At 36.8% G+C, this 144,179-nt stretch overlaps 4 protein-coding genes across 12 annotated transcripts in view; 3 read left to right on the forward strand and 1 right to left on the reverse strand.

The window, feature by feature from the left end:
• Positions 1 to 32,042: 32,042 nt before the first annotated feature.
• MRVI1 (murine retrovirus integration site 1 homolog) lies at positions 32,043 to 80,538 on the forward strand. The gene is made up of 20 exons (XM_026070752.1): positions 32,043 to 32,111; positions 39,858 to 39,958; positions 43,217 to 43,287; positions 49,723 to 49,896; positions 50,895 to 50,972; positions 51,388 to 51,437; positions 51,877 to 51,918; positions 53,517 to 54,116; positions 56,379 to 56,457; positions 60,404 to 60,524; positions 63,461 to 63,491; positions 64,714 to 64,854; positions 67,755 to 67,886; positions 68,637 to 68,778; positions 69,442 to 69,491; positions 71,882 to 71,989; positions 73,139 to 73,206; positions 76,344 to 76,463; positions 78,932 to 79,063; positions 80,298 to 80,538. Exons 1-20 carry the CDS (start codon positions 32,043 to 32,045, stop codon positions 80,536 to 80,538), a joined length of 2,550 nt encoding a protein of 849 aa, XP_025926537.1.
• Positions 80,539 to 86,576: 6,038 nt separating this feature from the next.
• On the forward strand, positions 86,577 to 97,014 carry LYVE1 (lymphatic vessel endothelial hyaluronan receptor 1). 2 transcript variants are annotated; one of them, XM_026070774.1, is made up of 6 exons: positions 86,577 to 86,904; positions 91,523 to 91,682; positions 91,788 to 91,849; positions 94,294 to 94,593; positions 95,213 to 95,291; positions 96,021 to 97,014. In XM_026070774.1, the coding sequence occupies exons 1-6, from the start codon at positions 86,823 to 86,825 to the stop codon at positions 96,205 to 96,207; spliced, it is 870 nt and encodes a 289-aa protein (XP_025926559.1). In that variant the 5' UTR covers positions 86,577 to 86,822; the 3' UTR covers positions 96,208 to 97,014. The 2 variants fall into 2 exon arrangements, with proteins under 2 accessions (XP_025926559.1, XP_025926551.1); XM_026070766.1 differs by having other exon boundaries at positions 86,578 to 86,904; positions 91,788 to 91,927.
• Positions 97,015 to 99,370: 2,356 nt separating this feature from the next.
• On the forward strand, positions 99,371 to 112,574 carry RNF141 (ring finger protein 141). Of its 4 annotated transcripts, none has more exons than XM_026070933.1 (6): positions 99,371 to 99,464; positions 101,778 to 101,983; positions 103,487 to 103,595; positions 104,633 to 104,814; positions 108,177 to 108,284; positions 110,004 to 112,574. In XM_026070933.1, exons 2-6 carry the CDS (start codon positions 101,796 to 101,798, stop codon positions 110,152 to 110,154), a joined length of 738 nt encoding a protein of 245 aa, XP_025926718.1. In that variant the 5' UTR covers positions 99,371 to 99,464; positions 101,778 to 101,795; the 3' UTR covers positions 110,155 to 112,574. The 4 variants fall into 4 exon arrangements, with proteins under 4 accessions (XP_025926718.1, XP_025926742.1, XP_025926727.1 ...); XM_026070942.1 differs by having other exon boundaries at positions 99,373 to 99,464; positions 101,781 to 101,983; XM_026070948.1 differs by lacking the exon at positions 99,371 to 99,464 and adding an exon at positions 99,802 to 100,018.
• A 6,089-nt stretch (positions 112,575 to 118,663) lies between these two features.
• The window catches only part of AMPD3 (adenosine monophosphate deaminase 3), a 32,336-nt gene continuing 6,820 nt past the window's right edge, over positions 118,664 to 144,179 (reverse strand). For all 5 annotated transcript variants that reach the window (XM_026070902.1, XM_026070910.1, XM_026070883.1 and 2 more), the window contains 12 exons: positions 143,957 to 144,122; positions 141,476 to 141,695; positions 138,818 to 138,947; positions 129,684 to 129,878; positions 129,276 to 129,407; positions 128,237 to 128,400; positions 126,899 to 127,025; positions 125,758 to 125,921; positions 123,542 to 123,662; positions 121,852 to 122,025; positions 120,629 to 120,739; positions 118,664 to 119,693 (listed from right to left, as the gene is read on the reverse strand). In XM_026070902.1, coding sequence (XP_025926687.1) covers positions 119,517 to 119,693; positions 120,629 to 120,739; positions 121,852 to 122,025; positions 123,542 to 123,662; positions 125,758 to 125,921; positions 126,899 to 127,025; positions 128,237 to 128,400; positions 129,276 to 129,407; positions 129,684 to 129,878; positions 138,818 to 138,947; positions 141,476 to 141,695; positions 143,957 to 144,122 — 1,881 coding nt within the window. In that variant the 3' untranslated portion in view covers positions 118,664 to 119,516. The remainder of the gene's footprint in view (positions 119,694 to 120,628; positions 120,740 to 121,851; positions 122,026 to 123,541; positions 123,663 to 125,757; positions 125,922 to 126,898; positions 127,026 to 128,236; positions 128,401 to 129,275; positions 129,408 to 129,683; positions 129,879 to 138,817; positions 138,948 to 141,475; positions 141,696 to 143,956; positions 144,123 to 144,179) is intronic.

Below are 144,179 nucleotides of genomic sequence, written 5' to 3' on the forward strand. Positions count from 1 at the left end.
CCTTCTTCTCTGAATGGTCATTAGTGAACAATTTATTACTTCTAGGGTAATCTCCTAGCTAATCTTCATATTCTAAATCAAGAATTATACCAGACTTGGGCTTTGTAACCTAACAATACAACCCATAAAAAGTTTATTAGAACTAACAGTGGAAATTAAGAAGCAGACCGATGTATTAAATGCTGTATAATAAAGAGTCCTAATGCCTTAAATATTCTTATATTTTTCCACCCTCCAAAGGCCCTTATTCTGATCTGTTGGTCAGGTATGCATTCCTTAACTTGTGACATTATATGGGTGGTTTAACTTAGGCAAGGATACACAAATTTAGTCTGCATTTAGAAGGGGATTGAGTTTTAGTAAGTTAAGTTATTTTTAAGTTTGTATATGGACTGGAATAATTAGTCTGTGTCTAGCTCCTCCAAATCTAAACTAAGTGTGTATTTTTAATATATGTTATTTTATAACATTTCAGCAATTATTCTTCTCACTCCATACGATTGTTTTCTTTGTAACTTAAAGTATATTATGTAATGCCCATATCTAAATTTATCTTCAGTAAAGATATCATGATAATATGTGTAATTTAATACAAAAAGTACAGGTTGCTCATGTGTACAAAGTGACAATTGTGGTTTAAATCAGTGCTATGATAAAGTATCTAGCATTATCAACGTGTTTAACTTATATTAAAGCTAACTGCTTTGCATCCCTTTGTGTTAAGCTCCAAATTGACTGTGGACACGAAACATATACACCTCCTTACGTATGTTTCTATATGTTTGAGTCAGTTTTAATGGTGGTATATATCCTAACTAGAGTCCTATGAATCCGGGCCCCAAGCAGTGGAAATGAAGAAGTACCAAGCAGTCAGATTCATTGATCCAAAGGAGTGGGGAAGAAGCTGGTGCCAAAGATTGGAACCGTCTGCTTTCTGTCAGCTTTTAATGATGGTTACTTGGCAAATCAGTCTGAAAATCTGGGTAAGATAGGGTAGTTATGGGGACTGAGGTACAGGGAGTTGATATGGAAAGGAGACAGATGCAAAACCTTATTTTAAGGGAGATGTATATATGTACTTTATGTGCTCTGGAGTTCATCTATCCACTGTTCTTAAAGAAGTGCATAGCTTCTGGCAAAAGAAGCACCATTCTTGCCGCTTCAAGATTTGTGGGCCATTAAAGAATTGGGGGATTTGGGGACAGAAAGAGAACTCTTCTCTGTCCTGTCTTGCAGTCTTCCTCTAAACTCAACAGAAGAAATTCCTTGTCATGTGTTCTCCACTTGTATTTCCTTTGAAAAGTGTGTCAAAGTGATGTTTTGGATCTCAGTATCACAGATAGAAAGGGAATCTAGGAGTGAATGATGGCTCTTTAAGCTTATAAACTAGTGACTTTAGAAAGGAATTATTGCTTTTGCGCATGTATAGTGGTATGTTGAGGAGAACTAAGAGACTGACAGTTGTGACAGCACTTTGAAATAATTGAATTTTTCTCATAGGAAAGTGGGTCCTGAGAATTCTGAAAAGGAGAGAGGGATTTGAGATTTAAAACACAATGACTACTAGGTTCGGGGTTTGTTGGAGAGCTTGGGCTCTAAGAGCACCCCCAGAGTTAATCCAGACCCAATGATGAATGTAACCTGTGTCCTTAGTAGGAGGACATGACAGGCATTTTTAAAAAATTTATTTTAATATATGATTATTAATTTTACAATCTGGAAAATCACTTGAGAAATTCCATTTTAGAAAGGAATTACAAAATATATTAAATACCTGAAAGATGCAATAAAAGAGCAAACAACTAGTAAGTGAAATAAAGAATGCTGTACTATCTGCTCGAACATTTAGCTATCCTTAAAGTACACAAAATCCATAGTCATTGGGCACCACAAGGCACCAGGTACCTGCTAATATGGTAGATATGATTTGCCTAAGGGTTTGGACAAAGCAAGGTTTGTAGAAAAAGGGTTTTTTCTTATGATTGGGTTTTTTGTTTATTTATTTGTTTTATACCAACAGCTACTGTCCTGGGAGCGGAGGATGAGAGAAGGAGGAGGGGAGGGAAATGGACAAACTTGGCCGAAGTGTTTGTATGTCTGGAAGTTTGTCCCTTTCCCCAACTGCTGCTAAAGCACAGTCTGGGTCGTGTGGGTATGGGAAGTTGTGCTCTAGAATCACTGTGTGCTCCCCTAATTTATGTGCCAATATGTTTCGTCTTGGTGACTGGCAGAACAGAACCACTGTCCTATGGCTCTGCAATGGGGCCTGCTGGGCTAGTCCCTGCAAATTCTGAAGAGAAAAAGGAGTTGAAAAGTTGATAGACCAAGTGGGTGGGAAATTTTTTTTTAACAATTTAAGAGTTGCACAGTTGTTCTTACCAGTTGTAAAGTTTTGCATCCTAGAAATGGACATGTGGTAGAAATTCTGTGCTGCTGGATCAAGTAGGAAAATGGCTTTGGGCTAGGGGCTTGCCTTCAGAGTAAAATGATTACTGTTTATATAATTCTGCAGAATGTTTTGTAATGCTGAAGTTGTACATGGGGAATTTGGCTCTGAGCCTTTGCTATTGAAATCATTAGCAAAGTTTCCATTAACTTCAGCAGTGCCAGATCAAGTTCTTAATGAACACCATAGAGGTAAAGGCGATGATAGTGGGAAATAAGAGTCTGAAATCTGTGGGAATTTGGCTAGAAGCAAACAGGTCTTTTTTCACCCATCTTATTTTGTACCCAAAGGGATGTGCCAACAAACAGTAGGATCTGTAGAATGACATCTGTTTCTGAAATTCTGGAAATGATAAATCCACTAGTTCATTTTAAGTGTTCCTCTGGTCTCTTTGAAATGTACAAAGTCTCTTTAGGCAGTGCATGTAGTAGAATGTAATAAAGCAAGATATATAGATTAACACTTCCTGTTTAAAGCTTCCAAAGTTATGCTGAACTGTGCCCTAACTGCTGAACATAGAAATTAAAAATAAAATGTCTAACTGAAGTTGAAGGAGAGCTTGTGGAGGCAAGGGGAAACATGTTTTACAATGTATAAAAATATGCACATATACTTCACAACTTCAGCCACTGCATTTCCCTTATTTTTCTTTTCAAATAGTGAATGAACATAGGTGACCTCTGGGCTCATGAAAATAGTGCGATCTGATTAGTGGTGCAGTTGCTGTGGAGGGTGGAGCTTGCTCCAGGAGGAGGTGCAAAGTCAAGCTGATGCGTGCTGCACTGCATCTCGGAATGGAAAATGTCTTTTTTTTTTTTTTTAAATCTTCTGAGCAAATCTATTGCTTGTAGCTCCCTGTGTGAGTATAGTTGTGCCTATCATCTTGACTTCCCTGAGGGCTGTTGCAGTTAATAAACTTACTATTAGCTCTATTCTTTGATAGGTATAATTATCAGGATTGCTCTAAATGCTGTTTTTAATAAGTGCAATAGTCAGTGGAGCAGCCTGCAGAACACCAGGCAGATATATCAGAATCCCCAAGTATCTAAAATACTTAAAGCAGGATGAGGAGACTTGAACTGCTCTGTGCTTACTGTCTGAATTAAGTGAAAATAGCTGTGAAGGACAGGGAGCAAGACCTTGTGGGATACAGTCTAAAAACCCAATACTCAATATCCTAAAAAACTCAATATTAGCCTTGTGCTGAGCTTTTGGGACCTGTTTGCAATACTTCTCTTGAGTAAAACACAGCATTAAAAATTTCCCTTCTGAAAGCCATAAATTGTATGCTGATGGAATAGATTCTCTAGAACATTAATAACCTTGTACTCTTATGAGAAGCTCTTGATATTTCCTGTTGGATTCATTTTTTAAGTCTTTGACATTTCCTGTTTAACAGATTAAAAAAAAATTTTTTTTTTTTTTTTTTGTAAGATGGCAAACATCAACCATCCCACTCTATGCAAGGCTGACATATAACGAAAAGGTGAATAATACCTAAAGAGTCTTTGGGAAATCTGTACTGTTGCTGCTTGGTATTTCCATGTCTTGGAAGGTGTTCAGAAATTACATTAAAGTGTTTTGACTGACCATTTGTAGAAATGATACCAAATTTAAGGACTCAAAAGAGGTACAGCGTACCAGAGAAAGGTAACTTTTTTTTTATGAAATTGATGAATGATACTTCCCTAAACCACACAGAGTCAAATTCTCACTTCATGCATCAGATTGTTATTGTGTCTGAAGCATGTGGAGCTTTGCCAGTGTGCACAAACTAAGGGTCTGTCTCAGTGGATTTTGATCCCTCCTGAGCATCTTGGTCCACAAAATATCAAGACGGTTTCCCCTTTTCCTTTGCTGAACAGGTAAGGATCAGAGTTGATGAAATGGTCTTCACTTTTTAAAGTGTCAGAGCGGGATCTTGTAAATTTCTTGCACGTTTTTATCACAAATGGGCACGAATCAACACAAAGTTTTTCATCTAACCTTATTTTCAGGTAGCAATTAGTGATATGCTTTCTCAGAACAAAATATATTAAACTCCCAATATGACTAAAAGTTATCTGCCTGCTTATATGATTCAGAGGTTAAAATATTTCATGAGGTAGGAAGATTTTTTCCTTCCTTTTGAAGATAGATACAGTACAATAATCTTGTATACTTATCTTTTTGAGCATCTGCTTAGAAAATAAAACAACATGCCACTTTGACATCCAAGAAAGTGCTATAAAAAGTCTGTTGCTATGTTTAAATGCCTACACTCAGTTGCTATAGCAATAAAAATCTCAAAAATGAAGTACGAATTGCCACAGTTCATTACAAGCCCTTTCTGGGACAAGGAGATTGTTGGACTGAGGAGCTGACAAAGATGCTCGGTGTATTAGAGGACAGAGCTGCCACACAGTTCCCGGTGTCCTGTGCTGTCGTCTGTAAGCAAACGTGGCCTAACTGTAAATCCCAAAGTGGCTGTGTCAAAAGGGATCCCTACTTGATCCAACTGCCTTTTCATGACAGAAATTGCTGAAAATGTTGGTCTTTCTCTAAATTCCTCCTGTCCTGTAATATAAAGTGTGAAAGTAAGCATCCAGAGTGCTTCAGGTTGTATAGGTTTCCTCTCTGTAACACTGCAATAGTCAGTCTGAAATGCCTTTCTGCTTGAAGCAGCTATGGGACCCTGCTGTGAGAATGAGATAAGGAATGAGATTGGTTACTGGAAGACAGCGGTTCCTTAGCATCTCTCTGGGGCTTGAGGACTTGAACATTTAGTTGCTGCTTGAAGAGAGCAGCAAATTCAACTTCCCTCATACCAATATAGAAAATTAAGGAAGGCATATTATACTAGCAACTGCATGTTCACTATGGGGTTGAATTGTTACTTAGGCGTTTCTACACCTTCTTGTTTTTGCTTCTACTGAGGTACAAGTTGGAAGGAAAAAGAGACTTGGAAAAATTGGGGCCTGTTTGAAAGCAGTGTAACTGTAATGTTCTTTTTGTTTCTAATTGCTTGAAGAACCTTCAAGATTCAAATGAGATTGGCTCAAATTGTGTTAAAGGTGTTTTTGCAGTTCAGTTTGAATACGGTGCCTGCAATGCACAGCAGCCATGTAATAATATTTCAGGGTTTTTCCTGAACGTTTGCTTTGAAGTCCAGTTGAAAGCTTTGGTACCAGGAATGTACCAGGGATGGAAATATATTTTTAAATTTTTGTTTCAATTGTCAAATAGTGATTACTGTTGTTCTTGTTCAAGTGTTGTTACGCTGATAAATCTCTAGATGAAGTGGTTCTTGGAGACAGTACTGTCCTCTGTAGTTTGGGGGTACACCTAAATCCTATGACACTTCTAAGTACATCTCAGCTACTTTATTTTTGTAAAAAGAATCTGAATAGCTACTACTGAGTATATGATATATAGACTTCCTCAAAATAAGAGTTGTAACCCTACGTAAATAGTAAGCACCTTTCTCTTACTTACTATTTCAGCATACTTTGCAGCCTCAAATGCTTTTTCAGTAATGAATTGTGAGCATATTGGGAGTTTAATATTGGTATTTACATTTTGTTTTTAAGCAGTGAGAAATCTGACATTTTGTAGCTTTGCAGCACCAAAAACTTGCATGGGCATGGAAACAACACTGCCTTTCTCAGCCTCTGCATGGATTCTTTGTTTACTTTTCCTTCTCAGCTGTTCTACATGGGGAACTGGGCAGTTGTCTTCCAAATAGGATTATTCTTAAATAAAAGGGTCAGGGGAAAAAGGGTTTTTTTGTGTTTTTGTTTGTTTGTTTGTTTTTGTTGTTTTAACAGATCCCATAGATGTTAAATCCATAAATATTTATTGATTTTTGTTTATTCATTAAAATTTTCTTAGAATTCTAGTGATACTCTTCTGTGTCTAGTTTTGGAGATGCTTTTGTGGTTACACATACCATGCCTATAAAATTAGCACATCTCTGTTTCATTTACACTAATACAATTTTACAGTAGACAATATGTGCCTATACAGATAAACTAAATGTGGAAGAAAGATAATAGGAGAAGGAAATGTGTGAAACTTGTAAACTATAACTTTTATGTTTCATGAAACTCTAAATGTCAAATACTTGAAATACAGAAACCTGATTTTCAGTAGAACTGCGTCCTATATCCATAGCATCCTCACCATCATTGTGACAATAACCTCAGTTCCTTCCATATTTCAGAGCCATTTCATACAGTCCCTCTGCTACAGATGCTCTGCCCTTGAACTTGCAGCTACCACGGAAATGCAGACTCCATGATACAGTTCATTCTGTGGGTCAGCTTTGGTTGAAACTGGTCAACAACTTCAAACCATATTGTAGGGCAGGGGGGAAAAAGGTAGGGTTGAACAGACAACATGGCTACATAAGCTTCTTCCCAAGGAAATGGGGAAAAAAATAAATTGAAAAACCCTATGGCTATTGGCTAAGGAGACTATTTCTCATTACGTACTAGCTACTAGCTTTCTTTAAGTGTTAGCAATGCATTTATTGTTTCCAAAATCTATTTTTGGCCTTGTTTTCCTTGGAATAAAGCTTGTGCTGTTATGCTGGTTGTCAGCCAACTGTCCTTCCCCCTTCCCTCCATTCCCTCCTACTAGCCTTTGAACTCCTTATCTAATTTGTCAAGTTTGGCCAGAGAATGAGGATCTTGGATGCATTAAGTTCCTACAAATTTTCTGAAAACCAGTGGCTTGGTGAAAGAAGAGGGACCCAGCTTAGTGCTGCTAAGGGGAAGAAGCTTTACTGTGAGCCAAAATCATTGGTTCTGTTTGATCTGCCAGCTGGCAACTTGGCATGTGTGAATCTCAAAACCAGGCACTGCAAGTACTGTCTCTTTTCCCTCCAGACATGCAGGAGACTGGGAGACAACTGGTCTTATTCTAGTGAGGGAGATAAGATACAAAATTCTTAAAATAAAACACTCAAAAAAACAGGTTTCATTAGCTCAACTATTTTAAAAACATCTTGTTTCCTAATGTAGAGAGACATAGGTTACAAGCTGTCCATTAGTGCACTGATATCTTAACTTTATTTTGGGAAAACTTGCAAATGTGCTTGATACAGATCGTGAAAGCTACATGCTGGCAACTCTCCAGTCATTTCATACTATGCTCTAATAGCTGGTGGCTGTCCGTATGCCTGTCATCTTCCCAAAGCAGGGCAGAACACAGTTAGATTGTAGAACAGACCCTTATCTGTTTTGCAGATTTTCCCATCGAAGCTGCAGAGCCTAAAGGGAAAAGTTCTTTGCTTTCTGCAGTCATTGGGAATAGGCTATAGACTCTACTCAGTCTGGTCATCCTGCATGTCAGGCAGGCTCATGGGAATGTCGTTAGGGGACAGGTTCTTCCCATGGTGAATAAATGTCAGCCAGATGGGTAGAGGCCACCATTCTGATTAGACTTTCCTTGTATAACAGATGTTTTGAAACTCAGCCAGGGAGAATAAAGTAATGTCCAGAGAGAACAGCTCTCTTTTGCTTTCTGACCATTTCAGAAAGGCAGCTGAGGATCAAGAATCCCTTTTCTGAAAATATCCTTGCATCCGAAATGGTTTCTCCATTAATGATGTCCCCTTATATTGGTGCATATACAAGGTCGGTATGCAAACTCTAAGGCTAGAGAAACTCCCAGTGTTTCACATCAGCAGTAAGAGCTGGGGGCTGGCAAGAGCAGAGACTGCTCGCTTGCACCTGCTTCCTCAGGCTTCCCTTGTAATTGTCTGTGTTAGGGTTAGGAGTTTTTTCTTTATAATATGCAGCAGAATACTGGACTACTTCTCTGAAAATGACTCAGAGTATGTAAATATTGTTTTGGTGGATCAGATCACGTGTACTTCATTTTCTTTCCCCACCCCTGCTTTCTTGGGTTTTAAATGAGATTGGGAAAACCAGCAACACTAAACAGATGCTTACAAAAGGGAGATGTGGATCCTGTTAAAGAACAACTCCGAGAACCACTCTGGCTTCCTTCACCTCACATTATGAATTTCTAGAGGCCCTTTTTGTCAAAGTTAACTTCAGTAAAAAATGGCAGAATAAGATGTCACTTGTTCTTGAGTAAACAGACTTCATGTTTTATTTCTTTTAGTGAGTGATTAGGTATTCTGTGATTATTTGAAAGAACTAAACCTGTGGTAACATCCCATTTCCTTTGTTTGCTTGATTATCTGTTTGGGAAGAGTTGTTTGTTTTTGTTTTTAAAAAATTCTGTCTAGAAAACATTTTTTTTTTTCCTGTTTAAAACAGGGAGGTCCTGCCGACAGCTTTTCAGCCATCATCCTGTTGCATTTTCATTATCCTTTCTTCACCTATACTACAGAGCACTATGCTGACCATGACACTTCCAAACCTTAAAATCTACTAATAGGTAATGGAAATATCTGTCTAATTGCATTTTAAATTGTACTTCTGTTATTTGAAACAGTTGGATTAACTTCTCATGTGGGATCTCATCCAATTAAGTTAATAGGAGTCTTTTATATAGGTCAGCTATTTGATATTCTGATATATTTTTTTAAATATATATTTCGCAGTCATTTCTGGTTGGTTAACATATATGGTAACCATTCACTACTTTAAGTGTGACTTCATAAACCAATTCTGAGTTGTTTATAATAAAGAAAGCCTAAAAGTTACAGATTAAAACATATGGAATGCTAAGAAAGCATTTATCTAATGCCAATTTCTGTGTTTGTGAACTCTTCTATTGTAGTCAACAGTGAATAGCTTATTGCCTTTGGAAAAAGTTAATCCTTTGCAGTCCAGATCAGAAACCGAAGTTAATGAACATGACAAAAGCCATTGTTGGGTTGCCTGACTAATAAACAAAAGCTGTGTTTTGTCCATAGCTATTCAAACTTAGTTCCCCCTGAGTTTAGGGCTCCTCATAAATGGATATCCAGGAATGGAAGTTACTCACTCACTGAAAAACCCAGTGTTTTGGGTGTCTGACTGAAGTGAGACTTAGTTCAGAATTGCAAAAAATCAGACAGATATCAGTAGATAACATGAGGACTTTTAATGTAGTACTTTTAGTAATTAGGACCTACTCTGAAGCACTATTACATGATAGCAACAACCGAGTCCAGCTAAAGAAGCAAGATATGATGATGAGTTTCACTTTAACTGCTTGCAGACTGATCAGTTCTTCTTTATAATGATAAATCTTAGCAATATTAACAAACATTTATTTTAAAAAGCTGAAGAATTATGTTGCTAGTATTTTGAATGCTCTGGGGTTCTTAAATAGGTCTTAAAAAAAAAAAAAAAAAACCTTCCCCAAACAATTGCAGGATACTGTGAAAGATGTATATATAGTGATAGAGTGAAGATATACAGCGAAGAGAAGAATCAAATCAGTTGAACAATTTAGAACTGAACTACTGCATCCCTAGCGTTCTTAAACACACAATTCTAGTGTTTTCTGCTGCATTCGGGCTATGAAATAATGATGCAAGTTGGTGAAGTGTCAAAGCTCTGCTCAGTTATAAATATTAATTCAGTAATGTACCAAACCAGTCTAAAGCATCCTCATCGTGTTTTCAGTATGCAGACCTCCATATGCTAACCCATCATGTTAAGGGCTGCAGCTGAGTAGCTTCATGGAAGGCAAGCCTTTGCAGAATAAGTTGACTAGAAATGGTGCCTGATCTTGGCTTGGTATATAGTTGCAAGAATAGGAATGAAGACAAGAGTATTAACCCGATGAGTGAACTAAATGAGATGCCATGCACCCTGCTGCAAAAATGAAACTGTAGTTTTTAATATTAAAAGCTGTGTAAATGGTTACTCTGTCACTGAATATTCACAGTGTTCAATTAAGGTTATTAGCTGTAGTTAAAACAAGCAATGCGATTGCAACTTGATTTTTGTGTCAACCTAGTTCAAAAGCATGCTTAGCATGTGTTCAGAATACAAATGTTTTTTTTTCAAGTGGATTATTGAAAAATGTGGTACCATTCACTCACATTGAACTGCTGTGGAAAGAATTGTAGCTCCCCAGTTTGTTATCCTCCAAATTCTTTGCTGTCTTTCCGGAAATCGTTTCTCTGAGTTAACTGGATAATGAGAAGTTTGGAAAAATTGTATTGCTGGCTCTTATTTTAAATATTTCCTTTAACAAAAACACAGAAATGGTATGTTCAGTTAGTAACTTTACCCTCTTCAGTCTGCAAAAATATACTTTTTTTCTTTAAGAGGATTAGAACTAGAAAACACTTGGAGGGAGCACTTAGAAAATGAATTAGTGGGTTGCCATTAAGTGCCATGGAAATTAAAATAAACATTGTCCTAACAAAGAAACATTAACAACAACAACAAAGTTTGTGTTGGAAAAATCTCTACATGGCTTAGAAACTTATTCAGCACAATCTGGCATCATCCTCTTTACACAGATCAATCAGTGCAATTGGTATTAATTACCAAATTCTTCAGAATAAAAGGCATTTTTACATAGATATAGGCATTGCACATCTTGTTTGTTAAGCTATCTTGGCGAATGTTGTTTGCTTGTAGTCAATTGCTACATATTATAAGAAAAAAACAGATCATGGATATGAAAGATGATTGGTGCAATATACTATCATTAAATGTTTGCAGGAAAGCTAATAATTCTAGTTTTTCTTAATTTGTGAGGCAAAACTGCTGGGAGGATGGTTTCCTAACGTCTACAGCCTGGAATTTGAATAGAAGAGAAGACTAATAAAGAGAATTAAGATTTTAATTCTTAAGAATTAAGTTTAATTTCTTAATTAACAAAATTAATAAATTAAGAGGAGGATAGAAGCTATCTGTTTAGCCCAATATCCCTTCCTCCCATGCCCAATGAATTTATTTGGAATGTAATCTGAGGTAAGTCACTTCAGGGGAGGGGGTTATAGGAAAAGGCTAATTTTGGCCTAATGAAGTTAGGCTTCTCGGGCCTACAGTCAGTGGAGAAGAGAGCGGTTCCTCTAGTGTGCCATCCAGAAAGCTTACATGAAGTTTCTGATTTTAGAGCAGGAGCTTAGGTTATCTATTGATTTAAATCTCCCCCTCTCTAGGGAGACAAATGTCCTTAGGCTAAAGGGAGTCTCTGTGAAATATCCCTATTATACATATTCTCATGACTCTTAAGCAGCTGAAGAGAGGTGGAAGTATAATAGGATAAAGTAATGTTTTTGAAGATAGTGTGCAGACTGAAATAGTGCTAGGTGCTTTTTCTTCCTTCCCCCATACAGAACAAATCTAGTGTTTCTGGTTTTGGTAGAAATGTTTGAAAGAAATCTCAGATACATATTTTGCAGCATTATCCAGCCACATCAAAGCTGACGAATGTTCTAACAAAACCATTTTGACCAACTGTTTTTTTCAGGAAACATATAAAAGCAAATATTAGAGTATCTGTAGGAAAAAAAAAAAATCACTTCCTCAGCTAATCAAGTTTTACTTGCATTGCATTAAGTCTAACAATTATAATAAGACTTATCTACAGCTCATCTTTCCTTCAGTTTAACTGAATTGATAAAAGAGATTAAGGCAAATGAGAAAATTTCATAATGGGTGCCAAAACATAATTTCTAAGGCAAAACAGCAAACTTAAGAGTTCTTCAAGGGGAAGAGAGATGCTGAGGTGAGAATTGAACTTCGGGGTGTTGTTCTTTTATGTTTTTTTGGGGGGGGAGTTTGGTCATAAAGAAAAAAAGATTATAAAACCCTTTTTCCTTGAAGCAATTGCCATCATAGTAATAGAATGAACAAGTTGTATTTTGTTCCTACTTTGCAGCAAATGTGTGTGAATATAGTTTGTTTAAATAAAGTTCTTAATCCTGATTATTTTAATTGGCAGAAAATATATTTCATTGTAAAGTCCTTGATACTAAAGCATTGTGTTTGAATTGCAGAAACTTTGAATTTAGAATACATATGGGCTAATGAAAGATGGTGACTAACATTTCATAACAATTCCTCCCTGGGCCAAAGACAAGAATTGGAAGAAAATATTTTAAATAAGAAAAAGCATGCTTGTAAAACTGAATAGGGAAACAATCATACAAGGTAAACTGTGGTTATTTATATTTTCCCTTATAATAAATCTGTTGCTTTAATGATGCATAAAAAATTAAAATGTTTTGTAGTTTAAATAATTCTTTAAAAAATCTTAAAAATTATTCTTAAAACAGTTCCCCTTTACAGCCAAAAAGGGAAAATATTACAAAGTTCTGTAATGAAAACAAATCTTGAATAAATTAGTGACATAAGGTCATGTTCTATACTCAGCCATTCATTTGCAATTTCCATTTTGAGAATGCCTGTGCAAAAGAGGTCAATAAGCCCAGTTCTAGATCATTTGCCAGTATTACACTGGGAATGCTACAGTTCTGTGAGACAGATCCTCACTACTGAGAACTTTACACTTCACATGCCATAGGGGAAAACTTCAGTCTGTGTGTCTGACCCACCTCAGCTGAAGATGCAGTGAACTGGAAATTCCTGTCCCAACTAATTACACATGGATACTGCCAACTTTCTTTCTCTCACTTCCTTGTAAGAAAGATTTTAAAATTTTGTCCTGGATTTAAGGATTGTTTAGTTACTTTCTCACAACACAGCCTTACTTCTTGGTTTAATCAGCTGTTTCAGATGCAGCAATCAGTAAGGCACTTTGAGATGTAGCTTATACTCTGCAAAATAACAGGGGCCATGCTATACAGTGAAAGTGAAGTGTATGGCAAAAAATGGAATGTTTCATTTAAAATTATTATGCTGAAAAGGAGATAGTATTTCAGCTCCTTACTAGTCTGTTATCAAAAGAGATCCCATTATTTTCAAACATTTTCACTTCAGAAATTGATATTGACCAAATCCTGAGTAGTCAAGCAAAGCTCTCATGATGTCAGTGGCTAAGAATTTGGGCTTTTTGCATTTTAGAAATGATGAATTACATTAAGTTCCTTAGTGTATAATTATTGTACTTACATTCAAAGACATGCTCCCTTCCTCTCTCTCCCCTTCCTACTCTCTCCAAAGACAGATATGTGGTAGTTTGAGTTAACTATCTTTGGGTGAAGGTAGTCATGGAATAGGTATTCAGAGTCCATAAGTGAAAACTAACATGTTTAAAAAGGAGAGGCTTTCCCTCTTTGGTATCATGTTTTTTCACTTGTCTGTACTCCCAAGATTTTGTTAGTGAGCTTTAGTTGTGCAGTCTGGGCCTGCAGGCCTTACAGTAGGAGGACAAAATGTGACCCATAAGATTAAGGGCACAAAGATTTATCTCGGTGCTCTAGCAGTCAAGCAGAGGGAAAACTTCAAAGCTTAGAGACAAACTGAATGTACAGTCTGCCTCTTCAAATCCTTTCTATAATGAGTAGAAGCTCTAACGGCTGTGTGTGTAAAAGAAAGGGGGGGCATTTCCAAAGTTTGAACATAAATGAAATTCCATTTGGCTGCTTTGATCTTGTGCAGAGAAGGTTCATTGCCTGTACAGTTAGCCTATGATGTAGAATCTACCCACAGCGCATGAGAAGTTTTTTAATGATACATATTATTTCTTTTTTATTGTATGCTAAAGCACTCTCATTGTGGAATTTCTCTTATAGATGCAGCTTACTAGGTATACCAGACAAATATTACCTGCAGTGTGAAATAGCTCTTGGAGTTTTAAAATCATGTGGCTGATGTTATGTAGTCACTCCAATTATTTCTGTTTTCAGAATTCAAATAGCTCAGGAAGCAAGGCTGTCCATGTATCAGACCATTTTCTTACATTTCATTGTCCAGTGAGACCTGATTTGTATTGGCTGAACTAGAAGCAAATATTAATTAGAGAAACAGATAGCTGCTTCTACTCTGTCTCAAAAAGGTTGATTTATTTCTTTACATGGTACCAATATGGATTCTGTGGGAGAGAAACAGTGGGAGTTGTAAGAACGTCCTAAAACATTCCCCCAGTTTGTACAGCTGATTTGAGAATAGATTACTTTGATGTTTTTTCTGACTCAGCCACATGTGAGGCATTCAGAGCAGGAGATGTAGGCAGCACTGTGCAGCTGAATGTATGTGATAGGTGAGGGGATGGCAAAGGAAGAAACTGGTGGGCTGAGATAAGAAAGAAAAGAGATCTGTTATAATCCTTTGTAGTTGAAGGGTTTGTAATAGTTTCTTACCAGTCTCAGTTCCTTGATCTTCTGGGGAGAGAAGGAGAGGAAGAAGATTCCATAATGCTTGTCACTTATTTTCTGCTAAATAGTATTGCAGTCAAATGGAATTGTTTTTATACAGCTATACAATCGAGAATGCTTCATTTAGAGTGTGTGTGTGTTTGTGCATGTGTGTATATACTTATATGCTTGTATATATAAGTGCCAATGCAAAGTTTTGAAAAATGCTGTTCGCTGTCTTTTCTCCTGCAAGGTGAGTACTTCCAGTGTGGTGATCCTTACTTTTTTACAGAACTAAAAATATCTTCAGTAGCCTGCCACCTAAAAGGCCTCTTAAAAACATTTAAAGTCTGTTCATATTCAAGAATATAAAATGTGGCAGAGCAGGGAGATGCCAGACATTCTTTGGACGGAGATAGGTTTATTTCCTCAAGAAGACTGCTTAGCAATCCAGCGCAGTGCCATCCTACAGCAACATGATCTTAGTCCTCCCTGTGGTCTCAAATAGATATAGCATGCACTGAATAAAAAACTCTAAGAGGAGAAAGACTTTTCTTCCTTTCTTCTGCCTGCTGTAATATCCATCCCTTCCTTCAGCAATGCTAATTACTCATAAGGAGCATAAAGGCAATTTTCTTCTGTTGTTCATTTTCCCAAAAATCAGTTTCTTCAAGAAATGGAACCTGTTTTCATCAGTGAACATAAGAACTACATACCCAGGTCACACAAAACCTCTACCTAATCCAACACAAGAAACAGGGCAGTATGCCAAAAGTAGGGTTGTTATTTAATCCTCACAGCTTTCGACCTTCTGCAGGTTAGGGGGTTCCAGATTCAGAGTCTGCATAACCAACACTGTACCTCTCCTCTGAAACCACCTAATCCCTTTTTAAATTCACTTATATGTTTCTCTTTTACAACTTCCTGTGGTAACAAATTCCACTGTTTAATTATACACTGTATGAAGGAGCTTCCTTTAAACTACTGCCTGATAACTGTGTTGGGCATTCTCTTGCTCTTGTACTGTGAGGAATAGTGAGCACATGCTCTTTTGTTCTCAGTTCTTCCCTACTATTCTTAACATTTTCACCTTTTTGGCTGCTGCCGAATGCTGTCTCCTGAGAAATATCCAAAATAACTCAGATCTTTTTCTTGACTTGTAAAACATAATGATGGGCTCTGATTTAGCTAAGTATATTTTAAGGTTATTTTTCCCATGTGTATTGATCTGCACTTTTCAGCAGTGTATTTCATCTGCCATTTTATTATTCAGTTACTCAATATCTTAAAGTCTGCCTTGGTTGGCTTTGGACCTGATTATCCCAACACATCTTTCATCATCTGTTTTTGTCACCTCAGTCACCCTCTTTTCCAGATCCTTCATGACTATGCTAAGCACCACAGTGTCTGTGGGGCTGCTGGCAATCTCTTCAGTAGAAAAAAGATCTATAACTCCTCCCTTTTGTTTCCTTAATCCATGAGAGGTCTTTCGCTCTTGTCTTGAGAGCTTAGTCTCCTTAAGATGTTTGGTAGAGAATCTTGTCAAAGTTGTCTTTGATAGTCCATATTGCCTGTGTTGACTTCTGTAAAGAAACTTAATGAAACAACAAAGCTCAAAAAAGCGCAATACTTCTGCTTTCTATTCATTTGACATCACAGATGGTTTAAATACTACATAAGAGCTGCTTAAGACCCCCCAGAATGCTGCACAGCCATGTCTTTATAGTTGTCATACTTGCATCTGTTTTGTAATAAAATATTACATTAATGTGATGACTGTCCTATCTAAGAACTGGAAATTAGGACCTAGGAAGAAAGCTTTACAGGACAATAAAATGAAAAAGCAATCGGTTGTCAAAGAAGGGGTTTGTTTCACTTTTTTGGTAGAACAGCAGAGAACTTCAAGGTCAACATCAAGATATTGAAGGAGGTGTTTGGAAAGAATGAGCATCCTTCACTTTTTATACTGTTTGCCTTTGTCTTAGTCTCTCCAGGGTTTTTGTTTGCCCTCCAGTATCTTGGGGTAGTTAATGGCCAGTTTTTGTCTCCACATTTGCCACAATGCTGTTCAGAGGTGGTCTTAAACTCTAAAACTTTGCTTAATAATAAAACTTACTGAAGCATTGGTATTTCAGCACTTCTTTTATTTTAGGTTTGTCTTATCTGTATAGTTCTATATTATTTAACATTGTGCAGAAAAATTTGAGCCTAAAATTGCAATGACTTGGTGTATCTTCTTCTGAAACATGTTTTCTAAGTATTTTTCCCATGTTTTCTATCTTCTATTTCTTAATGCATTAGAGTTATTGAATATTTTTTCTTCCATAATCTTTTGTGAATGTTGTAAAGTTAAAATAATATAAAATAGATGCATTATACCACTTTAACTGTTTAATTTATTCAATAAGGAAAGAGTAAAAAAGTAGAAAAAAATGGTTAGGCAGTAAGTTTTAACATATACAGACTGTATACTTTATACAAATTGTCTGTAAGTAGCAAATGTACAGTTTTGGTTTTGTCTAGTTATATTAAAAGTTGTAAATTGAACATAATTAGATATATATCACAATTTTTTAAGCCAGTAATGACAACAGAAATATTGAATTCTAGCATAGCTGATAAAGCACTAAGAAAATAGGGTTAAGAAAGATGAGTTAYGGTAGGTTTAACTTAGTGTTAAAATGTGAATACTGTTCCTCCTCCACTGTGTCACCTTGCTTCTCTGACAGAATTTATCAAACCTTTAGCAGCTACAACAGAAAAGGACATGTTTGTCTTCCAGTTCCATCAGTTACGGTTCAGTGTTTCAGCATACGCCCCCCATCATTAGCAGCTTGAGCTAAACTGCTGCCTTGCAAATCTCAATGACTGAGAGGCAAGCATATACCTCATTCACTTGTTCTTACTATTAGGATGGTACGCTCTAGAAGAAAGAGACAGAGCACAACTGGACTGTGATAATCTTACATTTCTACAGCAGTCTTGACCCATGATATGCCCTGCTTGTCTTTTAAAGTCTCTTCCATGAATCACTCTGTCCTTTCCACCCCCTCCCCACCCCCCATTTTCCATTTTAGACTCTCAGGCCAAACTTTTCAAACATGGTATATGAAATGCAAGTCCCCAAACCTATCATTATCCTTGCCTGCAGAAGTAATTCTCTGCTTCAAGCTCACCTCTTCATTGGGGCTTCTTGTACCCAACATTGATATAAACATAATGAGTGGGGGGGTTTAGATGTCAATGAGATCAGATGATACATTAAGTTGGTAAATTGTTTTTGGATCAACCAACTCCTGGAAAATCACAGAAGGAATGGTACTGGCTGAATAATTCTATCAGAGAAAGATTTTGATAAATTGAACATGAGGAACATTTTGCTACATTTGGCTTATGCTATTCCAGAGGAGCAGAGCTTTTGCCTCAGAGTTAAAGCTTTGTTCTGAACTGTCTAATTCCCCTGAAAAATATGGCTTTTTGGTACAGTGCATGCCTGTAAATCCGTAAAAATTCCTTTTTTGTTCTGATAGCTTTGATTTTTATTGTTAGCTTTCTGAGTTTTGGCTTTTGGAGAACAGTCTTTGAAAACCACAAGAATAAGGTTAGCAAGCCATCTGTTCGTAAAGACTTGCAGAGTCTTGGTTTTGGCACCTTTCTAAAGAAAAAGAGGTGTATTTTTTTTCTTCCAAAGTTTTCTAGCAAAGTCATACCAGAGAAGGGTAGTTTCCAAATTAGAGTGCAAATTGTAAGCTCATGAATCTAGAACTTAAGCATGTAACCAAAACCGGACTCATTTTCTTCACTATGAGTACCCATAAATCCTGCTGACAAGAATTTAAAAGTAAGAGGATCTGTATTCTTCATTCATTTAAATCTGGTTTTAGGAGTTTAACTTTGAGGTTTCACATTTGAAAATGCTGACTTCAGTGTAGTCCATGTTACACATCTGTGTTTCTTCAAAGTGAGAAAAGTAGCTGTAGATAGTTAAGTTCTTCTTTGGACCCTCAGTGTTAAATTCTTCAAACTCAAGCTGTATAGAAAGATTAGGCTGCTTTTGGAGTGGATGGTGTATGAGTTCTTTACTTTTAAAGACACCTGCAAAATAAAAGGTTGAATTGTCACTCTTTTGCATTAACATGCTTTCCTGATCCTGGGATTCGGGAGGTAAGGACTTTGGATGATAGGTATGGGGAAAAGCAGCTCTGGAATCTTTGTACCAGAAATAATCTCTCTTCCCTCATTTTGGGTTTTGGATTCTGATGGAGTCTAAGTGCAGAGCTTTGAGAACACAAGAAATAGGAACTTGCTTTTCCTTTCTCTCAAACAAACAGCTGTTTGCTTTCATTTTCTGACTGTCCTTTCTGCAGGTCAGCARATCTCTTCTTAGTTCTTTTCTCAACTGACAAGCAGTGTGCTTTCTACTCTTTTCCCCACTTTAAAATAGAGTTGTTTTTTTTCCTCAATCTACTTTATCTTCTTGTTATAAATAATGATAAAAAGGGCAAATTATTTCCCCTGTAATTTTGGCTGCAAGTGCTAGACTGCAGCCAGTGAGAAGTCTCCAGGTAGACCCTTGCTTGGGCCACATACAGTTCAGGCTAACTAGCCAGGCTGGACAGTTGGCATCTGAAAGCAGGAGAGAACCGTGATACCCAGCTCTCCAAGCCAGAGATACAGTTGCCATGTTGGGGGACCGTGGGGCAGTGATAACTTGAGAGAGCCTTGCGAGTGTTGCCTGGGATTGGGTCCCTCCCTGGGGTTGGATATTGACACTTTCAAACAGGACAGTGGGCAGAATCTTACTTATTTTAAGTAATCAGTTGAAGCACCTATGTGGTTAGTTTGTCTGTACTGCAAATGTGATAAACTTATCTATTAAGAGTTTCAGTCATAACTCAGCTGACCCCCATTACTTTGTTTCAAAGCCTTGTTTGCGCTGGGAATTTGTTCAGATTTCTCCATCTAAATCAGTGCAACTAAGTACAGAAAGCTGTATGCTGTATGTGGGCTGTCCACAAAAGGGTTCATCTTGCAAAGCTCTTCTGTTGTTATCCACAGCTGAAGTCTGCATCAGTGCTATGGCTCCATTATGAAATACTCTCCTAAAGAATGCAAATGAATATTTCATTGTGTAAGATGTAAGAACAGCTGTTGTCATTAGCATGCCTAAAGGAACAGTTTTTGTGCCAACACAGTACCTCTGCATGATGTATGGAGTTCAGATGACTTATTTTATTTCAGTCTTAGGTATTCCATAAGAATGATGTTGTAGTTATGCAACATTCAGATTATTAAATCACATACCCATTTGTTGGTTTCACCTTGAAGTTTGTAACTATCTCAATTTAGCACAGTTACCTGAAAAAGGAATGCAACTCCCAGAAGTTCATGTTGTTTCAGCTAGTACATATATCTCTTCTGAGGGTCATCCAATCTGTTGCTATCTTGGGCAATAAAATGCACACTGAATTTCTTTGCTAAATTCGGAAGTAGCAGGGTGGCCTTTCCATCTTTAAATGTGGTGATTTTTTTTATTTTTTCTCTTTTAAAATCCCAGTACAAAAAACACTTCTTTCAAAATACTAGAAGTCTGACTTTGTACAGTACGTGAGTTGAATTGATTGGAAAAGCAGACTGAAATTACAGAATGGGGTATAAACGAGTCCAGTAGATGTGTCACGTCTTCACAACACACCTTTTTAAAATTAAGTTTCAATGAAAAAAAAAATCAATTAGAAAATGTTTACTGGAAGAACTTTCTTCATAGTGTGAAAATGATGCTTTGTGACTACACTCAGATACTTCTCAGCTCATTTTTAATATTGTCCCATAACAGTACTTTCAGTAGCAAGGAATCACACAACCCAGAGAAAACAATAGATGATTCAGCAATACAAATAAAAGACCTTCTGTAAAATGTGTTTGCAAAATTTTTTGTTACTTTGATACGTACTTAGAGCAAGAATAGGTCTTTTAGCTCTTTTTTTCTTTTGGATAGTACTGAAATGAATGATCATCATTTGTTTTATTTTATTTGTTGTTTTTTTGCTGTTGGTGATAACTTGCTTCTGAAACTAGATATTGGTATGGGAAATTAGTATTTCTGTTGGCTTTATAAACTGTGTTTCTATTCCCAGCACGAGAGCCTTAAGGATGGCCTTACAAAATTGTGATGTTACTGCTTATTACAGACTTCTAGATCACATGTTGGCAGGAGGGAAGTGGATATTTATTGTTTTTTGTTTTTTTCTCAGGCAGCTAGACCTGCATATTCAGCATGTTATCTAGGGATAAAATTGAACTGTTTCTAGCAAAAGCAATTAGTGTGATCTAATACACATCATTGTTGAATCCAAGTTGGGACATTACAGTCTAGATGAGTGGACTGCTGAATCAGTGAAAAAATGGCTAAATTATTGGATTCAAAGGATGCGGTTGGTTAGTTCATACTCTGCCTGGAGACTGGTTTCAAGTAGAGTTCCTTGAGGGTCTGTACTGTTTATCTCTAACAATGACCTGGAGGATGAGCCTGAGTACATTCCCATCAAATCTGGATTACTGCTTCCAGTTTTGGGACCCCAGGACATTGATAAACTTGAGCAAGTCCAGGGGAGGTTCACTCAATGTCAGGAGACTCATGTCCTTTGAGGAGAGACTGTGGACACTGGTGTTGTTTAGCCTGGAAAAGAGACTATTTAGGGGCACCTAGCAGTAGTTCTTCAATACTTAGGAAGAGGTTGCTAAAAAGATGGGCCTAAGCTCTTTAGAGATGCATGGTAAGAGAACAAGAGGCGGTGGTCATAAAGTGAAATAAAGGAAGTTCTGCCTGAATATAAGTGGTTTGGGGTTTTTTGTTGTTGTTTTGGTTCTTTTTAAACTACTACCAAGGTAACTGATCACTGGAGCAGGCTGCGTAGAAACTGTGGAATTTCTGTCCTCAGAAGTTTTCAAGATCCAACTGGAAAGAGCCCTGAGCAACCTGGTCTGGTTGCTTCAGTGCCAACCCTGCTTCAGGCAGGAGGTTGGACCAGATGACCTTCCACTCTGAAGAATTCTTTGATTCTGTGAATTGATGCTCTAGTCTGACTGTCATACAGTGACATAGAAGCTAACTGTAATCAAGCCAATAGTCCGCACCCTAAGTCAGGTTGTTTGAATAAGGTGATGCCACATTTATTCACTTTCTAGTGCAAGCAATGTTTTAAAAACTCACTGAAATGGGATTCATAATTCTTTTGTTACATAAATAAGAAAGTGAGACAAAGTCATGCTTTTTAAGGTATGTTGATTTTTGCAATGCAAACACAAATGTGTTTGTGTGACTGAAGTAAGCAACTGTGAATCTGATTTTGTGCAAGAAGCCTGCTGAGGAAGAGAGATCCTTGTATATGGCTTTTCTGAGAACCCCCCTTTAATTGCCAGTTAGTCATGATATTGTGGTTGATCTCATCTGCATGAAAAACCTTTCTAAACTCTGGAAGAAAATCTATTTGAAATAGCAGCACAAACTTCCTTGTTAATATTTTTTCTTTAAATGAGAATAAAATACTTATTTTCATGCTCTTTGCTATTTATTTATGTAAGATGGAGAGCTGAGTGTAATCTCCCTGCTTGAAAGACTGCAATTGCATTTTAGGATCCCAAAGAAATTTATTTATTGTTGGTTTGCTCAACAAAGCATGCCCTTTGGGATTACCCTTTTTAATTTGGAAAGAAAGAATTTTGTTGTTTAATTTCTTCATCTGGAAGACTCTTTGCTTGACTAGCAACAAGAATCCTGGGTCACTAAGCAATACCATTCTGCCCTAATTGCTTTCAACGTATTTATGTTTCTAAGTTAGGCCTTTGGTAGTAACTTTTTCCAAAAATTTTAACCAGCCTTGGAAAACAGATGAGTTTATAGAATGTTTATATGTAAAAATTGCATTTGAAAATATTACTTCATGTAACATAACCTCAAAAGATTTATGTGAAAAAAGAATGAATTGGCAACAGAGGACATAAAATTTAATTCTTCCCTCGTTTTCCCTTCTCACTGCCCCCACACACACCTTGCAAATTTGTTCTCTTTTTATCTTATCTAAGAATATAGTCAAATGGCAATTTGAGAATATCTCAGCTCAAGTTCCCAACTCAACCTACATCATAGACAAAAATAAATGTGTAACTAGAATGTGATGTATAATAAATGCAGTCCAGACAGTAGAAACTTATCCAGGTTTCTCTAAATCTGTGAGGACTAGAAGAAAAAAAACCCAAATGACTCTGTTACCGAGTACATGATGCTCAGGCAAAAGTATGCTTGGTTATAACATTTTCTACAGGTATTATCATTAATAATATCATCATTAGTAGTTTATGTTGGGTGCTCTGTCAATGCACAGGACCTGCAGAGTTCTTTTGGGACCACCAAACAAAGATCAATGCAGCATCCTAAACAAATTAGCATTTCTTACACATAATAAGTTACTTAGGAGGAGTAAGAGAGCAACATCTTTTAGTCATGTTTCATTTTCAGCTTTTTTGGATTTTCTACTATTTTAAGGTCATTATCTTTTTATTGTAAGAGAATAGGCTTTTCTCTGGATATTTCCTACCTCTGGATTCCTTCTGAAATACCCTTCTAAATGACACTTAATGTACTGTTCTCCCACTCTTATCTTCACACTTTCTTCTATGCTGTTCCTTATGCTTAGAAATCCTTATTCTACATGCCAGATATCCACCCACTCCTTATTCATATTCTCCCTTTAAACTGCATTTCCTTCAAGGCTATCAAAAATAATCTACAAGTTAAGAAACACTTATTAACTCTGCCTTGAGACCTGCCTAATTTTTCCTTAATATCACATGTGCCATCTTGTTCAACAAATACGTATTTTTAAAGTATGCCAAAGTTCTTCCCGACTGATTGTGTGGTGGCCGTCTGGCTGAGCTCTGCTGCCTGTTGGCTGCTTCTTGGCATTCTAGCTGAAAGCCTGCTGAGGGTGGAAGAGAAAAAAAGGAGGTCAGGAACAAGTAGGATGAGGTAAAATTAATGTTTGCCAGTTAACAGAGCTCATGGAAACATAGATATCTACAAATGGTAGAGTGCTTTTTACCCAAAACAAGGGAAAGAATTGTTGAAAATGATAACAGGAAATATGGTTAGGAGGGATTAGTTGCAATTAAAATGCAGGAGGCATATCTAAAAGCTTCTGGACTGTAAGATTTGTTAGGCAGTTAAGAGTATTTCACAGCCTAATCTGACACTGGGTATGCTCGTGCAGTAAGTTATTCATGTGTGGCAAAGGTTTGTTATGTGGCTTGCAGAGACAATTTCCTGTGAGGTAAAGGATCTCCCATGTTTCAAATCTTAAATCTCTACCTAGTTCAATGTTGAATAAAAATTTGAGCATTAACCTTTAGTAAGCCCTAAGAAATATGTAGGTGGCTTTGACTGTTATGTTTGAAAGAGTGATCATGTGGCTTCACATTCACTTCCATTTCTTCCACTTTGTGAAGAAGCTGTCTTGCTGTTGAGCTATGAAACATGCAGGGGTAGTTGGAGAGCAGTAATAAAACAAAACGGGCTGTGTGGACAGGGAAGAAAGGAAAGGAGGGAGATGCATGTGGTGTTTTCTCTTGTGCCACAGAGTCCTCGGTTGTATTCATTTTAAAGTTCCGTACTTTGGAGATAAAATCTTAAAAGTGACCCTGGAAACAGCTGCCAGTTAAATTCCTGTAACTCTAGTTTCTGCTGGACCCAAACCATTGAGTGAGGGGAAACAGATGGAAAAAGGCTTTAGGATCTGAGTCACTGAGGAAGTACCACTGTCCTTTTGGGTCTCATGCCCCTGTTGTCCCCAGCGTGGGGAATGGAGAATGTCTGCTTCTTGCGATGGCAAGATTAGGGAGAAGTCTCTGCTCTAAGAACCTCGCAGACATTTTCTGTCCCATAGCTCTCTCTGGCTCTTCTTTCCATACGAGGACTGAGTCTAGGATCTTAGGTACATACTTAACCTGATAAAATTATATTGCTGGAGTTTTGTCTTAAACTGATTAGTTCAAAGAAAAACTCAGAATGAATAGAACCTATCAATGAAGCAGAATGTAATTTTTGTGAACTCGTACACAATTCCTGCATCCATTTGCTTTCAAAGGGAGGTAACACTACTTGCGGCCTAATTTCCTTTAAATTCTTTTTAGTGCTAAATAAAAACAAACAGAAAACAAGGACTTTGCTCCCAGAACTAAGTCATTCATAAAAGTTTGATTCATGCAATATTAACTCCTAATTGCCCAAAAGAAGCGAAGTCCAGAAACTTTAAGGCTGTTTAAGGGACACTTTCCTTAAAAGAAAATCCCACCTTTTTTCTGCCTGGGTTTATTGGTCTAAGATGCAAGTGAAGTGCTGGCCCTCAGTATTTTTAAAACTTTATATCTTTTGTTTGCTTGCTGATTGTCTTCAGCATAAGTTTCAACCTAAAATTCTTGTAAAAAATAAAAAAAGATTGCAAGCCCCTCCTCAGATTGCTTTACTGCAAGATAGTTAAACCTAAACACTGATCACTAACAAAACAGAAATTATATAAATATTGCTAAAACAAGATAAAGCTGACTGATACTCTTTCATTGCAAAAACATTGTTTGCAGATACAATTGCAGTCTTTAAACTTTCATTTAGCTATGTTAAAATAGTTGTTGACTGTGTGTGAAATCAGTGTCCAATTGATTTTTCTTTTTTTTAATGGATAAGAAAAAAGTCTAAAGCTGAGATCAAAATGAATCCTACTGGAGTCATGTATAACAACTGCCAGAAAACATTATCCGTGAAACTCTGTGGGAATTAGTTATTAGATTTCTTTAAACTCTCATATAAGATTTTAGATACATGACCAAGTGCCTTGTTGTTGGAGTTGGTCTTGTTGGTAATGGACATAGCATCAACCTCCCCCTTCCCTCCCCCCCTTTATTTTTTTTGTCTCAGCAGAGACTTATACCATAATTAGACATCAGTAGAGGTATTCTCCTGATTGCTCCAAATCAGATCAGGCTGGACATATATCAGGGGAACATTTTGTGAAGCTTATATCTGACTTGCCCAATGTTGTATTTATTTTATAAGTAAATAAAGAACTCTAGTTATTCCAGCATTGTCCACCACTTTCTGCTTGTCATAACTTTTCCTTTCTCTTGTTTAACCATATTAAGTTTTATGTGTTCCTGAGCAATGAGGAAAACAGGAAGTAGAAAGGCAGATTCTTTCCTGTCGTGCAACTTCGTAAAGTAAGTCCCATGTGTGTAGCTTGTGGTCTTGAGAAAGACTATACCCATTAAGTTTGAGATACAAGTTTGTTAGAAGATGGGGACGTTTGCTGTATTCTTCTTGCGCTTTTGTTAGTTTCCTTCTTTGTGTTCTTCTGTACTTTTTATATTTGTATTTCCCAATTTTTTTAGGGTATAAGACAAGGCCAAAAAAGATAAATGGATTAAATTGAGCTAAAATGTCAAATATTAGAATGTTTTATGTTTAAAATATTATTGTGGCAAAATTATTCAAATTTATCTCTTGTCTCTGAGATTGCAACTTTTGAAGGGTTCTGATTGTCTAGAAATATCATTTAAATTGCTCTGGAGGTAATCACAATACTTCTCAGGATAAAAGCTGAGACACTTTGCATTCATATACTAATTACACTCACTTTGCATGCCCCAGTAGTATTTTTCTGTATCTTGTAAATAGGAACACCACTTAATTTGTCTTCCAGACTCTACCTTGTATAGTTGTATGGATGTTAATGTGGGCAGAACTTGGATCATTAACGTTATCACACAGCATGTTTTGTATTAGTCCTGAGACTACAACCATGTGTTTTGGTAAACTATGATTGAAGCAGTTTCTTAATATCTTGTGAACTTAAGCATTAATTTAATATGAGAAACCAACTTCTTATTGTAAAAATTAGATGCAGTAAAAAGCAGCTGTAGTTATTTTATCTATGTTGCAGACAATAAAGTGTCTCACAGTTTCCATGTAGTATCTTTTGTTATGTAGGGCAAGAATGTAAATGAGTCAACTTTAACTGCATTTTTTTCTTTTCCAGTGGATGTTTTTATTATACAAATTTTTTGAAGTCCCAGTGCAGGATCTTAAAGGTCCTCTAAGACATTCTGAATCTGGTTTTATGGGTTTTAAAAATTTTTGAGATACCCAAAGTATGCCAGCAAATTATGTTTATGCATTTTAAATATTATAACAATGCTTTGTGTTTGAAAAGCTTATTATATGGTACAAAACATAGGAAAAAGACCTTGTTTTGCTCACATTTTGTTTGAATGAAATAACAGTGTTTCTTAAGTAACGCAGAATTACAAAATCTAATTGAAAATGCTCTGTGAACTTCATATGCTTTTACATCTATACAAAGGGAGGGTAAAAAGCTTCTTTTCTAACATTTTACACCCACTTTGCAGGACAACAAAGAAAGAATCACAAAAAGCAGCTCAAAATTCTTCATTTCAGCTGTGTTCATAATGAGTATGCAACTTCCATTGCTGACAAATGAGAGTTGCTTGACTTCGCTGGAGGCAGTATGAGGTCAAGAAATTTTACTGAAATGCCTTCTTAACTGTTTATTTCTGTGTGCGCTTGCTCGCGCGCTCTCTCTCTTTTTTTTTTTGATATGATTTGACAGAGCATTTGAGGTCAGCTGTCAAACTAGCAGTGGAGATGGAGTAAGGCACCTTTATTCTAAGCCTTTGCTAATACAGTGCTCGGCTGTGACTCAGAGAGGGTAAGTTAACTGATTATACTTAGCTTTCTGTGCTATGGTAAAATGAGTTGCAGAGAGAACAGCCTGAAAGCCRAGGGCCTCTGAATACTTTTCCCTTTTATGGAATAGAGCTCCTAGATCACCATTTCCTGGAGATTGTACTCTAAGCCTACACAGTGGTAGAAGAAAGTTCTCTGCATTCACTGATCTATATCTGACTACAAATTTGAGCTCAGGAGATCTTTTCTTTTTTTTTCCTAACTATTTTAAGCAGTAAGTTTACAATAACAGACCAAAGCATTAAAAAGCACTATATGCTCTCTTTTTTTCATTCTTTCTTTACATCGTCTCATTTTAGTGTGGGAATAAGTAGAATCTGGTGAATAGGATAAGGTGGGGGGGGGGGTTCTAACTCATTTTGTAGGTGCAAAAGGCTCTTGCAGACTAAGGTTCTAGTTCTTCACCCACATTCATTCCTCTTGTGATAGTTGAGTTAGGAATCTCTGCAAATATTTAATTTTAAACGGTAATTTTGAAGATCTTGCAATTTTGAAAAGAGTGGAATTGTTTTGGGGATCATATACTCTGATAAAATATCACAGTAATGTCATGACAGACTTCTATAGGATAGAAGTAGGTCAGACAGAGTTTGATCAATGCCTAACACAAGTGAAGAGAGAATCTTCCACTTGCTGTAGTAACTAGGGCACTAAGATGTTCTCATGCACCTTGGCTGTTTCTAAAGTGAAGATATATTTTCTTATCTATCCTTTCAATATCTTCAGGGACAATAATTCCAGTTGTTTCAGCTGGTATCTCACTCTATTACATGTATTGTTAACCTATCATTTTCTTCTTTGGCTGAAACATGGTTATGCTTATGGAAAGGAGGTAAAACTGACAAAGTTAATTGAGGCAAGATTTCAAAGGCTGCTCAGCTGGCAGGAGAACCAGGCTATAACCAGGATAATCATGTTCTTTACACTTTGGCTCAGGGTTCAATAAGCTTATAAGCTGTTTTTGCAGATAGAAGTGTGGAACAGGTTTCAAGGCTGTATTGCTCCTTCCTAATGCTCTACTGAAGGGGAAAAAATGAATATTCCAGGGAAATGAATTTTTCAGAGACATTTCTTTCTTTATCTGTATCTCATAGATGCAGGAAGAAAACTTTTCTAGTTCTTGTTAAAATTTTCTGATGATGCCCTCCTTTTCTGTATGTTTTGACTCTCGCTGACACTTACTAGGGCTATTTTCATTGCCCGGTCAATCAGCCGTGAGGTCACTAGCAATGGTGCAAGAGTATTGCTTCAGTAGTATCTTGTTGTTCCTCCTTTCTAAACCTTCCCCTTTCCTACTTGTATCACAAAGCAGTAATTGATGCAGAAAATGACAGAACTCCTTATCGCACAGTGTGAATTCTCCATTGGCTATATCCATTTGCATTTACTAGCTGTGATGTTTTTGCTGTGTAGGCAGTGCAAGATCAGTAGGTCAGATCCTTTAGTGACTCTTTCTTCAAGAACCCTACACAGGTTAAAAATAAGTTTTTATATTGAAATATAGTCATTCAGGAATCCTAATTCATATAGTCATGAATTAAACTATTTGCTTATATATTTTGTTAAAATACTAATAAGCAGTAGCCCTTGTTTTGATGCCCCAGCAGACTGCAGCAGTATAGTCAAGGATATGCAAACAGTGCATTTGTTTCAGAACATGAACAATCATTTTGCTGCTCCAGTAGAGCCCTGAACACTGGGTTTGTGGGGAGAGGTATTGGGAACAAAAGGAAGGTCAAAAGAAGAAATTTTCCTTCTGATCAGCACCACAGATTTTTGGAAGTGTTTCCTGTTTGTAAGATGGCTCTGTAAGGAAGTTGGAGTAAGGTCCTAATTGTGTCAGAGACTGGCTGAACTCAGTCCTCTCCAAATCTGGGTATTGCTAAGGTGGCATAAGTTCATCTTTCTACCCTCCATTCTCTCTTGGCTGTACTTTCTGTGCCACATCTCTAAGACAACACGGCTCAGGATTTATCCCTTTCTATTCTTAGATAAGCCTGTTTTTTGGGAGTTTTTTTTGGTTTTTCTTTTAAAATTTTTGTTTTGTTTTTTCAATCTGAAAAGTGAACTGAACCTTGATGTGCTTAATGGCTTTTTCTTGTTTCAATATGACTTGCATTACTTTAAGTTTAGAATGTATTAGGCACTCAACTAAGGCAGGGAATCAAGTACTTAGATACAATAGCCTGTACAGCACCACATAGGACTCAACAAATACACTTTGAACATGGCTTGAAACATTCCTGATTTTTCAGGGCCAGTGTTCTGTTGAGTTGAGCCTATCAGAACCAGTGTAACTTCATAAAGCAATCACTAATGGGTTACATAGACATCCAAATTTATATCTTCTCTTTTGCTTTGTTTTTGGTTGAATTTATTATGTTCTTGCAAAGTCAGAAATTGCTTTGGATGCCAGAAATTTGTTACAGAGATGAAAAGCAAATCCTTGTCACTTTCTGAGTTACCTTGGCTGTGTCTCATCTTCATGTGATTTTAATAGTTGGTAACTGCTGTTTGATACAAAAATACTTTACTGTTGAAACACATAGAGGTTTAATATTACCATTATTTGCCTGATCTCTGTGGGTTCACTAAAATATATGTACCCATAAATGTCTATTTTGCTCATATTAGGGATTTAAAAAATATTTTGCCCTAATAAACATTTTAAAATCTTGTTTTTATTTATGGAATACTTTCTCTTATTTGAAGTCAGAGATGGGTAAAATCATGATACAAATGTGAGCTTCCACTTAAGTCAGTAGAGCTAAAATTTCACCTTTAATATGTTCAATATGTGTGCAAAAACTTGAAACGTGGGATCTACCTACAATGATTAGCATACCCTGAAGTTACATTCACTGTGGGAAAAGTGAAAGATCCTTATCTTGGTCTTCATAATCAGATCATTTCTTTTGTACCTTTTCTATTGTCCTTATTAAAGAACTTCAGCAGAATTATTATTTTTAAACACACTAACACTTGCACAGAGATGTCATTTTTACACTCTGTTAATTCTGCATTAATTTTCATATGAGGAGGCCTTATTTATGACTCTTCTAACAAAAGACAAAATACAGTTTCCAGTATAATGTGAAATAGATCTAATAAAAGCATTGGTCTTAGCTGCTACTGTAGCCCAAAATTTTGCAGATCCCTGTAGGTTTTATAAGTTCTGTGAAAGCTGAGGCAAGGAACCTGTCACTACTCAGGAGGCTTCAGTATTCCTGGTGACTTTTTCTTTCTTTTTTTATTTTTATTTTTTAAATCAACCTGAGTGTTATGACAATTTTAATTGTCAGCCTGGATAAACAAACATGTTCCTGAATAAATTTCCCTGCCCTTTCCTGAAATGGAAGGTAGAACTTCAGAAGATCAATCTTACAACTCTGTCAAAGGCCTTGAACTTTAAATCATTTCCTGATCACCGCATTTTTGCCCCATCCATCTTGATTTCCCAAATAAGAAAACAGTAAAGATGAGATTAGTAATTCAGATTTGGGAGAAGATAACATGTTTTGGATTTTGAACATGTGCTTGTTGGATATATTTGTCTCCTTGGCCCACTATTGAAGTTGTTACTATGTTAGTGAGTGACTAAATCTCCATACTGTGAACCAGTTGCCAATGAACTGTAAAGTGAATATAATTATATATCTTGCTAGTACAACCAGGAACTGTGTAGCAAATTGTCTCTGATAACCACATTATTAGTTTTCTGTAGGCACAACCAATTATTTATAAGCACTGTTCCTTAACTGTCCAGTAGGTGTCACAGTAAGTCTTTTAATACATGTGCTGTAACTATAAAGAAGAATACTTAGTATCTTTCATCTTCAAACTGCCTTATAGGCTTTAATGCTTATAATATTTTTGTGAAGGCAATAGCTAAAGTTGATGCAAATAACAAGAATTACCTCTGCTAATTGGCAGTGAATTTTTGCTATTCAGTCATTACTGCTATTTTGCTTTGAAAGTGTCCTGTACAGTGTTGTCTTATGGGGACATGCACCAAGAACCTGTTTGTAAAGTCTTTGCACAATTCACCTAGGCCTTGTTCTGGCTCAAAGGAAGAGTGCCACCATCTGAGCTGCCAGTTTTGCTCCTAGAGTTTTTTCCTCCTTTGAGATCTGAGATCATAGTCTGTAGCATTAGGGCTGTGTTAGTTGCTAAAAGGCATATTATGGATATCCAGGATGCTCTTTCCTTTTAGAGGATTTTAGAGAAGGTAGTTTAAGCACAGCTGAAACAGTCATAGTAACTAAAAAGACCCTGTAAAATGGAGGGAAGGGGTGGGAATAGCAAGCAAGGAAGCCTGTCCTTTTAAAATGCACTTACTAAGTTATACTTGATCTTCAAAGCTTTAGTTAATAAAACTCAAGACGCTTTTTTTTTTTTAATTTTAAAACTTAGTACTGTTTGTTGTTATAAAGTGATCTCAATGTTAGAACATAGATTATTAAATGGACTTGATTTTGTATTTTTGGCATCTAACACAGTGTGTGGATCACAAGGCCTCTCAGCACTTATCCCTTCAGGCTAACTTGAAACAGACTTTCTCAGCAGTGCATGGTCGTGTCAGTCCACATTGCAGTACAACGTGTTTCACGCTGTCCACCATGCCAACACTACCTGCAGACGAGGCACAACCAAAAGAGGCACAACATACCAATTCTACTCCAGCCAAAGTAAGCAATCTTAAAAATATGTATTTTATTGATACTTATGCTGCAAACCTGAGGCTGAAACCTGTTTGTGTATATTTAGCAGTTTGTGAATAGTACTGGCCATTGCTATGTATTGTTCTGTTTTGATTAACTGGTGAAGGTATGAATGATCTTTTGTTGATATTCTTAGAATTCTTCAAATTTTTTTTAGAGTAAGGAATGAGAACTGAAGTTTTTGAAGCAACTGTTTATCAGTGTGTTCTGGAGGCTTATGTTCTGAACCATTTATTTTAAAGATGTCCAAAAATGTCCTTTGTGATGTTATTCCAAAAACTTTAACCTATGGGAAAAGAACTTAGTCTTGTACTTCACTGTAGTCTTAAAATATCTAGTGTTGCCTTCACAGATATAAAAGATGCTATCTAATTTATGTGTGTGTAAAGATGGAAATCATCTTGTTTTTCAGTCTTTCTCAGTACTTTATTTGCCCCGGTAGTAACTGCACATATAATAGAACTATAAAGAGTGCAGATGGGTGCTCTCCGGACACATTTGTCGCTTTGCTACACTAGTTTAACATGTTGCATATGCATGTTTATAAGTATTTGCAGATAAATTATAAAATCGAATAAGTGATGATAGTTCTTCCTTTTGAATAATTTATAATGCTGATTTAAAAAAAAGTAATTTTATGTTTTAATAATTTTTTAAAATGTATTGTTTGCTTAGCTGAACCAAAGACCTTACTATGATTACAAAATCACAGGTCATCTAGATCATCCTGTTTTATGCAACCTGGCATAAAGAAGGAGAGGATTTATAATCTGGCACATCCTCCGTTAGAAATGTATCGCTGTCACTGGACTTGAGGACACTGTATTCTACACTCTGGGTGAAAACATCCGCTACTTTAACATTGTAGGAAAATATTGTCAGCAGCGAACCCAACATTGATTTATCATGTGTTCCATTAAATTGCACACTGTGCTGAGTGTTAGTTTCCTGGCTGAAGATAAACACCCCAGATGGATGCAAGTTTACCAGACTATTAGTTGAGAACATATATTGGGTCAAGACAATTATTTTTACACACACATGTGAAAAATGTGTTTGAGAGTACAAAAGATTTGCTGGGCAAAGCATACCAGAAGAGACAAAAATGTGAAAAGCTAGCAGAACCTAAGCCTGGGCGTACTTGTTGAATGGGAGAAATGCAACATTCCAACTACCTATTATTAAAAAAATAAAAATAAAAAAAATAAAAACCAACACATTATACAGGCCTTTTAGAGGTAGGTCTGAAATAAACCACAACAATGTGATAGTTCATGAATGAGTTAACTGTGCAAAATTTTTATTTATTTATTTATTTTTTTAAGATAAATATTATTTTTAGGCACAAAATAACAGTGGAAGGATTTTAACCAACACACTACTCAAGAGCCTGCCTAAGTACTTAAGATAAGGGTTGCAACTAGCCAGCACTCTGCAAATTTGATCTTGGACATACCTGTTACCACTCCTGGGTCTTGGTGCAGGCTGAATTCTACAGCATGATTAGGTAATAGCTGAAATTGGTAAATGAAGTAGTTCTGTACTGCTCTAGTAATGAAAACTTCTATAAAGTCAATTTTAATTAGGGCTCAAAATAAAGAGCAAAAGGCTTTAATTAAGAGCTCTCCTCACTTAACATTGTGAAATGAGGAGTTGCAAGCCAGGAGAAGGCTTCAGAAGGAGCTAACAACTGGATACTTGTTTCCAGGACATATTCTTTTCTGCCACTAAACAAAACTTTCCAAGTTTGGAATCTCATCTGCAGTGCTGTCCGTCTAACAAGTTCCTCATCCTGTTTCAGGAGATGGTCCCCCACCTTTCCCTTGCATGCAAACAAATGCACACACATCCCCAAAACACTTTCGGGAGAAACAGAATGAACTGCTCACTTTAAGTATCTCTTACGTGATGGAAAACCAGGACTGTGTTTCTTTTATTCATTTTGAGAAAGAAAATCTGGTTTCCCATTTCAGTTTTTCTTGCAGCAGCTTTTGTTGAGCATTCCGGCTAACTCTAAACAATGTTCACCAAAATATTAGTTAATTCTGTGTTCTGGAGGGAAGTGAATGTAAAATTCCTATTGACGTTGGTGTGAGAGCAGTCAGCCTAATTCAAAGCACTTTAACCCCTTGTTTGGAATGTCATGTGAATTAAGAGTATGTAGTTGAACTCAGTTTGTATGCTGTCCTGTTACATTTCCAGTAACTACTGAACACTTTAGAAATGTTTCATATAAAATGATTTCTCCCAGCATAAATCAGATGTCACCTTTAATCATTTCCATATTTTTATTTATGAGGTTTTATTTTACTGCAGTGGAATTATCAGCTTTTGCTGATATCCTTAATAATTTATTTTAGGTTTTTAGTATTAAGAAACAATTTCTATAGTTGTGATGAGTACCTGCAGCCAAGGAAATTAGATCCTTACCACTTATGTTAGAAGACTTATAGTGTCCCATTAGCTATCTTACATTTTTAGAATTGGTTGTGAGCTACCATCATCCCCTCTTTTTGAATCAAAATCCCTTTTCTATTTCCAGCTTCCTCCTCTCTCTGTGTCCTGAACACTATTTTACTAGCTCTTTTGCTCTTTTGACATTGAGGAGAAGTCTGACTCAGGCACTCGTAATTCTTCTCTTACGCTGCTTATTCCATCATTTAAGTTTCTGCATTTCTTTTTTGACTATTTCTTATTCCAGTTTGTATTTTACTTTTATCAAATCACTGTGTTACCTATTCTGTTTTTAAGGAAATGTCCCATATTTATTTTGCTTGTTCTTCTTTCAGTTACAACTAAATACAGTTACAACTGCATTTCATTATCTTTCTTGCTAAATTCTCAGCCCAGCACTTCTCTTAAACATTTAAAATTAAGCTTATCTAAACCTCATCTCTCAAAAGACTGTTCCTAGACACACAAATTTTTCTGAGGCCTTTCATGCAAGTGTCTGTTTTGGGCCAAATTTGATCTGAAGTTCAGTCAGAATTTTTTACTAATTTCCAATGAGGCCAGGTGGCAGAGGACTTTTTGTTCAACACTTTAAAGAACTCAGGTGGCGTATAGCAAGCTTTATCATCTGACTCTCCTGGTACGGTAGCCTTATTAGCAGAGGTGCATTTTTTCCATTACTGTTCAAATTCATCCAAATTTGCCTGGGTGCTAAGACTTCTAAAAACACATTCTCTATGTGCTTAGTGAGGACTTGCTAGAGCTTAATGGATAAAATCTGCAAATCCCATCCTCTGGGAGCATCCTTGAGCCTCTTGGATCTCCCATTACAGACCAAATTGCATATGCTATCTTCACAGAGAAAACTGAGCATGTCCATGCCTTCACAAGACTAGATTGCACATGATCATCTTTGCAGAGCATCTGAATAAATTCCCAACCTGAGCTATAGAGCTGGAGTTGATTTTTCTCTAAATTTTTAAGGGAGAATAACTTGGAACAAAAAAACAGGGAGCAGACTGGGAGGGGGCAGACAGTGGTCTTAGGAGATGAGACAGCTGTTGGGGATAGCTAAATGAGCAGATTTGTCTGGAAGCTAGTATGGAGAGGGCAGAATATGGATAGGCAATGGGAGGGTGTTGGAAGTTAGGAAGGGGGAGACAGAGAAGACAGGGTACATGGGAGGATATGAAAAAGGTTACAAATACATTGAACAAGGAATCCAGAAATGATGGTGAGAATGAGAATCAGCTGGTCAAAGCATCTTTACAAGGATACATGATTGGTGGAAATGTAACACTGAAAAACAAGGTATAAATTGAGAAGAAAGAGGCTGGACTATAAGGTTATTTTGGGGTTAGAGACAGGGTCAGGTTGGAGGGAGGGAAGCCAGTGGCATCGAGGTTGTGAGTTGGGTGGGGAGGAGTTGTTGGGAGGTGAGGGGAAAGAGCAGAAAAGTCTGGGCATGGAGCATAGTCTCATTACTGGCTCCAGAGGAAAGCCAAGGATCTGAGAGTTGTCATTATCAAACAAGTGTCTGTGAAAGTGGTTAACAATTTTTCGTCTGTTATAATGACCGATTTAGAGGACGACAGTGCTTTCAGTAGACTGGTAGACATCTGTAAATCTTAAGGATATCTTTGTGAATGTAAATCTGATATAACAGAATGGTAATCTTTTAACAATTTTTGAAGAATCATTTTGTTTTGTTTAGAAATTCTCTTCAAAAGGTACTGTCGATTATTGGTAAAGATGAAGCATTGAAAGCTTAGGAAATGCTAGAATGAAAGTTTCCTTAACTGTGATTGCCCTGCCTCATTTACTTCATGCCTTTCAAATCTATAAATAAGACATTTCTACAAACCTTATTCTATACACAAACCTGATTCTTTGCCAAAGATGTAGGTGATCATGTCTTTAAAGATTTCATTGTGACTGTATTTAAAGAGGGCAAAATCACATTCTATAGGCAAATCTTGTACTGTTTACTGATATTTTAGTGTTTAGTTTTTCAAGTTTAGTAATATTCTTTTACTATGGCTTTGTATGTGTGCTGCCCTATAAACTTCTGTATATTTTAAAATCCATATAAATGACCATATACTTCCTTTCTGCCTTGTAAGTATACAGACATATTTACAGTTCCAAACTGTGTTTTATGTCCATTGTAGTATTTTCTAGATTTAGGTTTTATACATATAAACATGGAAACTACTCTAACAAACATTCTTTGACTGTCCTACTAGATGTTTGCCTATAGTTGAGACATACCTCTGGAGCACACAAAGGATGAAGTTAATCTTGCTTTTGACATAATCTGTTAATGCCATTTTTTCTGTTAAAACTTGGTGATACAGGTTAGGCAAGATGCATCAAGAGAACGCAGTGAAATAGCGGGGCAGGGGAACCTGTATGCCTCACATACCGTATGTTCTCTGAGTTCAGACCTAGTTAGGAAACATACTGCTTGTTAAAGTATTACTACTGTCTCATCCTCTTGCAGATATACAACTGGGAGAAAGCATAAGCTTCCAGTTAGAGCTTCTGTTCCAATATCTGCATGTATTAGTCTGAATGCTTTGTAGAGTATAAAGATTTCTCTTGTTTCATGCCAGCTGGCCTTGCAAAGAACTTCATGCTCTGTCTCCTCTTCTCATATATACAAATGTACCACAGGGGATTTGGAAAATAGAGAAGCATGAGTTTTCAGCCCCGTAAAAGCGGAACTATAGCTGCTGACCAAGATTACTGTAATATATCTGATCTAATCTAATCTGTAATACAGTCTTTTTTTTTTTTTTAAGAGTTTTTTTAAGTCCTAAAAATGGAGTTGAATGACTTTTAGTCTGATGTTCTTATGTCATTCAAAAGCTTTTACTCTTTGGCAATCATGAGATTAGTATAAGCAACGTGCATGTGCACTCAGCTACTTGGCCCTATAAGCATGACAGTCACCTGAATTTTTGTCATTGATTGTTAGGCCAGAAAAATGCTTTGATGCTCACTGTCATTGTCAAGAACACTACTAAATATTGCTTTGAAACTGTTATAATACCGTATTAACTGTGTACTTGTATCCCATAATAAAGTTTCTACATTTTAACATTTTTTTTCCAAATATTACAGGGATATTTTTCTTAAATTTAAAATCTTCATATTATTTTCTACATGTGTTTCGTATTCTCCTCTCCTATGATTAGCAATGTGAACTTACCCAGGAATGTCTTGGGAGAATCATGAGGATACAATTGTGGAGCTGCTTGGAGTGCATTTATTTATTTTAGTACAAATTTCTATTTAAACAGAATCAAGAATCCTAAATCAGATGTCCTAGCCAAAATATATTTTATTTGCATTTAAGAGGAAGAAGGATTATGCTATATACTTTAATTTTATTGCATACTCAGAATTCTCTGAATTAAAAATAAACTCTGGCACTTGGAGAAATGTTGCAAAGTTGTGTTGTACCTGATGGCTAATGGCTATGTGACTGATAATGTCTTTCTATATATCTATATAACTTCATTTCAGTTTAAACTCTTGATCAGTTGTTTGTGTAACAAGCCCTATGATTACACTAATTTCCCCACGTCATATTAGATGAGTGAAACAAAATTATTTATTGATAACTTTTGTTTGAAAGAATTTAAACTTTTATTGTGAAATTTCTCTACTCTAAAGCATTGACCTATTAAACTTTGAACAATTATATGCTTCATTCCTTAAATGCCTAAATCAGTGCATTTATAAGAGCTTTTATGACCTGTATCTCATATTAAATAGTACTAAATTAACTAAATTTTTATTCTAAATTTATTATACTTGTGGCAAACTTCTCATGGGTAAAATTTCTTCTTATTGCTTAAAAGCTGTAAGTGCGATCAGAAGCAAATACTATTTCAAGAAAAGCAAAATGATGTTTATAGCAGTTGAACATATGTGGATTTGTGCCATGGATAGCAAACCTGCTCTTTTAGAAAATTGAGAAATATTGAGAATCAAACTTTATCTAAACCAATGCCAACTGAAGTAAAAACTTCTTATGGAACTTTGGGAAGTAGTTTGAATGAAAATTTTAACTCAAAACTCTCATTGTACATACCAGTGCCCAGAAGAAGCAACTGGGATGTGAGGACTTGCAAATTATTCTGTAAATTTTACAAGCTGTGATTGATGGGAGTCCCCTGCTGCTTCTGGGAAGTTTTCCTTCCAGATATAAATACCAACACTGCTATGATGTGTTCTATTTATCTCATGTTTTTCTTCTTAAGAAAAATAAAATTGCCACTTTTAAAAGGTGCCCCCCCCATAATTTTATGAGAATCACTTTCTTCCACTTCTTGACTTACTGTAAATATCAGGGTGCTTATGTAACCTTTCAATGGTTCAAGGGGTGGCTATTTATGGATCTGAATATAGTAAAAAGGGGTAAAAGTCAACATTTTTTGACTACGTATGAGAAATCCACAGGTCTTTATTCCAGCTTGATGTATCTTCATTTAGGATATCTCACAGGAAGCAGATTACTGCTCTTCAGCTGATTGGCATTACCATGATGGAGTCCGCACCAAGGTGTGGAATTAAGTTCTCAAATTTTTTTTTTTTTTAAGAAGAGAGAATAAGCATGAATTGATATTCAGTGACAGTTCTTTTTGTCATTTAAAAATTATGTTGCATTTTATTTAAATATTGCAGCTAGGTTTTTCCGATTAATGTAAAAAAGTAGGAAACTAACCATATAATTATTTTCTGCATCTTTGTATAGTGCATATACATTTAACCGTGCACTTATTCAAGCATTCATTACACACCAGTGCTATTTAGAGGTTTGTGTGCCTAATTCAGCCCTCTTTTATACATGGTTCTTTTTTGTTCTTGCATGCATTCAGCTCTTATTAGTTCAGTAAGTATTATACGTGTATTTCAGTAGAAGAATGGGCTACTATGTGAAAAATCCATTTCGGTGGGTACCTTTCTAAATTTTGCCTGGAAGTTGCATGCTTTTTGAATTTAGCCTGCATGCATTAAACCTTTGTAAAGAAAATGGATAGTCCAGGTATCCATCATTTCTTTTTAACAGTTTAAGTATAGGCTTCTGATTCATATTTGTTTTATCATAGAAAAGCTTATTCTCATTGAGTTCAATCATTTTTTCTTTTAGCTAAATTGAGAAATACATGTTATTTTCCACACAGAGCATAAATATTCAGTGTTTTGAATTGCTGTTTAACTACATTTTTATATTTGTCGTAAATCATTCAGGACACTACTGTTGAAGTGACAACACGCAGTAGACCTTCTATTGTTCTTCCAGAGAATGCTGTTACGCCAGATGTAGAAATTGATAAAAATCTGGTTAACAGGTACTACATCATACATTACCAATCTATGCATAGATTGTACAGTAATTCCAGGAGCTGTGTTTTGAAGAATCTGCTTTGAAATATACATCATATTAAAATATTGCTCTATTTGTAACTAGATCATACTGTGTTTGCAATTTGATGATGATTTTTGTATGCAGGAAAGTGGGGTGATAGGAGTATAATTCATATTAAAAGAATAGTTTTGTATATAGCTCTAATCCTGCCATCCTAACTCAGTATTCTTTAAATTTACATTAAGTTTTCTAAACTTTCAGAATAGCATAATTTGAATTTGAAACTAAAACAAAAATATAAATTAAATTTTTGCCTAATTTGGATCAAAAGGTATAATTTTTGAAATCCATTCTTCTGTTAGCAAATCAGGTCTGGTGAGGCCTGGTGAGGAAAAAATTGCTTGGTCAAATCCTTTTGTAGGTATATAATGGTGCATGATACAGTTTTATGTCACTGCAAGGACAACTGAGTCCTTGTATGGCGCACATTAGGCAATGCATACTCTCCTTCTTTCCAGATTTTATCCTTTACCTGGACCTAGTCTATAAGCAACTGAAAAAACAAACAAACAAACAAGGCAAAACAAAAATGCAATTGTCTTCCTGGAGTACAACCCCAATGCAAATTTTTTCAGTTTAGTACCCAGTATCCCAATGTTTCGTTGTTTGGTCTACTAATTACCTGTATACTAATAGTGCTGACTTTAATCTTGTAAATATTTCCACTGAAACAGTAAGAACTTTGGCTGGTTTAGAGTTAATTAATGCCTGTAAGATAAATAGTACTTTTTTTTTTTTTTAATACTAGAGAGAGAGATTCCTCAAGGTATACTCACCCATCAGTGTTGACTCTCACAAATGGGCATATAATATGTGCAAAGATTGTGTATCGCATTCCCTTCTTGAACTAAAGAACTAGCTCTATTACTATCTTATTCTTATTACAATATTTTCAGCATCATGCTGAAAAATATATCTATTGTAGCAGTAGTTTTTGCAGTCTGTTGTAATGGTTTTGTCTATTGCAAGGATAGTGCAGCAGCAAACTCTTTTGTTCTTACAAACAATCTATTTGCATGATGCTTAAATTACTAAAGTGTTTTTTAATTAAGAAAGGAAGTGTGTTTTTTGCGGAAAGATGCACTTGCAGCATATGACAATTTGTATAGTAAGGCTTATTTGTGAGGCAAGTGAATTTCCAAAGGAGAAAAATTATTGTATTAATGTATTATAAATGTATTAAAAATACATTGCAAGTTTTACTAATGGCTTTTGCAAGTATTTTTTTTTATGCTTTGTATTTTATAGTCTTATGAACTGCTGAAAATGCTTCTTAACTTCTTTTGACAAGTTTAGTATATTATATTATAACTTTCAGAGTAAAACTACCTTTTGGTCTTGTACGTGTTGGTGTTGACTTAAAACACATACTGTCTTAATAACTTAAGCTGCTACTGGTGAAGCTATTGTTATTGAGTATGGTTTCTTTACCTACAAAAATTGTAGGTAATCCAGTATTGCTGGCTAATTTTTTTTTTTTGGTTTCATAGGACAATGTTCTCAGGTATTAGAACATCATTATATTATTAGCCAGCATCTTTAAAATTTTCTTCTAAAGCCAATTCAGATCTGCTCACTTTAAAAGAAGTGCTGAGTTGAAAGCATTGGAAATTGAATTCCTGGGCTTTTTTCTACAAAAAAAAAAAAGAGAGAGAGAAGTTTAGGCTGCTTTTGCTGACCTCCTCTTTTCCTTCCTCCCTGTATCTGCTCTGACTGCTGAACAAGTTCTAGAGATTGGATTTAATTTATTTTAAATTTGTTTAGTGTTACTGTTTCAGTGAAGTTRCAAAATATACTTCTGTAGTGCTTGGAAACTTGGATAGGACAGCATTCCAGGATCTTGTCAAACAAACTAGTTATCAGTGAAAATTTAAGTAGGTAATGTTTCTAAGCTAGAGAGTTGGAAGAACAAAGTATGTAACCCTTAAATAGTATAGTACAGTCACTTTCCAAGCAGAAGTTTGGGTCCATTCAGGCAGACAAGGCAAGAATACCACCTTAAGATTAAGCATATGTGAAAGAAAACTGGAATGGAAGTAGTAGTTGCTTGAATTTGAATGCTTGCATTTTCAGTTGAATTAGGTTATTTTCAGTCTTCTGATAAAGCGTATTTTTTCATCTAGGATTTCTAATTCRTAGACCTGCCATTAGGCTTAAAACATGGGAAAGACTAACCAGAAAGTATTAATCAAAATCCATACTATAATTTTCATTGTATTTTGAAATGTACTTCTCTACACTTCAGGAGTGTTTAAAAGTCAAAATTATAACACAGTCCTTTAGAAGCAGCATTATTTGCTAGATCAGCATTTAATTTTCAGCAGCAATTTGAGACTTTCACCTGATTTTGAATCTAGAAAGTTCCCATGTTGCTATTGACAGCGATCTCTGTTAAAAAAATGAGTGTCAATGCAGTAGGCTAAGAAATTTTTTCAATCATAAAACGTAGTCTAGGAAGCACTAACATTTTAGGTAGACTAAAGACTATTTTTTGTAATGTACCATATTTACATGAATTTTAAGTCATGATAATGAACTAAAAAATTGTAGTTCTAGTCAGAAACTGGAAGCTTGCAGTATATGAAGTTTTCAGCAAAAGTCAAAACTTCTTACATTTGAGAGCAACTTCTGCAATTTGCTATTTTCTTGTTTTCTCAGTTGTTTGAAGATGAGAGCAATTGCACCAAAACAAATGTTTATATTGGCTAAATCCAGTCCCCAGAAAATGGGAATTAGTTTTAACTGGATCATATTTTAATGAAAGATACCTAGTTTATGCATGAAAAGTTCACATCATAGGGGAGGGGAATTCTTGCCTAAGTAGTTAAAAAATTATAAAATATTAATGAAAAAAGGAATTTGCTTTTTTTATACAATAGGCAGTGCAAACTTCTCTCTCACTTACTTTAGAGTCCAAAGCCTCCTTTTTAATTTAGGACAACAGTGAACTATTAAACTCTTCCCTTTCTGGGAAATAAAGAGTGAAAGGTGGCAGTTATTTTAGTTTTTATATTACACTCTCCCAAAAACATTCCAACAGATTTTTGAAAGTTCATTTCTTTTTGATCAAGGACAAGTGCTTTCTCTTTTCATATTAAATGTGTATAGAGGAGTTGAGTGTTGCTTTCATTTTCTTTTTTGTGGCATACTCCCATACTTTTTGTCCATTCTTTTTCTCTAGGCCTCGTAGTCCTCATCGGCGACATTCTAACCGTACCACTAGGAATCCAACTAGTTCATTGACTTCTGTTGGTAAGAAGTGATTATTCATTTGAACTGGGATGTTGTCTTGGAAAAAATGTGACACACAGTAAAGATCTTAGTATAGGGTCTGATTTTACTGACAGCAGCTTCTCTCCTGTACGTACTGTCTATAATGCATGCGTAGGAAATACTGCTAGCATGATGAATTGTGATCATGAGTTTACAACCGTAAGTGGATTGCATGCGAGTAGATACAGGTACAGGATAACAGGTATTGTTAATTTCGTAAAGTTGTTAGCTTAAGTTTTTAGCTTAACATTTTTTAGAAGAAAGTAAGTTATACCACCTTAAAATTCTTGTTGTATGCAAAATACTGTTTAGTAATACTGTTTTTTGGTTATTTGTGAGCAACTGGATTTTTTTAATGGAGAGAGTAACAGGTGCTTAAGTCTCAAATCGTTGAGTTTGGCTCTCATATTATCAGATTAAACCTTTAACGAAAACAAACTTTCCAAAGGAAGATTGTCTTCATTTCTTCACTTTTCTAATGAGTCTCTTACTGCGTAACTAGTTCTATTAGTTTTCCTGTAGCTACCAATAGAGCAAATTTTTATTCAAGGGGACTAATGATGTGGATGCAGATTTGTGAGTACTGCAAACTGACAAATGCTCTCATCCTGTTGAAATCAGTGGCAAAGCTCCCATCAGTTCTCAATCTTGGTATGTTCGCATCTGGATTGTTACTTGTCTCCATTTACGTATTTCCTGTGAAGCACAAGTTGAAGAGGAGATTGTATGTTTATACTGTTGCATGTAAGGGTTGGAGGAATAAGCAGATGAGAGCTCATATTGAAAGGGAAAAACAAGCACAAAATTTCAGAAAACTAGAATAAAGCAACAACAAAGAATGCAATTGATAGGGAAATATGTTATATTGCTGAAATGCACAAATATTTTAATAACCAGTATTCTAGTTTGTTTAAGATTTCTACAGATTATTTAAAAATAGTGAGAATGTACATTTTAATTTTAAAACATCTATGAATGTATTTAGGCAATTTGATATTTTTTAAATCCATATGGAGTTTTCCAAAATCATGTGTGTAATGCATAGAGGGAATCAAAACTGGATATGAATCACAATTTATGGAAAAAAATCCTGAACTTTTGCATTATTGAACTTAAACTGTAACTGACCTAATGATTTAAGTGGTTTATGGATATATTGCATACAAAACAATGTATCAAAAGCAGTACTCAAGATCCCAATGTGCCATTGTTAAAGGAGAGAAAATAAGTGTTACCTAGTGRCAAGTCTATTCCTTTAAGCACTTATTTTATGCTTATTGTATTGACTTACATATGAGTAGGAATGTTGCATACTTACAGGTCTCCACACTTCAAAGTTTAAGCATATTAAAGTAGCAGAACCTGAGCCTTTTAGATACATAAACAATGATGAGATGGGTATTAGTTGCAGTCTGAGAGATTTGTACAGAAGCCAGAAAATATGGCATATGGGGTGAGAGGAGAAAACAGTAGGAAATAGGTTCTTCCTTTTTTTTTCTTAAGTAGTCTCTATTTAAATATCTCTGGAAACAAAGTAAAAAATTTCTTTCTACTTGTAAAGCTTAGCTTTATCTCTACAACAAGTTACAAGCTATTAACTTAATTTGAGCCAGTTATCACTGCTTTATGCTGTGCATGAATACAATTCTCTGTAAAATCGTGGACTTGTGTCCATATATTCTGTGTTTACCAATATTTGTGCATACCTTAAAAAAAATACTGGTTTTGTGACAGAGTTAACACCAAGCTTATCAGGTGAATATTCTAGTATCCATAGAGGTTTGGCTTTTAAAGGAAAGCACCCTTTAACTATTGCCTAAGGTGCCTAGTTCTTAGGCATCTCCAAACAAATGTGTCAGTATTATTTCTTCTTTATTAAAGCACCAGTAAATGTCATGACAAATGAAAGCAAATGACATTAGAGCTCTTAACTGTGCTACCTCTCTGATACTGAAAATATTCTGAATAAAATTTCTTTCCTCAATTCAGATTTCATTTATTAATTAATATTCTTTTAAGGACTCTAAGAAGGTCTGTTTACTTCTTTTCATTAAGAAACTGAGATGTGTGGAGTTGTTCTTGATCAATACAATGAACATAGGCCTGAGGGTTCATGGGGCAGTTCTGAATTTTCCAATAGCTCTGGGGTTCCTGGCAGTCTTAGCAAATATTTCTTATAAGAAGTACTGATCTGCTGATAATAGCAGATCATTTTTCTCTAAGGCTGGAAAACGGCTACACCACCTCCCCTAAATTTTGGGTATGTTTCTACTTTCTCTTGTATCAGAGCTCTTGCGTGGAGACAAAAATTCATTGGTACCTCTGAAGTAGCTGAAAGTCTCTCTGCTATTACCAGTGTATGCACCTTATTTTTTTTCTTTCCAGTGGCAAAACAGAGAGCCCAGAACACTGGGAGGCAGAATTGACTGTGTTACTGTATGTTCCACTTACCTTTTTGTGGATTTAAGAGGGTTAGTTTGCTGGAATTAATTAGACATGTGACATGACAAAAATACAATAATAATTTTATAGATCTGGGATCCTAGACTAATTTCATATAACTAGAAAGCTGAAGTTTTTTAAATTTTCAGCAGAACAGCCTTAATATTGCGTTTTTCTTAATAAGATAATGAAGATCAATATATAAGTAGTATTTCCTTTGTACTAGAATTAGCTTCTCAGCCCTGTAGATAGAAGGTTCTAACTATTTATGTCAGTAACAGTCAAAATTAACCTTTAATAGTTTGTAATTCTGACACTTTCATAGCTGTGTACTCAGTTGCATTGGTTTGCCTATAAAAAGCAGTTGGGAGACAGCCCGCTGAAAGATTGTTATGAGGCTTCAAAGGGTTGTGACTTCTCCTCTTGTGCACTGGGTCCAGTTTTGTGATCAATCTTTTAAATTGGTGATTCAAGTGTGTTTTTTTGGGTCATAGCTCTTTGGTCATCCTCGGAGGCCAGTAAAAAGTGGGGTTTCTTTGAAAGAAACAAACCCAGATGTCATTCTGTCAGACAGCTTTGCTTTAAGTCTGCCTTTTGTTCCTGCTGCTGTGACTGGCCTTTGGCTCTGTTTCTTGGAATCTGCTTGAAAGAGAGTCCTGCTTAACATCTTTATCAATGACTTGGAGGAGGATAGAGTGCACTCTCATCAGGTTTGCAGATGAAAACAAACTGGGGGGACTAATTAATACATTAGAGGACAGAGCTGCAATTTTGAGACACCTAGACAGGCTGGAGGAATGAGTCAAAAGGAACCTTAAGAAATTCAGCAAGAACAAGTTCAAAGTTCTGCGTCTGGGAAGGAATAACCCCTTGCAGTGGTACAGGTTGGGGGATGACTGGCTAGGGAACTACTCTGCTGAAAAGGACTTGGAGGTCTTGGTAAGACAGCAAGTTGAATGTGCACCAGCAGTGTGCCCTGGCAGCAAAGAAGGCTAACAACGCCCTGGGCTGTTTTAGCAGAAGCATAGCTGGTGTATCAAGTGATTATCCCCCATTACTCAGCACTCATTAGACTAAATCTAGAAAACTGCATCCAGTTTTGGACCCACCCTAATCCAAGAAAGGTGCTGATAAACTGGAGTGAGTTCAGTGGAGAACCACAAGGATGGCCAGGGAGCTGAAGCACTTGCCTGTGAGGAAAGGCTGAAGGAACTGGGTTTGTTTAACCTGGTGAAGAGATGGCTTTAGGAGGAACCTAATACAGCCTTTCAGTATCTATAAGGAGGTTATCAAGAAGAACAAGTCAGGCTCTTTACTCAGATGCATGGGAAGAGGACAAGCAACAATGGACAAACGTTTAAAAAAGAGAGGTTCCAACTGGATATAGGGAAGAACTTTTTCACCATAAGGAGAGTCAAGCACTGGAACAGGCTGCTCAGCTAGGCTGTGCAGTCTCCATCCTTAGGGGTTTTCAAGACCAGCTTGATAAAGCCTTGAGCAGCTTGGTCTGATCTCACAACTGATCCTGCTTTGAGCAGATAGGACTAGGTGACCTTCAGAAGTTCTTTTCAACATGGATTATTCTACGGTTCTAAGACATTGCTTTTCTTAGTTGGACGCTTTCTAATTTAACATGTTATAAAGTCTCTTCTATTGGAGGTCTAACTTACCTGGGGGAAATGTAACTTCATGGACAAGATCACAAACTTCTAGACTTCACATAAYCTGCAAGTGATTCTTTGAACACTTGTCATATGTAAGCAGGAGCTGAGATTGGGCACAGTAGAGAAACTAGAGAATTTATGAAAAAAGAGGAAATGGCAGTAAAGGGGAAGGGAAGGGAAAGGAGAGTGGTGAAGTGGTAGAGGGCAAATGGAAAAAGGCAAAGATGCTGAGTAAGGTGAAGAAAGCCCAGGAGAAATATTATGACGACATAGAAATTACTGTGCCATGTAGCTCTCCTTTGGTGGCCCATGGAAGGTGCCRTGGGAGGGCATTCTCTCAAACCTTCAACACACAGCAGCTTAGTGATATAGATATTTAATTTAAAATATGCAGCTTTAAGAAGTCTCCTATTTGTGAGTTCACTTTTGATAACCTTGAAATTGAACTGAATTTATGGAAATTTAAAAAAAAGAAAAACTTGAGTTTTTGCTGCTTGGCTATGTCCTTAGCTTTTCTAAAGATTGATTGTTCCACTTTGGTATTTGTCAAATTTAAAAGTACTTTTGTCTTATTACTTGATTACTTCCCTCCTTCTCCACCAAACTACTCTTTAGGAAGTTGATCTTAGTGCAAAACAGTGTTATAAATTCTCTATTCCCTAACAGAAGGATTGAGCTGGGGAGAGACACAGCTCTCAATTAATATTTCTTAGAGCACTTTTTATTCACTAAGCTGTTGTTATTAACAAAATCAAGCTGTTACTATTAATAGCAGATAACTATTCACACAACACAGTCAACTTATTCATACAGTTCACTCACACAGTCATAAATTCACTCATAGCTACTCAGGTGGGAAACCAAAACCAAGTCTATCCTCAGGAGTTGAAGGTCATACTGATGTGCCAGTAGCTTCTAGGCAGGTGTCTGGAAAGTCCGTCAGTCCTTTGTTTCATCAGGTGCATATATAATGCTGCAATTTTCATCTGCATGCAAATATATATTCTTTTATATATATCTGTATATAGATATGTCTATATATAGATATATATTTTAATACATGTATGTATGTATGAGTTGCATAGCCTGTTGTTGATGCTAGTGTATGTGAGCTTGTACAGACTGAGCAGACTTTTGGTGATCTTGGTGATCTGAGTTTATCAGTTCTTGCAGATCCAGCAGGGTTACTAGTCTCTAGAGCTTATCAGCCCATGGAAAACTTTCTCACGCTACCTTGTCAGTATGTACTTTTCCTTTCCCTGGCCTGTTGTCTTCAGGTAACTTTTTCTGTACAAAACCTGTAGATATCTATAGAACCCACTTATGCAAACTCGCACAGAAAGGGCCTTTCTGACAACAGGCCGTATTCTTTGCTTATGATAGCCTAGAGGAAGGTAGAAATTGGTCCTTGAAGTTTTTAGTGTTTTCAATCAATTTGGAAGCCAAGGATTAGTGGATCCTTTCTCCAACTAATTAAAAATTGTCCAGGAAACAAAGCACTAATCTAAAGGTCTCGGTGTGGGCAGTGGCTTTCGGTTTGTGGTCCGTGGATTTTCCTGGATTACATCTAACATACCAGCATGAGGAAAAGGAACTTCACTTTTGCTTTTTAGCAATCTCCAGCACTGTCTTTTAACAATGGGATTTGCAGTTCTGTTGGAAAATTCTTGCAGGTCCACAAAATGGTAGAGATTGATAACCCTGCGTTTTGAAGCAGCCTAATAACTCTCAGGCTTTGGCTATTCAGTTTCCGCTGCCTGCAGCTTTGCCAGATGCAGCTTTAATATTGTTTCTGCATTGGTGGAAAAAGCTCTTCTATCTGCATAGAACAAAATTTCTGTACTACAAACCCTGCACCTTACTCTATAGATGATTTGATGGATGTTAATATTAGTTTGCATAAATCTTTGCCAGGTGAGTTGGTGGGACTTCAACCTTGAAAAACTGGACATACAAAATTCATGAGAAATGGAGTCTGCAAAAGAAATGCCAGCTGAGATTCTAGCTGAGATGCTTTCACTGTGGTAAATTAGAAAAACTGAATTATGGGGATACATCAGGAAAAGCCAGTTTCATGTGTGAGAGCATCTTTAATCCTAATGACTTAATCTCAGTTGGTTACCTGTGTCTCAAGGACCTACTCTAAACTCAAGAAGATAACATTAGAAGATGAGTAGGCATGAATATTTAATTAATGCAAGCTCAAAGCTGAATTTATAGATATGTTTTGTACTTGTTGATACTCTGAAATGCCCCACCTATCTGCACATGTGATGTACAGCTCTAATTCTGATGTTTTGCTACCCAGACAACACTGGTCATGTGATTGATCTGGTAAATGATCAGCTGCCAGATGTCAAAATATCTGAGGAAGACAAAAAGAAGAATCTTGAATTACTAGAAGAAGCAAAGAAAGTGAGTGAGAGGTTTCTAATGCGCAGAGGCAGAAAGTCAAGAAGCAGCCTTCCTGAGTCACCCACAGGTAGGTGCAGATTCTGAAAACAGGATTTTATATTCTACTTCAAAGATCTGCAAATGCACAAACACGTGTTCAGTGTAATGTGTACATACACTTCACTAATTTGAAAGTCAAAATCACTCTGACTCTCTTCAGAGTTCAGTGTAAAACAGAAACGACCAATCTCTGTATGCAGATGTAATGGGGAAAGACTGTAAGGTTTTCAGGTGTCTGGATGACACACTGCAAACACTGCAACAAGAATGCATGAAGTATTTCTATCAGCTTCTAAAAAACTGGTCAAAAATTTCTGTTTATGATGATTTTCTACCTAAAGTATATTTTGTACACAAAATGAAATGCTAATGGCAAAATATTGATACTGCCAAAAACCATCCCCCCTCCCTCCCCCGCCCCCCGTGGACATAATTACACAGATCTTTAATCTGAATATAGTCAGGCTAGATCTACTTTAAAAATGTGAATAAATTGTTTTGTTCTAGAGTGCCAAATGAATTTACTATTTTTCCTCCTCTCATAAAGTGTTTGAAAACTAGGACAAAATGACATTTTGTCTTAAAATAATGTTTTCATTTAGTTTTGAAATGCTACTTCAAAACAAAATTCTGTCTTAAAATTTGTGTGAAGCTTTCTGGAGATAAAAAGCCTTTATGCATTTTTTTAAATTAAATTTTCCTTTTTTTGTAAGTACATGATGAATCATTCTTTTGTGTCTGCTCCTCTTCTTTGGAGGGGCAGTGCATACGGCCTCAGCAAACTGAGGGGAATGAGAGTTTTGTGTATCAACAGAGTTGTATTAGTTTATGCCAGATATATGAGATTTTAAAACCTATTCTAAGTTCCTCATGAACAAATTGGCAATTAAAATGGCTTATCAGGCTGTGGACAAACATATGACTTTGACTATGAGATTAATGTTTTAGCTGAATTTTAAAAATTCAGAAACCACAAGCCTAATAAATAAAATTACCTTTTTTTGTTTTGTCTTTGTTTTAATGAAGCAGTTTCCCCTACGCTTAGTCCTAAAGTTTCACCAGTAGCATCTCGGAGCAACTCTCTCACTCTTCCAGTTCCATCAGGTAAAATGATCTATACGGGCTCAAACCGAGACTTTTTAAAACTCTCAAAAAATGCATTTTTATTATCTCTTGAGAAGAAGTCAGAACCTATAAATTCAGAAGTGTCTGCTCTTGAATATGACAAAGCTCGTGAATGCCAACATTATATATTTTTGAATATTATATTTTTATTCCTATGATGCCGCTAGGTTACATGTTCTATATTTTTTTGTCCTTTTCAATAACTGAAGCTTTAACGGTCATTCATGTACTATACTTTAGATTTTATTTTTCCCTTACAAATAGTATATTGTGCATTTAAATTTCAACCTTCATATAGTATATGTAGGTGTGCATGCATATATTTGCTATTGCTGTAGTAAAATTTTTAGCAAAAAGATCAGTATATGCCCTAATCAGATATCTGTCTTTCTAGGGTCTGATGTATGTACAACCACTAGTGTCGAGTCAGTGTCTGCAGGGCAGGTAAGAAAAAGCTGAGTACTCTGCACAGTATGCTGATCATTGCAGTACCATACTACGCTACGCTGCCCTATTCATCCCTAAGGAAAGCAGGATGTTTTCATTATCATTTTGCATACCAAACTAAGATTATTGACATGTTTTTTCTGCAAAGTAAGAGACTAATAAATGTTAAATCTGAAGACCAAAATCCATATGAGGTAATGAGTGCTGGAGAATCATAGAGAACTGTGAAGTATAGAAAATGGGAAAGATCCAATATAATGCTAGTCTATGGGGAAAAAAAATCCTGACGATTCTTCATAAATAACTGTCACAAGCAATGTAAAAACAGTTAAGAGATTCAAAATTCATTCATTAATATCTTTATGTAAGATTTGCAGCATAGATGTGGAAGAAAATCTTGTAAGACATATACAACCCCTCCCCCCTTTTTTGCTAGAATAACAGAATTGTGAAAGAAGATGACAGGCAAGCTACAGAGGTAAGCATTTTAATTTAAGCATTGCACAAAATCTGCCTGTTTTGCCTAGCACGAATAGTCACTGTGACTAAAAAGGTTAAAAGATTGTTCACTAAGTGAAGAGATAAACAATAGTGAACTAAGAAGTCATGAAGCACCTGCAAAGGTAATGGAGGAAAAAGGGTTACAGCCAGTTTTTGCATCCTATCATGCAGGCATTTTTATTCCTGTCCTATCTTAATGAAAATCAATACATGAAATAACTTTAGAAGTAAAGTAAAAATAGTGACTACAGGCACTTTGGTGCATTCTGCTGTCTTAGACAGTCGTCCTCTTCCAGACCCATCTGGTTCAGTGGAAGAGGTTACTGTACCTATCTGCCCATCAGCAGCAGTGTTCTGCCCTGCTGATGGGGTGTTACTGTCCTGCGCACCTACTAGTGGAGCGGTTTATGCGAATGTTTCCTAATTTGCTTTAGGCAACATCAGACAGTAGCTCAGATGGCCTTTTAAAGACATTTGGCCATGAGTAGGTTAGGCAAGACTTAAAAAAACCCAATCTAGCAGCAGAATTCAGGAGCAGTAACTGCAAAGGAGAGGAGTAGCAACATATTTAGGGCAGAGCCCACAGATAGATTTGATGTTTGTCTGTTGCCTTAAATTGCCGACAGAGGTGCCATTAGCCAAAATACAGACTCTGTACCAAAGTAGCCAAGGTTGGGCACATGTTCTTTTGCCGGTTCTGCTATGGAGATTGCAGCCGAATTATAACCTGTGGTAATGCACACAGTAAGATTTTGAACTATTTGCATGCATCTATTCAATGCACCTGCCTCAGTCATCTGTGCATCTTACTGTATCACAGTGAGAATAGGAAGAGAAACATGACACCACCTTCCTTCCTCAGCCCTGAAGTCTGTAAGTAAGAGCGTTATCTCTGACCTCTAGCACTCAGGCTGTTAAAGCTGCCAGAGTCCTGTGCACCCTGTAAAGCAATGCAAATTATTTATCCCAAGGAAAAATAGAAGAGTAGAGAATAAATTGTAATTTAATTGGCATAACTCCTTCAAACATGTCAGAGCATTAAAGATAAGGCATGGAYTGATCAGAATATTGAAGTAAATATTAATAACTCTTTTCAGTAGTATTCAATTATATAAAATTGAAAATACCAGTAGAAAGGCAAATGGAAAGGGACTTAGAGACATGAGAAACATGGAGGGAAAATTACAATATGTGTACAAGCCCATAATTTTTTCCGCTGGAAAGTGAGGGGCTAATAGAAAACATATATTCAATCGAAGGAAGAAATCCGAAAAGTTACAATGCTAAAAGATACGGGGTTAAAGCTGTGTACTCAGGCAAACCTTAGATTGAGATGATGAGTAACTATAATGAACTCTGGAGTGGGAGGAGGTGATTTGAAAGAATTGGGAATCTCTTCTTTGTATCTTTGAAGTACCATTTAAAAATCATTTTTCTTGTCAACAGCACATAGTTTAAAAGCGAATGACACTGAAAAGGAAAATGGCTCTTTAAAATGAAAATCTGTCTTTGGGGCAAGGAAAAAGAGGAATTAACACTTGTTTCTCTGTTTCGTATGTATCACTTTGCTTTCAGAATGCTGCAAAAGGATTAATTGATCGAAGGCTGAATGATCAAAGAAAAATTTCTCAGGGAAGGTTGGTTCCTCGTTCTGCTGGTTTTGAAAACTCCAAAGAGAAACTCTCCGATCAAAAAGAAAACTTTGATCCACGTCAGCATATGGATTCTTTACCTAAATCCTCCACTGCAGGTAGTGATGGTGGCAGAACGTCTCTTAACACTTGCACAAATGTGTGTGAAAGTGAACTTGGAAAACCATTCCTCAAGAAAGCAAAAGAAAATGATATTCCTTTAAGAACCCATCTACCGGGACCAGGAATAGGAAATATAGACCAAAAGCTAAAAATTCCTGTTCCAGAAACTAGGGACCATAAAGTTATGTGTAAACCAGAATTTAAAGTGTGTGGACTCCGTCCTCCTCTGCTACGAGCTGTGTCATGGGATAGCTTGGAGCCTGGACAGAAAGATAAAACACCTTTTAAATTAGCATCTGAGGAAGATAAAAGCTTTACCATTGCCAGTAAGTCCAGCAATCAGTTAAAAGCCTCAGCATTCAAAGACCTCCAAATCCAAGTTCAACCAGTGCGAATGCAGAAATTGACAAAACTCAGAGAGGTGAGTCCTAGCCATCAATTGGATCTTGTTTTAAAAATACTTTATCTCTTACTACTATCAACTTGCATATCGTTTTTATTATTATGAGAAATGTATGCTAATGTAATGAGAAGCAGCTTCAGAAAGATCAACATAGTATTGTATCATATTTTTCCCTTTGCAATTTTAGTAAATTGTAACCTATAGCTAAATTCCATGGAATTACTCTATTTCTTAATTCTGTTAAAAAAAATTTTGTCTCTTCAAATATGCATCAACCATGCTCTTGCACATGCAATTTTTGGCCCCTAGAGAAAAACTGTAATAGTGGTGTCAAAGACTAATTGCTTTCCTGGTAACAGAAAGGTGAACATAAAACACAATATATCTCTTTTTTGGATAGTGTGCATGACCTATAAACAGGAAGCAGTTTATTAACTGTCATGTCATTTGTAAAACATACTGGGGAGTAAAATGATCTATTTTGATTTCGAAAGAGAATTTTAGATCTGAAAAATCTTTCCTTCCTGAGGATGTAACAACAAACATCTTTGAAAGAGGCACTTATGTTCTTGCACTTCCTTTTCTTCCCTGTGCTATGCTTTTACTGCTCCTTCAGAATTGTCCTCGGATCCAGAGGCCCTCACATTGTACTGGTTAATTGATTGATTTCTGTATGAGTGGGCTGAGACCTGCATATAAACAGAAAAATTTAGCTGAAGTTAGAAGACCGCTACTATACTTTTGTTTAAGGACTGACAAGCCCCTGCATATTATATATTATTTGTAAATGTTCTTTGGATTTAGAAATTACTTTTACTTGATTCAGATTACTGTTTTTGAGTCTTGTGTACCTCCTAACATTCTCACTTTCAAGGGCAGTAGTCCTGTTGTTCAAGAATATTGGCCTTTGAAATAAAGCTAACTTGCAAGATCTCAGAGGATGGGAAATTGTTTTAATTTGTTTTCTTGCTTACCGCACATCCTCAGAAAATGTCTCAATGTGCCTAGTGTTTTAGAACTGGTGTCTCTGAGAGCAAGAGCAGTTAGAGGATTGCCAGACTGACAGTCCCTAATTCTAAAACAGCAAAACTTTGTCAGCTTCATGAAGAATAGACTTGGACAACAAAATCTAAAAATTAATCCACTGTTAAATAATTGTCTAAATGATTGATGAAATTAGGAATTAAACCCTAAGAATTAGCAATTGTATTGAAAAAAGTAGGAATGGTATGAAATGATAACCCACCAATGTAAAGAAACTAACATGTGTGTGTATAGCAAAAAGGACCTTTAAAGAAAAAAAAAGTAGTAGCTTTTGTCCATAACAGCATAGTAAGAATATTTTCTTAAACCTCCAGTAGTTAATTTTTTAATATGAACACAATGCAAATGTAGGCAAGAACTTCAATTTCTACAGTCAGGTTATTTCATTCCCATCATATTGCTTGGGAATGAGAACTTAGTTATTCATCTTCTCCTGTTTATATATTCTGAGTATATATGTACTGGGAATTTTCTTTTACAGACATTTAAGCCATATAATTTTGAATGTCCTAGAAGTTGTTAAACGCAAACAGTAAGAAAACAAACACAAGTGAGATACAATTCAAGTCAGGTGAGATTTGAACTCTGGGTCTAGAAGGAATTGTCTACTTTTAACAAAAACAGGTGCTTATGGATTTTAAATATATTTGAGAATATGAAAGTAGAAAATAAGAAGACAGTAGAAAGAGAAATTAAATAACAAAGTTTCATCCTCAAGAGTACGTTCTTCCTGCCTGTGGGGAATAGTGACAGAGTACAGTAACAATGAAGTATAAACTTGCAGCTACAGCATACCAAGCTTGGGTGTGAGTCAACAAAGTGGCAGTCTCATGTATCTCCTTTTTTGAATTTTCCCGCTCTCATTTCTAGGGTACTTGCTTATTACTATAGCTATATCCAAAATTGTTTTTTCATCCACTTTCATTTACTAAAACTCAAATTTTATATGTGAGTAATCAGCGTGTGTTGCAAATCTCTATTTGCTTGACCGTGAATTTTGCTAAATAAAGTATGTATTAAATTTTAAGTACATAATGTTTAAGAGTGTATGTGTGTGTGAAGGTATGTGTGTATATATATAATGCAATGTAATATCTGACTACAATTTAATATGAATTTCTCCATTGTGTGCATTAACTAAAGTGAATGTTATATTTTGTGTTCACACTGCAGGGATACTTAAATTGAGATTTCTAGTTCTAGTATGTTTAGAAATGTTACTCTTTTTCTTTACAGGAGCATATTTTGATGAGAAATCAAAACTTAGTTGGACTTAAGCTTCCTGAACTTAGTGAAGCAGCTGAACAGGAAAAAGGTGCAGTATCATAAAAGCTGGAAGGAATGTCTGTCTGTTATACAGTGTTTTCTTCTAATTAACTGATATGGAAAATAAAAAACAAAAAACATGTTTTTGCGCAGTTACAATATTACTTGTAATGAGACAATCATGGTAGGGGTGGTAAATTACAATTAATAGAGTCTAGTGGATCTGAGTTTCTTGGTGAGCTGAGCCAAGCAGATACTGTAGGTATTGCTACAACCAGATGCAAGTTGTGTATCTGGAACAGAGTCTCTGTTATACTTACCAAGTGGAGGACTATGTTGAGTATTAGTGACATTCTGAAAAAAAAGTTTCAGCACTGATGCGTTGAATGGATGTGAACTCAGCAAGATACTGTGGCCACAAGGGTGAATTGATCCTTGGAAATGAGAGATGGAATGTTTTATTCTTGTTTATTTTAATGTATGTATGGCAAAAACTGGAACAGCATCTTCACTTATAGTCCACAGCCCTATGTAAATGTGGATAGATTAGAGTAAAGCCAGAGAAGAGACGTAAGTATGATTGAAGGATTGGAAAAATATGCCTCATAATAAGATTTCTTAGCTCAGTTTGTTTTTTGTTTGTTTGTTTGTTTTAAGAGAAGGATTAAAGTTCTATATAATTAAGGAAACGGAAACCAATCTACAGAAGTTTCCAATCTAGCAGAAGCAAATGAGATATGGTAACTAGAAGCTGCTTCTAAACAGATGCGGAATAGAAATAAGGGGCAAAGATAGAATCCTGAGGACAATTTAATGACTGGGAAAAACTAAATAACTGCTGAGTGATCAATTAAAAGTATTTAAACCAAAACTAGGTATTTGTTTGTAAGTAGTTCAGTCGGAACTTGTTCGGTGTGTGTTTTTAAGGCCACACTGACTGAAATGGAGAAGGTTAATATGGGAGGAGCTGAAGCTGATTATCCAAGATAAGATYCAAAGACAGTTGAAATAATTTTTTTTTCCTAATTCTCTTCACTTTGCTAATTCACATATTTTTAGGGTCAGAAGGGACAATTATGAGGATCTAATTTTAGTCGTTATTTAATGTGGATCACCCACATCCACAAAGCTTTTGTCCATAAGGTACATAATTTCTGACTGAGCTACAGTTTGCAATTTAGAAAGACCACAGAAACATGAAGTGGCATACACAATGCAATAGGACAATGCTCATGTATGTCCAGGAAGAGCCTGTAGCCCGGGTGTGGTACACTTGCACTACTCTACTGAACTGCAGGTTTTGAATTGCTTATACAGAGTACTTGTGAGGAGCTATCATTTCAACTCAGTGGATCACTTTTTATTAGAAGACTAAGAAAAGCTTGCTAACATGGTCCTCTGTGACAAATGAACCAATGTGAAGAAACTAATATCAGTGACAAGACTATGAAGAAGGGCCTTGTTTTGGTCCTTTATTTTAATAAATAAAGCTAGTCACCTAAGTTCTTAGTAAAAGCTTTGTATGGAAGTAGGCAGTTAGACCACTTTTATGTAGTTGCTTTAAATACAGGTTTAAGTTGAACCTGTATTGTTGATACTTACAAATTCTAGTTATCCACATTTGAGAATTATATTTTAAATATTTGTAGTGCATTCTTAAAAATTTTAACCTCAGTCCAACTATATTCTCATTCTATCTTTGGAAGAAGGCCACTTCTGCAGAGGTTTCCTGGAAGGAATTCTTCTTTCTATATCAAGAGTCTGAACAGGGGTAGAATCAGTTATGGGGCTCGTCCCAAAACTTGTCAGATCTCCTGGGATCTGATTGAGTTGAAAGTTGGATAAGCAGAGATTCAAACCCCTTTCTCCTCCTTTGCCCTAACCATACTCCAGAGTCAGAGCTTTGGAGTTCCCTGGCTGGCTGCTGTCATTACAGATCTTCTTCAGTGAAGTAAGTTCTTTACACACGATAGCAGTCTATGCCAAACTGGTGGTGTTTTTTGGTTTTACTATTGATTACTCTAGTGCTGAGAAGGTGAATGATGCATCTTCTGATACATCAGCCCAGATCATCCCCTTTGCCCTGTGCAGTCCCCTAACAGGGAGCAGCAGTGAAAGGATAGAGTGTGAGAGGTGCAATGCTTTGTCTGCTTTGGAGCTGTTTCATAACATCTTAAAGTTTCTGTTACACAGGGAGATGGCAGAGATATTGTGGTTCATATTATCTCTGAAAAAAATCTCATCTTCAGTCTGTATAAAACAAAATTAAGACACTTCTTGTCCTCCTCCTCTATTTAGTGATTTTATCTTTGATAAAATTCTTAGATATGGTAGTATTATTCTTGTTACTTTGCTAATATATAATTTTGCAGAATTTTTTCAGTGGGCTGTGTTTGAGAGTGTAAAACAGTTGCCATTTTACCAGTCTGTTGTATAATTTTGGCAGATTTTAAACGTGTGAGAGAAAAACATTATCAAATGCTAAGTATTATTTTATTCAGCTTTTCAGCCAAGGTCTCATAAGTGTCACAAACCTTTTTAAGGCAACTGCTCATTTAAATGTTAACCAGAGAGTTGAAGGTCAGCTCCATGTCCCCAGTGGGGAAAACAAGTGAGGGGTCAAATCTTTTGTTCATTTGTTAGGGAGACTTACTTCCTCGAATTGTCATTATAGCCACTTAGTGCTTTTTAACTAAAGTAATAATTTGCTTAAACAATAGGAAAGAGCCAGCTACTTCATTATTACTATGTTATGAATCAAATATACTGGCTCCATCAGGTTTTATTATCAATGCCAAGTTATTGTGATCATCTTAGTAAACACAACATTGCAATTACAGAAGTTTAGATTAGTGGGATACATTAGATTGGAGACATTGCATTGTTCGGCAGGCTTTTTGTGAGGACATACATGATAGTGCTGAAGTAAGTGCTGGAATTTTAAATATTAAGAAGATCCGCAGAACTAAAATGTAGATAGAAAGAATCTGCCTTTCACATTTTTGTTCTCCACACTTAAAGAATCTGAGCTTTTTCATGTTCTATTTGTTTTCCAAGTCTAAGAGTCTGTCTGTTAGGCTAAATGAACATGCAAGCTTTACAAAGATATCTTTCCAAGTTCAGGTTTCAAAACACAAGTCCTGACTTTCCAATAGAAGAGTCCTTTGTTAAATTCTGTAAAAGGAGGGGATAAGGGAATTATCATATATGAAATTAAATAAAATGAAATTCAAAAAGTTAAATAACATGAAATTAAAAGAAAACCTACTGCAATAACTTAGAGCCATGTCTTGGTCCTTATGAAAGTGATAGAAGACACAGTTATAACCTTTAAGTCCTGTTTCAATGAAAATACAGCACAAATACGTACATGCCATAGATTTGTCATAAGGGGTTCACAAAATCTGTATTATAGTATATTATACCAGGAATCTTCCTGGAAGATGACTTTTAAATCTTTAGAAAATGGCAGCAATCTATTTCAAAATATAAGCTAAAATATTCCAAAAATTATATAACTGCACTGATAAAGCACAAGTGCAAAATGTTAGGTTAGATGGTCCGGTAATATATTTGAGTTCAGTTTGGATTCTCGGAAAAATACTAATACAATGATTATTTTCCAGTGCGTTAGAGACTGTCAGACAATGCGTTACTTCATTCTTTCTGCATAAAGAATGACAATTGGAATGGTTACTCTTGTTGTCACTGCTCAAAAGAAAGACAAGGGATCTGTACTTCAGCAGTAAAGAAGAGATGAGTGATGTATCACCATATGCAATAAAGGAAGTAACACTTTGCACTAGGGGATGGGGAACCTTTTGTTGTTGCTTCATTTTTGCTTCCAGGAGATTTGGGGTGAAATTCCCACTGATTTCAAAAAGGACACAGGTTAATAAGTCCCATTTGGCTGTGAGATGCTGACTTTATTATTAATGCATAACTTTTCAAATGACATAATGATAAGAATTTTTTTCCTCTGAAAATGTCTTTAGGCCCTTCACCTCTCCCCTCCCCCACTGAAGAGGAAGAGACAAAGAATAGCTCGGATGTCATGCCCAGCATTCCTGATGTATTGCTGCGAAAACTGCGAGTTCACAAATCTCTTCCAGGAAGGTAAAACCTCATCAGAGGTAGCAAGACAGCATCTGGTGAAAGCACACTAATGGTCTCCGGTGAACTCCCATTCTGAAATTCCATTCATGTCAGATCTATATAAGCAGAGAAATTGCTGCATCTTAAAATGTGCAATGCAGATTTTCTGAAAAGTTTGGGGAAAGCACTATCTTCCAGTAACTGGACACCTTCAGAAAAGTTTCTAAGTTCTATGTAAAAAGCCTTAAACCTAACTTGCATGCTCTGAGTACATTTTTATACAGATTTTCCGCTGATCTGACTGCTCCTGGTTTTCAGGATTGCTGTCACAGATATAATTCCTGTTGAAAATGTTAGTATTTCTTCCCCCCACCTCCAAAAATGATCAGGCCAGATAAGGCCTTCCAATAGTAACATTTGGGAATGTGAGGATTCTGCAGTTTTTTCTGCAAGTTTCCCCATGATGATTTTTCAGTGAAATGGCATTGGTTATTGTTTAAAAATATATATATATAGTTAAAGGACTTGCAGACTCTGATCTTGGAATGTGCAAGCAGATAGTTATCAATAGAGATTGCTTAACATCTGCCGCGGTTCAGGAATTTCTCACTTCCCACTTTTAGAATCTGAATAGTATGTCTGCACATTATAGATGTACTGTAGTGCAACATCATATAATACCATTTGAACCTATAGCTAGGGATGCGTTGTGCAGTGTAACTGTAGCAAAGGAGGTCTCTAGTCCATACTTCTCCGAGGTGGAGTCAGAGTAGACCATACCTACGAGGTGTTTGTCCAAACCTTTAGAAGTACAAGTATTCCCTCTGATTTGAGTTTACTACTATCCAAATGACATTTTCATGACAGAATTTAAATGAAATTTTCCTTTTGGAGGGGGAGGTCTATGTTTAAAATAACATGAAAGTCCACAATTAATCAGTATTTTGCTCTGACCCAAGAAATATCTTTAGATATTGAACATATTTTCTTTTGCACTGTATTTGCCAGTTAAATAAATATAATCTATGTAAAGTATCTCTTCTTATTTTCATATAAGGTACCATTAGGATGCAGCTAAGCTTCTTCATATTTCTGTATAAGCCTTTTCTTTGAGAGAAATATAACTGTAACAAAAAATACTTATTAATCATTAAAACCAATTCCAAACATATATTTGGCCAAAACTATTCCTAGTTTCATCCATGCTTTTTAATAAATACCAGTGGCCTGTGATAATTTGAAGCAGCAATCCATGTCAAATAGGTGTTCTCTGTGCAGACAAATTAAGTATTTAACACTTGTTATGGAAGAATTGTTATATACAAACTTTAMCTGAATGCATGAGATAAGTGAGGAAGTTCTAAGAGACCATTGCTTGATTGTAATCAAATATTGAAAAGAAGAATAATTTTCTAGCCAAGTACAAAACAGGCAAATGATGAACTGGCTTTGAATATCAGATAATATATAACCTGAGTTCATCTGTTTTTCAGGTAATATCCTTTAATGAATAGGATTGCTCAGTCTATTGAGTCAGTGCATATACAACTTTTATCCCTACTGTACGTTTGCTAGAACATCCCCAGCCAAATGAAAGAAGTTAACTTCTTCATTTTATGCTGTCAAGCTATATTGCATGTGCAGAGGCGTACACTATTCTCTTCTTTCCTGTAATTAAACAAGGTGTACATCATTAAAGGAAATGAAAAAGCCTCTGTTTTGCTTACCGAATCTATTGTTAAAGTATGGAAGAACATTACTGATATCTGCTGGAGCAAATTAAAGAAAGAAATATTACTGAACTTCCTTCTAAAGCAACTACTCCTTCTAGTAAGCTTCCATTCTAGAATAACAGTAAGTAATATGAATACTATGACTTTTGGCAGAATATGGTTTTCCCTCACAGGGAACATACTGGGCTCCCTTCTTTTAGCCACTACTCTAAGTATCAATATTATTCTATCCATGGAGAAAAATTTACTGCTCATTGATGCCAGGTGTATTGATTTTTTTCCATTTCAAAAACCATCCTGCGACCAGATTGGCACTAATATATGAATCTTCTGAAAGTATTCCATCCACACAGTGCATAATAGATATGTCAACCACAATGTCAGTCACTGGTATCCAATAGAATTTGTATATACATGTCCTGTCATTCCTTTCAAGTGTTTCTCTTCTTTGTTCACTTATGTAAAGACTGAATAGCCTTCTGAAATATTGGACAAAATATAGGGAATAAGAACCTGTATATTCAAATATAGGGTGGGACTGCTGTTAAGTGAGATCTTGAAATATAATGGATCTGTCTATCTCATTTATTTTAGAGTGTTCTATGGAACCACAGTTTGGTAACATTTTTTTTTTTAGGGTGGTTTTAAGTTTTTGTGCAGTCAGTAATCATTCTCTTGGTAAAAAACTCCATTACATATATTTTTTTCAGTGTCAGATTCATTATCAGCTAAGAATAGTTAGCTAAGTTAGCTAACTTTAACCAAAGGTAACAACCAAAACAGGATGGTTCTGTCAGTCTGTGATTATCTGTGTTCATCATCATAAGGTTTCAGCTGTTAGCAGAAGGAAAACAGGTAAAGATGATAGTCTCAAATATAGCATATTAAATCAGCAGCAATACCAAACAGATGTCTTCTGACTTGTTCTTGTACTGTTTCTCACAACATAGTGCAGATATATGTTGCAGGCTGCCAGAAACTGTAGTATATTTCGGTCAATACTCCAGTGATACTATGCTGTTATTTGGAAAAACATGTAGTTTAGCTGTAACAGGTTCAATTGAATTAATTAAATACTGTTTTGAAAAAAATTAAAAATAAAAAAAAATAAAATATTTAAGGGGAGGACACTTGTTGTTCTTTTCAGTTAAGTATTTCAATAGCTTTGTTTTTAGAGACAAACATTATTAATTAAAATATCAATTATTTTGCTTTTATTTCTAGCTCCCCTCCACTTACAGAAAAAGAAGTTGAGGTAAGTACGCTCTTATAATTTTAGACCGCAAAGGGGCCATTGCAATATGTTCTACTCTAATCTGAATAATGCAAGCTCTGACTCATGATTGATTATAGAAAGACGATCTAGATTGATTTCACGTCTTTCAGTGATGCAGAGTAAATTTTGTCCCTTAATTTACTTCAGTGGTTAATTTTCCTTACCCTCGGAATCTGTGCCTTATTTCCAAATTTGAATTTGTCGCAAAAGTAGATTAATTATAATCTAGGTTATGCTTGTGATTTAACAGTGCCTTTAATTCTGTATGCCTCAATTTTAAGTGCATACTATAAGTCTAAGTGTGGTTATTAGAACTAGATAATGGGATTTTTTGCCAAAAAATATTCCTCAGAAAAAAAATACATACAGAGGTCCATTGAAATGACAAACGTAATTTAATGAAAGAAGGGCCATTGCCCCATACAACATAAATCTGAAAAAATACTTGAAGAGTTAGGAGGGAGCACAATGCTTGTTTTTACATTCTTCTTAATAAAATATAACTTCACTTTGGAAAATATTATCATATATTCAAATTAATAAAAATTTGAAACTAACACTATGTTCTGGGTTGGATTACATTTTTGCTTTTGGCCAATAGAAGTTTTGGGAAAGTGAAGAAAAAGATCTTTATTTACATAGCTCCAATCACATGGAACTATTGGTGCCTTGTACTTTGTAAATTATTAATCCTAAGAAATAATACATCTGGTAAAGAAAGAAGCACTCTTTAAAGGCAACATTCAAGAGAATAAAAATGTTAACACTTAATCTTTTGCTGGCTTCAGTAGTAGGTGTTTATCTCTTAGGTAAAACAATGCTAACAGTGAGCTCATCCCTGGACTTCCTCTGCATGGACTATCTGTTTAAAAACCTTGGGGACCCTTGGAGGAAGTCCAGCTAGAAAACAGAGATCCATTGTGATTCTGATACTTCCTTCATTGTGTACACACTGCTCCACTGATCTTCCAGAAAAGCATTCAGGAAAAGAGGCAGCAACACATTTATTCATATTTTAGAGGAAGTAAAGAAAATGATTTTTGAAACAATCTAGCTTTTCAGATATTTCAGGTTTTCTGTTCCAATACTTATTTAAGCACCAAAGTCAGTGAAACATACCTTGTACATAAGACATTATTTGAAATTTCTACATTTCATTGGCACTACTTAAAAATGCCTTTTTTTTTTTTAATCCATACAGAATGTGTTTGTACAACTTTCCTTGGCTTTTAGAAATGATAGCTATACCTTGGAAGCTAGAATTAACCATGCAGAGAGAGAGAGAAATCTTRCTGAAGAGAATGCTGAGAAGGAACTGGAAAACTTTAAAGCAGCCATTACGGTAAGAAAACAACAATAAATTATTTTCTGAAGTATAGCACACGCACATGCATGTGCACACACACATTTGAAATATGTGGCTGTGCTTGCTTATACTAATTGTAAATTCAGACCCCAAACTCCATTTTCTGCTGCTCAAGCTCATTACTGTAAGCCCATGCTACTCTACAGAAGAGTGAAAGAGTGTTTTCTCCCAGAGTGGGCCAGCATTGCTAAAAAATGCAAAGCAGAGGAAATTGCCCTACTTCTGCTAACATACTTCAGGGATAAATACTGTGAATTTTCTGTTCAGTTCTTGAAATAAGCCTGTGGCAAAGCTAAGAGCGCATAGAACTGCAGTTTAAGAACTGATCCATGGTGATAGGACCACCTTCTTTAGCAGTAAGCTTGAGGTGTCCAGTTAGGCAAGATACTGAAATGATTTGAAGCCTAAGTCCTGAGATTTGTGCCTTGAAAGACTTCTTAACTGGAGATAATAGAAAGAGGTAAAGGAAAGGCAAAAGTAAGGATTACTTTTAATCCCAGGGCAGGTTAAGGGCCTGAATGCTTTTATACTTCTCATATTATAACTCTCATTGCAGCTGTTTTCTTTCTCTGATACTCTTTTGTCAGTAATTGCTTTCAGTTTTTCTGATCAACTTTCTCTGGACTGTCTAACTGAAATGACAAATATATCCGTGAGACAGATCAATTTATACTATGCTGCACACGTTTTTGTGCAAAAACAAGAGGGAGATGCATAGATACCCTGCTGCTGACTGAAATGTCAGTAGACCTAATTTACATAATACAAGGAGGTGTTGCCGTAGTTAGAGAACATAAGAGTCTCCCATTTGCTTTATGGAAATTACCAGGTGAGAAAAGATGCAAATAAACAAGGATTGTGATGTTTATGTATTTTATCTGGAACTCTAAATCTGCATTTGCAGATTAACTTTTTTCCTTTAAAGAAAAAAAGGGGGGCAATGTTTGCTGCTCTTTCCTCTGTTCTCTCTTTGAAGAGCAAACAGAAACAGCCTATTAAATCTCTGTGTTTTATTTATTATAATATTTTGTCTACATTCACATTAGTACAACTAGTGTATAAGGGCTCTTTAAACTGCAAGCAATTAGTTCGCTAGAATTAACACATATTTTTGTCAAGAATCCCTAATCATGCACCAAAGACCGTATTTCCAGCATGGGACAGATGTGGTTAGCTTCCCCCTCCTTTGTCCAGTTCACCAACTGCAGTCTGGCTCTTACAAACTTTTTTTTATATGACTTACAACAAGGCGGAAGCTGCCCATTTTCCTATAAAAGCTTTTGTTCCAAGCGTTTTTGATGCCTTCATTATACAATATATATCATTATACAATAGAATAAACTAACAAGTGATTAAATGTAGTGACGGCTCCTGTATAATCTGTATCATATTAGRCCCACACTTGTTCCCATCTCAGTGGGAGGTTATCATCATTTCTGTAGGACAGGAACATATTATGTGGCTTAATCACAGCATGGCCAGCCTTTGTAATTTTTTACAGACCTTGTGATAATTGATGTTTTATTCAAAAAGCCAACTTCAAGAGAAAGCTGATTTATATGAATTTCAGATTTCTTCAAGAAAACAAGTTACAATTGCCAAGAAACACTTGAAAATTTGAAATTCTGTGCATGTATTTTTCACACAGGTTCCCTTATACCTTCTTGGGTCTTGCAGTCAACTTTAGGCTGCAATTTGTTCACACACTGGCTTCAGTGATAAATCAGTTTGAGAAATTGTTGTTGTTACAGTAAATTCATCAGCCTCTTAACTGTGTTTCTATACCAAGATGCACTACAAATGCAGTCTCTGAAATGATTCTTGTTAAAATTACTGCCTATCACTCCCCTCTTTTGGGTGTGGGGAGGAGGAGGAGAGGCTATTCTTTTCACACAAATCATTTCAATGCACTGGTTTACTCTTGCAGTAGCTCAAGTGAGGGGGTGTACTGAACTAGGGCACAAGGCAGCTGGTCAGAGGTATAATTGTATGAAGAGCAACACAGTGATTACTTAACAAAACCTCAATGCCAAAACTAGTGCATCCTGAAAATGCACTTTAAGAATACAGGAATTGCCCAGCATCACAAAGTCTGCCTCTGAGTCTGAACTAAGTTCTATGGGACTTCTTGTATCAAATAAATTTTTTCATGCACAGAACTATTAACTAGGTGAAGAGGTGTTCAATAAGGCTTTGATAAGAAAATATCCAAATTCACGCTTGCTTTCAGGAACTAATTCCAGTGAAGTTTTATGGTTCAGTGCTTTTCTGTATTAGTTCTGAGCTATCAAAGTGACAATATTAATCAAGTGCATAAGTGTATGTATTGATAGATAAGAAATGGATAAGAAATTGCAATTGCCATTTGTTTTAGCTGGCCACGTAGGTTGCTATTACTCTGTTATTTTTTGAATTCTTGTGAATCTAATCCCTGATTTCTCTTCAATGGGTAAAGTATCATGGAACTGAGAGAACATAAATGGCCTTGTAACACCTTGTGCCCAGTAAATTCAAATGTTCTTTGTGTTTCAGCAATCATTTGTACCTACTGGTTAAAATAAGAGTGGCATTTGTAAAGTTCATAGGTAGTTAGCCATGATAAAATATTGATTTCAACAGGAACAGTATTGCAGATGTGCACAACCTGCTAACTCCTTTAAAGATGTGCCTGCAGTATGTAGCAAAGCATCATCCTGAAACAGGGCAACAGCACTAGCCTGATTATCTCTGGTGGTGGAGGCAGCATTCCTGTGGGGCTAATTTGTCCACATGTAGTTCTGCTTAGACATATCTTTACAACTTCTGTGGCTCAGGCCAGTTCATCTGAACTAGGAGTGGCATGACATTACACCATGGCTTACGTACTTTCACTTCAGTCTTCAGCTGCCTTATGGCATCACTGTGAACACAGAGAAGCTTACCAGAAGCTACTGGAGGATATTGCTGTGCTGCGTCGTTTGGCTGCTAGACTATCTAGCCGTGCTGAAATGGTTGGAGCTGTTCGCCAGGTAAGAATATCCCAGTGTCTAACACGCATCTTGGCTGCACACATTCACTCTTCCTCTTTTTCACACATAGCTGTAGGGTTTATTAGCCCTTTGAATTTCACTTTGTCATTTTGACAGATTTATGGTATTTTATGTAGTATCAGTTAAGACACAATTTCAGTCAGGAAATAGAATTCAAACAGAAGGAGATTACCCATGAAGCTATTCAACATCTGTACAATAGAAGCATACATGTTATTCAGAGCTATATTCATCATAAGAAACATTTTAAAAATCAGTGCAGCAAAAATAAGAATGGCTTTTTTGGGTCAAAAAGCTCATCTAGTTCAGTAGCTTGCCTTTGGCCATAGTTTGTCAGACAGTTCTAAAGAGTATAAGAACAGAGGAAGTATAAATGAGAACACAGCAATACCCTCCCCAATTCAAAACTGTTGCTTCTACCCACTAAAGTGAGTAGGCTGATGCCAGTGATTAAGACCTTTGAGAGTTCAAATACAAGTGCACATCTGCTGCATAACAGGCACACAGACAGACAACATACAACAAGATAAATGGTGATATTCTCTGGATATATATTATTGCATTTGTGTTCTAAATAGCTTAGGAATTTTTGGTTCTGGAGGTACCAATATTTCTTTATGAATGAATATTGCAGATTTGGCCCTGACGGGGAACATAGACATAGAGGCATATGATTTGTTTGAGAAGTGTAGAGGTTGCCTGAGTGTTCTCCTCTCTTTTCTTGCTTAGGAGAAGCGTATGTCAAAGGCAACAGAAGTGATGATGCAGTATGTGGAAAATCTGAAAAGAACATATGAAAAGGATCACGCTGAGCTAATGGAGTTTAAGAAACTTGCCAATCAGAATTCTAGCAGAAGCTATGGTGCCTCTGGTAAAAAATAAAATAAAAATTCAAGGGTTTGTCTTCTCTCTAAACAGAGAAGTGTCTATTGCTATTTATCACAAAAAGTATCATGAATCTGTTCAAGAAGTTCTGTTCTACAGAAGTAGATTTCAAAAATTTATAGTTGTAACAGCTAAAATATTTCATATTTCCAAGCCATATTAAATGCTGTAGTACAGTAATTTAAAATCATTATYGCTTATCAGATTCTGACAGGATCCAAAACTGTTTGTTTTGGACTCTTGTATATATGCACAGCTTACGTGTTTTTTGTACATCTACCTCTGTGATGGCAGATGCTGGCAGAATTTTATTATTAAAAAATGAAAAATTTTATTTGCAACCTTTCATAGGTTGATGGAAACTGAAGTATCAATATTTTTCTTTTGGAAAAACTGACTTATAGAGGCAAATAGTAGGCTAGTCTCTGATCTCAGTAAAGATGGTAATGGTTCCACTTTGTGCAGCTACTACAATTTTCTACAGAAGTAGTTGAGGCCTGAACTGTATAACAGATAAATACACAGTCACTATAGAACTTGTATAAATGCAGTATGTCCGAGTTTGAAATATAAGCAAGGGCTCTATTGATAGTATTTATAGATACTCATGTAGTCTAAGACTGTTATTTATCTACTGTTTTTTATGCAGAAGATGGAGTACCTCGTTCATCTAGATCCATGTCCCTTACTGTTGGAAAGGTAAAAAGGGGAACAAAATCAAGTGAACATTTTATGTAGTGAAATTTCTTTGTCTATACACATTCAGTTTTATAGTCTGTATTTAAAACATAGTCCTGGTAAATTCTCAATATTGTTCATGTAATTTAGTGCAAATTTTGGATACTTGATTAAGAATGACTGTATGCAATAATGATAATGCTTGCTATGGAGCTGTAAATAATTAAGGGACCTATGTATTTAAGAATAACTGTATTCCAGGCCACATACCTGTGCTACAGGGAACGGCTCAGGTCCTCTGCTTTGCTCTAGTTCTTCTGTGAGGTTTTACAGAAGCTGACTATTAGATCTAAACCTTACTATATGATTAGGGATTCTAGGAACATACCATTTTTTGTTATCTTAACAATAATAACATGTTCAGAGTACTTTAAATATAAACAGAGTTATTCATAAGTGTTGCCCATTTTTCAGTTGGCATCAGAGGATCTTGTTTGGTTTGACAAAGTATTCAGAGAGAGAGATTGTCTCAGATTGTTTTAATTTGACTAATTAATAATTTTAACAAGGCCACTGTTTCATTTCTGCAAAACTTCCAAGTATTGGAGACCAAGTTTATTATACAGCTTCCTAAAATAACCAGTAACTTGAGAGAGCCAAGTCCTAATTTGACCATTATGAAATTTGGTGATCAGAGGTATTATTCCCCCTAGCATTTCTTTTCATGTTTTTGCTCCTTTGGTTTGTAATACTTTAGGTTTAGTTTATTCCTACTACCTCCTAGTGCTGTGTGGAAAGAATTAGAGCACAGAGCATGCTGAGGGCAAGACTGGATTTCAGAATGATCCAGATAAGTTGAAATAGTGATCCCAAAAAAGGATAAAATTGAACAAGGACAAATTCAACATCACACACTGCACAAATATAAGATGAGAAGCAGCTGGCTAGATATCAATCTGGCAGAAAAGGATCCATGTAATGCATCACAAGCTTAAAATAATCAACAATTTCATGCTATTGCAAAAAAATCAATCATACATTCCAGTAAATAAACAGTATTATTATCTGCTCAGTGCAGGAATTAACTATTCTGCTTTTTTCACCACTGATTCAGCTTCAAGGGAGTTCACAATTCAGTTTTGGGCATCACATTTCAAAAATGATTTGGACTAATTGGAAAGAGGCCAGAAGAGATGCACGAGGATAACCAGAGATCTAGAAATTATGACCAGTGGGGAAAGATGGAAAAAATTGAGGCTGTTTACTCTAAAGAATGCAGAAAACATGATAAGACTTCAGACTTGTCAAAAATGCTAGAGAGAGGAATTAACTGTTCTCCGTGATCCTGTGAATAGGCCATTTATGAAGCCTTAAACTGCAGCAAGATTTAGGTTATTACTGTTAGAAAGTTTTGTCTACAGTCTAATAAAACATTAGAATAGACTGCCTAGCAAGACTGCAGACTCTCCAGTGTCATTTTTTAGGAGCACATTAGATGAACCTGTCATTCATGAGCGGGTAGAGCAGGTACTGCCTAGAACCAGGATGATAGGGTAGGTGGCCTCTTCTAGATATCCTAGATCTGTAAATCTGTGATTAATTCCTTTTCCATAGTTATCCAGAGCAGAAAGCTAGAAAYGTTTGGATATGCGCTAAGATGAAGCTGTTAGATGCTACCTGTACTTGTTTTTTTGGTCAGTGGGAACCATAGATTGCATTAGGTATATTTCATAGGATGAGGTATCTGGCTTCTTACTTAATAACAGCAAAAGCTTATTTGGTCTATAATTGAGCTATAATATATTGTGTAAAACTAGCATGTGTTTATCATRCAAAGGATTTTCTTTGCCTTTGGGAAATGTAAGCAGTGTCACATGATGCTAGATAGATATCTAAAAACTCAAGGGTGGGGGAGAAGGCTCTGTTCTTTTGGGGAGGGAGCGGATGTTTTTGTTTCTGTAAGTAATAATACATAGTTATATAATTAATGAATATATCATAATGGGCACATAGCAAGAGAAGAGTTTCATGTGCAACTTCATTATTTCCTGACATTGTGAGACTGGCATCTTTCCCAGGATGACTGTACATCTGGCTTAACCAAAGATAATAGCTTATATCAATTCAGAACATATCTGTTGTGTGACTTACACTATTGGGCTTTCTGTGTGGAGGAGAAAGAGTTTTTTCTCACTATGCACATGCCATACCAGGCAGTACTATAGGAAGGAAGTTTGGGGAGAAGACCACAGCATTAACAGTCCTTTACCTTAATTTTGCTCTCAACTCTCTTTTCTCCCAAGAGATTCATGCTGACATTAACCTGCATCTTTGCCGCACCTATTGACTTGTAGAATTGTTCTTCAGCCTACCTTGTTTTATGATAGAAAAAAATATATTGTTTATCACAGAATATGCCTCGCAGGAGAGTCAGTGTTGCTGTTGTTCCTAAATTTAACTCCTTAAACATTCCTGGTCAGTCACCAACAGCTTCATCTATACCTTCAATGCCATCCCTGGTAAGTAAAATCCACAATTTAAAGATACTACCTCTTGTCCAAAACCTTTTCACATAGGGCCAAGCCATCGTTTCTGAAAAATGTATGCCCTTTTGTTGATATAGTTTGTTTGGGGATGGAGGGGGGGGGTGTCAAAGGTAATTCCTGTTGTGTAAGGACTTATGCTTTCAGAATCTATCCCCATAAAATGATCACCTTCAGATACAGAGCTGAATAGGGCCTACTGTTGGTTCAGAGGCATTAGACATAAGATGAGGCAATTTGCCTTTTAATTAATGGTAATGTACTGGAAAGTAGTAGTAAAAGTAGTTGTCCAGACAAGAAGAAAAATTTTAACTGGAATCCACAGAAAATGATCGGACTGCTTTGGTAACGTGGCAGCTTCTAGTCATCGTCACAAAGTCCACCAAATAGAAAAGCATGTAATTAACCTATAGAAATGTGTGTGCTACAACTTCAGAGCTTCTGTGATGGTCTGGGATTAATAGAGTTATCAGACTCTATCTTGACTTTCTGTTTTATAAAGTTTTAATAAGTTAAATGAGAATCTAATCTGGACCTAATAAATCTATATAAATTCTTTGTAGGAAAAGTGCCAGGGATACCAAGCTTCCAAAGATGAGCTAAGATGGCACATACCCTGAAAATCTGACAGTTTTCTGTTTCAAATTTAGGACTATTTAAATGAGGGGTTTTGCTGACAAGCTAAATCCGTTTGAGTTTTAAGAAAACAACCTGTCTGTGCAGTTTAGTTATGTGCTCAGAGGTTATTGTTTCAGGAACCAAGTAAAGAAAACTCATTTATTTTTGTTTAAAAATTTCCATTGAAACCTCAGCTAACAAATTAATCTTCCTAGGATAATATGGAGAGAAGAAATACAATAACTTTACTGTCCAGTGATCAATATACGAAGAAGAAAGAGACTAGATACTTGGAGAAAATAAATATGGTAGACAGGCACAGCAATGTCACAAAGTTATTCTGAGTGTTCAAAACCATTGTTTATTGTGGATAGAGGGAGTAAGATGGAAGCTTTTTTAAAGATTTCTTGCTGGTGGGTGTGAGAAAAAGAAGCACATTGACTTTGCCATTTTACTGAAGACTCGTTTGAAATTAATTCACTTTTCTTGCTGTCTTTCAATTTACAGTCAGAATCACCTAATAATGGAAGGAGCAATCTAACATCTACTCCTGTTCTGCCAGCACTTTTAGAGAAGTGAGTTTTCTCTAGATCTTTTCAATACTTATTAAATCCTAATATGAGAGGAAAATGTCACTGTTTCTATAAGGAAATTATACTAAGGTGCAAGGTATTGAAGTCAGTGACACAATATTGACTTACGTTGATTCAAGATCTGGTAACTGTATTTTACTACATAACCATCATATTGTTCTCTTCATGTTCAAAGAATTTGCAAACAATATCTCAAACTAAATTGAGCCTTCTATGATCCAACAGTCAGTACAACTCATGAAGCAACAAATGCAGCAGATGATTATACATTTACACACTTGGCTAGGCCTACCTTCAGAACTTGTGAGATTTAGGAGTATTGCTTACAATGCACGTGGATTTTTTTGTATTTCTCAGAATAAATTAATGTTGTATCTAAAGTTGGCCACGAGCAACCCTGCTGGGTCTATATTTTCCTAAAGCTGACTATCCCGGTAATGGTAGTTCCTGTTCTGCCCTTGCCTTTTCAACATGTGGCTAGTTGGTAAGAATCATATTTTGAAATAGTATGATATCCAATGTCATTTAGGTTTTGAAATTTATATGGATAAGTATATGAAATTCAAAAGTGTAATTTCCTGCAATGCTAAATCATCAAAATTTTTATAGAAGTGAAAACAGTGACTAAATTGAGGAGTAATTATTTTTTCTTCAATATCAAATGAACTGAATATTCAGCTACATTAAAGCATTAAGGTTGTGATTTTAGTTATACCAACCTAAAAAGTTTACATTTTAAGAGTGAAAAAAAGAGTAGAGATATGAAAGGGGATTTTTTTCAGGCTGGTAAACAAGCCAAAACCTCTGCATCTATATCTTTCTAGTACCTATGAGTTGCAAAAAGATTTTTCATCAAAACCTTTGCCCCTTTGACCTTGTATTACTTTGTAGCATTAGTGTGCATGTTCTATCAGGATTTACATGTGTTGTCATAATCTGTTTTCCATAGTTGTTCCCTGAGTCATTCCATGGGTTTACATAGTACTACTTTTGGAACAAAATAATAGTTATATGAACAAGGAAAGCAGAGAATTGCTCTGCTGGAAAGCACATGCATCTATAAATTTCTGGAGGAAACTTAAGTTTGATAGTTGAAATTCATGTAGGGATGTAACTTAATATTGTCAAATTTCTTGAATTTATAAGCCCCAAAGTTTATAAAGCACTCTAAGAAAAAATATAATGTGTATTTGCAGTTTGCATATTACTGCTTCTCAGTTCATTAATGACAAATGTAAAGCCCATGTAGTAACAGAAGGCAAAGGTGAACGATAGGAAAACACATGAGAAGGGGATGAGAACAGAAGGCATACCCAGGTTGTTCTACAAGATCTTTGTAAACAGGATACCAATTTTGTTATGTTTGCAAACCCATGTGTTTATGTGTTATTTGTGTGTGCAAACACCCTAGAAAGCAAAAATAAAAAATTGACAAGCATCTTTCCAAACACATATCTCTTTTAGGAAGTTTTGCACATTCTAAGGAAGTTGCTTGCTAATGTTTCAGAAATAAAACTTACTAAAAAATTACATTTTTTTTTTTATTATGTTGGTGGTTTAAATTGTGTACAGTATCACAGTAGTAGAAATATCTGCAATATTAATTTAGATTAAAGTTTGTTCAGATGCTTTAAACGTCATGCAAATTAAAAGCTTTAGGATTTGTAGCTCTTGAGACTAGAACATTAATTTTCACATATTTTAGGTCGAGTGTTGGGACAGGACAAAATTTATTTTATGGCTTCATTTTGCCTTTATGGTTCATTAAGAATGAAAATATTTGACAATTGGGAAATCAAAGACTATAAAGCAAAAACTATAAACTATGATAAAAAGCATTGCCACTAGTTGTTGCAATTCAGTAAAACTGCAAGATTTGAACCATCTTTTGTACAGAAATTCTGCAAAAAAATGAAAACTTATCAGCATTTCTCACTGATTCTTAAAAAAAAAAAAAAGTATTCATGTTATCATGTAACAGCAGTAGAACTTGAAATTAAACTTTGAGCATAAGTATGTATGCATGGCCAGCTGCTATTGTACTGTAAAATTACATAGTTGTTTAGCAGAGTTGTGTATATTTAAGAAGTTTGAGCTTATGCTCATAGTGTGTTTAAAGGACAAATGAAATTAAGGAAACCATAAGGTGACTACTGTCAAGTCAATGTGATTTCTTGGGAAAAAATCAATTGATGGTGTCAATCAAGATGAGTTATTCTTCCATTGATTTTAGTGCCAGAAGGGTAAGGCCTACAAAAAATTATATTCTAGAAGTTGGAATGGGATCCATGGTTGAGCTTATTAAACCTTGACTTTGCAAGATTTGCTAACAGTTATGTCTGAATGACTTAAACTCTGTGACCGAGAATTAAATGAATAAGGGTGGGTCAAGCACTGCAGAAAGAGAGGAATATTTTTATCATGGTTATGTTCTTTTGAAGCAATACTGAATGGCTTATCTTTAAGCTAAACACTCAAAGCTTTTACTTAGGAAACATTTTAGCGACAGAAGCTGTGGATGTATTTTATTTATTTTATTATTATTATTATCTATTTCATTATTTTTATTATTTATTTCATTATTTTTATCTGTGCACTGGTTCAGCATATAAAGTCAGTAGAAAAAAGTACTTAAAAGGCAAATGAGAAAAATGTGTTCTTAACTTAATATTTGGCATTATTTCTTTTTTTTTTCCCTCTGCCATAGCAAGCTACAATTTTTAGGAGGTTTTTTGGAAAGCTCCAGGAGGAATTACCTTATAGAATAGCAAATAAATATTATGGATAAGCCAGAAAACAAATGCTTTTTTCTTTTCTTTTTTTAAAAAAGGGAAACAAAAATGCAAGCTTTAATACCTTGAAGACCTATTACTTGCTGTTCTCAAATTACAACATTTTGAAACTAAAATTCTGCTTATGGTGTTTTTCTTTTTCTTTTGCAAGACATTTCTCCAACACAGAAAAAAGAAAGAAAAAATTCGGATTTTCCTTCCAAGATACATTTGGTTTGATTATTAAAGGATCAGGAGTCACATGAATTGTTCTTCAGTAGCATGCACCAAATACAATACATTTCAGTGGCGTTATTTTCACTTTCTCTGTTTCTTTCTTCTTGGCAGTGGAAGGTCTAATGGAGAGCCTGACTCTGAAAACTCTAATTCTGTCTTGACACAGAGTGGTTTGGAAGACATCAACCCTGAAACTAAAGCCAAGATAGAGGAGGAAGCATATAACAAAGGGTGAGAATATCTTAAGTGATCTAAATCTGTAAATATATTTTGCCAGATGAAGACTTGTGTTTTTGATAATGTAATTTTAAGCACAAAATGAGTGATATAATCAATACCAGCTCCAAGAATATGACCATAATTGGAGCAATGTGGAGCCTTTCTTCAGTGAGCATCATTCATTGTATTTGTAGCGATTCACTTTCATCTTTTATTAATGTTAGTCAAACTGTTGGAGAAAAGTTATACCAGAGACTGAGTTGGGTGGAAGTTATGTCAATAATATTCGGCTTCATGACAAGATAGTCTGAAACAACTTCCTAAAACGTTGATTCTGAAAAGTGTACATGGAGATGAATAAAGAGTAGACATTAACTTTTGCAGTAAAATCACAGAATCACAGAATTACAGAATGGTTGAGGTTGGAAGGGACCTCTGGAGATCATCTAGTCCAACTCCCCTGCTCAAGCAGGGTCACCTAGAGCACGTTGCACAGGATTGCRTCCAGGCGCGTTTTGAATATCTCCAGAGAAGGAGACTCCGCGACCTCTCTGGGCAACCTGTTCCAGTGCTCTGTCACCCTCACAGTGAAAAAGTATCTCCTCATGTTCAGATGGAATTGTCTGTGTTTCAGTTTGTGCCCGTTGCCTCGYATCCTGTCGCTTGGCACCATTGAAAAGAGTCTGGTCCCATCCTCTYGACACCCTCCCTTCAGATACTTGTACACATTGATAAGATCTCCTCTCAGCCTTCTCTTCTCCAGGCTAAACAGGCCCAGCTCTCTCAGCCTTTCCTCATAAGAGAGATGCTCCAGTCCCCTCATCATCTTTGTAGCCCTTCGCTGGACTTGCTCCAGTAGTGCCACATCCCTCTTGTACTGGGGAGCCCAGAACTGGATGCAGTACTCCAGATGGGGCCTCACCAGGGCTGAGTAGAGGGGGAGGATCACCTCCCTCCACCTGCTGGCAACACTCTTCCTGATGCACCCCTGGATACCATTGGCCTTCTTGGCCACAAGGGCACATTGCTGCCTCATGCTTAACTTGGTGTCCACCAGCACTCCCAGGTCCTTCTCHGCAGAGCTGCTTTCCAGCAGGTCAACCCCCAACCTGKACTGSTGCATGGGGTTATTCYTCCCCAGGTGCAGGACCCTGCACTTCCCTTTGTTGAACTTCATGAGGTTCCTCTCTGCCCACCTCTCCAGCCTGTCCAGGTCTCTCTGAATGGCAGCACAGCCCTCTGGCGTATCCGCCACTCCTCCCAGTTTTGTATCATCGCCAAACTTGCTGAGGGTGCACTCTGTCCCTTCATCCAGGTCATTGATGAAGAAGTTGAACAAGACTGGACCCAGGACTGACCCCTGGGGGACACCGCTAGCTACAGGCCTCCAACTAGACTCTGTGCCACTGATCACAACTCTGAGCTCTGCCATTCAGCCAGTTCTCAATCCACCTCACTGCCCACTCATCCAGCCCACACTTCCTGAGCTTCCCTATGAGGATGTTATGGGAGACAGTGTCAAAAGCCTTACTGAAGTCAAGCTAGACAACACCCACTGCTCTCCCCTCATCTACCCAGCCAGTCATTCCATCACAGAAGGCTATCAGATTGGTTAAGCATGATTTCCCCTTGGTGAAGCCATGCTGACTACTCCTGATCACTTTCTTTTCCTCCACATGCTTGGAGATGGCCTCCAGGATGAGCTGCTCCATCACCTTTCCAGGGACGGAGGTGAGGCTGACTGGCCTGTAGTTCCCTGGGTCCTCCTTCTTGCCCTTTTTGAAGACTGGGGTGACATTGGCTTTCTTCCAGTCGTCAGGCACCTCTCCTGTTCTCCATGACCTTTCAAAGATGATGGAGAGTGGCTTAGCAATAATGTCCGCCAGCTCCCTCAGCACTCGTGGGTGCATCCCATCAGGGCCCATGGATTTGTGGGTGTCAAGTTTGCTTAAATGATCTCTAACCCGATCATGGTTGTGTGTGGCAAAGTGCTTTGCACAACAGGATTTGGAGTAATTATCAGTTTGGGTGTCTATCCATTTCTAAATGCCAAGCAAAGAACTTTGTGAAGAGTGGGACAAAAGTTTTGATCTCATACTGCAGAAACCAACAACTCACCTATCTTTAGCATTGATTTGTATTTATTCTTCAAGAAGAAAAAAAGTAAGTATTCAACAGAATTAAAAAATAAAGCAAGCAAAAAAGTCCTTCTCCTTTACAATACTCAGAAATTGTGCTCTGTTGAGAACTATAACCTCTTTTTCTTTTGAGAGAGGATAGACACAGTAACAGAGCTAATGTAATCCTCTTTAAAGGAAGGTTGTGTTTCTGTGTGGCATATTCATGGCCTCTAACTGATTTTCTTTGTTTCTCAAAGTGTTGCAACATCTCTGCTACTTGTGTTTTATTGCATGTAATAAACATATGGCATATGACATATACAGCATATTAGACTAAGAAAAATGCTTTGTGTGTTAAAGCTATCAGGAAGGCTTGAAGAAAACCAAAGAACTTCAGGAACTGAAGGAAGAAGATGAAGAGACACCAAAAGAAAGTCATGATGAGCATGAAGAAAGTGAAAATGAAGATGAGATAAAAAACCTGAAAAGCAGGTGAGACAGTGGTGTAATATGTCTACAGGAAGGGCTGATCTTTTTCCCTGTTTGAGGTATCCAACCACGTTTTTCATGCTATTATCTTGACATTTTCTTCAAATCTAGGAAAACAGATTTGAAATAATCATACTTTCACAAAAAGATATCTTCCAAGAAAATACAGTTGCAAAATGCAAAACCGTTTATTTTTGACATTTTCAATTGAAACCATATGTTGACATTTGTACATCAACATGCTTTATCTTGATGGGGTTCTTTTTTTGATTTGAGGTAAAATATATTCTACAGAAGTTCTTTAAATGCTAAAATGCATCTCCCAGTGGGCATGCATTGTCTTATGAAAGTTTTATTTCTGTTAAGAGATGAGTCTTTCAGTATATCTACGAGGTGAATGCAGATTAACAGGAATTCCTCAGCTTGTACTCTGACTTGGAGGTGCCTGGTCCTTCTAGAAGCTATGTAGATGCTGTAGAACAGCACCGTGCTGGAGTTAAAATACCCTGCCTTTCAGCAGAAGGATGGATTTATTACCTTCATCTGTATTCAGTGCTCTTCCTCTACTGTGGGGATTTTTGAATCCTCTGCTTATCAGCATCCCAACTGAAAATTTTTTCTGAAATGTTCAGCTTTTCTTAAGGTTGGTGGCTCTATCAACTCTATTCTCAATATGCATTCAATTTCCTGCATTTTACAAGCAGAGACTTCTTCATTGCAGAGACATTGAAGACTAGCCAAAGAAAGTAATATGTCCAACCCCAAGCTAAGGTAGGGATCCCTACCTGATCCTAAAGGACTCATTCCCAGCTTATTGTGATTATAAACATCTGTTAATTTGAGATTCAAGCCATGTTCAGAAGGATGGCCACCTCACTGCCAATCAGGAAACTCTATGCTAGGAAATGTTTTCTTTCTAATAGTTAGTTTAACTGAGCTAGGCAGAATTTTAAATCTTATCAAGTTCTGAGATTATCTTGTTGTCAGATGGGAGAAATAGAAGTCAAGTTTATGGCTTAATATTTGTCCTTTGTCCTTACACATCTTGCAAATATCACCCGTGTTTGAGTCTACAGCTCTTCTTGGAACAATCTAACAATGTTCTTCTCTGATAAGGTGTTTGTTTTTGGAAGAAAGATGATGCAACATACAGCTATGCAAGTCCTCAAATTTAGAAGCTTAAGATAATCAATTTGCATATGATTAATATATAACAGATTTTTTTTTCCTTTTACAGCAGACTTGAAGTCATCATTAATTATTTACATATACTGTACCCCAAACTGTGTAAACACTGGAATGTGGTATGGCTTGCAGTGGCTGCGATAATCATTTTTGCTGTGGTGTTATGGATCTACCATTCATACAACTCCTGTGATGAAATATCAGAGGGACCTGAAGGGAAGGCCAGCTGTTCTGCTGCCCATCAGTATTCCTGGTGGAACTCAGGATTTCAGCATGAGCAACGCACTGAATAATAAAGGAACTAACACATATTTATGGTACCTGAGCAAGCACACATTTTAGAACACAGTTGTTAAAGGTAGTGCTTAGTCATCTTTCTGGTTGTTAAATGTGATCTGTTAAAACACATGAGTTACTCTACACCATCAGGTTTGGAGATACATTGTGAACACAGCTTGCCAAAATGACTATATGATAAATACTTCTGTCTGTCCTGCTAATTGTAAGTGATTGATAGGAATAAAGTAATATTGAATCATGATAAGGTTGTGGCAGTAATCAGCAACCACCAAGACATTTAATAGAAATATTTGCACAGGACATTGATGTCTGTCTTATGATTTTGAAGAAAATCAAAAACTACATTTGCAGAGTTAGTTGCTTTACCTTAGCATTTCCAGAATTTATTGATTATTGTTGAAGTATTAATGGCATTTAAGTCCTTTGGGTTTTAAGAGTCTAATTTTTTTATTCACAATTATTGGGTAGAAATAGAAGGCCTTTTGTGGAAGGTAAAATTATATTATCAGACCAAATGCATTGCTGATATAGTAATTTTCATAAGAGGAATTATCTGTACGATTATTTAAATGGAGTACTAAGTACAAACACACATGCATTTTATGATAGACTTTAAGAATGGGACCACCTCTTTATTTGAATGGGATATGCGGCAAAACCTAAGATGAGGTCTAGGTGGCACAACTGGGAACTTCTGATGTATCAAAGGGATATGCTTTGTAACAAATTTTACTGCTTCTCTGAATAGCAATGCAGTGTATGCCGCTCAGAGTCACTGATGATTGCAACAAAAAGTAACTACTGTCTGGAAGATTAGATGTGCAGTCTTGAACACGGGAAGACTGGCAGGCGACCACTCTGAATGGACTCTGTCCTATGCTAATACTGGATATAGGTTTCCTTTGAGATCTGCAGCAGGAACACAGTACTGTGTTGAGCCAAAACCTGCAGGTGCCTACCTGAATGAGAACAGCAAAGCAGTGAGGACTTTAAAGAGGTCACTGCATGTTCTTAGTAGTTCATTTTCAGAATCTGATGCAGTTTGTTTAGTATTCTGATATGCCTTCAAAACTAAACTAGCAGGTCATGCTAGATTAATCTTTTGGCCAGATTTTTTAATTGTTTTGCCTATTTGGGAATTGAGAGTTCTTACAGAAGAATGTGAAAACTTGAAATCTTCAGACATAAGTAATTTCAAAACAGTGAAGCCATTATCTGAAAATTCATGTCTAGAGCTGAGACCAAAATGCATGTCACTTAAGGTATATCATATGTACCTGCAGAATCTCACTTCTGATTGAAGATAAATTGCATTTGTGTTTCCATTGCTATATGCTTGAATCTAGCCACAATATGAAAATCAGTGTGACACTTGTTTGTACTCTTGGGTCTTGCATTCTTTTGGCATTTTCTGACTGATTAACGGCTCAGTTTACCAACTGAAGGATAAGGAGGTTATGAAGTACTGTAATTACAGTTCAGGTACAGCTAATATTCACTTGTTTTCTTTTGATGTAAACATTGAACTTTAAGCTAACTAGCAAAGAAAACAGTTTTCTAACTCAGTCAGAAATTTAATTCACATATCTGGCACTCGTAACATATATCCTGCTGGTGAATTTTGTTTGTTGCATCTTTAGTCACATGTTTCTTAAAAGATATTTATATGGAGAAAGGAAAAAATAGGAGACCACTACCACTGTTGCAAAAAAAAATTGCTATAAGCAGTTGGGGGGGTTGTTTTTTATTTAAAATATATTTTTGAGGAATAAAATAAAGTGTTTAAGGAAGTTCAAAAAGGATGATGGGAAAGTGTCACTTGGTCTAAAATTGTAATTGGTAAAGAATAAGACAGAAGAGGGTTTCTTGCAAATTACCTGGTATCTGTTTGGTTCAGTTAGAATAGCCAACTATGAAGATCTACTATGACATGTTGTATACTTAACTATTTAAAGAAAATTTTCAATGGCTCTTTGAACAATTGATTATTAGAATCAGCTTCTTTGACTTGCAAATCTTTAGACATATTGTTGATAACCTAATAAGGCAATAAAAATTAAAGATGAATAGTCCTGAAGATTCAGAATCCTCAATGCCAAAAATTACAGCACGTGGAAATGTTGGGCTGCCTTGAGAAAAATAGAGTTAAAAATGCCTGCCGTCAAATTAATTTGTTCTTATTCACATCTACACTGATCTGGGTCCAACACCTTATTTTAAGCACATGAAGAATCTTATTGATATCAATGGGACTCTTCAACTGCTTGAATTTAAGCATGTCATAAGTTATAGTGAGGTCAGTATCTGGACAGGTTCTCCATCCTCTTTTTGCAATTCAGCACACTGGCTTTTTGTAGACTTAGTGCAGAAGGGAGAATTTCTTTAAGTAGTCGTACCATTTTGAATGGAACTACTTACATATCTAAAGTGAGTATAATTTAGCCACAAAGTTATTAACTGGTATGGGTAATAGACTGAAAGAGGCAAGGGATTTTAATGGGGATTAAAAAATGAAGATAAAACGGTTTATAAAAATATATATATTGTTGTTCTTTTTATACCTACTGTTAGCAAAATGTCCACAAAAAATAATGGACCACAGTGACTAACAGCACATTAAGTACTTTTGCTTACATTTTTCAATTAATTAATGGAAACACCTTCTGGGTTTTTTTTCCCTGATAGAAAACTAAGCTGAGCTCAAAAACCATTCTAAATGTAATTTTATCTGCTGGATATTAGTTTGCTTTATCTGCGGGGGAAAAAAAACTCTTCTGTGTTCAAAGATCACATCAGATAACAAGAAATAGATTTGTTATTTATGCTATTAACACTGAAATAGTTTTCTTGAGGTGCAATATTTATTTTTCTGCTTTAACATGACACGTCTATTGTTTCTCCTTGCACAGCACAGATGTTTTTAGTAAAAGGAATTTTAAAAGGGCACTATTTTTGTGTATCATATTTAAATTTGTAACATTGTAAGATTTTGCACAAGTGTGCTGGTATTGTACTGTATAGTATCACATACTTGAGTTTTGAAATAAAAGTATGGTTTCAAAGTCCTCACTGTTGCTACCTCAGAGGGTTATTTTTTTTACATGTGCTCTCTCTGGATATTAGTGGCTTATGTTCCTCTTAAATGTCTACTGCCTTGTCTACACTGCATAACGTAGTGTCATGTTACACGTACCAAAGATCTTATTCTTAGTCTTTCAGTTCTTCAGAAAAATGCTGTCGAAGAAGCAAGCAAGCTCCTGTTGCAATGGGGAAAGCATTTGTAAGCAGGGTCATCCCAGTCATACCCCAAAAAGATGAGAGAGGAAACTGGCATATCCTGGAGAGAGTTTAACCCGTTTCAGAGAGAGGCTGCCTGTCATGGAGACAGCTGAAGACTGAAAGCCACAAGGGAGATTTCTAACCAAAGGAGACTGGGTGTAAGGTTAGGATTCTTTATTTGCTTTGCGTTCTTGTTGGCTTGGGAGGTCTGGGAAGCCTGGGTCATGTGCAGAGCTCAGCTGCTGCCATCAGGGGGAAGGAGACAACACTTGCTTTCCACAAAGAACCAAACTGTCACTGCTCAGTCTCTGATGGTCTCTGTCAGGGAGAAAAACTTTGGAGCAGCAACAACCTTGGAAGGAATGACTGTTACCAGGAAAAGAGATGCTGATTTTTGTGTTTTCCACATAAGCTTTTTTTTATTTTTAACTTGTTTCAGCTTCTGTTGTTCAGGCTTCAGGGTTCCTTTTGAAATGATTGTAGAGAGCAGTTAAGTCTATTACTTCTCCCCAGATCAAAACCTTTCCATGCTTAGCAGTCCTCGGCAGTATCTTAAAACATGGGCCTTTCAAAACATATTGGCATGAAATGCTGGGAATTTTCCTTATATGTTACAGTAAATATTTAGATCAAATGCAAATTAATACACATATTCAATATGATCTTTACACCAGACAAGTTAAGATGAAGATTCACGACCAGGTTAAAGACCTTTTGTAACGTTATAGTCCAAGTATGTGATCTTCCACATGGTTTTGGAACAGCTGAAAGATAAAAAGGAAGAAACTGACAAAAAAAAAGGTTATTTGAGTCTTATTTCCCCATTCTAAAGTTATTTTCTCCCTCCCCTAATCTGTAGTTTGCTGTTACAAAACCATGTGAAGGAGCTCCTATTTTTATTTAGTGTTGCAAAGGTGTTATCTCACTTTTCTAGCTAAAATTCTTCCAAACGTCAGTAACCTGGACGAAGTTTGACTAAAGGAATTTTGCCACAGTGAGGACAATAGGCACAAAGTTAAAGCCTGGAAAAACATTCAGCATGCAATTTTAAAATGTCTTCCTGCAGAAACCAAACTTTGAAATTAGTTTTCACAATAGTAGGACATATTTAACAGTAAGTCAAGCTGGAGATAGTAGGGGTCTATTTAAAGTTCTCTGTTTTGTAAAACCACAGACTACCAGTCCTTGAGAGCTGCAGAACAGCTAGTAGTCCCTGGTCCTAAATTGTGAATGCAAGTAAATCCACTTTGAACTTGCTTCAGTGAGAGTAAGTCTGATTACTGTATTTCAGATTGCCATCACTTTGTGGAGGCAGGTAAATACAGCGCAAGAGAGGACTGAATAGAAATCGGAGTAAGAAACTTAAGATCTCAAGGAGCTTTACCAACATTCACATCCAAACCATGGCCCAAATACAACCCARTTTTCATTTCTTTATTTGTAATGGAGACATCCTAATTTCATTAACTGCAGCAGCATCCTCTACTTGGCCCAGTGGATGTCTATCCACGTTATAGTATACCCATATTTATGTTATATATTGCTGTAAGAAATAGGGCCTGTGCCCAGATAAAAGTTAATACTATCTTAAGTGCGAACATTCTGCAATGTAAAATGCACCGTGAAGAGGCAGCTACTGTTACACTTGTGTTTACAGGACCTTGAAACAGCATGGGGATCTAGGACATCTGAAAGTTTACTGAATCACAAACTGAACGCAAGTCAACAATATTATCCTGTTGCAAAAAAGACTGATACCATTCTGAACTGTATAAGCAGGTGAAGTAATCCATTAATCAATACACAGCTTTGGCAAGGCTTTGGCTAGAGGAAAAGAGTGAACAAGCTGGGGTTTCTTAGCTGAAATAAAAGTGAGAGCAGAGGAATAAATTTTCAAATACATAAGTCTGTTACAAAGAAGAATAAAATAAACTGTTTGCCATATCCATTTCCAGTAGAAAAAGAAGTGATAGGTTTACACTGTGGCAAGGGAAAATCAGTTTAGACTACAGAAAACTTTTTAATGGTGAATAACAGTGAAGCACTAGAATAGGTCACTTAATGAAATGTTAAGAATTTGTCCCTGGAAGTCTTTAAGAACAGGTTAGACAAATATCTGTCAGGAATAACATAAATACAGCTGATCCTACTGACTGTAAAGGGAACTAGCTGATCTCTTGAAGTCTATTCCTGCTCTCTTTGTTGGAATCTCTGCAAAATTTCTCTGCTAAGAATTTCTGAAGGTCTTCTAAGTTATAGCTGCCAAGATCATCCATGGTTTGAATCAATGTCTGTTGGAATCATTGTTTACTGGAACTTCACAAAAGGGAGCAGCAAAGTGACTAGCTCCCACCACTGTCCCTGCAGTTGCGCAGGGAATCCCTTTTATGGTAGTATATCTCCAAATCTGTTTGAAATTAAGTATCAAGCTACCTCTGCATTACGGTACATATTTTTGCATTGGAACTCTAAGGCAAAGGAAAGTAAAAGTACACAACCCTTCTCCCCACACCAAAAGAAAAATTCTGATTTTGATTCTCTCTATAACTGCCTGGCATGCTGTGACACAATAGAGAATCCTTTCTATTTACCAGCTGAATAGACAACATGAGTAATGAGCTGTTAATCAGTAAAACAGGAAAAAATAGCAAAAGAAAAACTTTTTTCAAAGTGTTTACTGAATTAGCAGTCTAACAGTCTTATCTCTTTTCCTCAGCTGTGTTTTCTGAGTCAGCAGTAGTTAAATTTTCCAGAGCGCCCTACATGAAAGAAAATGTAGAGGGAGATTAGGGATTTCCAGTTAGTGACCTCACCTTTGAGTGGGATAGTCAACGCATTTGCTCTGACCTCCTTTCTATGAAGTAGCGCAGTGACAGCTGAAGTTGCTTTCAAGAAGTCATCACAAAGGCAATCTCAAAGGTGGTCTGACAGTAACCCATACTCTAATTCTCCTTAGTACAGGAGACCCTGGCTTTCTCAATTACCCAAGTTGGTGAAAATGGCAACTTATTTTGGAGTTACCTCAGCAGTGTTTTTGGTGTGGGTTATGACATTCATGGCTCAAAATTACTTTATAACAGGTATGTAAAGTTCCACTTTTTAAAGTCTCCCTGTTTAACAGTAAAGTACTTTAAAAAATTAACTACATTTGCAAACAAAATGGGGGAGGGGTGGGGAGTGTGTGTGTTAATGCGTTTGCTGGCATATGAAACCACAGGGATTTCAGAAGTCAGTGCAATGAAAAGTACTCTATTAAATGGGGAAAATCTTTCACTGTTTGTGTAGTTTAATCACTTGATAATTTTAAGTGCTTCCCAAATGCTACAGAACTGCTTGTTTTTAATTTTTGGTAATGCTTAGAGGATTAAGTTCAGATCTGCTGAAATGTGATTTTATTTTATATTAAGATACCACAGCACTTTTGCATAGTTCTCAGCAGGACATGCATGAAATCAGTTATGTGCATCAGAGATAAAATGCTATCTTTAATGCAAACTGTTCTGCTCTGATTTGGCAATATCATGACACTGTCTTGATTTGCAGCACTGAAGGAAATTTAGGACAAGAATTTTTCAGTTCATTGTCAGGGCAATTGTGCCTGTCTCTGGTTAATACAGTGCAGAAGTTCCTATTTTATTTAAACTGTCTGAAAAATTAACATAGGGAACTATCAATATCAATTTTCTCATACAGTTCTTAGATAACCCTCCTCCCCCAAGCATTATTATATGCCCATATTTTGGGGGATTTCTAAGGTTCTGAAAACCATCTTCAATTCTTCTTCTATATGTTTAGTGAAACTTGGATGTCTTCTCATTCAACTTCAATACAATAATCAACTTGAAACAATCTAGTAGCCTACTATCCCAGTAGCTACTAGGATATCTGCAGATACTCAGTGCACATCAGGGATAATCTCTTTTTTTTCAGATGTTTCACTGTAATTTTAAAGGAGTAAATGCTTTTTCTATCTATGTAAAAAAAAAAAAGTTGAAGAGATTTGATTTTCTTATCTATTGAGAGGCTTCTAAATGAAATCTGGACTAAGGGAATTAGATGCTCAACTCAAGTCCTACTAAAACTCCCCAGGACTGGAGTGCCTAACAACAGTGGTCTCCTCTAGAAATCCCAGCCATTGAATAATTCTCACTGGGAAAACCAAGAGTTTGAGTCTTAGACTATCCCTTTCAGCTATCAGCTGTCAGGACCCCCTTTAACTGGGTACCTGCCTCACCTGGGCACCAATCCACGCACCCTCTGCTCAGTGGTCCAGGAGCTTCAGTTAAGCTCAGGCCTGATGTGCAGTGCTGGCCTGAGCTGTGCTGTAGTGTGCCTGTGCCCAGCCTTGACTGCTACTGTCCTGGCTTACTGACTGGGCTTCCTGCATGGACTTACACTGTAGGTAGCCTCATCTCCAGGATGGACCTTAGACATGCGTTATAGGTAGTGTTGTCTCCTGCTGCTTCCAAATGGAGTTTCTGGATGATCCCTGGACCTGACTCACTACCTTGCTCTGTCTGGGGCTGCTGGTGAAACCTGTCACTGTCACCAACCTGGCCCTGCTCAGATGCTGTGGGACTGCACCTTGGTCAGTGAGGACATTGTCCTGCCTGCGCTGTAGTCACCCTCAGCTCCTGGCTTGTCTTCCCTTGTGGCACAGCCCCACTCTTGCTTGCTCCCTGACATCAGCAGAAGGAAATTATCTCTAGCAAATCACAGTGAGAACTTGGGGCAAGGCAAGGAGGTAGCAGCAACAGCTTCCCAAAAAAGCAAGAAGAGAAACAATGCACAATAAAGCTAATACTCACACCTTGCAAAAATTGAACAGTTTTCTTCCTGTTCTGTGACAATTTTGAGTCTTGTTGTAAGACTCTTCTGTCTAGGTTTTCCCAAATTACTCAGTAAAACAGATTTGTCATACAAGACCCAAATATCGAGGATGATGTTTCTTTGTTGTAAGATTAACTAAATAGCAAAGCATAACAGACAGGTATGCACAGCTTGCAGACCCAAAAGGCTAATACGCTTTTAAAGAATTAGTCTCTCTCCTGTACAAATTCAGTCTTATTTAGTATAGAATTCAGAGGTGATTTAAGAAGTGATGAAAAGACTTGAAGAAGCTACTGTTCTCTTTCTGGCTTTCTTCCTCACATTGTAAAACTATCTGGAATTTAGATTGAAGCTACTTTTCCAAAGAACAACTTCTCCAAAACATTCTTTTTACTTCTCTATTTTTGTTAAATGCTTAGGGAATTCCAAGATAAAATGTTGACCCATGTCCTACAGTTGCTTTTCTTACTACTTAAGACTTAGTTTTCTGGTACTGAATTTTTATATTCATTTTGCTAGGTATCTGTTTTACAACTCTCATGTAAAAATATTCCTCCTGTAATTGAATCACTAAAGGTCATAACAGTTTACAAGTATCTAGACAACCTTCTAAAGTTTCAAGAAATTCCATTCAATCAGTTGCTCAGCTTTATTTGAAATTTATAAGGTAGGTCATTAAAAAACTTTCATCCTCAACATTAGATTAAAAAAAAATTTATAGTAGGAAAGATAGGAAAATAATTCATGAAGTAAACAGTAAGAGTGAAGTCTGAGCATAAAAAGTAGGAAGGGAAGAAAGGAATTAGGCATAAATCCTACAAGAAAAGTGGCTTGAAAACAAGAAAGAGGAATAGTGGAATCTGCCTTAACAGCTGAGAAATAGAGTTATTCAGGAAAACAGAAACAATTCTCAAGAAGGCAGGGAGAGTGGCCTGTTAGCAAAAGGGAATCAAGAAAAGTAAATGCTGGAGCATCTGTCTGATGCAGAAGTACCTTGGCCAAAATAAAGACATACACGAGGGCATTCATGAAAGCAGGCTGGCTGGAAGAAAGACATTTGACAGTAAAACTCAATCATCTTCACACTGGGACTGCTTGGATAGGTTGAGGTCCTTGATACCTACATACATATCTTCACTGAGCAGCAATGCATCTCTGGTTCTTCATGCAATGTGCCTGGCTGGTTTTGTGTCCTGGTCAGATGCAGCTGTGGTTTGGCTGTGGGGACTGCTCAGGTGTTCACTGGCTCTACTCCATGTCAGGAAGTGCTAATGGGAGCCCACAGCCTCCATAGCTGCTGAGATAAATCCACCCAATTCAATGCTTGCCCTGCCAGGCATTCAAGTCCAGCTTAGGCCATTGAATCCTAAATTCAAAACTGGTAAAACACTGTGGACACTGGAGATATTTGGCTTGATAGTATTGCTGACCAACCCCACCATACCCATGGCAGCAGGACTGGAAAGCCTGCCTTACTTTTGGCCCTCCACTCAAGCTTAGTCAACTTTTTATCTTTATACCTTCTCATGGTGGGAGTGGCTTGGTCACCAGTTCTATCTTTTTGTTCATAAAATTCAATTTAACCTCTACTGCTGAGAAGTCATGGGGTAGATCTGCAGGCACTGCTTCATTTTCCCTCAAGAATTTGTGGATTGCCTATAGTCTGATGCCCAGATATTATGAAGTATTCATTAGCGTACATACCTGATGGTCACACAGACAGAAAAGGATATTCAACAAGCAACAGCTGTGGGTATTGGTTATCTGAAATGTTTGCAAACCTATATAAACATCAAAAATATGTCCAGTGGATCTAGTTGCATTTTGGTCTTTTTCTTGATTTTATTTTGCATTGCTATGGGAATTTTCTTCCTGATTATATGTAGTTCTCTTGAGATGATTTCTTGATACAGGTTACTCCACGTTCATTTAATGTGGCAATTACTGTATATAACTAAAAAAAAAATCATTTTCCAGTATATGCTTCTGGTGAAATATTGATAAAAAGGAGTAATATCCTTTCCCCTTTCCTGGGTCAAATCCTGAATTCTTTTCTATGTGCTTAACACAGGCTAAGGAAGTAGAGCAGGTATAATCAGACCTAAGCTATGCATTCCCTCTCCTGGGGCAGATATCGATAGTATGCTCTCTGAAGAACCTGGATGGACCTTCTATTGAGGAGGAATTGGGAAAAGTGCCAAAAATTCACCTTACCTATTTCCTTTTCTCCTACTCCTCTCCTGCCTGCCAAGCACTCCCAGTAAATTGAACAAAGTAACTTAATTTCTATCACACTTGATAGTGGCTGGTGAAAAAAAGCATGATGCCAAACTAGAAAAAAAAGATAAATTTAGGAGGAATAAGGAACTATGACAAAATCTTTCTAGGCATACTTTCTTGTGGTTTTATTCATTCTATGACAAATTATGTATAACACCTTTGGTAGAACTCATGTTGGTGAGACTGGTATACTGAAAGAACCAGTGCTTCAGTGCAACTGTTATTTTTATTGGGGAAGGAAGGAGGGGGGGGACTACCTAATTACTCTTCCCATTTTGCATAAATGAGTATGACAAATGACAGCATCTTCAGTAATAAGTTGACTGCGGGTAATGACTCAAAAGCCAACTGTATATGCATTTTCTTAATCTAATAATAGTCAAACCCTTTGAAATTCTGGAATATTGTGCTGAGAAAAAGTGTTTTCTTTTAAAAGATCGCCTTCTTGCTAGAAGTTAGTTTTCTACTGTCCTTAAGCTAGGAACTTTAAATGATGTGCCATTCGGTTGAACGTGATCTTAAATCCAACGTAAGGAATAAATGTTAATGTTCAAGTACTAACCTTGAATATTTATGTCTAAATTACAGGTTCCATGCTTTCACCTTGCAGGATTGCAGGCATAGGAATTTATCTTGAGGACAAAGTGAATTTCTCAGATGCAAGTAACGCATGCAGTCAGCTGAATCTGCAATTGGCAAGTAAAGACCAGGTTGAAAAGGCATTGAAACACGGCTTTGAAACATGCAGGTATGAGACATCAATTAGTATCTGATTAGCTTTAATGCACTCCTTCACACAGTGTGAAGCTGTGAACAAATACAATATTAAAAGGATTGATCCTTTTTATTGTAGCTATGGATGGGTGAAAGATGGATTGGTTGTCATTCCTCGGATAACATCCAACAAGAAATGTGGTAAGGGCAATGTTGGATTAGTACCATGGAATGCTGAACACTTTAAAACATTCAAGGTTTACTGCTTCAATTCCTCAGGTATGCAAGCATGACAACTACATTTTTAATGTTTTAGTTTGATTTTTTTCAGATTTTCATGAAAAAAACATAACGAGTGAGTTCTTATCATTTATTGGCTCTTTTCTCCTTGATCTTAGATGTTGTCTCATTGTATCTACACCTGTTGGGGAAAAAAGTTTCCAAGAAATACAAACAGAAAATGTACATAGGTCCATTTGGTTAATGCAAATTAATAACTTGGTGCTGCCATTACAGTTCTTGAAAAAGAGATGCTTTTACCATTCTCTTGTGTCAGTACAATACTTCTAATATATTTTGATTATCTAGGCACGTTGATTTAAAAAACAGCAGCGCTCTCAAATTCATAACTAGGGTGTGTCTGTGTGCATGTGTGTATTTTTGCATTAAGACCAAGAGTGTCTTGAGGTTCTTGAGGAGAGGTTGAATCTTTTTTGAAAAGAAAGTAATTTAATGCATTAAGCTACACTAAAATATAAGCTAGCACAAGTGAACATCCATAAAACCAACTACATTCCCAATCTATTATTAATAAAATCATATAACTTCCTCTGCAAGACTTTAATCTGCATCACGCTATTTTTGAAAAGAACTGCCCTCCCCCTCCTTCTTCTTGACTGTCCATCCCCATGGATGACATTGGAAGATACAGCAGTGGAACCTGGGGCTTGATGGAAGTTACATCTTCTCAACCTAAGAGATCAGTGTTGTTTTTAATGTGTAGTATTAACTGAAGTACTTACCAGAGGTATTGTGTTCCTGCTAGCATTCTATAGCCCCATCACCTCACATCTGGTGACCATGTACCTCTGAGCTGATGAAAAGCTTGAGGATAAAGCTGTTAAGGCCACTTCTTGGCTAGAGAGACTTGTTGATGTTCCTGAGCCACTTTGATGAAACAGGGTAGGTAATATAAGTATCTGACTGCTAATAAGAGAGCACTGGAGAGAAAAAGCACCATTAGAAATGAACTTACCACTTAACCTGTCAAGTTAAAAATGACATGATTGGGCTAACTTATTTTTTCTTTACAGTTCATAGCTTTTTTTTATGGATGCATAGATGAATTAGTCCCCAGTTGGCATGCTTTAAAAGGAGCTGTTTCTGCTTGTACTGTTATTACCTCTGCTCCTTTACAATATGGTGTTTCAATGCATTAAATATATTATGCAACATTCTGCATCAGAAATATTGGGTAGGTTGGTAAATTACTTGTTTTGTTTTGCTTTAATTCAAGAAAATTATGCTGTTTTCATATATGGAGAAAGTTAAGCTTGCTGAATGGTTTGAAAATAACTTAGAGTAAGTAATGTATATTTAACATTGTGATGATTCTGCATTTCTTTATCTTAATAGCCAAACTGTTGCCTGTTCTAGACATTTCTTACCCAAAGTAGTTGGCGGAAGCTCATTCTCCTGTCAGTTTTATTTGTGGCTGTAATGCAAAAAATCACTTGAAACTATAGTGGAAAAAGTAAAAAGCCTCTGTCATTTAGCTTTTTATTCTGTGAATGAAACTGCGTCATCAGAGTCCCCACAGGGATTCATCTGGAGAACAGTACATACGTCGTTTCCCCTGTTATTTATGTCGTAATCTGGTTGTTACTTTAGTGAAATGTTTATAGCTTTTCAGAATATAGAACTCCACTAGAAACATGAATTTTCACATTTTCACAGAAGCCTGGTTCAGAACTCAGATTTTCCATTTACATATAAAGCTCCACTTGCAACCTCATTTTTATAGAGACAATATTCACATCATTTAAATAACTGCATTCCTGAGCATGCCTGAAATTAGTTTCTTTTTAGCACCCATTAGAACTGTGTCACTTTTTCATGTCTCTCTGGTGTCTGGTTTACTTGAAAGTTTTATGGCTACTTTTGTTTCCAGGAAATCAATGTAGTGTTCCAAGTGTCAGCAGCGTATGCATATGTTTTAAACTTATAAATAATCATATTTATTTTAAAACACATTATATAACTGAAATATTTTTGAAGCTTGGAGCTGCAGGTAAGCCTCCTGCTCTGCAGGAGGTTATGTTATCCTTTGTTATATAGATTATAATTCTAAGTACTTTTCAGAAGGAATCTTGTCATTGGTATGCAACCGTAAAATGAGGGTCACAGTTACCCAGAAAGGTCTTTAACTATGTGAGTAACATTAAGAATGTGCATAATCAGGGTCTTAGCCACATGTTTGAAATAGGCATGCCCTGATCTGGATAAGGCTGTCGTGACTAAACAAAGAATAATTTTCTTAAGGGGATGACCAGGAAACAATTTCTATAAACAGGTGTGCTCTACCTTAAGTAAGTGCAAAACTAACATCCAGCACAATTCTTATGCATTTCCTTTCCCTTCTGCAGATGTTCACATTAATTCATGTAAACCAGATCCAACTACACCCATTCCACCTTCATCAAGTGAACCAACGGACTTATCTACATATTCAAGCTCAGACTTGACTGAGAACATCACAGCAGTGCCTAATGCAACTGTGTCAGAACAGCCCCTGAAAAATGTGAAATTTCGTGTAATATGTGTAACCGAAACTATATTACCAACAGAGGGAACTACTGCAAAAATTCCAGAGGAATACTCACCGCTTGAATTTCCTAACTACACTTCCCATGCTGCCTTTAAGAATGATGGTGTTGTCTTTGGAGGTAAAGGCCATATACATTACTTATTTAACCAGGAAAGCTAGTTAGTCACATAGACCTTAGCAGTCAAACTGTTTAATGGGTATGTTTGCTACTCTAGCCATCCATTTTTGTACAGCTGAACCTGCAAGCAGAATAAGAATGTACAGTTCTGTAAAGGCAAAGTTTATAATGCAGATAACTTTTTTAGTAATTGGAAAGTAGAAATAAGGTCTAAATATGATTTTATACTTTCTGTTCACATTTTAATATGGAATGAAGTTCATAATGGTTAATGAGAAAGCTAACAAACACCATGTGCTCAGAGTAATGGAAAGCTCAGCTGGCTCTAAAAAATAAAAAGCAGCCAAGAAAGTTTTAAGGAGAGAAGTGATTTGCTGTTCTCCAGATGTGAGGTGTGAATAAGTAATCCTAATTTACAGCAACTGAGAAGTATACTAAATATGAGGAAAAGCATTCTGTGTTCTTGTAATTCATCATACCTTTTTTCTTCTGTGAGTGTATGTCTATGTACCTCTTACACTGGGCTACTATTAGCAGAGTCTGGATTTATATTCATGAGAAAGGCAGAATGAGGTCTATATAAAATCTCTATAGTTACCTCATTTACTTTTATCTTTAGGTATCCCCACGGCACTCCTTGTACTGGCAGTGATCTTCTTCATTATTTCAGTTGTTCTAGCAGTCTGCTATATCAAAAAGTAAGGTTTTCTTTTTTCTCTTGAACTGAATCAACTCACTGACTACAACTAGTGAATATTTACATATATAGCTAGAGCAGAGATTTAATGATAATGATATAACCATATAGAAACAAAGAACAAAATCTTAAGCCCTGTCATTCTACAGATAAACTTGTTGCTGTAGCTATTGCCTGCTTTAAAAAAAGAAACTGAAGAGAAATATTGCCCATCTTTGTTTAATCAATCATACCTACTATGGGACACTTGTAAGTCTGCCAAAATGGCAGCGTTGAAGTGTGCACCTGTTTATATACATCTGTTTAAGCAGTTGTATTGTTGTTTCTTTCTACGTCAGACTCATGGTAAAAATTTTTATTGTTGGACTATGATCGTGTTCAGAAAAAAAAATTGTTGAGCTCATTTGAGTGATGCATACAGATCTTCAACATAATGGATCATTAAATCATATTAAAAAGTTGTGTGCATTTCTAACATCCTAGACCAGATAGCTTTATCATTATGTACCACAAATCCTGAATATATTGTCTGTTTAAAAACACAAAATCAAAAATATTTCTTTAAAACGCAAATTGCTTCTATGCTGATCTATCATGCCACTATTCTCTGTGAAACTTTTGCTTGCATATGACAGAGGAAACTAATTCTAGCTATTTTGTATTTTTTGTTCAGTGATTATACCAAACTATGTCAGTCCTTCTGCTATAATATCCTTTTTTCTATTTAAAGGTATAAGAAAACCTTCCCGTTTTCAAACAAGAATCAGCAAAAAGAAATGGTTGAAACTACTGCTCTCAAAGAGGCTAAGACAAATGACAAAACACCTGAGAAGGAAACAAAGGATAATGGGAAAAAGGTAGAAGAGTCTAAAACCAAGCCTGAGGCCACAGTAAAATGTGTAGAAGCAGAAGTTTAAGAGGAGGAATATACATTTCTTATTAGACATTTAAAATGAAGCACGCAGAAATTAGCAATGCTTTTAAAAATGGGTGACTGTAAATATTGGCCAGATGGATGAATGTTTTCTCTGTCTTAACATATGAAAATTTGGTGTTTTAATAATTAGATTTTTTTAGCTATAAATGCTCTTGCAAGGAACGTGGTATCTCATGTACTTGAAATCAATGAAACAGCCATCGTACAGCTCATTTTTCATCTTAAATAATAAAGAAATAATTAGGAATATCCTATTAAATGAGACGCAGTGTGTAACTATTTGCATAGAATTCAGATCAATATGTAATAGAAAAGTTTTTTATACGGCTGGAGGATGTCTGCTAAATTAATGGTTAAAATAAAATGTTGCTGCTGTAGCTCTTACTCATGTAGATTTATTTATTTCCATTGAGTAGTTGCACACTGTTTAAAAGAAGTCTGTTTACAAACAGAAGAAGTCTGTTTATGAGTAAAAAAATCAATGGATCAACCCACTGTCATTCAAATACCCAATGAAGGGTACAAAGATGCTGGTATTTATATATATTCAGCAATTAATAACTTTCTTAGATACCTTCACTATATCATAATTTACTTTTTAATTTATTACAATCTATTGTTATTCTACTTCAGATATTTGACAGGCAAAAAAACCCTTGAACTGTTTCTCAACAGTTATATTTAAGGTCTTTTGTGTATATTTAAATGTGGCTTTCATAAGAAAGATCTCAACTGATATGGGATGTTTACAGTATTTCGTAAGAAAATAAAGTATGGTAGATATGTTTGTCTGGACAATGTTTTTCTCATTAAAATTGTCTCACAGGAAAAAATCATATAACCTCAATATTACAGAAGTAATTAGCTGATATAGGAGATCAACAATAGCAGTCTACCAAATATTTTCATGAATAAATGGTTTGGATGACTTAATATGTGAAAGGAGGTTATTATGGTGAAGTAAGTTTCTCTGTAGATCGAGCAGCTTAAGAACAGTCTGAAATAGAACAGCAACAGAACTGCTAGCCTAAGTAGTGCTTTCTACAGTATAGGGTACTGCGTTTTTAACTTTCATTTTTCTGTTTCACATGCATTTATTAATGTCCCAGTGGCTATATATTCCCCTAGACAGCAAATTTTAGTGTATTGCTAAGAGCATACTTAGAGCAGGTGTGTGGGTGTGGGTGTGGGTGTGGGTGATGTCCCTCATCTGCACATGATAATGTGCCACAGAGGAGAGCAGTAGCTACGGCCGACCCGCCGGCTGAGCAGCTGTCTCCTTGCTGCGGGTGAGCACCGCAGGAACCCCACGCGGCTCTCCTCGCCTCCCGATGGCGGGGGTGACACTATGCCACGTGTGGAGGAAGAGCAGAGAGCAGGAATAAGGCCAACAGGAAAGGTCACAGGCATCGCTTGTCATGGTGGTGGTAGAGTAGAAAACGGGCTTAAGGATGGAGGCAAGACAACATTAACGGACACCAGGTAATTACAGACTTTCTTGGCATGTATTACAATGTCCCTTCCCCCTCTATCCTTTTCATGTTTTAGGAAGTAGCTGTTTTCCTATTCTTTTCCCTACCCCCAAGAGGTAATTATCTGTCACCTCTCTTACTCCCCTACTAATGTTACCTCTGTTCCACAGGTACTAACTTTATTTTCTCTCAGGTTGTCTCACAAACACTTGATGAAACTCAGCAAATTGTTCTCTAGTTCCTCTTAGGCTGGAAGTTTGTTGCTTCTGTTTTATATCTAAATATGGCTTTTGTGCCCAGAAGTGTTTACGTTTTCCATCTATTCTTGTTCATATAATAAGAGATTGCCTCAACCTGTAAATCTTTTTGTCATTTACTTAAAAACTCAGATAGCTTTCATCCTGACCTGCACATTGAAGCTTGGCCAATGCATGTAGTTTGATATGGCCCACAGCTGCCAATTTACAGCTCCCTGGAAATACGGGCCTTGACTCTCACCTACAGCCAGAACACGACATCGTGGTGCTGCCCCACATCTGTCTTTCTCTCTGTGCATAATCACAACAGCGAAGAACTGTATGGTACGTGGTTTTACAGATCGTTTATGCCAACTGTATGAAACAAAGGCTAAAATGAACCCTGCTACACTATTCTGTATGCAATAAACAACTAGTTCTGTGGTAACAATTGGGAGAAAAATACTAGTCAGCAAGTACCACATCTGAGATGGTATGCATATAATGAGTGCTACCCACTCATATATTCAAATTGGAAAGTGCAGAATGTTCTTGCTCACTGTATAACAGAATTCATGTTGATGTGCCACTATGAAGCAAACAGGAGAAAATATTTAAGTTCCAGACAAAAAGTCTCAGAAACCTAAACCCTTAACTGCAGAAATTTAAGAGAAATTCTTCACTATGTCTCCAACTTTTCTGAAGTGTCTTGCTTTTTTTTTTTTTTAAATACCAGATTTTCTCAAAAGATACGAAGTTCCTTGATGTCTCAGAAACGACATTATGCTTGAGCGTATCTTAAACCAATGATTCACCCCACCTCACAGGAGACCGCAGTTTGTATGCGTCATTTGACAGTAACTCCACTCGCATTCCCACAGCGCGGCCGCAGATGTTTGCTGACCTTAGGTGAAGAGGGTGGCGGGGCTGCAGGAAACCCACCGAGGCTCCCAGCCCTGGCTGAAGGTGGGGGTGGCGGCCGCAGGGGAAGTACGCGTGTCTACGTGTGAACACAAGTGGGCAGGAAGGGGAAGTACTACTCCTTTTCTCCTCTTTAAATTAAAAAAAATCTCTAGATGCATCAGGATGTGGGTGACCTCCAGGATGCTCCAGGATTTCTGTTCCTAAACTGCTTGCTATCGTTTAGTCTTCTATTTTTTTTTTCTTTGTGTGTGTGAAAAGGTCGAGAGCGACTTTCCCTCTCCCTCCCGCCGCCGGCTCCCCCGCCCTGGTGCCGCCACGAGGAGGGCAGAGGAGGGCAGGGCAGGAGGGCAGGGACGGGGCCAACCGGCCTGCGGCGCCCAGGGAGGGCGGCGGCCCCCTTGCCGCGCCGCGCCGCGCCGAGGCGGCTTCCTCGGTGTCCTAGCAACAGCGGCGGAGCGCGGCGTGGCGTCACCGCGGCGCGGCGCGAGCCCCGGAGCGCGCGCCTGCGCCCTTGGCCGAGTGTCGGGGCGCGCGGGGGGCCGCGCCCGCTCCGGTCCCGTCCGGTCCCGGCGGGGCGGCGGCGAGCAGGATGCCGGGGCGCTGGGGTGAGGGCGCTGGCGGGAACCCTCCCGCGGCTCCGCGAAGGCCTGGCGGGTGCCCCGGGGGGAGAGGCCGGGCCCGGGCAGCCGTTGGGCGCGGGCGCCCTGAGCAGGGCCGCTGCCGTGCCCGGGGGCGGCGGGGAGGGCGCGGGCGGGGGCGGCCGTTACCCGCCCGCAGGGTAACGGCTGTTGGGGGGGGGGGGCAACGGCGCCCGCCCCGCAGCGCCGGCACGTGCGGGCGTGACGCAGCCAGGCTTGCGCGTGCGGCCTGTTTGCGCGGCCGTTAAGTGCGGCCAAACGGTCAAGTGGAAACGGCCTTTGCGCCCTGGCGGGCAGGGGTCAGGGGCAAGGCTGGCGGCCGAGCGTGGGGTTCGGTGTCGGCGCCGATTTCAGAGGGACGGGCAAGGGTAAAGGCCCGACGGGTAACCTGTGCCCTCCCCGGAACGCTTGGTGTGGTCGGCTCTTCCCTACCGCCCTGTTTTCTGGCTGCTCCGCTTGGTGGTAGTACTGGCTGTGGCCGAGCTCACGGTGTTTTACTTTGTCCTGCATTTTGTCCTGTGGTACATGCCTACGTTATCTGTGATCTTTCTGATAATTGTTTTGTGGATTTTTGATCTTGGAAAAAAATAGGAAAACAAACACTAGTGCTAGTATTTCTGAATATGAGCTAGATTATTTTTGTCTAAACTATTCTGTGATTTAATTTTATTAGTTATTAGTTCAGTGGGCTCACAAGGTACTTTGCTTCCTCAGGAAGCAATTAGAGGGAGCACAAAAAATGGAAGATATGAGGTAGGTTGTGTTTGAAGGATGAAAGGTTATACTGTTGAAAGGTTGTATTTCAGAGGTATCTTCTGGGTGTATGCCAAATGCAAGGTCTAGAGAGCTTGAGAGGAAAAGACTGGAGGCTAGATTGGAAGGAGGAAAGTGATTTCTGTGGGAGTGCATCTTTCTGAGAACAGAGATTGATCAAAATTAAAACATTAAATTTGAAGTTAATTCTCTTAGGTAAAATACTAGAATATTTCATAGGATAGTGGGATAAGAAGAATATGCTTTTTCATTGTGTGACTCGCGCAGTGTTGTTCTTACAGCATAGTAGTGAAATTCTTGACAGTTGTAGGCTATTTTCTTGGGGAGGTTTATGCACAAATGTAGCTTTATATACATGCAGAATGAAATTCTGCTTTTGAATGATGTCTCTCATAAGATTTTTGTAGTGCACCTCAAATCAGATTATCTATTATTTGAACTAAGGTTGATATTCTGCAGTTAGTTTTGCCATTCTGGACTTCTATCTGTAGAAGTCTTAAAGGAAGCGAAACTACTGATTGTCACTACAAGTGTCAAACTCTGCGTGGGCAGAATTAATTTGCCTGCCTTTGCCCATTAAAGAGCAAAGAGAAGTTTTTGGGAAGTGCCGAATGAGAGGGAACAAGAGGAGGAAACGGATAAAGACTTTTCTGGAATCAGAAGATATAAGGAAGAATCTTTTGAAGACTTCGGGGAAAAACATGAATGTAAAGGAAAGGTGAAACAGTTAAGATTAGAGAGGTTTGACCTAGTGAGTACTGTAAAACAAACTACAACTGAGTCTTGAGAGCAGGCAACCAGTGAGGCTTGACAGGATGGTTAGAGTGGAAAACATGGCTGTACAGAGGGGTTTTTTTGCAGGAACTTGTTTATGAATTTCATGTCCTTGCAGAAAATTTTGCAGAATAGCATCTTCTCTTGAATAGTTCAAGATTTTGTGCACATAAGGACTATGCTAATTTCACTGATTTTTTGAATTGATTTAGATTGATGTGAGTCTCTTATCTTACAAGTTTTAAGAATGTTATGAGAAATCTTTTGATCTGACAGACAGTTGATATACAAAACCTAATTCATATTGTAATGGCTGTGTACACCCAGGTGTTAATATGCTTATTTGTGAGTATTTTGACTTTCACACAAGAAGATTTTTTTAGGAAGATCAAAGATTGTCATAAATCATCATCATCTTGTGATTTTCTTTTCCATTACATCAGATGTATTTACATGTGTATTGGAGTTGCTGAAAAATCTGTATGAGTAAATGATCTCTATTTAATACAAATGATGCTGTAAGGAAAAGAATATAGTTTTCAAATTATTAATGCCACATCCCAGTTTCTTCCAAGTATTCTGCTTTGTTTCCARTTTGACTGTTATTCAAATTGTGCCTAGAATAATTAGACTGGTTAGGGGGTAGCTAAACTCTTAAACTAAAAGAAGAAAATGAGAGCAGTTATTCATAAAACACACAAATATAACTTTTACTCTTTAAAATATTTTTAGCAGAGACTCTACAAGTGAATGAGAACTTCCTTCTTCTATGGAGCTGAGGTGAAGAACTTCACCATGGGTCAACAAATTTCAAACCAGACACAAACTGTAATTAACAAGTTGCCAGAAAAAGTAGCAAAGCTTGCCTCTTTGGTTCGAGAAAGTGGTTTCTTAACCTATGAAGAATTTCTGGGAAGAGTAGCTGAACTTAATGATGTGTAAGCCTTACTTTTTTTTTTTCTTTTATGTTTTAAAGAGAGCTTGTGTGCAGTATATTCTCTTGCGCTGGCTAAACCAGAACTAGGCATCTGGTTTTCAGATGTTCCTTTCAGTTCTTAAAGCTTCTATAATGGTTGTAATTACACTTTAAAAACAGAACAGTTTCTCCTCCTTAAAGTCACTTTTCTGCAGTACTTTTCTTCCAGCAGGCGTTGCTCCTGTCTCATAAGTTCACAAGAGGTAGACATTTAGCACTATTTTTTTGGTCGTGTTACTTATCTCACATGCTCTTCCCTGTCCCCCTCCACCAACCCCCTAAAGATGCAATGCTGCTTCATCTCTGCACATCACCTTTGGCAGGAAGTAGCAATATGACCCCTGTAAAGAGCGGTACAGCTACACTGGGAAGGTAGCCACCTCAGACAGAACTGTTTCTCACTCTCTCTCCCAATTCTGTGGGCATGTTCCTCATTAAAGATGTGACCTGCCTCAGTGTTTGGAAACCACTGACCAAGATAATTCTAAACAAAAGGCTGCGGAAGTAAGGCTTTTTATAGCTTGCCTTTTGTTTGACTGATATATTGGTAGTTAAAAGAAGCCAACAAAACAGCCGAGTTATCATTTTCACTCAATTTTTGTAGTATATAATGAGGCCAAGGGGAAAAGTACATGCTCAAAAGGGGTTATGTAGCATGTAGGTTTTGGTAGTGTTTGATGTTTAACTGTAATGTGAATTTATATTCAGTTTAGAAATTGCTTTGTACAGTGTCATGCTTTTATGAATGACTACTGCACCTTCAATAACAGGTGTAGTAACAGGTAGCTGTCTTCTGAGTAGATAATAAATGGATTTTGAAGAACATTACCTTATATTCTACCTGCGAATTTGAGTATACTTCAGTATGATTAACTCCAAAATATCGCTGTCATTCAAGGTTTTTATTTCTTTACAGTGTTTGCTTCAGCCTGAAAGTAAAATATCTTGTTCTGATTCTTATGAAATAGATCATTTTGTCTGTGTTCCTTAAAAAAAAAGTCTGGGTCACCTGAAGCTTACTCCTTTACTGTTAATATATACTAACAAAAATACACCATATTTGCATGAGTTGATACTTGCATGGTTTTCACATACATGCTAAGTAAATACTTTGTTAGATTGGACTACAAGATTGCATGATCACTCTAATAAACAATGAATGTATATATAAATGAAAATGTCTATAAAGGATACCTGTTTGCTGATGGTGGATCAGAAGGCTTGCACATCATTTTGTGAAATATACTGTGCAAATTAAAGTGAAATGAAATATGTATTTTATAGTGAAGGACACACAAAGGAGGTCACTACCCTTAAATTTCATGTATCCATTTGGGCAGTAATGATAAAACCTCTTTAAGGATAAAAAGCATATGGGTAAACAATAAATAATAACAGAATATCTGAGGTTACTCATCTTTGCATGTCTAGCACATGATGGTAGACTTTTTTTTTTTTTTTCCAGGACTGCAAAATTGGCTTCTGGACAAGACAAACATCTGTTATTTGAAGTGCAGCCTGGTTCTGATTCTTTTGCTCTCTGGAAAGTGGTTGTTCGGATAGTCTGTACTAAAGTAAGATTGTTGAAAACTTTAACTTGATTTTTTTTGTGTGCAGATATTTGGGGAGGTCGCTTTTACTGGTAAAATCCAACAGCTGTTAGATATTTTTTGAAAATATACTTTGATACAGATGATATATTAACATGCTATTTGAGATGAATTAAGCCTAAATTCTAGGTTTCTGTAAAAAGTGGGTTAACAGATACATTTTCATGACTAAGTTTAAAGGAATGACATCTTCCCTCGCTAGTTATGAATTAAGGTGATTTGTGAGGTGAAGCTATGGAAATCAAATAATACAACAAACTGGGAACTGTGTAGTTTGATAGTAGCTGAAATTAGCCAGCAGATTCAAGCAGTATTAATTGAACTAGCATAACTGTATGCAGCTTGGGTTTTTTGTTTTTGTTTGTTTGTTTGTTTTTAAAGAAAGCCAGACTAAAAGTTAAATACTTATTATTAGTTTGAAGACCATGACAAAGCTTACTAGTTTACTCTTTCTAACTTGGAGACTTTTTCCCTTCAATATCCTATCAAGTAACATCTTCAGATGATCCTGAAGCCACTAAGCAATTTTAATCTGGAGTTTGAGTTAGGCTAACTCTCAAACTTTTTTGTTCTTAGTGTATATTTAAAGGGAGCTTTTGTTTATTCTTTGGATAGTAAGACGAGATTTTCATTAAGGCAACCATTATTGCAGGCAATTTAAGTTCTAAATGTGAAATAACTGATCATTCTGTTTCTTGTACTAACATTAACCCAGTTTCTAGGCATCAGGTCCCTATTTGCTTATAACTTAATCTGATCGAATAATGACAGTAATTGTCTTGTCATGAAAATGTAGTCCTAACTGTGATATTCTTCTTAATGGAATGGAAAGGAGGTCTGTTTGCAGATCTTACCTACTGCTGAAGTGGATTCAGATCTGCTAAAATTGTGATGGGCACTTGAGAAAGTAGCTATTGACAAGAAATGCAGTGCATAAAAAATTGTCAGCAATGTCAAATACAAATCTAATGCATAATTGTTAATATTTCTTGTATCTTAAGATAAATAAAACAAGTGGCATTGTGGAAGCTTCCAGAATCTTGAACTTGTATCAGTTCATTCAACTTTATAAAGACATCACCAGTCAAGCAGCAGGAGTTCTTGCACGGAGTGGTGCTTCTGAAGAAACTGCTGAGTGTTTGACGTCTGTGTCATCTTGTCAGGCGAGCTTATGGATGGGAAGGTATTTTGATATACTTTAGCTTCTGACCACAGTTACAACATAAATATTTTGGAAGTTATGTGTAAAACCTGATCTACAAACATGTAGTTAAAACTGTATGTGGTTGGCAGATGCAGACTTTGTAATCATCGCAAATATTAATAGCACACCTTCTTTTGTAACAAGAGAGCTACAATGTACTTGGGTGAATTTCTGTCAGTGCTAGGCTACTTCAGCTTCAGAACAAGCATTTTAGTGGTCAGCTCTAATATAAACTTGGTATATGTTGAATCTCTTGAATAAGGAAACAGGAGGAAATGGAATCAGCTGCAGCTACAAATCTATGGGTTTTGACAATGTTTGTTTAAACAGGTTTTGTTATTGTTCCACTTAAACTTTCTCTTCCTCTTTTACATTTTGGCATGTGAAAGTTTCCATCTGTTGCCACTAGAAACTCATCAGTTACAGTAATAATTTAACTGGCAAGACTGGAAAAATGTGAACTGTCTCACACATGTTGACATCCTGCTTTGTTAACAAGAGGAAAAGCAAAAAACTGAGGTCAACACCTGCAATGACTTCAGTTCAGACTGAATGTAATAGCAAGAATCTTCTCACCCTTTCCCTATGTGGAAATGTTGCTCTTGGTAATGCCTTACTTCTGACTTTCTGAGTTAGTTCAGAGTTCTAATTTAGTTCTGAGGTAAATTTTAGAGGAAAAAGTAGTAAAGGGAGTAGTTCTCTGTGAAACCATGCTGTATTTCTGTATAGTATCATTCAGTGAAGAACTGATAGCCAGGAATTTTAACAAAACAAGTTATTGAGCTAGTTAGCTCAAAAGCTGGTTAACTTTAAAAATGTCAAACTCCAGCTGTTAGAACGAGAAAGGTGTTGGCTATCTTGTTATTAAAAAAATAAAGCCCCCTGATTTTTGTATGTCAAGTGCCTTGCAGAATATGCTCTTTCCATTTATTTCCTGTTTCTCTTGTTTGGGAATGGATAATCTTAAATTATTGGCTGTCCTGAATTATTAAAATGCTAGCATTAGGTAGCAAATCGTGGGCAAGTTTGGAAAAAGATACCTCCCTGCTCTTTCTCAAAGATGCATGGTTGTACTTTTGTGCACATATACATCTAGAAAAGTCCTTTTACTTAAAAACAAACAGATTGTTATGCAAAACAAGCTCATGTATTGCTAAAGATGATGAATACATACAAGATTTCCTAGATTAACTTCTTTTTCAATCTTCAGATTTTGAGATGGGGAAGATGAGCACCCGTTGTTTGTGTTTTTAAACTTAATTGCTTGAGGTGGTATTACTGACAAATAACTGACAATAACATATTGTCAATAACAAAAAATAATACTGACAATAACATTTTTTAATATACTTTTCTAATATGCTGGAATTTAGTGAGCTAGCTTGGTCCAGTTGTATTTTATCCCATTTTTTCAAGTCATTAAAATAAATAAAGGCTAAAGCTCTTTTAAGTATTTTATACCTAGGAAATCTTATGTTTTGTTTTTCTGTGAAATCCTCACATTTACCTAAATTCTTCTCACCTTTAGATGTTTTTCAGCTCTGCGAGAGCTGGCAGTCATTGTCCAAAAATAGCAAATATTATCTGTTTCATTCTTCTTTTTATCTTAACTTCTTCCACTGGAATAATATCCCATTTCTTTAGAACATCCACTTCCTAAACAGAGCGTTCCAAAATATCCGTAAGTGCTTTACTCCTCCTGATATTGAAGAGACAAGCATTTCCTTAGTTTGTAACCCTTGTATTTTATCATTTCTTCAGCAACTTAATCCTATGGCTAAACCTTGGCTTCCAGAAAGTTGATAAACAGCGTGCCTGTTTTAAGTATAATTGCCTGTATATACACCAACAAATCTCAAAATCTGAAGTATTGTCAAAGGAAAGTACTCAGAGTTGCGTGGGGAAGGGAAATAGAAGGGAGCAAGACCAAAGAACATAGTGGGCTAATCAAAAGGTTAGTTTTTGGAAGCGGTGGTCCTCACTATATGTGAATCACCATCTGTATTTGTACAGAAAATCTCCTAGCAATCTAAAGTAATTTCTCAAAAAGCATATTGGAAAGGAAACCCCAAGGGCCTACTGAAGAATAAAACAAAAGCATGTTAACTACTGGTTAATCTGTTGGCTAATCTGTACAGTTAATAAACTTGTTCTGTATTTGAGTAGCTCGCAGGATACCTAAGCAAAAGCTTGTTCAGTCAATAGTCGTTAAGGTGGCCAGCCTCTCCTGAAATGCCATGCTTTCTACAGTGCTACTCTGCTCCCCTAGTCAGAGAAGGAATCCCCAGATCAGGATTTTTGAAAATCCTGTACTCTCTGAGGGCACTTAGCTGGCTGTCTTGGATGTGAGTCTTGACTATAAAGTTAGGGAACTTTATATGTCTAGTTGGGTCAATGAAAGTAGAGGATTTTCTGCACCTTTTCCACTTTTGAGAAATTTTGATGATACAAACATCTGAGATGCTACCATTATGAATGTTAGATATAGATATGTGAGCTATTATTTGAAAGATGGAGAGACAGATAGATAAAATGAAAATGGCTATCCCAGTGAGTGATCTAAAGTTTGAACACCTTCCCCCCCCCCCCCCCCCCCCCCAAACAAACCACCTAGAAACTTAGCTGGAAAAGCTGCAGTAACAGTCAGCATTGGGAGAGAATCCTAATTTGGAGGAACAATCTAGATGGATGTATTTCAAGTTAAAACCAGCCTTCTAAATCTAATAACTAGTTAGCTCTTGGCATTTTGATTGCATGTGAAATAAGTGAGCAGGCAATCTAGTAGTGATCCTCTTAACAGATGTGTTTTTGTCACGTTATCTAGGATATAAGCCAGTACACAGAAATTTGACAAAGTTCATTCTCAAATACTTTAGCCTGGCACTTTGTCAAAGGAAGGCAGATTTCTTCTGCCTTTAATATAAACAGTGTTTCCATTCTTTGGCCCAGTCATGTGATACATAACAGTTATAACTTCTCACACTTCCCTCTTGTTCTGAAAAACATTTTGCATAACCCTTTTTAATACCAAAAGCACAACCTGATGGAAAAAATAAATGCATATTCTTCCTTAAATTTTAGTTCATTTGCTGCTGTTTGCTGATAGCTTAAGGCTGTGTCTCCTGACTTAGGCCAGGGCCAGAATGATCTAACTACTTCATCCACAAAATTAAACTTCTGTTGTTGAGAAGCACAGGTATTCTCTTCTGTCCATCACTAGTTACTATGAAAAATGTAGTAACTAGTCTAGTCATATAACAGAAAGAATATCTTAGCTGATCAGGTCATAAATATAAAATGTATTAGTAATCTGGGAGAAAATACTGTCTTCTCTTGTGCAGGGTTAAACAGCTGACAGATGAAGAGGAATGTTGCATCTGCATGGATGGGCGTGCTGATTTGATCTTGCCATGTGCTCACAGCTTCTGCCAGAAATGCATTGATAAATGGTAATACATGTTAAAGGATATTCATTATTTTATAGTATGTACTGGGAGTCTGACATGTTCGAGTTTGGTCTGACATTCCTCAGTTCCTGTATAATTTAATGTCTAAAGATATTTACCAGATAATATACACATGATAGATAAGAAGCTTGAATAAAATTAGATTGCAGCAGAAGGAAGGAAGGATTTCAGAATTTGTAAGCATCTTATGCAGAATTTCATTTTGGAAAAAAATGTGAACATGATTTTCAGCATTTTTTTGTAATTTCTTACCTCTTTATTATCATAAAATATAATTCTTGTATTCTTGCTCGAAAACTGGAGAAAAGAGGATATACACTTATGCTAACCTCTTGATATACTTCACAAAATCTCATACAATGCTTCTTTTAAAGAAAATGAATCAATAGTTTGTTAGAGTATACAAATGTAAAGGCAAGTTGGACCATCTTACTACTATTTGGGGAATAACTATCAGAGGGGTTTTTCTGCATATGATATGCTTTTACTTGAAACAAATACCATTCAGTTTGCTAATTAAATGTATCAGAGTTTTTCTAGGAAAAGATTTCTTCTTAATAGCAATGCCTTGAAATTTATGTATAACATCCATTTACAATATATGTTCAGTCTAATACTAAACTGAACAGCTTTTCAGCTTCTACATCAGTCTGATACATTAGCTGTTGGAAATCTAAGAGAGAGAAAAATTGCTCTGGGGAGGAACATAGCTCTCTCCACTGGCCATAAAGAAGACCTACAGGGATTAGGCAGGTATTCTGGCAGTCTAGCCCTAGGTGATACAGATATTCTCAGTTAAGGGCTTTTTTGGCTAGTTAAAGCAAATGATTTAACATTCCAGTCTTATATTTTGTGCATATGAATTYTGTTTTGTGACTTTTTCAAATGCTTAACATGGAGGCTACTCTTGTAATACCACACTTCCACAAGAATACCACTAGTAAAAACCATTGGATCTCAGTGTATAAGCAGTCATCTCTCTTTTCTGGGAAGACTTTTGAACATCTAATAGCATTACAGGGGTTAGTTTAGCTATTCTGTTGGAGAGTGGATTACGTTCTGCTGTGGCTAATGCATCAACAGACCTGATAGTGAGCTTCCAGTTATACCAGGTTTTTTTGGTATTTGATTTTTGAATCTAGGTTCAGCCCTTCTTCTTTACACACCTAACAGAGGCTCTGAGCCTAGAAGCATATTTTTGGGGAGCCCTGAATTAGTGGGGGGGCAGGAGGGGGAATGGAACCTTGAGGGGCCAATTTCAAACTTCAGTGGACTGAATGGGACCCAGCGAAGATTCTTCTTTCTCTTTACATAGGAAACTTATGGGGACTGGTTTCTAAGGTAGCTCAGCTGAGTCTCTGAAGAAATGAAGAATTAGCTTAGACCATGGATTTTGATTTAAACTTTCTGGACAGGTGGCTAGATGTATTCTGTTTAACCTGAGCAAACTTGATTCTGAATAACTGAGGAACATGATTCCATGTTTATCACTCAAAAACTAGAATTGCATTCAAAATTTTTGGCCAGTCTTCCTCTCAAAAAAAAGTCTAAACAAAAAAAAAAAGCTGTAAGTGATCTAATCCAATTAATCTGTCCAGTCTTGAAGTTCACACTGGGGGGTTTTGTTTAGGGTTTTGGGGGCTCTTTCAGCCTGGAAGAGATCATAAATGAAAAATACTCATTTCTCTGGCTTCCTAACAGGAGTGGTCGTCATAGGAGCTGTCCTGTCTGCCGTCTGCAAGTGACTGGGGCAAGTGATTCTTGGGTGGTTTCAGATGCGCCTACAGAAGATGATATTGCTACTTACATACTTAACATGGTAGATGAGGCAGGCCAGCCTCACAGACCCTGACACTGGCCAGCAAGCTGACAATAGCAGAAGCACTTGAAGCTTTCATTTTCATGAATATCTGTTTTTATCTCCTGTTGCCATTCTTCCAATGCTCTGTCTTTTACTTGTCGTCTTGGCTGCTGTGAATCTATGCTGCTCTTTTAAAACACAGGGTATATGAGCCAGTGTACGTGTGTGCAGTCTTAATTATTAATCTGTAGTTTCAATAAACTCTTTGATTATTAACATTAAAAGGGGTTATTTTAACAATGATTACTGCTATTATTAAGTAACAATTTGACTACTAAATGAAGCTATTTGTATTAGCACAACTGCAACTGCTGTTTGAACATCACAAAGTGTACTGCTACAGGAGATGCAGCATCTAAACAGGTGTTACTGTGAGGTCAGGTGGCTTGACCTCACAGATCTTATTCTTAAAAGCAGTCCCTTTTACTTTCCTGACAAATATGAATACAGATAGTGAGTTAGGACTAGTGATTGTTAATTTGAAATTTTGTTGCTGAAACTTGAGGACCTCCCACTGCCCCTTTTTTTTCTTCAGTAGCCAGTTATTGCTCCTTCTAGTGTTTACAGGTACTGATTTCAGTCTGGTCCATGATGAGTTTTAGTATTAATTATTTTAAATCTATTTTGGAGAGTATAGACAGCTATGTAAATGTACTTGTGCTTTTCCCTTATTCTCTTAGCAAGATAATCTCTTCAAATACTTTTTTAAAATTCGATATTTAGCATAGTCTCATTAGCTTGGAAACACTAAACAGTTTCATACACAATTCTAAAAAAGCAAATCAGTTTTTTTCTATAGCTTTTTGATCCAAAAAAGCCAAAAATAGATTTAAACATGAGGCATATCTGAAAAGAATGACTTTATTCAAAGTAGCAATTAAGGTGTAGTTTAGTCTGATGCTGTGGTTTTATCTGCTTTTCCTCAGTTTTCAAAGGGATGAAATCATGCATACTAAGGTTTTAAGGTCATAAGCTAACTACAGGTGCTGTGCTTTTTATCTACAAGTGCAATATGCTTTTATTTAGCAGAGGGTAACTTCTACTTTGGTAATAATAGTTTTGTGGCTTGCAGAGAGATGTGCATCTGACAACTTGGGGAAAGCGATATCACAATAGGAGTACAACAGTATATTTTTGTGTTTAGCAGAGTCAAATCTTTCAAGAGTTGCTTTTAGAAAGTATAAAATAAATTGTCATCATTAGTATTCAGGAAACCCATCTGAAGTCTGTTCTGCGTAACTATTATGGAAATCAACTGCCATTATAGAGAATGAATTAATAAATATAATTTGGGGGGGGGTTGCTGTTAACAAATACTGCTGTTTTAACTTGAAGCTGTTGAGTCAAAAATACTCAAGTGTAGCATTTGAAGAACTATCAACAAATCTTGCTTATTATAAAACTGTATTTTTGTTTCCCATACTTGTTAAAACTCAGTGATGCCAGGCTGAGGCCTTTTGTCAGGGACAGCTTCTGATCTACAAGGCATGTACACACATATATATGTACATTAGGGTTGTTCTTCTTAATTAGCTACAAAAGAATGAAATGATGTCAGGAACCAAATCTTGGGAATTTCTCTATTATACTTCATTAAGGAGTTTTTACAGCTTATGACATCTATTTGAACTTGGCTCATGGTGCAGTTGTCAAGTTTATCATAGACATTAGGACAGATAAGCAACATAGTTATCTTGTGTGTATCATCTAAAAGCCAGTATGGCTTAGTGTGTAAATCTGTATTTAACTATTTAAAAAATCATTTATGAATGTACATAGCTTAGAACTATTTTTTTTCCCTTTGTTAATCCTTTGATATAAATTAGATTCTTTATTCTTCAGAAAAAGTATGGACTGTTTGTTTGCTTAAAGGCAGTTGTTATTTGTGCTGAAAATTGTTAATGATTGGGGATTTTTCACTAAAATATTTATGAATATTTGTAATCACGTACCAGTTTGGTTTCATTTTGCTTTTTGAGCTTGCATTAGTCCATATTCAAAACTTTAAAATAAGCTTTGAATTTTTAAAATGGTTTTTATATTACTGGAGCAGAAAAAGCATCTAAATTAAAGCTTCAAGCTAACTTTATTTTTCAAGTATTTCAAGTACTACACTTCTGAACTGAGACTTTTATAAGTTGACTTTCTGCTGAAAACTTACATGAACTTCTTAAAACGTAGTTTTGTAATGAATGCAGATTGTTAATTACAGTATAATGGCACTTGTAATTACAATATAAACTAATGCAAAAATTATTTAAATAATGAAAAAGTAAATTTATTGTGTACAGCTTTTTTAATTAAGTTGCTGTAATACACACTGCTGTGATGTAGGTACGGTAATGTATGCCTTGTAAAATATATGTACTGTATGTTATAAGGGATATAAATACACTAACACTGCAAAACTAGTAATTTGGTACTGGCAGTATTTCTTAGTCTGAAATGCTACATTTAGCAAACAGAATTTTGGAAAAGGCAAGAGAATCACATTGGCAGGGACATAGTAATAGGTTCCAGAAGCCAGGCCTTGAAAATGTGAATTACTGTGAATAGTTGTTGGTGGGGGGCATTAGAACAAACTGAAATTTCTTGTGCTAAAGTCAAGATTTCTTACAGATTTAATGTGAAGTTGTAATTTAAGCATTACAAATTGTATTAATAGCTGTGGACATTCCAGTATATTATAATTTGTGTATAAGTAAGTTGTGCAATAAAGTTACTTTGGAAGAAAWATCAAAGTTGTTTTAGGCTTAAGGTATCTCTTAGCTTTAATATCACAAAAGTCTGGAAATGAATTTTACTTTAAATATAATTCCATCATACTGGTGCCATGGTTAAAAGTATATATGCCATTGTGAGTCAGTTTCTTGAATGTGATATTAACCAGGTAGCCTAAATACAGCTCTGGGGAAGGACTCACACTGATTCTTTTCCTTTCCATTTTTCAAAACAAATAAATTGGAACATTTTACAGTGATGTAGAATTAAAAAAAAAACTCTACTTGCTAGAAGGACACTGTTGGTCAGGTTTCTTTGAGGAACTGTGGTTTTTATTTTTTTTTGGTCCGAGTTATTCCATAGTGTCTCTGATAATATTTTAAAGCTTAAAATTTTTAAGATTGGAGTATTCTTTCTTCTCAGATTTATTCTGATTTTTTAAATAATTGAAATATATAGTTAATGTACCTATTTCCTCTGTCCAGTTATTTGGTTTCTCTGTTTGGATCTTTCGAAGGAAAGTAAGAAATGGGAGAGGAATTCAGTAACAGATCAGGAAAATAAAATTTCAAAATTTACAAATTGACAGAGACACCAGGAGGTAGGTGTACTTGAAGAATTAACCAATGTTTATATTTACTAGATTTCAATGTAGATGTATAGTAACTATTAGCCATGAAATTAGTGTAACATACATGTTTACTGTTTAGTGGGAAATGGTATTTTAATTTATATATCTTTACTTTTAAAGAGACTTCTGTACATAATTATAAAGGTTTTCTAATCCATACTCATCCCAACTCGGGGAGCACAAGGCAATCAGAAAGATCTCTGTGCTGTAGGATTGAAACCGAACTGTTAAATTCCACCCCTACATAGCTGTATGTGCCAAATGCATTATTTTTAGAAGGAACATCTCATCTATGGCCCTTTATGCTTTGTGTCCTTCTGAATCCTGGAACAGTCATGTTCTCTGTAAGCTTTAAAGATGTTTAATACAACTGGGAGCTGCATGTTAACCTATCTGGCGTTAACTCTTGACACTGCACATGCTCTTTAATTACACATCCACTAAATACACATGCTCTGTAATGGAAGTAATTGTATTGTGACTGTAATGCTATAGTTGGTTCTTGGTTCTTGTTTTTCTGCTGTTAAACCACTCTTGTAGATAACTCACCATAGAGTTTTATTTTCACCTGTTTGAAATGGATGAATGGAATTCAGCTTTCTTACAAGCATTTCTTATGAGTAAGTAATTTCAAACTTTTTTTTTTATCGTCTCTTCAGATGTTTGGCATCTAAAGCCTAAAATTTGTCATATGGCAATGTACTTTAAAGAGTGAACATTCTTTCCTGTTGCTGTGTGTAGCTGAGATTAATCTGAATGGTACAGTGTTCTTTTCCAGTAACCGCAGCAGGGTACTTATCCCAGGTACTTATCCCATTTTGCTGTAAACTAGCCTTGTTCCAATGAAGGCCTCATGGAATGAGCATTATGTCTGGGGGATCTGACAACAAGCCCTTTGCATTTGTAGCCAAGTTGTCTATACATTGCTTTTGGCAGTTGATTGCTTACCTTGCTAACTATTGAGGTTAAAATATTAAACTCTGAACATGAGTTTCATAGGCCTAGAATAAAAAAAACTGTCAATTTTGGGAACTCGGATGGAACTTTGCCCAGTGTGCTTCTGGTGGAATGAAAAATACTATCTGAAAGGTAATTAAATGAGCACTCTACTTCAAAGTGCTATTTAAAAATATAAACTGTTTTTATGAACAAAGCTTACATTAGCCAGGAATTTACCCTTCCCAAATTCAGTTTTGTGTGAAACAAGGAAGGGTTTTGGACTACAGTCTATGTTGACATGGAAACATGGCTCCAACTCACTTAATAGACCTTCCAAATAAATAATTTTTATGTGGGAGAGTATCTTTCATGTCTAGACCTTTAGAGAACTATCAGCCATGGTTAATAATTAATGAATTAGCCATGTTGCTTTCTCACCACTATATGCTATATTCCCTGTGCTGCTTAACACTGATACTTATGTTTCTCCCCTACACCTCTCAAAACACTATGTTCTTCAGTTACAGATGAAGTTCTTTAATCTGTATTGTGTTTCTTAAGTACCAGCTTGAATATAGAAATAAAGGGTTCATATAGAACTAAAGATACTGATTGTAATCTTCATCTTAAAAAAATCTTTATTACATTAACTACTGAAGAAAGTTGTGTGTTAAACTTTCTTCTCAAAAGTCATCTTGGCTGTAGCAGAACACTTATGTTGATATTGTCTGTTTCCCTCAATTTGTCACTTGCTGGCTTCTTAGTTTTGTGCTTCACTGTCAAGAAAGCTGTTTTGGGTAATGCTTAAACTTTTTTAACTCTGGGTGTCAAAACTGCTTCCTAGTTCTCAAATTCAGGTGTTTTGACTCCCAGTTACATAGCAAGATAAGGCTCCAGCGTCAGAAAGAGTTGCAGCATGCTGTACCCAGATTCCCAGCTTGGATGAGCAGGGAACCAGAGCACCCAGTGACAGTAGGGGGCAGACCTGCAGTACGATTTCACTTTAGGACTTATTGTCAGGTCTAGTGTTGGGATGAATCAGCATAGCTTGTTTTCATTAACACTGAATTACATTAAGTCAGCTAAACCTTTAGCTCTGCTTCCTAAGTGGTGCTTACTAGCTTCTGCATCTCCACTTTTTTCAGTTTTTGTGCTGTGGTAATCCTTAGTTTTGGTTTATCTTCTGTAATCCTAACAATTTAATTGCATAGGTTTTTAGTTCTACTGAAAGGCAGAGATTTTGAACAGCTACAATTTTATTAAAATAGGTACACACACAGAAAACTCTAAGCATGTTCTTTTATCATTTATTTTTCAGTGTAATGCTTAATGTTTCCACAAGAGGCAAAAGATAAACACCACTCAACCAAGGCACAGAGAGAAAAGCAGTTTTTACAGACTTCCCTCCCCCCTTTTTTGGACAGTTATTTAAACTGGGTGACTACTACAGATTAAAGGAAAAACAGAAGGGCCTGGACAGCTAAAGAACAATGATATCAAAAGATGGGTAGCTCTCGGGTAAGAAAAAATCTGTATTATCCAGTGGCAGAGCTAGAGTATCATACAAGGAAGGGCATTACTAGAAATAGTTCAAATAGATACATTATAAATCTCAACTGTAATTAAGTATATCTCAAAAGACTGCTGTGATGTTTAATACCTGTTTTGGTCAACAATGTTATCAGTGGATTTTAAGTGAAATTGTAAAATGCTCTGAACTACCAGATGTAAGGAAGTCTTGAATAATGGTTCAATCTGAACACCAAAAAAATGATGAGAAAACAGGATACTTTCTCATTCTGAAGCAAAACTTAAAAAAAAATAATAAAAAAAAAAACCCACCACCTGCAGTGATGTTCTTCTAGTCCCCCTCTGTACTCTGTTAGAGTAAAACATGAGTTTTGGTGCAACCAGGTTTAATCTCAGCACTATCTGGGAAAAAGTAGCAAGTGCCCCATCTCATATTTGAGTAAAATGTGTAAGAGAGTAATTCAGGTGACAGTAACATTCATCACATACATATCCTAAGACTGCAAGGTTATTTTGAGCAGTCATAACTTAAAACAACTTAAAAAAATACATATATAAATTTCAGAAGTGGACCTGAGAGTCAGTAACTTTTGCCTAATTAAAAGACAACCACAAGAGAGGTAGTAATGTATGCTTGAAAGGATGTGGGTTTGTTTCCTAAAATATAACACTATTAGCTCAATTTATCACTAAAGCAGCACCCCAAGAAGCACTGGAAGCAGAACTGACCCTAAAACAAGGGACTTTCCTTGCAGTAATGGCAGTTTGTGATCATTATCGTCAAAATCCAGATTACTATCCAGTAACAAGCTTCAAATCCAGTTGTGGGTTTTTGTTTAAGAGCTACAGAACTGTTAGAACCTTATATGTTTGAGGTAAGGAAAGCTGAAAGGTATTAAATATACAAAAATTTGGGATAATACTAAAAAAGCTAAATAGTATCTAAGTGACAGACAAAAGAAGACCTAATAGCAATCTTTAGGCAAAAGAACCTGAGTAAAGCAATGATTCTCTTTATTGGATGTATATAATTAAAAGTTAAATTCTTCAAACCAGGTATTTTGCTTGTTCAGACTGAACACATACTTTTTCAGGTAAATAGTAGTATGCTTATAACAGTTTCTTAGTACATTGTACTATTGAAAACAAAGCTTCTGCATTTTATACAGCTAAAATGTTGGAACCACTTTTTTTCCAACTTTGTCCTAAGAAAATTAAAGGTCCTGATAATGTATGATATGAGCACTTAAAATTTCTAACAGTCAATGAGGCCAACAGGTATGGGTTGACTAAGAACTTTGGACAAATTTATTAACAAACACAGAGTTGAGCAGTATCAATAGCACTGTTTCAACAGGGTTTTTAAATGCACAAGGAGTACAAAATCTGGCCCTAGTTGAGCACTGCAGACTTTATGCTAGATCACTGAAGAGCTAAAGTAAAGCCTGTCAACATCTGTCTACAACCATGTTTTGGCTGAAAAAACCCTCTTCAAGCCCTGTAAGCACTGCAGCTGTCTGTGAGCTCAGTGACTCTGGCTAACTGTAGTGTTGCTTGGATGCCCTGAAGGCTGCTCCTGTGTCCCAGGGACCCCTCCACCTGGGAACTTGGGGACCAGCTCCCACCCCATTGCACCCTCAGAGCAGCCTCACATCCAGGCTGCTTCCTTGGGTTCTTTAGGGCAAAACTCTTTTTGTAAGGCTGCCCAGCTATCGGAGGTGATGGGGAATTCCTCCTTCCTTCATTTCAGTGCAGTCTCCCTGCAGTCCCCTTCAGGACAACAGGTACATTAAGAAATCCTCCTTGTAGGTATTGCTTTGAACTCCCACAGCCTGAGGGGAGGAGAGGAGTGTAGTATGTCTCTTAATATGAAGTATAGACATTTATGCTATTAACAAGGTGGTACTGGTGATGTCACCACTGCTACTTCTGGCTGCATTTAGAAGGGAAAGTGAGACCTGATCAGCTCTTGAAAGAAAGGATGTAGGAGGAACTTCCTACTTCCCCAGGAGGAAGGTCTGCCCTAAGAAACCCGAGTGGCCTGAAGCATCTGATGCAGTAACACAGGCAGCCATCTAGGTCAAAGGAGGCTTTATTGGCTAGCACTAATTATTTGCTTTTTATGCATTAATTATGACTTACTGTTCTAAGATGCCTAACTTCTCTATGTATTACATTAGATACCCAGTTGTCTAATTGTAGGCTCAGGATCCTACCTCAGGGACCGTGTGGCTTCAAATTAAGTAGTGTCATGTTGGACTTTCAGACCTTAACATTGTTTGCTGCCCCTAGCCTTGAGTCTTTTTTGGTATAAAACTACATGCAGCTTCTAGGGTAGAGAAGTGCTACCATGTTATTACCTTTAATCTTTCTGAATGAATAGTAGTACTTTGTCTTAAGAAGGATGAACAAGCAGAAAAAAGATTGAAAGTGATAAATATTATAATAGCTATATTTTACTAATCCACCCCATCGTAACTAAAACATTTAACATAAAATGATCTGAAATTACATGTTTTAGGTGGGCTAGCTTCTGTATAAATAGACACTTTGACTTCTTATTYAACTCTTTGACTGACTAAAATACAAACTAACATAAATGTGTAAAAATACGTCAGAAGTAGCACCAGAACCCAGGTTTGAAGTTTCTACCACTGATTGATAAGAACACTTCCTCTGTTCAAGTAAAAGTTTTCTTTACATGCAACCATGAATTTCCAAATACTTTGAACTGGCATATCCACATATTCCCATTAGTTACAAAGCAATTTAAAAAAGTGTTCTCTACTTTCAAGGCAACATTTTCCTGATGCACCTGCACTCATTATTGCAATGTACAATAGTGATGATTTTGACACCATGTTTTCTATTTATTAGATTAAAAAACATTAATCTGCCATTCTTCACAGACATCCAAATACTAGGTGACAACAGGAGGTAATTCTTTAGTCATGAAAAGAGACTACCAGATTTTGGTTTTTCTTGTTTTCCAGTATAACTGCTAAAACATTAAGGTAAAAACTGTGTCAGACCACCTTCCAGAGTGAAAAAGTAGTCTCAAAATTATACACCCCATACAATCTACTAATTAATAAAGGGTTAAACTTACAAGTGCTATATGACATGATTGCCACTGAGATTGGCAAGACAAAAACAGGTGCAAGTATCCTGTCAGCAGCTGCAGTATTCTAAGCAGCATATCACAGATGCATTATGAAAATTCTCTGTAGTTTTCCAAGCTACAATACAATGTACAGTTAAAACAGTATGAAACAATTGATACATGATTGTGAATTTGCATCTAACTTTTACAGCAGTTTTTCAAAGCCTAATGTTTATAGAAACAAATTTTTGCAATGAGAATAATGCAGTAAAAGATAACAGCAAATGTTGTTTTACCGTCCATAGATATTCTATTTCTCTCCATATTGTTCAGTTATGTTTTGGTAGCGCTCAGTGACAGATGATTCAGTATTAATTAGCATGTGATCCTGGTTAGGAGTGAAAGGTTCTAGTTTCTTTGGGTTTGAAACTACTTTGACAGAGCAGAAATCTGTTCTGTTTTCATAGCATCAGCCAGGAAACTAAGTTCATTGCACAGTGTCTCATACCTGAAGGCCATCCGGATCTGTGCAACATTTGTCTTTCGAATGTCATTTCCCTCAGGCCCTTCTTTACAGTAATTCACCCCTAAGAATTTCTGTTTTTCCTATGAAAAAGATTAAACATAAAGGAAGAAGTCAGTTCAGCTGCTTTGATTTATTGCATAACTATGTTAGTTGAATGACTCTGATGCAAGTGAAAAGAGTAGCTTCAACCAGCTGGCTGCTGAACTTTACCTCAGGGTCTTACCACCTGTGGAGATTTTAAGGCTAAAGTTTTTATACATATGATTACTCCCAGTGGTACACTCAATCCGGCTTGCTAAAACCCTCTGTGGTTGTATTTGGTCTTGACTACTACATCTTTCAAGTGAGAGGTCAAAAATAGGCTTAGGTTTCTTTGGTTAGTTATAATAAAGCTGCACAGGAGGAAAAATTTATAATTGTCACTAGAGAATACCAGAGGAAACAATAGAATATACTTGTAAAGCCCTTCCCATACCAGCTCCTTGAATGTGACATAGAAAAGAGGATGCTCTAAAGTAAGTCTTAAAAAGTGCCATGGATTTAGAGTTTTAAAGCCAAAGGGGGATTTAATTTAGTCCGTCTGCCTATGTAAAACAGAACAGTTTCTGAGTACTCCTGCTAACTAAAGCATATCTTGCTTAACAATAGGTAGTTTATTGTTATTCAGTGCAAGACGTGATGTATAAAATTACAGAGAGGCGGAGACGTGGCAACTGTAGAACTAAAGGTTTGGTTGCAAAGGGAGAACTGAGTATAAACAGGCACCTGGTCTCTGTGTAGATTTTGAGAATTCCAATTGGTAACTTTAGTGTAACTTTAATATTCTTTGTTTAAGACTGCACAGCAGATAGTTTCGGAATATTTTTGGGAAAGTGCATAGAGACATGCACGTGCAAACACATCACATACATAAGCACCTGCTATTCAGTTTTCAAACTGTATTAGCTTCTTGGTTCCTACTCACCCTAATATTTACCAAAAAAGAAAAAAAAAGGTATTTTTCAGCTACAATTACCTTATCTGACAGTCCACTCTGTAGTACGCTGTTTCTTGCTATTTCACACAAGTCACAGGTACTTAGTTTCCACACCTGAGCTGCAATGGCATATTCCTCCATGAGAGCTTCCTGTATCACCAAAATATGTTTAGTATTAAACGATACATAAATAAGGTATAAATGTGGATGTGTACTCTTACTAATTAAAGAATTTATACATGCTCTTTAGACAGCTCTGTAAAATTAGAGGCTTAAGACTTCAACATCAAAATTACTACTGAACAGAATTGTTTATTTCAAATTTCCCAAGGGTGATTATTAAGTAATTAATAGGCACTGTGTACCTAGTTTTCTTAGACTAAAAAATTGCAGTCTGCGGTCCAGATCCTCAAAGGCATTTATGCACATAATTTCAGCTGAGATCCCAGAGAATGCAAATACATTGGAGGATCCATGCTTAAATCTTTAATGAATATGTACAGAGATAGACAGGCAGCAGGGTCATTTCTCACTTCTGACCTTCTGCACAAGGAGGTAGGCTCTGCCTATAGCAGGCTGTAACAGCTGGGGATGCTCCGTGCTACATGCACGTCAGCTGGCATTGCGTTACAGCTGTGGAGAAAGCCCCCACAGAGCTCTGTCTTTTCTAGCAGAGACCTGTCACAGGCAAGGAGAAGCAAGCCTGGGTGAAGCCGGCCAGAGTTCTGCTTGTCCTTGGAACACAAACAGTCGAGCAGTGCACAGGCTGCAGCACAGCGCGACTCAGGTTGGGGCCAGCTGTGGAGTCAGGGCACTCTAAGGAGAGACCAGGCATGTCTCTCCTGCCAGGCCACCCAAAGGCGAGCATCAGCATCAGTTTGCTGAGCAGTCAGCTTATACATCATCTTCAGACTCCACATGGTGTTTCTGTAATGTGCTTCCACAGATTTATTAGTAAGGAAACTGGACTTCCCTGCACTCTAGAGGATTTATGAAGGCTCAAACCTCCCTCCAGCCTCACTGTTCATTCTATACTTCAGCAGCCAGCATTGGAGAGGCAAGAGTACAAAAGAAACATAATTAGGAAGTTAGACATTTCCTTCTGAAACCTAACTGTGAGTAGTAGACTGAAAATGAGGGAGAATAATGAAAGACATCAAACTTTACATCCTAAGCAATGATATAAAATACCTTTTGGGCCACTTTGGGCCTATGTCGCACTGTTGCCAAATTCAAAGACGGGACTTTTTTGTGACTCTTACCTTTGTATAATGAAACTGCATAGGATCATCTGTAGAGAGAGAGACATGAAGTCCCTTATGTAGAAATTCCCGTAATGGATTTTTTGAGTACTCCAGGAACAGGCTGTTGTTACTAAGCGGAGACATGGCAATGGGTATTTGTGCAAGATAATAAAGATACTGGAGAACCGGACTCTGTAAAAACAAAACACAATCATTGTTTAATGCCACTATGGGATAATGAAAAAAAGAAGGCTTTCTCTTGGAGAAAATGAAAACAGAATTACAGAGGGAGGACTAAGACCAAAGAATTTAAGTTGACACTGAACTTGGTGGCTTTCTTTGTAAATTAGAAAATATTTAAGAGTCTAAATTTTAAATGTTACTAATCTTTATGAAAATAATATATATTCTTCAAACATAGATGCAGTCTCCTCCTTAAAAATACGGTGGCTTTTTAATATTAATGTAGCTTAATTAGTGTACATGACTATCAAGGGAACTGCATTTAATACTAACAGCATCCCTCCCCCAAAAGCTGAAAGTCACAAATAACAGATGTATCAGAACTGCTAAGCAATCTTACTTCCAAAACTGCAGTCCAATAGATAAACTTTAGGAGCAGAAAGTTTAATTTATTAGAAGCATGTGTTCTGTGCACATAATATAAATAATCTATGGGTCACCTTCTCATCTTTATTCATTACTACTTTTGGATTAACCAACCAGTGAACTTGACAAGCGCCTTTATCATATCTATCTGCTATGCCAGGTTTATTCCATTCTTGGTCTCACAGAAATAGAGGTGATAAGCAGGAGAAGAGTAAAGAGGAGAATGTTCTAGTCATGCACAGTCTTAGTGTAATGTCTGGGTCTAATTTTAGGAATACTGGTTCTGAGGGAAACATCACACATGATTTTAGGCCAAATTTTTCTTTGTCCTTGGATACTTCTAAAAATATGGAGAGAGTTTTCCTACATTAATCAGGAAATCCAAATTATAGAACTCTTGCAACAGAACTACTCTAAACTCGGTGCAAATCTGCCACCCACTGACCAATTATTTTAACTACAAAAGTGTTGCCTGGGGATGAGGAGTCGTGTGATGGGTTTTATCCAGTTAATACTGATATGTCAGGAATGATAATGTTTGTCCCAGTCATAACAGTCAAGTTGTATATGCAAGATTGCCAGTTATATTAAACTTCTTCATTAAATGATTCCAGTGATGCTAGCTATAAATAATCAAAACCTTAATGAACTTTTGAATGAAGGGTAGGGATGCCAGTCAGGGAAAACCACCTTTGTCCCTATGCTGAGGGAACTAAAGCTTTCCCAAAATTCTGAGAGTTAAACTAGGGAATAGGAACAAGTCTAAGCAATTTTTGCCATTGTAATTCTTCCTCTGCTTGCAGTCACCAAAAACAGGTGCTTCCCAGTCCTTCACATACCTAAACAGTCAGTCTTCCTATAAAGACACAGCTTTAAAATATTAACTTAGGAACAGACGTATTTTTGTAAATCAAGTAAGGACCAGGAAGCTCAGCATTTCCTTGAGCCTATTGCTGTTCAAAGTAAAGAGTTATTTGTGCCATGCTAAGAAAATTAATTTTGGGCTGCCCAGATAAAGTGTATTTGGTGATTGCTAGCTGAACCAGTGACTGATGTCTAAGCAGATAGTAATTAATTTAGATGAACAACCAAGCCATACCTTCTTCAAGAGCAATCCATGTGAAATGTTGTCAGCTGTCAGAAAGGCTGATACAAGGTGCGTGATAGACCCGGCTTCTCCACAGTGAGGTCGAAACAGAAAAGTACACATGCCTCTTTCCCTGAGGAAATTAAAAGTAAGTTCCTCTACAAGAAATATCCTCATCTATTTTGTATGCAATCATTAATATGGGAATTTAAAGAATTTATTAAAATGGAGACAGTTATTTTCATAGAGTTTGACATTACACCTAATCTAACAGGCCTGCCTGTAGGCTGCTGTCAAGAGGGGCAGGTCCCTGTCCCCAAGCCCTTTCCACCTGACATGTTTGTATGGTCCTTCTTCCTTGCTTCATCCCCTGCTTACATCTCATTTAGTAATTGCTTAACTGCTGAATGAATAGTTAGCATATTGATTTCAGGGGAGGGAATTGACAGATGGAAAGCTAGGTGAACCAGTGCAACCTGTGGCCGTATAATTCCTAGATCAAGTAAGAGGAAAGAAGTGGAATTACGTAGCCCAGAGTGAACTAACACTGCCCAGTGTGGTTACAACCTGCTGTCTCACTAAATTAAGTGTAGCATAAAACCACAGCCTCTGTAGCATAGAGATTATCTAGGAGTCTTGGTTGTTTCACTAGACTTGACACTCTGTAATTTCTAGAATTATTATATTTGTATCATGAACATTAAAAATGATGCTGAGTTATAACTTATAAAGGACCCTGCTTACACTGCGTAGACAAACATCGTGCAGTTTTTGGAGATGTTCAAAACAATTTCAGCAAGGACTGCTGGAGTATAAAACAGTTCTGGGTTGGATGTTTACTAATGTTTTTTCCTGACAAAGGATTTGAGGGTGTAATTCATCCTTGATGACTTTGCTTATACTATCTAAAGCATAAAACAGTCCTACAAAGGACTGGCTGTGATGCCCCACATACTGACTACATTCAACAGGGGTGAACAGTTCTAATGACTCATTAATCAGTTGTGTCGTTATCTGACCTGGCTCTGAAGAAGATTTAATGATCATCTAGAGAGATCTTCAAATAGTGGTTGAAATAATCTTAAGGTAAAAAAGAAATGCCTACATTCTGACAGAATCTCTCTCTTCGGAAAAGAAAAACTGCAGACTACAGAGAATGTAGAAGAAGTTAGGAGAAAGGGATGACTTTTTTTTATTTCTGTAATGGAAAGAAAGACACAACATAGCAAATACATAACAAATAGGCCCATCTGCTGCAAGTACAAGGCAATTCAAGCTGGATGTATTTATTATGAGTTTTGATTATATAGGGTGGTAGAGAACGAAATGCATGAGATAGATAGATAGTAGTGGGAGAGGAGGAGTGTTACATTGAATGTTAACTTGAGTAAGACTCTTGTTAAAATGATAGTCTGTGCACCTCCTATAAGAATATCTCAGAAAAGTGTATAAATAGTAATGAAACAACCCCTCACAAGATAGACGATGACATTGTAATATCAATGGATAACCTCATTGTGCCTTGATTTGAGTAAGCTGCGCAAATCACTCAGTGAGTCAGCCACAAAGTCAGAAGCATAAGTTAGAGTTGAATTTCAGGCTCTACTGAGCCAATGGCAAAATTTGCTTTCTACAGTCATGATATCATGATATCACATCTAATACCCTAACTTAAAGTAGTAAAACTGAATGAGCCGGCAAGCATGTCAAAATAAATTAACCAAATGGGCAGTTTATAATTATGGTCTCTTTTGCATATCTTTGATCCATAATAGCTGCAGCCCTTAAACCAAAATTTCACAGCATAATGTTGTTTCTCTAAAATTACCAGAAGATAATGAGTTAGCAAGAGAAGCTGTTCTGAGCATATTAAATTTAAAAATTCATTGTGAATCCAAGCAAAGGTCACCAAGCCAGTTTTGTGGAATTCCTCCTTTTGTTTAATTTCTTCTGATTTAAGGAATTCACAAAACAGATACACACAAATATCAAACTAAGCTGTTAATCTGATATCTCTACAATTTCTGAATATTTCATTTGAATTCATTCTGCAGTAAACATTTTCAAAATATCCCGTGTACTCCTCTTGGACTCTTTAAAATAGTTCTTCAAAATAACCTTTGCTTCAAAAGATATATGATCTAGACACAGATTTAGATTGAGAGCAAGATTATTACTTGATTTCTTCTTTTCTGAAAACCTGTTACAGAGGAAGAATAGCTACTTACCTCCTAAGGTTATTTAGCAGCATGATGTTGACATACATGTAATACAAATAATAGCTGTACGGGGGATTCTTCTCACTGGTCCAGAGGTCAGGGTTAAGGCTCTTGTCAGAGAACATATGGCCACTGTGTTTGGATTCATCATCAACACTGTCAAAGCCAGTCACCTGGTGGGAGAAGAGATTCACAGGAATTAGTGTTTTCAAGAAGCAAACTTTGTTATTACTGACTCTCACTTCAGCACTTGCTTGTACAAAGCATCTACTACTCTTTCTGTAAGTTGTTTCCTTCCTCATGCTGGCAGTCCTACTGCTCTGCCCTCTTGCTGTAACACGCAGACAGCAGCAATTATGCTTTTTCTCTGTAACACTGCCCAAACAGCAACACTGGTTCCAAAACCTAGTTCTAGGAGGAACTAGCAGAAGTATGGATACAGAACAAGGATGAACATGGCACATTTTGCCTGTTATGSAGGAAGACGAGTGAACAGGAGTGATAGAGTTTCCTGTATTTTATCTTTTGAGACAAATAGGAGGCCCTGATACACAAAAGCCTTCATATCCTTATAGGAGGAAATATTCCTCTAAAATTCACTCAGATCCAGATTATAATCTTTTAAACTCATCTGCTGTGTCGTCCTGAAAGTAGCTGAAGGCCTTAGGCTCCCAGGAAACCTTGAAGTTCTGATCTGGGGCATACTCAGAAATGTCTCCATTTTATCAGACCCCAGCAGCTACATCCCTGCCTCTCGTCTGAGTCATATCAGGATCTGCATATTGTTTCCCTTCACTTGCCTCCTCTTTGGAGGCCAGTCCAACAGGCAAGCTCAGGGTACACATCCTGGATTAGAACATTCCCTCTGTTCAAGTGCACGTGCAGATTTTCTGATTGTTCTTTATAGAGAGGATTATTGGGTGGACAAATAGTTGTTGAGCTGTTTTAGATTAAATAAATGGTGACCATTTAACAACAGGACCTTACCCAGACTTTTATTAAATTGTATATCGAGGTTGTAAAACGATACGAGTAATCTACAGAGAAGAAGGTTTTGTTAGCGTCTGGCAATTGCTGTCGACAAACCAAGATCTTGGGTGTAGGAGAGGATCTATTTTGTGTAAGCCACTGGAGTTCCGAACATACTTACATATTTGAGGAAAAGGTGCAGTTCTTTGTGCTCCTTGGGATTGATTGTTGCCTCAAACAAAGGTACAAAGATGTTCTCCAACATCTTCCCAAAACTAGGCAGAATATTTTTTGACCTAAATATATCACTGAAGGGGAAAAAAAATATACACAGTTCTGACTATTTATTCTTTAATCAACTGATTAGTAGTTTCCCCCACCTTTACATTTTCTAATTATTTGTATATATCGTTAAGGCTTCAGTTCAACCAGGATTCAGAAATCCAAAGGTTTTGTCATGGCAGGGATTGTCTCTATTCCCTGTCTCCTGCACTGCCTGGCACTCTGGCTGTTTCAGGCTATGTTGAAGCTCCTGGGTGCTCCAGCAATACAGACACTGAACAGTGGTAGATGCCTTCTCAAGAACAGCAATCCTTTCCCTTACAGCAATCCCAGTACTAAAAGGTGAGAGGAAGGATTATCCCTTGTGAAAGATTCCATTTTCCAAAGTTGCAAATACTCCCAATGAATATAAAATGTTCTGTTGGTTTTCCAAGGCTCTCAGAGAAGGGACACAGTACTTCAGTGTGTCATTAACTGCATGACTGAAGTTGCACTCCATTTTGTACAGAAAAAATTTCTACATGAGAAATTAAAGGCAAGAAACTTTCTCTGTAATGAGAAATATATTCTGGGGGGATATATGCGACCATAACAGCTCTTTTTGTGCTCAGATTACAACCACTTAATTTCAAAATATGAAGCTCAGCTATCAAGGCTGACAAAATTATCATGGGAGAGAGTAGTAGAAAAATAGAGCATTTAATAGAGGAATTATAGTCCCAAAGGGTGCTTAAAAATTAAGGAGAATTGATACTGATTTAAGCTTGCAGATCAAAACAATTTGGATTGCATTTCCAAGCTCATTGATCATTTAGTGACTGACGTTGAGGAAGTTTGATGATACAATTTTGCAGAGCATTTTTYACTTTTTTTCACATTTTTGGAATTCAGATTTGATTTATTTTCATTACTAGATTACATTTGAACTTGCCTTTGAAATCAGCTTAATTTCACCCTGTTGTGATTTCTGTTGTTTTTAGTATCTTTGGGCAAAGAAATATTTTACAGTAGTTTTGAATAGCTTCAGAAAGAATGCATTCAAATCGMTTCCTCAGCCCTCCCCCCACAACTGTCAGGAAAACTGTAGCGATGGTCAAGAAAATAGTTGCCAGACTGTTACTTACAAATAGAACTACAGGACAGCTCATAAATCATCTAAAGAAACATCAGATATTAAAACACATTCATTTGTATGATTTCAAACTGTTAAACTTACCAAGAGCTCCTGCTTACTTACTAGATTCTGGGAACCTGAATTATCCAGCGCATATTAGGTGAGTAGACTTTATGTTTAATGAACCATTTTGCCAAGTTCTGCCATTCATCTGGAGACCGTCCATAAATGGATAACCGGGGTTCTGTGTACTGGTATTTACTTTCTTCTAGTTCACAGGCTACTTCCTATTGAATAATAAATATATTTACTTTAATATGGACACTACAGAGCATTCACAGCTAGTAGTATAGTATATTTATTGCTGTGTTTTTGTCAGACCAGACATAACTCTGTATTGTCACCCTTTAAAGATAAAGAGAACCTCTTGTCTGTTAATCCATTATTTTATTTTAATTATTTAACTATTCTACCAGGTTGCTGTTTCAGAAATCATTTGAGTATAATTAAACGTAACACCTGGATTTAGAGGACCAGATTCTTGTGCAATTACTATTAATACCATTGCAAGACTTACAATTAATGCTGGTAAATCAGAATGATACTACTTTATATTGTAGTAAATTACTACATAAAATATGCAGAGCAATGGAGACTCTGACCCAGAATCCAGGATAGTTAGTAATATTAAGGCCATTAATTTCAGACAAGCACTTCTGTAGATATAAGAAGAGATGACATCCAGCTCAGGAATACTACTAATTCTTTTGCTGAAAAAAGAGAACGTGAAGCCTGTGCATGTATGTGCAGATACAGATTATGCAGAGGAGCTTTCCTAGCTCTCCCTTCTCTAGCAACTAGCACTAACCAACTACATCCTAACTAAATATTAAGCCAGTGATTTGAGCCCTGGCTACTCTCCATTAGTTTGAAATTGCACACAACTCTGCTTTGAACTCATACGCCGGTTAGAGCTCATACAACTGCTGAGAAAGCAGCGATGGCTGACTTAGCAGAGGTCTTTTTCTGATGAATTGCCAGAGCAACCTTAATACTTGGGAATCACTTAACCATTGTATTAACTGTAGATATAATTATGATGTCACGAATCTTTTACAAAGCCCAATTTCTCTACAACTGGAAAAGCACAAAAATTGTTTACCTTGACCATACGAGCAAAGTATTCACCACCAATGTAGTTCTCAGTTTTCAAATACAAGTCCCTCAGCTCACTGGCACCAACTGGATTGTATTTAGAATTGAATTTGTCAAATCGGTGAAATGTTTGACGACCCTGTAGGAGGAAAAAAAAAAAGAAAAAAGCAATCCTCACAACACTACCCAAATAAACATGGTTAAAAGTACACAAATAGCTTATAAATTAAATTGCCTAGCCATAGATTGCACAGGAAAGAAAGAACCTATGCTAACTTACTTCAAGCATGCAAAAAAATGCATGAGTTCAAATTCTGATTTAATAAGTTATCATGCAAAAAATTGTAGAAACCAGGCTTTTACACTTACAGAATATTGCTTTCTCTCTTTTATTTTGGTAATATAATAGACTTACTGCATGAACATCTAAAGAGTCTACAGTGAGGTCATAAGGGTCCATGTGAAGGCTTTCAAACACTTGCTTTAAAGTCATCTTCTTGCCTTTTTTCTCTGCAACAATCCTGTGTGGCTCCGTTTGATAAGTGTGCTTAATAAACCTCAACAAATGTTTCTGGTTCATGCAGGCGGCAGCATGGATATGAGTATCAACCTGAAATCAAAAAGTTACTCTTGCTCATCATCTGTATACATAAACTTAAATTAGCAAAGTATCTATGTCAGAGACAGTGACTGAAGTCTTCTAAAATATTCCTTAAGTAACAAAGGGATTAGTGTCTAAGCAAGTCAAAATGTTCCAGCACCGTGTGATTTTGTTTTGCAGGGAGGTATTTATTTTTACATTGCAAATAAGTTAAAATAGCCCTCAATTAATAGTTTCCTTCTTGAAAAAAACTTTTGAAAAAAGGCTTTTCAAAAAGTTAAGATACAGTACAAAGGCTAATTATGGAATCTGGGTCCAGATAAATTTGACACTTTCTTAGAAAAAGCTCCCTAGCTTTTTATTTCATTCATGAATCAATGATGCCTTTCTAGTTATAGACTGTAGTTATAACCATCATCTCTGACTGAAAGGACCTGCAATTCTTATCTGTTTCCTAAAGCATAAGTCTAAAAATTTTATGTGGTTGAAATACAACAATAACTTAGGTCACTAGAACTATAACATAAACACCTGAGAGAGTTTTTTCACTATTTTTCCAGGTTTAATCATAATATAACACTCATAATCTGAACAGATTTTTCAGTCCCTTCAGATCTCTTAATGCACTAAAGAAAGTACAAGCCTTATAGAAGGGCTGAGAGAGTTCCATTTTTTTCTGGAATTTATAAAAAACAGAACAGCGCCGCCGCCGCCCCCCCCCCACACACACACACAAGAAGAACCAAATAGCTTACACAGATCTGCTTTTCTTTTGCTCAGAAGCTCACAATGCTATTTGGGCAGCTGATATTAGAACACAATCCAAAGAAACAACTGAGGAATTTTGGGGTTTAAGTTTTCCCTTCAGTATGTGCAATTCCTTAGGTCTTTCCAACAGATATATACGGTGAACGACCTATTCCCCTTGCATTCAAGGGTTCATTATCATAACTTCACACAGATAAAGAATAGAGGAAAAAAAAAACAAGTATATTCCCCAACATATTTAGCTTGTTTGCAAAGGCAGGTAATACTAATGACTTCCTGAGGACTAAGTACCTGAAAGGGGAGAAAAGGCCTTGGTTAGGATAATGGCTTGAAGGAACCTCACAGCACAGCAATATCCAGTGAGTGGAGCCATGAAGCTGCTGCTCCAAGTTGCATACGTCATGAAGCTCCTTGAGAAATTCTGATTGAACTAACCAGGAGCTACAGACACAGCCTATTGTCAGTCCTGGGCAAAACAATGAAACAACTCAAAAAAACAAATTACTATCAACTTTAAAAACACTGATTAGATTTCATAGCTAACAAGATGTGGCACAACAATGGCCCTGGGGACAGTTTGACAGACTCTGAAATTGTCTTCAAGTCCAGACTGCCAAATCCTAGCAGCAGTAGTTTCAGCTCAACCCAGCAGCCAAAAAGCTACAACCTTTTGGCTAAGCTTCCCTTTTCCTCCAGCCCAGATCCTACCTGGGCACAGATGGCCATGAGCGCAGGGACGTGGCCAGAAGCAATCACAGCTTTCCCTATTTCTAGCATCCTGCCCTGTGCACCAACTGCTGGGTGCCAAAGACGAGTCTTACAGGAACAAGCCCAATTAGCAGAAAGGTTCTGCAGCAGAGGCAGGAAGCAACATATAGTCTGTTTGTAATACACGTTGCAAGGTGATATATCAACAGGGGCAGGATAGTTCACACAAKCAGGTTAAAAAGCATCACAGACACCACTTCTGTCCTATATATTGCTAGGGGATGTTTTGAAGTCATTGTAAGTAACATTTTACCATAAAGTCTTACGTAAAACTATAGCTGAAAGGGCTGCTGTAACTCTCGGACAGAATAAGAAAGGAGCTTCAAAGCAGAAATAAGAAATAATTTTGCCTCTAGACAACACTGGTAACGCGGCTGACAGAATGCAGCTAGTTCTGCTGTCTACATTTAAGGGTTTAAAAAAAACAAAAACAAAAACAAAAACCTGACAATGTTCCCAAGAAATGTCACAAAAGGAAACAGGAGTTAGAAAACCACACTGCCTTGTGATTGCAAAAATGCAATCTATTTGGGTTCTCAAGGTGCAGTTTGGGAGTTGATCAACTGTATACAGGTATTTGCACATCCAAAAGAGACCATGAGAGAGAAAGGGAGCTTTTCAGTCTTGCAAATAATGGCATAACAAGACCTGATGGTTGGAAATTAGATACAAGTTCCTAAAAATATTTAGAAATTTACACTAAAACTGGAACAGTTTGGACCCACTGCATGGTGGTTTTCAAGATGACAGTAGCTAGCATTCCCAGAGACACACTCCCAAGAAAAGTTGCATAGACTGTATGCAAGAAGTCACACTAGAAGTGATTCTGAAACCATCCTGCCAGGAGGAGTCACTGAATCTAAATTTCTGCAAGAGTTCTCATCTGGGACTCTTCTACTGTCCAGGAACCTGCAACCTGGAAACATGGGCATTTGCAACATAAGACCAATGTGTTCCCTTTTGCCCAGTGGCTACCTCTGATGCTTTCAACAACAAAAATATTTGTTTTGTGATGTCCTGATCTACTTTTCCTTCACAAATCCTAGTCCCCACAGCCTGATAATCAGAAAACCTAGACAAACAGCTAAATTCTCAACCAAAGAGGGAGCAGATCATGGAACACCTGGATGGATGACAGCCATGCTCCTGCTGTGTAAACTTCAGCTTATGCTATGACATACAGTCCACAGAAACGCCACTGTTTTACTTGGCACATGTAGTCATTTATTTTGCAGTTTGTACATGCAGATGTCAGTGCATCCTTCTAAGGGTAAATATATTTCCATGCAAACATTAATAGCATAACTAAAAGACCAGGACAGAAACTGGGTCCCAAACATTTCTATGCAATTGTTAATCATAATCTAGTTCAAATATGCTAGACATTATACAGCTGAATGAAAAAGCAAGAAACAGTCCCATCTCAAAGTATAGACCATGAAGAAAGAACTACACTGCTAATGCACAATAAACACTGCTGTGTTTAAAACAGTACAGACAGCTCTGCTGATCATATTATTATGCTCCTCAGAGTCTTTGTGCAGACATTTGAACATGACCGCATTTTATATATGCTTACTCAGGTTAGAAGTTTTCTGTTTTGGAAACAGACGTTCAGTAGGAGGTCTTCCTGGACCAGTGAAATACTATCAACTACTAGGTTTGGTTAATTTTTATGGGACAATGAGATAGCAGTAAGTAGATGCAGCATAAGTGCTAAGCATTGAGGAAGAACAAAGTATAAGCATAGAATACCAGCTGTAGGGAACCTGAATAAGCGTAGTTTATTTAATTGCACAATGTGTTAGTTCCAGTGGTGGCTCAGCTACTGAAATTCATGAGTCTTACAAGTAAACACTTCCTCTTTGTTTAAAATCAACATGAATTCACTCCTGTTAGGAGGACAAAGAGGGAAAGGGAGGAGGCAATTTTGCTTCTTTTGTTTGCTTGCATGGAAGAATCAAATGACAGTCGTAACTGCATGTCTTTTAAAGTCCTGCTTCTCTCTGAGAAACAGTTCTGCCTTTGAAGATTTCCAGTGAAATCTTCCCCAGTCCCCACAACCATATCACACACAGCTCTATAGCTGAGCTAACCACATGAAAGCTTATTCTCTGAGAACCAAGACTTGCCTTTTTTTTCCCTCCCTTTCCCTACATATTATTATCGCTTTCCTGGAATCTCTCTCATCCTTTTACCAAAGGATGTTTAGTACTTTGGCTACCTTTTTTAACTACCCAGTATATTTTGACCTTTAGGCAAGCTGTAACTTTACAACAAAAATCTTAAAGACCACACCACCTGTCCTTCAGTCTGTTTTTAGAAGCAACATGACTTTTGGGGAAGGTTTTAATGACTTAAGCCTTGACCTACTCTAGCACACAATTCATTAGGATGTGCTTTTATGCATGTTCACAATTCAGGATGCAAACCTACCTACATGAAGCATCTAAACACAGAATCCTTCAACATAGCTGATATTTTGCGTCTGGTTTGTGTGGGGATTTTTTAATCTTTATTTGAAATGTTATTGTGTTAGCAAATTGTAACTAAGTTCTTACTATTTATTATGAAAGTCACTTATATAGAGAACTGGAACCAATTTAGTTCACTTAAGAGTAATGAATGCCCCCTTTGTCTCCTTCCTTCTCCCCCCCAAAAAAGACAAGGTACTCCCATTTTTAAGCTGTTATTATTTCATTCTTCACGTAGTACATGTACTAAGCTAAGGTTTTTCAGGGACATGCATAACAAGCCTCTACCACCAGGTCTATTTGCAAGTATTGCTTCTATTTGCATTTCCAGATTTGTTACAAGGCAACATCAGCCCATTTTCTGCTAAAAAAAACCTCCTCTGTGGCATGCCCTTAGCTGAGTTTCATGACTGCAGTTCTTATTCTCACCTTTCCCCAAAATGGAACATTTTACTCAAGGTCACATTAACCTTCAATGGAAAGAAGCGGCACAGTGACAGACGAAAGCCTGTCTTGGAACACAGAACACGCCTCGCATGAGCTCACTTTTTACCCAGTGAATATAATGGTTAATGCAAAGGTTTCCTTAATTTTTTTAATTCCGTCATCTCATTCAAGTAGTGGCTGACATCAGTTTTCTTTCATTAAGGGATGGTAGAATTCCTTTTGATCAGCAGTTTTTCATGCAATGGAGTCAGATGCTCTTCCTCTGCACCTTCGCATTTCAGACCATCCCCTTCCTCTTCTTACTGGCCTGAACACTTTTGCCATTCTCCGTCAGCAGCCTTTGTGAATGAAGTGCTCGTACTGCTCAGTCAAGACAGTTACATCTGCATACAGTGTACAGCTTACAGCTTGAAGGAGTTCCCACTGCCCTCTGAATCACATCTCACCCCACCAGCTTCCCATAGCCACTCAGCCTCTTTCCTCTTCCCACATTGCTTCTCTTTCCTCACACCGTCTCTCAGATCTCCACAAAGCATCCATCTCAGAGCTATCTTATGGACGCTTATCTGTGCATATCAAATATACAGCATTGCACTGAATTAGGCACATGCTCTAGTTTTAGAGCAGTAAAGGATAAGCAGAGCAAAACAAATGCCATAAGCAGCTCATTAAACAATACTGAACTTTTCTAGTACTTAAATTAGCAGTATCCTCAGCTGTAAACTACTTGTCATTCTACACACATGCTTTAACCTCTAAATACTTCTTGCCCCAAATCCATGAGCTTCATAAGCTTCTTGTGTGGCTGTACTCACTGCAAAATGCACAGTCAAACTCTGTAATGTTTGTATTCACATGAATGCAGAAACATGCTGTTAAGAATAATTAATTTCTCTTTCCAGTCTTCTAATTGATAAAAGAAAGGATAGAGGAAAAGTGGTTTTTTTTTTTTTAATGGTCTGTACAGAATTCTTACATTATAATGATCTGACTTTTTGCCTCATCGTTATTACTTGCTCACTTGCAAGGTTGGTGGTAGACACAAGAATTTACCTCAGCATCTCTGCAAGATAGAAGGGGAGAAGTAGTATGCACAGTGCTTTAAAAGCACAAAGTCCTGCTTTACTGCCAGTTAACAGTGGTAAGGTGCAATTACATGTAATGCTAACACTGTAGCACAGGTGTACAGAGGCATTCCTGTCCTTTGAGTGTGATGCTAACCCATAGGCCTTCCTTCTTACTTACTGTCACTTTTGGCATGTACGTAGAAATTTAATTTCAAAGTCAGTAAATAGTTACCAAAAACAAAAATTTGCAGTCTGGAAATCTGTTAATTCTGCCATGTAGATTAATTTCATTCAGTTTGTTTTGAGACTGGTAGAGTTTAGAAGTATCGAAACCGTTCATTTCTTAGAAGTAACAAGTGGTGTTTCAACCCTGTGGTCACTAAAAATAGCTAGAATTTAGCTCCTTTTTTTTAAACCAATACTACTACTTCTTCTTCTTTTTTTTTTTTAATCAGTTGTCACAATCTAGACCAAATGGCAGGTCACAACAGCCACCAGCTATTGCGACACAGAACTCAGCAGGGCTGAGTTCAATCACTGAACATGTCTCACTGCATTTAGAAAGGTACAGCAGAAATCTGACAAGCATTATTTGCTGGCATCACAATCAAAGCTTACTAATTTTTCCCATTTCCTTTCTTTTTATTTTTTATTTTTCCTGTTTTAATAGGAATGCTTAAGCTCATCTCCTCCAGTGAGCTCATTTATTTAATAAATCGCAAGGCAAGGCTCCCATTAAATAAGCAAAATGTACTTCTAAGAAATGAGTGATATTGGACTTAACCAGAACACAAATAAAGTTTTGCACTGATCAGGCTGGAGCTGGAAATTTGCTTCTTAATAACCAGCCAAATATTTATCTAGACAGACAAGAATCCACAGGTGGTAAGACAGTATGGCTGGCTCCACATCCCTCACCACAGGAGGGGGACACCTCCTGTCTATATAGGAGGATGCCAAGTTTAGAGAAGACTGAGTCTGCCATCAGCAGGGCTCTTCCATGTTCTCCAGCCCATGCACAGCAGAGTGCAGCCAACACTGATCCTCTCAGGTTGCCTGAGATTAAGGATGAAATAAAGTAACAGAGTTCACTTCCGCAGCACACTAACCCAGAGCTGAGTTTTAGCCTTTGTGTACTAGAGCGTCTTACTTTCAAAAGCAATTATGTGAGGTTTTTTTGAGCTAAGCTTCCAACACAACATTCAACATACCAACAGAACATTCAACATTCATAACTATTTAATTTTGTCATTTTCAGTCAGTTACATGAGTTCTTTTATATAAGCAGAAATATTGAACCAGGGTCTCCACACTAGTGCCACAGGGATGGAATAGAGAATTTCACTAACAGCTCTTTTGAGAGGTGAATCTTATTCCTTGGTTTATTTATTTATTTATTTATTATTAGCAGTACCCACTGTTTAGGATTGATTAAAAGAGAGACATCCTGAACAGAAGAGGCTCTAATAGTATCTGTTTCACATTATAACTTCAACTGCAGATACTGTTACTAGTGAAGAAGCACTTCTGGTGAGTTACAGATCCAAACATTACTTGTGTTAGCAAGACTTAGGGAAAATAGATTATTTCTGGGCTTAGAGGAACTCTGTCTATCATTCATTTTACTTTCCATAGAGACTGCTTCATGGAAGTACTACTTTTAAGAGTTTAAGCAAGGTTAACTGTGCAGCAAAAAATTTTTAAGCAATAACTAGCAGTGGGAATGGTCTCCATGAGCAGAGAGCAAGATTGCTCCTGACTCTCTTGAATTTAGGTATTGCCAAAGGGGGAGTGATACCTAGTCTGTGCTTTTAAACATGAAACCATTTGTAGGCTTTACTTTACTAGACTTTATTTACTATTAGGTAATTAGAAGAAAAATATGATATGAGTCATTGAACATTGGCTTTTAAGTCAAAAACTGAACTTAGAAAGTACAGTCCTGTTAAATACAGCTTCTCAGTACTCAGATTGTCTAGGCACTTATCTGGTTCACACCTCTGTCCTTCACACCTCTCAATCACCATGCATTTTGTTATTAACATCTCTGTCAGCTAGGTAAGTGTTACATCTGAACATGGCATAGAGTAAATATCTCGGCCAAGGGTATGCAAGAAACCTGTCAACAAGTTTGGAATTGAATTTCAGCCACTTGAGTCCTGTTTGAGTGAATTAGCTATTAGATCCTCAGATCCATACGCTTAACAGATGATTGTGTGAAATTAATTAGAATTTATCTAACAGCCCATCTGCTTCTAGCCTTGTGATGGACATTCAAACTCATTTGTTTAGTAGGCTTTGTGATTAATGGTTTACCACCACAACAGCAGCAAACATCAAGCAGCTTTGTAGTAGTCCTGACTCTTTTTACATTAGCAGCCAGCACACTGGGCACTATAGGGAATAGCCACAGATTTTCTGGATGTACTGGCAAGCCAAAACATAACAAGAAGGATCCAAGTATTGACCTAAACCCCAAAGCGGTCTTTTGGGGACTGTCTCTTTCAACTGCATATAGAAACAATCCAAAATGGGCCCAAAATGTAACCATATGTACCCATATAACAAATATAACACCAGCAAGAACTATTACTTTGTGGAGAAATCTCACTTGTCAAACTGAAGCGTTTTCTCCAATAAAGCAACTTCCTCTAAAGTTGAAGAAAGGGAAACAAACTAAGCAGCATAACACTGTTGCTTCCAAACATTTAAGAAAATGCAGCTTCCTGGGGTGCGACCATTCCCCTACCTGACCCCTCATTACATCCCAGCGTATCTCAGAGGCAGCTGAGAATCTAACTCAAACATTAAGGCAGCCTGAAAGTTAAGTGGGCAAGTACCACAGACCCTTTTTTACCACATGCCGATGGCAGCAGGCACCATCAGTTCAGTTTCTGTAGGATGTTATTTTCATTTCACGATCATTTGTACATACATATTTTCAGTGCGCAGTGCAATTTTTATCCAAAGTATATACAGCTGTTCATAATACAGTCTATTAGGACCTACCTTCATGGAAGCAGGAAAGTGCATTTGAACTTTCTTTAAGTGAATTAATTAAACTGAATTAAACAGATGTTTTATTTATTTATTAAATGGATGCTTTTATTCATAATTGAAGTAAACCTAATCTGATTAACTGTTTCACTCCTTTAAAGTAATCCACATACAATTAAGCCCCTTTGCTTCTGAATAAGTAAACAGAGGAGTTTAACACAATTCATTTAACCTACTTACATTCAGATTAATTTTCCTGAGTGTTCCCGTGTAGAAAAACATGAATATTCTTAAATTAGCATGATCTAAATGAGTGAGATGCAGACACCACTTCATCCATTTCATCTACACTGCACATAAAAAAATACAAAACTGCTGAAAAATCTCACTGAAAACAATGTCATGCTTTTAATCCTTTAACACTTACCTTTCTCACATTATAGAAGTCTCGATGGGGATTACTCTTCAGTTCTTTAAATTCAGACATTTCATTTAACATCTCATGTAAACTGAATTTAGATTCTAAAAAGTTAAGCCGCCGATGGCAATATGTCTTTCTGAAAAAAAAAAAATCCAACAACAAAACTTTAACTGTGACTTCAAACTACTTCTATTTCAAGTTCAGAAAGAAATTACTATTTTCATAGTAAAAACAAATTACTTTTTTTATATAAAGACTAAGACCAATCCATTCTTCTTATCTTACTGGTTATCAAATATGTAAGTCAATTTCCAGTACAATTTCAGGACCAAGTTATTAGTGAAACTTCAGAGCTATGCATAAACATGTTATGTGCTTTAATTTTTTTACTTTATCACTGCATCTGTGTATAAACTGCAGTTCTTTTACTACTGATTTAGCCAGAGAAAGCATAAAATTTATATAAAATTTAACAAACTGCTGCTACTCCAAAATCAAATATATCCAGCAGAGCAGATAACCTCAGAAACAACCTGTAAACAAGACTTACTTCATGATGAAAATACAGATTATTTTTACCCAATATTTATTTGCTTTTCGATGGGAACACTAGAAGCCAAGATAAGAACAAATATAATTTCATTTTTGGTGCCTTATAAACACACTTATTATATAGGAATACTTTTTTCCAAAATACTTTCTTTTGCTCTTTTTAAAAATCATGGGGTTTTTGTTCCTGCTTGCCTCTTCTGTTGTGTTTCTCACTCTATTTTTAAACAATGACATGGTTTTTCTCTTCACCATCTGTCAATTCTTATAAAATCCGCAATATTTTTGTAGCACTATTAGTGTAATAGTCAGCCTTTTTTTTCTCCGCTTCTTTGTTGACATTTTCCTCATCAATGGAACACAAATCCAATAATGGATTTGAAAATCTGATTCAAACAAAGTCTCACTGTATCTGATACTAATCAAGACCCGTTTACCTGCTGCAGAATGTCTTTGTTGTGTTATACTATTGTTCAAGAGACCAGAAAACTGAGGAGTAAGGACGAGATTTCACCAGTTTAAGGACAGTAAAAATTAAACAATGGATTGGTTCTTGATCTCCAAGCAGCCCAATGTGTGATAGACAAATGATGGGAAAGCACTTTCTGTGAACAAGGAAACAATACAGTAAGAGCTTATGCAACAGGATTACTGAGAAGACTCTTCCTTTTGGTTTGTGTATTTTCATCAGGGAGTATGAATCAGCCTGGAATAGCTTAATCTGAAGAGCAAGAGGAGCAGATGATTGCTCCCGCATTCAGAGAATGACTGAGTTTTCCAGAATGTCCTACCAAGGCTCTTTCTTCTTCTGGCTTCCTTATTAAGGCTGTTAACATATGCTGCAAAAGAAAGGTCTACAGTATGGGGGGGGGGGGTTATTATTATTATTTTTTAGGTTTTCCTTTTTGTCCTTCTTGGCATCTGTCTCTCTTGGAATTTATCACAGTGAAACTGGAAATGCATATACTCATGGCATACTCTAAACAAGCATACTTAAGCTAGCTTTAATCTGGAGCTGGAATACTGATAATAATGAATGGCAGAAGCATAGACCTTTGCTCTTGAAGACATGCTTAGGGAATGGGGCAGGTCTGTTCAGCCCAGATGCTTCGCTGCTATCAGTGCAAAAGGCAGGCAGAATATGCTGCAAGTGTTAGACTCAAAGAGGAAAGAACGCCTCAGGTGTGATTAACTTGTCACATTGTAAACAACTTGATCCCGCAAAGGCAGTATGACTAGAAATGCAGGGCGGGAAGGGAGGGCAGACAGTCCGAAAGAACAGTTCACGTTCCTGCTTTGTTCCATCTTAGGATGGATTCTTTTCCTTTCCTGGTATTGAGGCCATATGACATAAATGTTTCCAGTCTTCAGCTGGGAAGCAAAATTTGTGTTACAAGTAACCTAAAAATTGAATTCTTGAGTTTTCCGTATTCACTTGGCAGAGACATTGACACACATGACAAAACAATGACAGTACTACAGTTCTTATATTTCTGGGTTTGGGGATATTTCCCAGGAGTCTGATGGTTCTGGGAAGTTTCAGACCTATTGTGATTGTACATGCACAGTTCAGTTTTGTGGTGTATGAGCAGTTAATTCACATCTGGAACAAATTAGACCAAATACTTATGTTGCTGAGTTGTTCTGATATGTATGCTATACATATGCAGGGTTCCTCTTCATGCAGCAGCCAGATCAGCACAGACACGAAGGCATTCCAGATAACTGTTCTAAACCTCAGATTCAACATAGGCCAACACAAAATTTAAAAAAGGTGAGGTTCAAGTTTCAGTTCTCAGGCCTCAAGAAGTCTAGGTCAGATTTGACTTGAATCATGTGGGAACATATGGCCAGTTTTTGCTTTTCTGTTAACTGCTTCTCATTTTTGCTATGACTGATGCAAAGAAACTAAAGAAATAAAATACAGTTGTATATTTTTCTTCTTTTTAGGTCTTTCTGTGATGCATTAGTGCTTGAGAAGGACAAAATATACATAACTGTAGAATGAATACTATGAGGAATTAAGTATCACAAGAGTGAGAAGTATTAAACTAGGGATAACCAGCTGCCTGAAGGGGGAGGGAAAAAAAGAAAGAAAGAAAAAGAAAGACGTACGTTGGACCATCTGCAATTAGAGCAAGAACGTGGCTCAGGTCAAGGGTATAGGTCTCCAGGTCAGGATATGGCAGACTCCGAGGCTCATTGAGTTCCATCATTTCCTTGTTATCATAAACAAAGGGAATGCCACCTTTTATCTTGATAACATAATCCAAATTGTCTGGAGCATCATCAAGATTGTAAGGATCTTCATTTTCTTCTGGGGGTGAATGAAAATCTGGAAATAAATTTAGATAACATTTAGAAGAATTAACCTAAACAAAAAGCAAAATAATTTCAAAAAGGACTTCCTGCTTCTATAATTTATTTATTTTACAAACCTCGGTATTAGTACTTGCATTAAAATCATATTGTTAGTGACTATAAAAGATCTGTTGTAACAACACAGCTCTATTCTGACAGGCTTATATTTAACCACAGTCTCTCTTTAAGCCATTAGAGTCTGCCTTAACTCAAATATTATGTATTATTAGAGTTCTCTGAACCAATGTATAAATAGACTTAATGCTATTCTTTATTACTGCGTGATGGCACAAGTTTCAAAAGAAGTTTCCGAAAGTATTTAAATTAGGATGGTTGAAAGTACAGTTGAGATTTTTGAATGAGAGAACAGCTGTTGATTTCATATCCACCTTCATTATTTTCTTTTCACCTTCTGACGCATTGTAATAATTATGGAAATTTATATTTAAGCACACAGCAAAGCAGCTGGTTCTCATATTGAAACATAAGCCAGAAAAGAACAGTCTGTGCTTTACTTCTTCACCTCTGCCCTTCCCATGATCCAATGAGGTGGACCGTTACATGGTAGGATTGTCTTCCCTTAACCATTACTGAATATGCTCCACACATGGTAGAACAAGAAATAGTCTAGAACACATTGCCTCTCACGGCTGACCAAAGCAATGTTTGGTTTGCAATTTTTGTTTGTTTGTTTTGGGGGGGGTAATAAAACTTTTTTTTAATGTTTGTTTTTGTGTAGAACCAAGAAATGCAAAAGTCAGAGATGAGAAAATGTAACTACATTTTCCCCCTCTGCTTTCTGAACGGAAGTGGAATTAGAAAACATCAAAAACATGACTAGGATTTATTCAGTACAATTCTGTAATTCCTTACAAAATGAATTACAATTTTTTTTTGAGAATCAGGTAAACACACAGATTTCTGGGAGATTCAGCTTACATGAACACTCAAACATCGTCCACACAAACTAGTGAATGTTCATAGCTTCTGTTCCAGTATCTTACTAATGCAACTAGCACAAAATAAATTTGTGTCAATTATATTTATGTCAACTGAGCTACATACTTGGGCTCAGTCTTATCAGTCAGATCACTTATTTCTCAGACTTGGTTTAACTGAATAGGTAAAAGAGGAAATTACCCACTCCTTTTATTCACCTACAGTACCTGAACGTTTATGTTATAAACTGATACCATACTTATCACTAATATTCATAACTATCCAGCTATAACTTGTGCCAACTAAGAGATTATGTAATGAGATTTTATATCACAAGTTTAAAACCATAGCTGTAAAAAAGTTATTACCATAATAATAGCTTGAAAATACCAGCCCATCACCTGTTCCAAAATATCTTCCCTGTCTTGAATATTCACTGTACTGTCCTCTTTACACTTTTTCTGTATAACAAATAGCTGAAGATAATGTTAACTACCTCTCTTCCAACCATTGAACTAGAGGGTAATTGATTTAAAATGTCTCTTTCTGCACAGGTTTATGGCTGAGAATACATTGACAACAATATGGAAACGTCTAGGGTGGCAAGTCTGTACAGACCAAGGGTTGCTCTGCTCAGGCTGATCCAAAAATTAGCAGTGCAGTTTAATGCACAAGCAAAGCTTTCAAGACACAACCCAAGTAACTGACAAATATAGTTTGTGGCCCATATAGTGTAGCAATATATCCAACCTAATAAGCCTTGTTGAGAGATGGAGTTTATTAAACCCAGGCAGAGTGCCCAGCAAATGTGACTATACAGCTTCCAGACTTGACCTGGTAAGCATGAACCATGCCTGTGAAATTACTGACTCGGGGCTTGCTAACACTCATATCTGTATGGTGCTTCAATTTATGCTGTAGACGTGCCCATAATCCTTTTTATTTTAGTATGTCAAAATGAACAGGAATGACTTTTCACTTTAAACCATATCCATGTATCTTTTTCCTGAAGTAGTAGAAGTATACTACATAATACCATGTTTGCTGCAAAATGCAAAAAATCAATGACTGTCCAATATGTTTTTAGTTTTTAATTTTTTTTTGTTCAAAGTTTCACATCATACACAGACTCTATAGCATAAGTCCCTCAGTGATTCTCCACCATTTACTAACAGAATAAATTATAGAGGCAAAGTCATGCAGAAGAGAACATCACAAACACCCAACTTACCTTTACTACAGCAGTATACAGGTTTAGCTCTATATTTAAAAAAAAAAAAAAAAAAGAATATTCACCTGGATACACTTCATCTTCAACCTTCCATTTTTCATCTCGCATGCTGCACAAATACTGGGATGTTGTTCTTGGGAAGCGATGGTAGGCCAGACGTGAGTACTTTTCTCGAATGAGAAGAGCTTTCACCAGGCTCTTGGCAGCTTGTTCATAATCATCAACTGTAACCTGAAAGAAAAGCCTGGATAAATACTGACAAAAGACAACTGTCATTTTTGGTCACAA

The sequence above is a fragment of the Apteryx rowi genome, unplaced genomic scaffold, assembly GCF_003343035.1.
Source record: "Apteryx rowi isolate R43461 unplaced genomic scaffold, aptRow1 scaffold_107, whole genome shotgun sequence".
NCBI lineage: Eukaryota > Metazoa > Chordata > Aves > Apterygiformes > Apterygidae > Apteryx > Apteryx rowi.

What these genes read in the sequence shown, in the direction of transcription:
- RNF141 (XM_026070933.1), top strand. Translation starts at nt 101,796, where the DNA reads ATGAGAACTTCCTTCTTCTATGGAGCTGAGGTGAAGAACTTCACCATG. An exon ending in GCGAGCTTATGGATGGGAAG is followed by an intron (nt 104,815 to 108,176) that starts GTATTTTGATAT and finishes TCTCTTGTGCAG; the next exon opens with GGTTAAACAGCTGACAGATG. An exon ending in CAGAAATGCATTGATAAATG is followed by an intron (nt 108,285 to 110,003) that starts GTAATACATGTT and finishes GCTTCCTAACAG; the next exon opens with GAGTGGTCGTCATAGGAGCT.
- LYVE1 (XM_026070766.1), top strand. Translation starts at nt 86,823, where the DNA reads ATGGCAACTTATTTTGGAGTTACCTCAGCAGTGTTTTTGGTGTGGGTT. An exon ending in TTACTGCTTCAATTCCTCAG is followed by an intron (nt 91,928 to 94,293) that starts GTATGCAAGCAT and finishes TCCCTTCTGCAG; the next exon opens with ATGTTCACATTAATTCATGT. An exon ending in TGATGGTGTTGTCTTTGGAG is followed by an intron (nt 94,594 to 95,212) that starts GTAAAGGCCATA and finishes TTTTATCTTTAG; the next exon opens with GTATCCCCACGGCACTCCTT.